This window comes from Ovis aries, chromosome X (genome assembly GCF_016772045.2).
Source record: "Ovis aries strain OAR_USU_Benz2616 breed Rambouillet chromosome X, ARS-UI_Ramb_v3.0, whole genome shotgun sequence".
In the NCBI taxonomy this organism is placed as follows: Eukaryota; Metazoa; Chordata; class Mammalia; order Artiodactyla; family Bovidae; genus Ovis; species Ovis aries.
In genome coordinates, this window is record NC_056080.1 from 82,125,979 (window position 1) to 82,270,157 (window position 144,179).

Sequence of the window (144,179 nt, forward strand, 5' to 3'; positions counted from 1 at the left end):
CATCCTTCATTTAAGAATGATTTCTTTTTTTATGTTTATGGTAGATTTAATTAAAAATATTTTCCAAAATCTTTTTAGAAACTTGAAATATTTTCTCTCTTTATATATATATATACATATAAAGTATAGTTGACTTACAATGTTTCAGGTGCACAGCAAGGTGATTCAGTTATTCAAAAGCACATATATTATTTTCAGAAGTATTTTCCATCCTAAGTTATTGCAATATATTGACTATAGTTCTATAAGTTATACAGTAAACCTTTGTTGTTTGTTGCATATCTATTTTTTAATTAAAAATCTAGCATCTTATTCATAGTGAGTCAAACAAGTAGGCTAAAAATGTCATATTTTTTTAGTTAGGCAAAAATTCATATGTTTTCTAAAATATATATGTTATATATACTTATGTATATATGTATATAAAAGCTTTTCTACTACACTTGATGAAGGCTTGAAAAAGAACATCAAAAAAAGAAAAGATGGAGAAATTGGAGAATATAAACTAAATGAAATGGGAGCACTGAATATGAAATTCAAAAAGTGAAACCAAGTAGATAAAGGTAAAAGATCCTCATATAGTCTAATTGCTTTTAAACATGACTGCTCATTAGAAACATATCTGGACCTCTGGAGAAAGTAATATCTGAGCATTTATATTTTTCAAAAAATTTCAAGATAATTCTGATATGCATCTCTATTTTAAAAAGTCATTACAAGTTTTTCTGTTAGATCTTACTTTTGGTGATATACAGTTCTATTATGTTTCTGTTGATCAATCATAAATGGTATTAAGCCATAATACCATAATAAAATAATACCATAATAAAATGGTATTAAGCTAGTGGAGGTGATGGAATTCCAGTTGAGCTGTTTCAAATCCTGAAAGATGATGCTGTGAAAGTGTTGCACTCAATAGGTCAGCAAATTTGGAAAACTCAGCAGTGGCCACAGCATTGGAAAAGGCAGTTTTCATTCCAATCCCTAAGAAAGGAAATGCCAAAGAATGCTCAAACTACTGCACAATTACACTCATCTCACACGCTAGTAAAGTAATGATCAAAATTCTCCAAGCCAGGCTTCAGCAATATGTGAACCGTGAACTCCCTGACATTCAAGCTGGTTTTAGAAAAGGCAGAGGAACCAGAGATCAAATTGCCAACATCTGCTGGATCATGGAAAAGCAAGAGAGTTCCAGAAAAACATCTATTTCTGCTTTATTGACTATGCCAAAGCCTTTGACTGTGTGGATCACAATAAACTGTGGAAAATTCTGAAAGAGATGGGAATACCAGACCACCTGACCTGCCTCTTGAGAAACCTGTATGCAGGTCAGGAAGCAACAGTTAGAACTGGACATGGAACAACAGACTGGTTCCAAATAGGAAAAGGAGTACATCAAGGCTGTATATTGTCACCCTGCTTATTTAACTTATATGCTGAGTAAGTACATCATGAGAAACGCTGGGCTGGATGAAGCACAAGCTGGAATCAAGATTGCCGGGAGAAATGTCAATAACCTTAGATATGCAGATGACACCACCCTTATGGCAGAAAGTGAAGAAGAACTAAAGATCCTCTTGATGAAAGTGAAAGAGGAGAGTGAAAAAGTTGGCCTAAAGCTCAACATCCAGAAAACGAAGATCATGGCATCCGGTCCCATCACTTCATGGGAAATAGATGGGGAAACAGTAGAAACAGTGTTAGACTTTCTTTTTTTGGGCTCCAGTATCACTGCAGATGGTGACTGCAGCCATGAAATTAAAAGACGCTTACTCCTTGGAAGAAAAGTTATGACCAACCTAGATAGTATATCAAAAGCAGAGACATTACTTTGCTGACTAAGGTCCGTCTAGTAGGCTATAGTTTTTCCTGTGGTTATGTACGGATGTGAGAGTTGGACTGTGAAGAAAGCTGAGCGCCGAAGAATTGATGCTTTTGAACTGTGGTGTTGGAGAAGACTCTTGAGAGTCCCTTGGACTGCACGGAGATCCAACCAGTCCATTCTGAAGGAGATCAACCCTGGGATTTCTTTGGAAGGCCTGATGCTAAAGCTGAAACTCCAGTAGTTTGGCCACCTCATGGGAAGAGTTGACTCATTGGAAAAGACCCTGATGCTGGGAGGGATTGGGGGCAGGAGGAGAAGGGGACAACAGAGGATGAGATGGCATCACGAACTCGATGGACGTGAGTCTGAGTGAACTCCGGGAGGTGGTGATGAACAGAGAGGCCTGGCGTGCTGTGATTCATGGGGTCGCAAAGAGTTGGACACGACTGACTGAGAGACTGAATTGAACTGAACTGAACTGAAGTGAGTAATAATTACATAATCACAATAGTAAAAGGTGTTTACCAGTTTTCACCATCAAGAGCCAGACAAAAAGTAAAAGGTAATTAAAATTTCTATCCATAATGGGAACATGATTAACTTAACAATATAAGATAAGTACATATAATTTGGGTTAGGGGGTGTCAAGCAGAGTGTTTTGGTAAGCGGAAGTGCATACATGCACATGTTTTCATCCACCCAGTCAGTCTCTGTCTTTTGGTTGGTGCATTGAATCCACTTACATTTAAGGTAGTTATCTATATGTACCCTGGTGGCTCAGATGGAAAGGAATCTGCCTACAATGCAGGAGCCACAGGAGACACAGGTTTGATTCCTGGGTAGGGAAGATCCCCTGGAGGAGGGCATGGCAACACTCCAGTATTCTTGCCTGAAGAATCCCATGGACAGAGGGGCCTGGAAGGCTACAGTCTATGGGGTCTTATAGAGTTCAACAAGGCTGAGCAACCAATACCCACACACATGATTCTTTTATGGAAAAGGAAATGGCAGGCCACTGCAATATTCTTGCTGGGAAAATCCCATGGACAGAGAAGCCTGGCGGTCTATAGTCCACGGGGTCGCAAAGAATCAGAAACATCTGAGCACATGCACACACACATGATCCTATTACTATTTTCTTAATTGTTTTAGGTATATTTCCTGCAGGTCTTTTCCTACTCTTGTGTTTCCTGCTTAGAGAAGTTCCTTTTTCATCTGTTGTAAAGCTGGTTTGGTGGTGCTGAATTCTCTTAACTTTTGTTTGTATGGAAAGCTTTTGATTTCTCCATCAAATCTGAAGAAGAGTCTTGCTGGGTAGAGTGTTCTGGTTGTAGGTTCTTCCCCTTCATCACTTTAAATATATCATGCCATTCTCTTCTGGCTTGTAGAGTTCCTGTTAAGAAATCAGCTGATAGCCTGATGGGAGTCCCCTTGTACATTATTTGTCATTTTTCCCTTGTTGCTGTTAATATTTTATGTATGTCTTTATTTTCTGTAAGTTTGACTACTAGGTGTCTCGATTTGTTCCTCCTTGGGTATATCCTGCTTGGGACTTTCTGTGATTCCTGGACTTGGTTGGCTATTTCCTTTCCCATGTATGGGAAGTTTTCAGCTATTATTTCTTCAAATATTTTCTCAGGTCCTTTCTTTCTCCCTTCTCCTTCTGGAACCCCTATAATGCAAATGTTAGTGTGTTTAATGTTGCCCCAGAAGTCTCTTAGGCTGTCTTAATTTCTTGTCATTCTTTTCTATATTTTGTTTCATGGCAGTGATCTCTGCCATTCTGTCCTTCAGGTCTTTTATCTGTCCTTTTGCCTCAGTTATTCTGCTATTGTTTCTTTCTAGTGTATTATTCATCTCTGTTTGTTCCTTAGTTCTTCTAAGTCTTTCGTAAACATTTCTTATGTCTTCCCGATTTTTGCCTCCATTCTTTTTCCAAGATCCTGGATCATCTTCTGTATCATTATTCTGATTTTTTTTCTGGAAGGTTACCTTTCTCCACTTCATTTACTTGTTTTTCTGGAGTTTTATCTTGTCCCTTCATCTGGGATTTAACTTTCAGCTTTTTTATCACAATTGGCTTTCTGTCATATGGTTTTTGTTTTAGCCACTGTGAGACTGTGCTTCTTCTGTCTGCCATCTGAAGGATGAAGCTAAGAGGCTTGTGTAAACTTCTTGATGGGAGGGACTGGCAATGGGAAAAACTGGGTCTTACTCTGGTGGATGGGGCCTTGCTCAGTAAAGCTTTAATCCAGTTATCTGCTAATGGGTGGGATTGCACTCCCTCCCTGGTAGTTGTTTTGCCTGAGACGACCCAGCCCTGGGGTCTATGAGCTCTATGGTAGGGTTAATGGTGAATTCCAAGAGGGTTTACACCAAGGGGGAACTTCCAGTGTCCCTGTCCCTGTGGTGAGCTCCTCCTGACCCATGCCTCCACAGGAAGCCCACCAGCACTAGCAGGTAATTTTGGTTCAGTTTCCTGTGGGGTCACTGCTCTTCTCCTCTGGGTCTTAGTGCATGCAAAATTTGGTTTGTGCCCTCCAAGACTCGAGTCTTTGTTTCCCTTAGTCTTCTGGAAGGCCTATAACCAAATCCCACTGGCCTTCAAAGCCATATTCCCTGGGGATTCCCAGTCCCCTTGTTGGATCCCCAGGCTGAGAAACCTGACATGGGGTTCAGAACCTTCACAGTAGTGTGAGAACTTCTTTGGTATTATTGTTCTCCAGTCTGTGGGTCACCCTGGCAGGTATGGGATTTGATTTTTATCATGATTGTGCACCTCTAACCATCTTGCTGAGGCTTCATCTCTGTCTTTGGATTTGGGCTATCTTTTTTTGGTGGGTTCCAGCATCCTTCTCCCCAGGTAGCTCAACTTGTAGAGAATCTGCCTGCAATGAAGGAGAATTTGTTCAAACCTTGGGTCAGGAAGATTCTCTGGGGAAGGGCATGGCAACCCACTCCAGTATTCTTGCCTGGAGAATTCCATGGACAGAGGAGCCTGGCAGGCTATAGTTCATGGAGTCATAAAGAGTGGGACATGACTGAGCGACTAACACACAAAGCATCCTCCTGTTGATGGTTGTTCAACAGTTAGTTGCAAGTTTGGTGCTCTCACAGGAGATGAGTGCACATCCTTCTACTCTGCCGTCTTGAACCAGAAGCCTAGTAACTTCTAAGAAGGCTTTCTTATCTCTCCTTGCTATTATCTGGAATTCTGCATTCAGTTGGGTATGTCTTTCTCTTTCTCTCTTGCTTTTGGCCTCCCTTCTTTTCTCAGCTATTTGGAAAGCCTCCTCAGACAATCACTTGGCCTTCTTGCATTTCTTTTCTTTGGGATTGTTTTGGTCACTGCCTCCTGCACAATGTTATGAACCTCCATCCTTAGTCATTCAGGTACTTTGTCTATCAAGTCTAGTCCCTTGTATCTATTCATCACCTCCATTGTATAATCATAAGGGGCTTGATATAGGTTGTGCTGGAATGGCCTAATGATTTTCCTGTATTCCTCAATTTAAGCTTGAATTTTGCAATAAGGAGACCATGATCTGAGCCACAGTCAGCTCCAGATCTTTTTTTTTTCCCCTTTGCTAACTGTACAGAACTTCTCAATCTTCTGCTGCAAAGAACATAATCAATCTAATTTCAGTATTGACCATCTGGTGATGTCCATGTGTAGATTTGTCTCTTGGGTTGTTGGAAAAGGGTGTTTGCTACGATCAACATGTTCTCTTGACAAAACTCTATTAGCCTTTGCCCTGCTTCATTTTGAACTCCAGGGCCAAACTTGCCTGTTACTCTGGGTATCTCTTGACTTCCTACTTTTTCATTCCAACCCCCTATGATGAACAGGACATCTTTTTTTAGTGTTTGTTCTAGAAGGCATTGTGTTTCTTCACAGAACCAGCTTCAGCTTCTTTGACATCAGTGGTTGGGGTGTAGACTTGGAATACTGTGGTGTTGAATGGCTTGTCTTGGAAACAAATCAAGATCATTCTGTTCTTTTTGAGATTGCACCCAGGTACTGCATTTCAGATTCTTTTGTTGACCCTGAGGACTACTCTATTTCTTCCAAGGGATCCTTGACCACAGTAGTAGATATGATGATCATCTGAATGAAATCTGTCCATTCTTGTCCATTTTAGTTCACTGATTCCTAAGATATTGATGTTCACTCCAATTTACCTTGGTTCATGGACCTAACATTCCAGATTCCTGTGCAATATTGTTCTTTACAGCATCAGCTTTACTTTCGCCCACCAGACACATCCACAACTGAGCATCGTTTCAGCTTTGACCCAGCCGCTTCTTTCTTTCTGGAGCTATTAGTAATTGCCCTCTGCTTTTCCCCAGTAGCATATTAGACATCTTCTGACCTAAGGGACTCACCTTCTGGCGTCATATATTTTTGCCTTTTCATACTCTTTATGGAGTTCTCAAGGCAAGAATACAGGAGTGGTTTGCCATTTCCTCCTCCAGTGGGCCACAATTTGTCTGAACTCTTCACTATAAGCTGTCTTGGGTGGCCCTGCAAGGCGAATCATAGCTTCATTGACTACAAACATTTCAATTTAAGCTTCTGGTGTCTATGCGCAGCTAGCGGTAATAGAATGTTCACATTCTCACAAGCCATTTACTTCCTAACTGCAGGAGTATAGATCTTTTGTATCCTTAAGTAGGTTTATTTCTAGATATTTTATTCTTTTTGATGCTTTTGTAAATGGGATTGGTTCCTTAATTTCTCTTTCTGATCTTTCATTGTAAGTGCTGTTTTTGTTCAGTCGCTAAGTCAGTCTGAATCTTTGCCTCTCCATAGACTGGAGCACACTGTGGGGTCTAACTCATGCCCATTGAGTCAATGATGCCATCCAACCATCTTATCCTCTGTTGCCCCCTTCTCCTCCTGCCCTCAATCTTTCCCAGTATCAGGGTCTTTTCCAATGAGTCAGTGTCTTTTTTTGTTCCAGCATTTTTGGTTGATGGCTCTCTAGCAGTTGGTTATGATTTTGGTGCCCCATCAAGAAGAGGGTGAGCATCCTTCTACTCTGCCATCTTGAGACCAATCCCTGCTTCACATATTTCTAACCTGCTTGGTATGTGTTGCTCCACAGATGCATCTTAAGACACAAAGCCTCTTAACCCAGCAGCAGTCTCTGTTTAGCATAATTTTCAGACCTTGCTTTTGTAGTCTTCTCTCAGCCAAAAACATTCTCTCTCTTATCTTCGTTTCAGTAACATTTGTCTTACATATTTAGGTGCCCCAGGGTTAGATGCTTATATATTTACAAAAGCTATATCTTCTTGATGAATTTACCCATTTATAATTAACCTACTTCCAATCTTCTGGCAGTTTTTGACTTAAAGTCTATTTTTTTTGGATATACATGTATCCATTCTCCCCCAAACTCCCCTCCCATCCAGGCTACCACATAACATTAAGAAAAGCCATTCAGGCACTCAGAGTCTTTTGATTGGAGAAATTTAATCCATTTAGAGTTAATTATAGATAGGTAAGGACTTTCTGGGTTTCCCAGGTGGTGCTGGTGGTAAAGAACCCATCTGTCAATGCAGGAGATGTAAGAGACTCGGGTTTGATCTCTAGGTTGGGAAGATCCCCTGGAGGAAGACATGGCAACTCACTCCAGTATTCTTGTCTGGAGAATCCCATGGACAGAGGAGCCTGGTGGGCTACAGTTCATACTATCGCAAAGAGTAGGACATGACTGAAGTGACTCAGGATGCACACATGCATACACAGGGACTTACTATTGCCATTTTGTTCATTGTTTTGTGATGATTTTAAAGTTCCTTTGTTTCTTTCTTACTGTCTTCCTCTGTGATTTGATGACTTTTTACAGTGCAGTGCTTTGATTCCTTTCTCTTTATCTTTTGTGACTCTGCTAGAGGTTTTTTTTTTTTTCCCTTTGAGTTACTATTGTTGTTGTTATTTTAGTTGCTAAGTTGTTCTCTTTTGTGAGACCATGGACTGTAGCCCACCAGGCTCTTCTGTCCATGGGATTTTCTAGGCAAGTATACTAGAGTGGGCTGACATTTTCTTCTCCAGGGGATCTTTCCAATCCAGGAATCAAACCCACGTCTCCTGCATTTCAGGCAGATCTTTACAACTGAGCCACCCACTATTAGAGTTATATAAAACAATTTATAAAAATTGTAAAAGTCTAATTTAAGCTGGTAGCAATTTAATTTCAATTGCATACAAGTTGTATACTTTTACTCCTCAGCCCATATTTTGTGTATTGATAACACAATTTACATCATTTTTACAGTGTGTATCTGTTATCAAATATTGTAGCTGTAATTATTTTTAACACTTTTAACTTTTATGCTAGAGTTAAAAGCCATCATGGTGTTGCTAAAAGTCAGACACAACTGAGCGACTTCACTTTCACTTTTCACTTTCATGCATTGGAGAAGGAAATGGCAACCCACTCCAATGTTCTTGCCTGGAGAATCCCAAGGACAGCAGAGCCTGGTGGGCTGCCGTCTATGGGGTCGCACAGAGTCGGACACGACTGAAGCGACTTAGCAGCAGCAGCAGCTGCGGTATTAGAGTATTCTGAATTTAACTATACTTACCTTTACCATTCAGCTTTATACTTTCATATGTATTAATGGAGAAGGCAATGGCACCCCACTCCAGTACTCTTGCCTGGAGAATCCCATGGATGGAGGAGCCTGGTGGGCTGCAGTCCACGGGGTTGCTAAGAGTCGGACACGGCTGAGTGACTTCACTTTCACTTTTCACTTTCCTACAATGGAGAAGGAAATGGCAATCCACTCCAGTGTTCTTGCCTGGAGAATCCCAGGGACTGGGGAGCCTGGTGGGCTGCCGTCCATAGGGTCACACAGAGTCGGACATGACTGAAGCTACTTAGCAGCAATAGCAGCAATGCTATTAATGAGCATTTTCTAATTTCAACTTGAAGAATTCCCTTTAGCATTTCTTGTAAGGCAGGTCTAGTGGTGATAAACTCCCTCAGTGTTTGTTTGCCCATGAAAGACTTTATCTCTCCGTCTCTGGGGGACATCTTTGCCAGGTATACAATTCTTGGTTTGCAGGTTTTCTTTTTTCTTTCAGGACTTTGAATATATATCATCTCACTCTCTCCTAGTCTATAAGGTTTCTGCTAAGAAATCCACTGATAGCCTTATGTATATTTCTTTTGTATATTATGAGTTGTTTTCTCTTGCTGCTTTCAAAATTCTGTCTTTGACTCTTGAGAATTTGATTATAATATGTTTGCTGTTGTTGTTCAGTGGCTAAGCCATGTCCAACTCTTTGAGACCTCATGGGCTGCAGCACACCAGGCTTCCCTGTCCTTCACTATCTTCTGGAGTTTGCTCACATTCATGTCCACCCAGTTGGTGATGCTATCTATCCATCTCATCCTTCTCCTTTTGCCCTCAATCTTTTCCGGCATCAGGGTCTTTTCCAATGAGTTGGCCCTTCACATCAGGTGGCTGAAGTATTGGCCAAAGTACAGTATGTTAAGGTTTAATCTTCTTTTGGTTGATCCTGTTTGATGATCCGAGTTTCCTAGATCTGGATGTTGTGATTTGGAAGTTTCAGCTATTATACTTTTAAATAAAACATCTGTCCCCTTTTCTCTTTCTTGTTCAGGGAGTCCTATGTGTTTATTAGTTTGTTTGATGAGGCCTCATGAATTACATGATGAGGCTTCCCTGATGGCTCAGTTGATAAAGAATCTGCCTGTAATGCAGGAGACCCTGGTTTGATTCCTGGGTTAGGAAGATCTGCTGGAGAAGGGATAGGCTACTCACTCCAGTATTCTTGGGGTTCCCTTGTGGCTCAGCTGGTAAAGAATCCACCTGCAATGTGGGAGACCTGGGTTCAATCCCTGAATTGGGAAGATCCCCTGGAGAAGGGAAAGGCTACCCACTCCAGTATTCTGGCCTAGAGAATTCTATGAATTGTATAGTCCATGGGGTCACAAAGAGTTGGACATGACTGAATGACTTTCACTTCACTTCACTTCTTCACTCTTTTTTATTCTTTTTTCCTCTTGACTGGATAATTTCAAATGGTCTGTTTTTGAGTTCACAGATTCTTTCTTCCATTTGATCAAACCTACTGTTGAAGCTCTCTATTGTATGTTTCATTTCATTCATCATATTCTTCAGCCCCAGAATTTCTGTTTGTTCTCCTTTTATGATTTTTTCCTTCTTTGTTGAAGTTCTCATTTTGTTTTTATGGTTTTTCCTACTTTGTTGAGTTGTCTATGTTCTTTTATAGCTTTCTAAGCTTCCTTAAAACAATTATTTTGAATTATTTGTCAGGAAATTTGTATATCTACATTTCTTTAGGGCAGATTACTGGGAAATTATTGCATTCTTTTGGTGGTGTTATTTCTGTGATTTTATTTTTTAGTCCCTTGAATACTTGCATTGCCTTCTTTGTATTTGAAGAAACTATCACCTCTTCTGGTCTTTACTAACTGACTGCAGGAGAAAAGGATCTTCACCAGTCAGCCTCACTAGGGAATCTGGGGGCCTCTCAGATCTTTCCTATGGATGTGTCTACTCTGTTCCTCTAGTTCCTTCTTGAGGGTAGGGGAGTTTTAGTCTCAATCCTGCAAAGACAGGCCAATTACTGAGGGTCTCCCATTTGTTTCCCCTAGAGTAGTGCCCTGAAGCATTCAAGATTATATACCTTCTCTCAAACCAGCAGAGTTGAGCCAGCTAAATGCATGTACTTGTGCATGGTCTGCAGAAGCTCACATGTACCTTTTATGGGGCAGGCACAGGGCACTAACTCCAGGGGGGTGAGGGATGCATGGAGTTCTGGAGGCACCTATGGACCAGTTGGTGGAGTCTGCAGGTGATGTATCCTACTAGGTTAGTGTATAGGCCTCTTGGTGGAGTCCATGAAGTGGCTAGTAGACTCCATGACTTTTTGTTGAATTCTATAAATCAATTTTTCTGAGTCCCCATTCCTTTTCCCCACTCCTTGCTGCCTCCTGACTACTCACTCTGCCAAAATCTTAAATGTTATGGGTGGAGTGAAAATAAAGTGGGCCTTTGGGGCAGCTACAGAAGCCAGATACTCACTTCCCTCACCATGAGAAAACTCTCAGGCCAAGGGGATCTCTCTTGGCACTGAGCTGTGTTCCCTTTGGGGAAGTTTTACACAGATAAAGTAAAACTGTTCTTATTCTCATCAATGACTTTATTCTTGGATTTTTGCTCCAATGAGGTTCTGAAACCTCTCTATGGACTTCTGCATGCCCACAAAGGTATTCTTGTCATGGGTGATTGTCAAAAATCTGTGTTTCTGTTGGAGGGAGGAGAGCTAAAACCCCTATTTCACTGTCTTGCTGACAGTATCTTCTTGAGCTAGGCTTTTAAACCTGGTTTGTACCAACCAAATGTCATTTTCTTTGTACTCTATAATACCATCTTCTTTGTTAATTATATTCATGTAGAATATGTGTATGAAAATTAAACACATCTTTTCATTTTATTATACCAGATCAAGAGCTTTCAACACAAATGACCCTTCCTTCTTTGAAGTTCTTTCCTACCTCGGCTTCAATCAAACTTTATTTTCCTGGTTTCCCTCCTATCAATGTGGTTATTTCCCAGTCTCTTTTAGTAGGTCCCTCTCTTATACCTGGTCCTTTAATGCTGGAGTACTGAGAACTCTTCTGGACACTTTGCTTTTCAGTTCTACACACATGTCCTAAGAAATGTCATCCACTCTTTACTTTAATTACCACCTGATATGCTGATGACTTCCCCCTTTGAATCTCCAGCATACACCATTTTCTAAGCTCAATAATATACCTAATTGCATACTCTACATCTGCATATTTCAAGTTCAATATGTTCAAAATTGAACTTTTTTTCCCTTAAAGGTGCTCATCCTCTGGGGTTTCCAAACTCAATAAATGGTAATGGTGCTGTGAGCACACTTAGTAGCGTCTGACTCTTGCAGCTCCATGAACTATAGCCCACCAGGCTTCTATGCCCATAAGATTTTTCAGGCAAAAATACTGGATTGGGTTGCCATTTCATCCTCCAGGGGATCTTCCAGACCCAGGGATGGAACCTGCATTTGTCAGTGTTTCTTGCATTGCAGGTGGATTCTTTACCTGCTAAGCCATCAGGGAAGCTTCATAACCATTCAACTACTTAAGCCATAAGCTTATGAATCAATCTTATTTTCTCCTTTTTCTTCATCCCATATGTGTGTATTTGTGTTATTCACTCAGTTGTGTCTGACTCTTTGTGACACCATGGACCATAGGCCCATCATGCTCCTCTCTCCATGGAATTCTGCAGGCAAGAACGCTGGAGTGGGTAGCAATTCCCTATCCCAAGGGATCTTCCTGACCCAGGGATGGACCCTGGGTCTCCTACATTGTGGGAAGATTCTTTACCATCTGAACCACAAGAGAAGCCCATCTCATACATCTGCCTGCAGTGTGAGTGACCTGGGTTCTATCCCTGGTTTGAGAAGATCCCCCAAAGAAGGGAATGGCTATCCCATATATACAATGGATCAAAAAAAGTCCTGTCAATTTTACTTTCTTAAAGAAACTCTCCAATTTATTAACTTTCCTAGGTCTCCCAAACCATACCTGCTAACCACAAAGTTATTAATAATGTTTAATTGTACTGCTCCAATACTTTCTTAACTAGTTTTAAAATAAAACCTTTTGTCACCATCCAATATTTTCCCTACATAGTAAAGAGTAAAAAAATTTAATTCAAATTTGATTATGTCATTAACTTGATTTTCATTGTTCTTTGCAGCCCCCCTAATTACTGTATCAAATTTCTTAACATTGTCATGTCACTGCCTAGTTCTCTCCTATCTCATGTCTTACATTCTCCCCTCACTTTATTCCAGGTATACTGGCCTTCTTTCATTTCCGTGAACATACTAAGCTTTCTCTTGCTCAGACATTTGCCCATGTTTGACTAGCTAATCAATTCTCTTCACATAGTTTACTGCAGCTCATTCTTTAGATATTTTAACTATAACTTTTGACTCTGGTCCCTTGAAGACTACATCATGTCCTCATCATATACTTCTATAGCATTCAGTGCTCTCACTACTTAGTTCAGTTCAGTTCAGTCTCTCAGTCATGTCTGACTCTTTTCTAAATCCAGCTTGAACATCCATAAATTCATGGTTTATATCCTGTTGAAGCCTGGCTTGGAGAATTTTTTTGCTACTAGTAGTAGCATTACTTTACTAGCGTGTGAGATGAGTGCAATTGTGCAGTAGTTTGAACTTTCTTTGGCATTGCCTTCCTTTGGGATTGGAATGAAAACTGACCATTTCCAGTCCTGTGACCACTGCTGAGTTTTCCAAATTTGCTGGCATATTGAGCGCAGCACTTTCACAGCATCATCTTTTAGGATTGGAAATTGCTCAACTGGAATTCCATCACATCCACTAGCTTTGTTTGTAGTGATGCTTCCTAAGGCCCACTTGACTTCACATTCCAGGATGTCTGGCTCTAGGTGAGTGAACATACCATAGTGGTTATCTGGGTCATTAAGATCCTTTTTTTAGAGTTCTTCTGTGTATTCTTGCCGCTTCTTCTTTATATCTTCTGCTTCTGTTAGGTACATACCAGTTCTGTCCTTTATTGTGCCCATCTTTGTATGAAATATTCCCTTGGTATCTCTAATTTTCTTGAAGAGATCTCTAGTCTTTCCCATTCTATTGTTTTCCTCTATTTCTTTGCATTGATCACTTAAGAAGGCTTTCTTAGCTCTCCTTGCTATTCTTTGGAACTCTGCATTCAGATGCTTATATCTTTCCTTTTCTTTTTTGCCTTTAGCTTCTCTTCTTTTGTCAGCTATTTGTAAGGTCTCCTCAGACAAACACTTTGCCTTTTTGCATTTCTTTTTCTTGGGGATGATCTTGATCACTGCCTGTACAATGTTGCAAACCCGTATCCATAGTTTTTCAGGCACCTTATCTATCAGATCTAATCCCTTGAATCTTTCTGTCACTTCCACTGTATAATCGTAAGGGATTTGATTTAGGTCATACCTGAATAGTCTAGTGGTTTTCCATGCTTTCTTCAATTATAGCCAGGACATGGAAACAACCTAGATGTCCATCAGCAGATGAATGGATAAGAAAGCTGTGGTACATATACACAATGGAATATTACTCAGCCGTTAAAAAGAATTCATTTGAATCAGTTCTGATGAGATGGATGAAACTGGAGCCGATTATACAGAGTGAAGTAAGCCAGAAAGAAAAACACCAATACAGTATACTAACACATATATATGGAATTTAGGAAGATGGCAATGACGACCCTGTATGCAAGACAGGGAAAGAGACACAGATGTGTATAACGGACTTTTGGACTCAGAGGGAGAGGGAGAGGGTGGGATGATTTGGGAGAATGACATTCTAACATGTATACTATCATGTGAATTGAATCGCCAGTCTATGTCTGACGCAGGATGCAGCATGCTTGGGGCTGGTGCATGGGGATGACCCAGAAAGATGTTATGGGGAGGGAGGTGGGAGGGGGGGTTCATGTTTGGGAATGCATGTAAGAATTAAAGATTTTAAAATTTAAAAAATAAAAAACTAAAAAAAAAAAAGTCTGAATTTGGCAATAAGGAGTTCATGATCTGAGCTGTAGTCAGCTCCCAGTCTTGTTTTTGCTGACTGTATGGAGCTTCTACATCTTTGGCTGCAAAGAATATAACTGATCTGATTTTGTGATTGACCATCTGGTGATGTCAAATACATCAGAAATATAAAGGTCCACATGTAGTCTTCTCTTGTGTTGTCGGAAGAGGGTGTTTGCTATGACCAGTGCATTCTCTTGGCAAAACTCTGTTACCTTTGTCCTGCTTCATTTTGTACTCCACGGCCAAACTTACCTGTTACTCCAGGTATCTCTTGACTTCGTACTTTTGCATTCCAGTCCCCTATGATGAAAATAACATCTTTTCTCTTTTTTTGGTGTTAGTTCTAGAAGGTCTTATAAGTCTTCATAGAACTGTTCAACTTCAGCTTCTTCAGCATTATTGGTTGGGACATAGACTTGGATTACTGTGATATTGAATGGTTTGCCATAGAAACAAACAAATCATTCTGTTGTTTTTGAGATTACACCCAAGTACTACATTTTGGACTCTTTTGTTGACTATGAGGTCTACTCCATTTCTTCTAAGGTATTCTTGCCCACAGTAGTAGATATAAAGGTCATCTGAATTAAATTCGCCCATTCCAGTCCATTTTACTTCACTGATTCCTAAAATGTTGATGTTCACTCCTGTCATCTCCTGTTTGACCACTTCCAATTTACCTTGATTCATGGACCTATCATTTAAGTTCCCTATGCAATATTGGATCGCAACAAATTGGAAAATTCTTTAAAAAGGTGGGAGTGCCACCACCTTATCTGTCTCCTGAAAATCCTTTATGCAAATCAAGAAGCAACAGTTAGAGCTGGACATAGAACAATGGACTGGTTCAAAATTGGGAAAGGAGTACGTTAAGGTGGTATATTGTCACCCTGCTTATTTAACTTTTGTGCAGAGTACATCATGAGAAATGCCAAGCTGGATGTATCACAAATTGAAATCAAGATTGTTGGGGAAAATATCAACAACCTCAGACATGCAGATGATACCACTCTAATGGCAGAAAGGGAAGAGGAACTAAAGAGCCTCTTGATGAGGGTAAAAGTGGAGAGTAAAAAAGCTGGTTTAAAACTCAACAATTAAAAAACAAGATCATGGCAGATGGTTCCATCAGTTCAAGGCAACTAGAAGAGAAAAAAAATGGAAGCAGTGACAGATTTTGTTTTCTTGGACTCTAAAATCACTGGGAACATGAAATAAAAAGACATTGTTAGTCTCTTGGTCACGTCTGACTCTTCATGATCCCCATGGACAATAGCCTACCAGGCTCCTCTGTGCTTGAAATTCTCCAGGCAAGAATACTGGAGTCAGTAGCCATTCCCTTCTCCAGGGGATCTTCCTGACCCAGGGATCAAACCCAGGTCTCCTGCATTACAGGCAGATTCTTTACCATCTGAGCCACCAGGGAAGCTATGACAAATCTAGACAGTGTATTAAAAAGCAGAGGCATCATTTTGCAGACAAAGGTCCACATAGTCAAAACAATGGTTTTTCCAGTAGTCATGTGCAGATGTGTAGGTTGGACCAATAAAGAAGGTTGGAGGCTAAAGTATAAATGCTTTCAAACTATGGTACTGGGATAGACTTTTGAGAGTCCCTTGAACTGCAAGGAGATCAAACCAGTCACTCCTAAAGGAAATCAACCCTGAATATTCACTGGAAGGAGTTTTGCTGAAGCTCCAATACTTTGTCCACTAGATGGGAAGAGCTGATTCACTGGAAAAGACCCTCATGCCTTGAAAGATTGAAGGCAAAAGGAGAAGGGAGCAAGAGAGGATGAAATAGTTGGATGGCATGACCAATTCAATAGACATGAATTAGAGCAAACTCTGAGATAGTGAAGGACAGAGGAGCCTGGTGTGCCATGGTCCGTGGGGTCGGCAATAGTGGGACATGACTAAACAACAACAACAACATAGTGCCTACCAGCACTATGGCTGTGTGTGGCCGTTCGACTGAAAAATAATAAATCATCAAAAGTTGGATGCTGCAAATGCTTGGTACATTATGAGAAGCACTGTTCTATTGCAGGTGGAAAGAAATGGCATGTCCTTGGTGTGATGAGAAATTTCACTGCTATGTGGGATAGACAGTTCAGTTCAGTCGCTCAGTCATGTCTGACTCTTCGCGATCCCATGAACCACAGCATACCAGGCCTCGCTGTCCATCACCAACTCCCAGAGTCCACACAGACCCATGTCCGTTGTGTCAGTGATGCCATCCAACCATCTCATCCTCTGTCGTCCCCTTCTGCTCCTGCCCTCAATCTTTCCCAGCATCAGGGTCTTTTCAAATGAGTCAGCTCTCCACATCAGGTGGGTCAAAGTATTGGAGTTTCAGCTTCAACATCAGTCCCTCCAACCAACACTCAGGACTGACCTTCTTTAGGATGGAATGGTTGTATCTCCTTGCAGACCAAGGGACTCTCAAGAGTCTTTTCCAACACCACAGTTCAAAAGTATCAATTGTTAGGTGCTTAGCTTTCTTTATAGTCCAACTCTCCCATCCATACATGACTACTGGGAAAACCATAGCCTTGACTAGATGGACCTTTGTTGGCAAATTAATGTCTCTGCTTTTTAATATGCTGTTTAGGTTGGTCATAACTTTCCTTCCAAGGAGCAAGAGTGTTTTAATTTCATGGCTGAAATCACCATCTGCAGTGATTTTGCAGTCCTCAAAAATAAAGTCTGATACCGTTTCCACTGTTTCCCCATCTATTTCCCATGAAGTGATGGGACCAGATGCCATGATCTTAGTTTTCTGAATGTTAAGCTTTAAGCCAACTTTTTCACTCTCCTCTTTCACTTTCATCAAGGGGATCTTTAGTTCCTCTTCACTTTCTGCCATAAGGGTGGTTTCATCTACATATCTGAGGTTATTGATATTTCTCCCAGCAATCTTATTCCAGCTTGTGCTTCCTCCAGCCCAGCATTTCCCATAATGTACTCTGCATATAAGTTAAATAAGCAGGGTGACAATATACAGCCTTGACGTACTCCTTTTCTTATTTGGAACCAGTCTGTTGCTCCATGTCCAGTTCTAACTGTTGCTTCCTGACCTGCATACAGATTTCTCAAGAGGCAGGTCAGGTGGTCTGGTACTCCCATCTCTTTTAGAATTTTCCACAGTTTATTGTGATCCACACAGCCAAAGGCTTTGGCATAGTCAATAAAGCAGAAATAGATGTTTTCTGGAACTCTCTTGCTTTTTCCATGATCCGGCGGATGTTGGCAATTTGATCTCTGGTCTCTCTGCCTTTTCTAAAACCAGCTTGAACGTCTAGAAGTTCACAGTTCACGTATCGCTGAAGCCTGGCTTGGAGAATTTTGATCATTACTTTACTAGTGTGTGAGATGAGTGCAATTGTACGGTAGTTTGAATTTTCTTTGGCATTGCCTTTCTTTGGGATTGGAATGAAAACTGACCTTTTCCAGTGCTGTGGCCACTGCTGAGTTTTCCAAATTTGCTGGCATATTCAGTGCAGCACTTTCACAGCATCATCTTTTAAGATTGGAAATAGCTCAACTGGAATTCCATTACCTCCACTAGCTCTGTTCATAGTGATTCTTCCTAAGGCTCACCTGATTTCACATTTCAGGATGTCCTGCTCTAGGTGAGTGTGAGTGATCACACCTTCATGATTATCTGGGTCGTGACGATCTTTTTGTACAGTTCTTCCGTGTATTCTTGCCACCTCTTCTTAATATTTTCTGCTTCTGTTAGGTCCATACCATTTCTGTCCTTTATTGAGCCCATCTTTGCATGAAATGCTCCCTTGGTATCTCTAATTTTCTTGAAGAGGTCTTTCCCATTCTATTATTTTCCTCTATTTCTTTGCATTGATCGCTGAAGAAGGCTTTCTTATCTCTCCTTGCTATTCTTTAAAACTCTGCATTCAAATGGGTATATCTTTCCTTTTCTCCTTTGCTTTTCTCTTCTCTTCTTTTCACAACTATTTGCAAGGCCTCCTCAGACAGCCATTTTGCTTTTTTTTTGCAAATGGAATAGACAGCTTAGAGGTGATTCAGAGATGCTTTGCCAAAGCTGATGTTGGAATCATTGATGGCTCACACCAGCAGAGCAGGATATGTGGCAACATTAACTGGAATGAGCTGCAAAGAGACACTGTTCCATAGTAAAAGGCAATGATTTTGTAGATATTGATAATGTGTTCACTCCCTCTAGTGACTGTGAATTTTGAAGGAGAACAGGTGTTCTCGAGGTAATTTTATTATGAGCACAAATAGGAAGAAAATGTGCCCAAGTCCAAATATCCAGGAGAAAAGAAGCATAAACAGCACTGATGATCAGTGATATATTGCAATAATGTGAATGATTTTGATGTTGCCAAAGCAAAAGTCACTGAATTTGTTTGTGAACTACAAAATAATACATCATGATCCAATCCTGATAAGCAGAATGTAAATCCAAGATCTCTCAGATATGAGTAGAGTTCTGTGTGATATATGTATCTTATTTTAGCCCACCAGACATTTCTCAAGCCTATAGTGTAAGAAAGCTAGTTCATAATCCAGGCTCCATCTCTTCTTGGCTTCGTAATTTTTGTCGTCCGTACTGTTGGGAGATTACATTAGGTTATATAAATCATCAGTTCTATATAGGCTTGTTAACAACAGGAACTGAAATGGAAATTGAAACCTTTATTACAGAATTTCAAACTATCTAAAATCATGTATTATAAAAAGAGATTCCACTCTTCAATAACTTGGAGAAATGGTAACAGAACTTCTAAATTATAAAATTATAAAGCCACCTATTTAAATGGTTCTGCATGCACTCTAGTGTGGATATCCAGAAGCACTTCAAAGAAAGAATCATTTCCAACTTTCTCTGACCCCATGGACTGCAGCCCACCAGGCTTCCCTGTCCTTCACTATCTCCCAGAGTCTGTTCAAACTCATGTCCATTGTGTTGGTGATGTCACCCAACGATCACATCCTCTGTCATCCCCTTCTCTTCCTGCCCTTAATGTTTCCCAACATCAGGGTTTTTTACAATGAGTCAGATCTTCCTATTAGTTGGTCAAAGTATTGGAGCTTCAGCATCAGTCCTTCCAGTGAATAGTCAGGACTGATTCCCTTTAGGATTGACTGGTTTGATCTCCTTTTAGTCCAAGGCACTCTCAAGAGTCTTCTCCAAAACCATAGTTCAAAAGCATCAATTCTTCGGCACTCAGCCTTCTTCATGGTCCAACTCTCACATCCGTACAGACTACTGGAAAAACCATAGCTTTGACTATATGGACCTTTGTTGGCAAAGTGATGTCTCTGCTTTTTAAATACACTGTCTAGGTTTGTCATAGCTTTTCTTCCAAGGAGCAAGTGTCTCTTAATTTCCTGCCTGTAGTCACCATCCACAGTGATTTTGGAGCCCAAGAAAATAATATTTGCCCCTGTTGGTTGGAGAATGTCTATTTGTTTTAGCAACACCTTTGAGAATTTTGACTGGAAAGGGGAGGTTAAGTCTGTGTGTGGTGAGAGGCTTGGGGCGGTTTCTCTCATCTTGTATGTCTGCAGCCATGAAATTAGAAGACAATTGCTTCTTGGCCGGAAAGCTATGACAAATCTAGACAATATGTTAAAAAGCAAAGACATCACTTTGCCAACAGAAGTCTGTATTGTCTGGCTATAATCTTTCCTGTAGTCATGTACAGATGTGAGAGCTGGACAATAAAGAAGGCAGAATATGGAAGAATTAATGCCTTTAAACTATGGTGCTTCAAAAGACTCTACACAGTCCCTTGGAAAGTAAGGAGATCAAACCAGTCAATCTTAAAGGAAATCAATCCTGAATTGATTTGGAAGGACTGTTTGGAAGGACTGATGCCGAAGCTGAAGCTCTAATACTTTGGCCACCTGATGGAAACATCTGATTGGAAAAGACCCCAATGCTGGGCAAGATTGAAAGCAGAAAAAGAAGTCGACAGAGGATGAGATGGTTGGATGGCATCACTGACTCGATGGATATGAGTTTGAGCAAGCTCTGGGAAATGATGAGGGCCTGGTAAGCCTGTCGTGCAGCAGTCCATAGGCTTGCAATGAGTTGGACACGACTTAGCGACTGAACAACAAAGAGCAAAAAAGCAGAGAGCCGTTGAGACGTGACACAGGCGAATTTCTTAGTGGAGTTCGAGTTTATTAGTGGAGCTCAAGTTGGTAAGAAGGAATAGGGATGTAAAAGGGATGAGGGAGTTTACAGCCAATGAGAGTAGTTGATTATTATTATTACTACTACTACTCTACAACTATCATTGAAAGAAATGGGAGAAAGGATTGCTCAGCGACCCAAACCGGTTAAAAAATGTCGTGGTGAAAGTAGAGGGAATTCCTGTCAGATGAATTCTTTCTTGTCTATGAAGTAACAGGTGATGCTACCTGCTGCAACTAAGCAGGGAGACGGTTGGTAAAGCTCAGCTCTTCATTGATCCTACCAACTCAATGCTGGGCTTTTGGTGGCCCTACATGCTCTTCGTTTTCTTTAAGGAATAGCGCTTGATGTGGTTGATGATGAGAACTGTTGATTGAGCAGGCGCGACAGCGTCGGCGATAGGACAGCTGAAACTACCACTCCCAGGATGCAGTGCGGCTCCTGGGAAGTACGAGGACTGGGAACGCCGCCGGCCCCGCCCCGCCTCTCGCTCCCATTGGATGAGCGTTCACATTCCCAGGGGGCCGCGCGCGGGCGGGGCGCTTTTTTGCGGAAGCCGGTGGCGTCCGGTCCAGCCTCCTCTGGGAACCGGCAGCCTGCGACCCGGTGCTGATCCGAGCGGCTCTGTCCTGACGCGGCGAGTTCTCGCACGGTGCCCGGACAGGTAAAAGCAGCGGGGAGAACGGGGTGGAAGGCGGAGAGACGACGGCACGGGGACCGCAGAGGTGCTCACGGGAAGGTGGAATTAGGAGGCAATGGAAGGGTGACTAGGGCTTCTCTGGTGTCGACAGTTCGAATGGTCGGACAGGTCCACTTTGGATTAAGTGCGTTTTATACACCTGAAAAGGCCTCGAGCGAAAGAGTCCGAATGCGTCACAAGTTGTTACAGAAGAGAAAAAAAATGTTAAATTTTCCCTCACTTTGTATTCCACAAGACCCCTTTGTAGGTTTCGAATCTCTTGAGATTTCTTGAATCTTCTAAAAACTCTACGCCCTAGTTTCGATGACGTCACTTTCTGCCTTACCTTCTACTTCTGGGTTTGTAACCCTCTGCGAGCCCTTCCTCCAAGGCCTAGTGTTGTCGTTTCTTCTTCCTCAGTTCAAATAGGAACTCTCTCTCTCTCTGCCCAGACTTATTTCCTCAGCGTCAGACCTATATGGTGATGTTCTTGTTGTTACTATTGGCTGATATTTAACGAACTGAACGGGTACTAGACTCTTGAGGAAATGCTTTACACCTCCCTCCTCCTCCATAACCCTCACAAACAGTTATCTTTATGTTTTATGAATTGCTTCCAGCTACCTGTAACTCCATGGTCTCATCCTCGATCCCAGAGGATACTGTTATGTTTTGGACATTCTTTCACTTTGAATAGCTGTGACTGAAAGCAGAGCCACTCTTATGTTTTACAAACATTTATTGAACAGCTAATATGAGCTAGATGCTCTTCTAACTGCAGGGGATATAGCTGGTAATAAGATAGATCGCTACTCTCCGTAGCTTACATATATGTGAGTGTGTGTGGAAGGGGCAAACAGAAAGAATCAAGATGATGTTATATGGTGGTGGTGGTGAATGCAAAACAGAACAGGTATTTTTTACTTGACAGGGTAATCTCCTGTCTTGAGAAAGTGACAAGGATTAGGTTGGGTCTCAGAGCATCACCCTAAAAGAATATTTGCAATACCAACAAGAATATTCTTGATCTGGGGCCAGATTTCAGGATTTTCATAAACATATCTTCTTTTTCTCCCATATAAATGATTGTTCTTCATTCTTCTGTCTCTTCCAAGGTTATTGCATCAGAATTGGTGGTTTTCTGTCATTTGCTTATTTCCTCTCTGAGAAGAGTTGAGGACTGCATTACTCTCAGCTCAACTCATTTATCTTACTTAGGGAGATAGCTTGGTAATCAAAATATTGTTCTTGCCAGCTCCTACTGGATATAAAGTTATCTACCATTTATGTGTGTGTATGAAAGTCACTCAGATGTGTCCAACTCTTTGTGACCCCATGGAGCCCACCAGGCTCCTCTGTCCATGGAATTCTCCAGGCAAGAATACTGAAGTAGGTAGCCATTCCCTTCTCCAGGGAATCTTCCCCTCCCAGGGATTGAACCTGGGTCTCCAGCATTGCAGGCAGATTCTTTACCATCTGAGCCACCAGGGAAGCCCCCATAAAACCAAAAGATGCTCAGTGTTGATTAATTTATTAAATATTTGAGGGATTATTATATGTAAGGCACTGTGCTGGGTTTTGAGAACCTAGTGAGGATAAAATAGACACTTTGACCTCTCTTCCAAGAAGAAATAATTGTATACTGAGGAAATTCCCAATATACAGTCTGACACCTGCATTTTTTTTATTTTTTCATTGTCCAAGATGAGATAATCACAAGAAATCTTCTGAACAGTTGTGTACATTCTTAGATTATTCACTCTTAAACTTTATTGCATTTATTTGTTTCTGTCTTCCGTATTGTACTCTGGCTCCCTTGAGTATAGTATCCTTTCTCACTGGTCTTCATGCCTCCAGTGTCTGCTATACTGAATGCTTAGAACATGTGTTGAACTGAAATTGAAAGACTACTTGAGCAAATACAAAGTACTTAATTTATGTGAGGCCTTGTTTTTACATATGACCATTATCCTTATCCCTAAATCGTCTCATTTGCCAAATGCCGACTGTTCCATCTCATCCAGCTAGTTCGTGAACCTTCTCTAGCATGTTCTCACTTCTATGCCTTCTCTTGTTCCATGCAGTGTGCTCAGCTGCTTCAGCCGTGTCCCACTCTTTGTGACCCCATGGACTAGCCCACCAGGCTCCTCTGTTCATGGGATTCTCCAGGCAAGAATACTGGGGTGGGTGACCATACCCTCTTCCAGGTGATCTTCCCCACCTAGGGATAGAATCCGGGCCTCTTGTGTCTCATGTATTGGCAGGCAGGTTCTTTACCACTAGTGCCACCTTCCTGAGCACCTTCCATCTCCACCTGCATTTAATTTAATGGGCCAGTTTAATAGTATGGCCCATGATACAAGGGTGGAAAATTTAATTTTCTTAACATATATTCTGTGAAACATCCTGCTAATAAACTGTTGTAAGGATTAAACATAATACATCTCCTTGCAGTAATACAATTAATGATATGGATTGCTTTCTTTTGATTTAGCATTGGCCATTACCATGCACTATGTGGCAAGTTAATTTTTCCATTTCTTTGTTCTGTTTAAATAGTTGCACTACCTTTATTCATATAGTACATTGTAGTATTACTTGGTTTCCACTTGATACAAACACCTTTCAGTATTATTTTCTGTTTAGCTTGAGATAATTTATGTGTTAACGTTATTTTTCCACACCGTCATTTTCAGACTATCAGATAAAAAAAAGTCTCAGCTCTTGTAAATCATTACTGCAAGAGATAAATTTTGTCTCTATAACAGATTTAAAAACACAGCAGGAATACAAGAGTGCTTGAGTCATGATTGTCATGATTTTAGGATGTGCCAACCTAACAGCAGCCAGACATGCTTCCAGTACATTAAAAATTAAGCACTATTATTTTAGGGAATATCTTGGCACCTATGCCTTTGTAAGTCAAGTGCAACACTGAATTGTGTGCCATCACTCATTTAATGGGTATACGTGTAGATAATCCAGGATACTTTATATATTTTTAATGTTATCAAAATAAAAATACAGAATTAAAAAAATTGTCCAAATGCATAGACTTGAGTGTGAGAACCACCAGCTCATCCTTTTTCAATACTCAGTTCTCTGAAAGCATCTTCAACTTCCATTTGAAGATGCCTCCATTGAGGAGGAGCATTTATATTGTTGCTGTGCTGTTTTGTTAGCAGTTTTTTTTAAATGCAAGCAGCCTCTTACTTACAAATGGATATAACCCAAAAATTCCTTTGTAAGATTTTTGAAACTCTGGATGCATTTTTTTCTATAAATAAGGGTATTCATGACATTTTGGTTGTTAGGTCAACCAGTTGCATCTTATATAGCCTTTCATTTAACGGACTAAAAGACCCTCACCACAATTTCTAATAATTCCTCTATAAGAAAAAACTGCATTCAGAATTCTCACTCGGATTCCCCCACAGTATATCTTTTTTTGGGGGGGGATCCCCAGCAGCTGAAACAAAAATGTTCTTTCCTTGGAACTTTCTAGGCAGAAGAAACAGGTCTTTTTAATTGGAGGTTGCCCTTCTGGTCCATTGTTCTAAGGACATGCCTCTAATATGATTAAGGAAAGGGATTAGATAGAGGTTTTTGAGAGGTCAGGGAGGCAAGTTGGGGTGATAATGAATATGTAGAGGGAGGAGACTAGGAGTGATTTGAGAGGAACAGTGAGTTTCCAAGACGGGAATTTGTTGTGTCCTCAAAAAACATGTGTTGAATCCTGACCCCTGCTACCTGTGAATGGGACCTTATTTGGAAATAGGGTCTTTGCATATATAATTAAGATGTAAGTTAAAATGAGATCATACTGGAGTAGGTGTCCTTATGAGAAGAGACACAGAGACTCTCATGTGAAGACATGGACGCACCAGAGAACACCACGGATTGCTGGCAAACCACCAGAAACTAGGAAGAGACAGGGAAGGATTCCCTGCTACAGATTTTAGAGGGAACATGGACCTGCCAACATCTTGATTTGGGGCTTCTGGCCTCCAGAACTATGAGACAATAAATTTCTGTTGTTTTCAACTTTGCATCTTTTGATGTTTTGTCACAGCAGCCACAGGAAACTCATTCAGGATTCTTAGCAGAAATGTAGTGGAATAGGGTTAATGGCTGTGGGACAAAGCAAGGAGTGAGTAAGAGAACAGGGAAGAACTGTGGTAAGACGACTTTCCTTTATGTTTCGTTATCTTTTTTTCTCTTCTCTCTATGGCTTAGAATTTAATTCTTTTTCTTCTTGACTATGATCTTATATAGCACTTTATCATTTATTGGGCATTCACATACTCCTCATTATTAGCAGAACCATATTTTCTGACTTTATATGCAATATTCTTTGTACCATAGTTATTTCCATTATTCCAGTATTCCTTTAGACATTACAGATTCTGTTGCAAGAGCATTGTAGTGGGGGTATGTGAGACTTGATTATAGGTGTGAGTTTTAGCAATACAGGAGTGAATAAGAAATGCTTGTTAGTGACATCTGAGAGGAGAATAAAGTTTCTGTGGCTTTATACCCAGTATGTAATAGTCAGGCATTTTTAAAATTGAGGACTTTTTAAATTGACTAAAACACTGTATGTATAGCTTCCATAGCTATCCTTATATCCACTGTTCTTAGTTATATTCCAAATAATGTCATCCCCCTTCTAGGTGATTTGTATGCTTGTGCGTAGTTGCTCAGTCATGTATCTTTTGTGACCCCATGGACTGTAGCCTGCCAGGTTCCTCTGTCAGTGGAATTTCCCAGGCAAGGATACTGCAGTGAGTTGCCATGTCTTCCTTCAGGGGATCTTTCTGACCCAGGGATTGAACCCTTATCTCCTGTGTCTCCTGCATTACAGATGGATTCTCTACCCGCAGAGCCATTGGATTACACTTTATATAAACTTGAAGATTGCTGTCACATTCCATCTAAGTCTTTTTCATGTTTAATATTTCTAGTCCTCTAGCCATTTTTTTTGGGTGATAACAGTCTCTAAGTCTCTCACCATACTTTGCACTTCTGTCTAGTCTTAATACACTGTCCCAGAATTGAACTCAGTATTATGCATGCGTTCTAACCAACACAGGGCATAATGGCAAGAGTACTTAAAGAAATCAAGACACCCTGTTACTTAATGTAATTTTAAGATTTCATAAGCATAAGCATTTTAAGCAATTACCTCATAACCCTTCATAAACAACTTATGATCCACTAAGACCCTAGATATTTTTGTATTGTTGCTAAAGTCAGTTTTCTTCTTTAAGGCTGCTGCATTTTCATCTCTTTGTCTCAGGGACCGTATGATTTGTCATCACTGTTTCTCTTGTGTTTTTGTTCCATTCCACAGCATGTCTCTCCGACCCTTACCAATGGCCTCCTTCCTTGTAAAAATTCAGTGACTGTTTTACAGTCCTAATGTTATCAGTGAACGGAGCTGGGAGGTGACACTTGTTCCTTCTTGAAGTTTTGTTTTGTTCCCCCCCCCGCCCCCCGCCGCCTTTGGCTTCAAGATCACCACACTTTCCTGGCTTTCCTCTTACTTTCCTGGTTGGTCCTCCTCTGTCTTCTTTGTGGGTCTCTATTCATCTACCTTTGCCTCAACTATTTGGTATACCTTGGGTTTTGTCTTTGGTTTGTCCCTCAGCTGTAGTTATGCCTTTCGTTTTTTTCTGTATGCAGTGTGTCTTCAGCAAAAAATGCATGTTTATTATTGCAGGTCTAGATGAGCTTATCTAGGGTTAAGAGAGTGCAGAACCAGTCCCCATGGGAAGTCAGCATTTAGAGGTCAGCTAGCAGAGGAGGATTCAGCAGGGAGACAGAAGGAGCAGCCAGACCTGTAGGAGTGTTTCCAGAAGGATTGTTATTTAGCTGTGTTGAGTATTCTTGAGAGATCAATTGAGGTGAGACTAGAGAAGTGAATACAGAATTTTGCTATGTAGAGGCTGTTGGTGCTCTTCACAGGCATGGTTTTCTGGAGTGTTGAGAGCAAAAGTCAGATTATAGGAAGCTGAAGAACTACAAGGAGATAGAGATGCAGTGATAGTGTGTAAATGATTTTAAGAAATGGACCAGTACCTGGAGCATGTTAGAGATCAAGCTTTAAAAAAAAATAATTATTTTAATTGGAGGCTAATTCTTTACAATACTGTAGTAGTTTTTGCTATACATTGACATGAATCAGCCATGGGTATACATGTGTTCCCATCCTGAACCCCCATCCCACCTCCCTCCCTGTTTCATCCCTCAGGGTCATCCCAGTGCGCTGGCCCTGAGCTCCCTGTCTCATGCATCGAACCTGGACTGGCAATCTATTTCACATATGATAACATATATGTTTCAGTGTTATTCTCTTAAATTTTCCCACCCTCTTCTTCTCCCACAGAGTCCAAAAGTCTGTTCTTTACATCTGTGTCTCTTTTGCTATCTCTCATATAGGGTCATCATTACCATATTTCTAAATTCCACATATATGCGTTAATATACTGTATTGGTGTTTTTCTTTCTGACTTATTTCACTCTCTATAATAGGCTCCAGTTTCATCCACCTCGTTAGAACTGATTCAAATGCATTCTTTTTAATAGCTGAGTAATAGTCCATTGTATACCGGAGCTTTCTTATCCATTCATCTGCTGATGGACATCTAGGTTGCCTCCAAGTCCTAGATATTGTAAACAGTGCTGCAGTGAACATTGGGGTAACACGTGTCTCTTTCAATTTAGGTTTCCTCGGTGTGTGTGCTCAGCAGTGGGATTGCTGGGTCGTATGGCGATTCTATTTCCAGTTTTTTAAGGAATCTCCACACTGTTCTCCATAGTGGCTGTACTAGTTTGCATTCCCACCAACAGTGTAAGAGTGTCCTCTTTTCTCCGCACCCTCTCCAGCATTCATTGTTTGTAGACTTTTTGATAGCAGCCATTCTGACTGGTGTGAGATGGTACCTCATTTTGATTTTGCATTTCTGGTTTTGATGTGCATTTCTCTGATAATGAGTGATGTTGAGCATCTTTTCATGTGTTAGTCTTATTTGGAGAAATTTCTGTTTGGTTGTATATTTTTCTGGAATTGAGCTGCAGGAGCTGCTTGTATGTTTTTGAGATTAATTCTTTGTCAGTTGCTTTGTTTGCTATTATTTTCTCCCTTTCTGAAGGCTGTCTTTCACCTTGCTTATAGTTTGCTTCTTTGTGTAAAACTGTTAAGTTTAATTAGGTCCCATTTGTTTATTTTTGCTTTTATTTCCAATATTCTGGGAGGTGGGTCATAGAGGATCCTGCTGTGATTTATGTTGGAGAGTGTTTTGCCTGTGTTTTCCTCTAGGAGATTTATAGTTTCTAGTCTTACATTGAGATCTTTAATCCATTTTGAGTTTAGTTTTGTGTATGGTGTTAGAAAGTGTTTCAACTGTTATCTCCTCAAGTATTTTCTCATGGCCTTTCTTTTTGTCTTCTTCTGGGACTCCTATGATTTTAATGTTGGGGCATTTAACATTGTCCCAGAGGTCTCTGAGGTTGTCCTCGTTTCTTTTAATTCTTTTTCCTTTTTTCCTCTATGCTTCATTTAATTCCACCATTCTATCTTCCACCTCACTTATTCTATCCGCTGCCTCAGTTATTTACTGTTGGTTCCCTCCAGACGCTTTTGACCTCTGTTATTGCATTATTCATTATTGATTGACTCTTTTTTTTATTTCTGTTAGATCCTTGTTAAACATTTCTTGCATCTTCTCAATCCCTGTATCTAGTCTGTTTATCTGTAACTCCATTTTGTTTTGAAGATTTTGGATCACCTTTACTGTAATTATCCTGAATTCTTTTTCAGGTAGACTCCCTATCTCTTCCTCTTTTGTTTGGTTTGGTGGGCATTTATAATGTTCATTTACCTGCTGACTATTTCTCTGCCTTTTCATTTTGTTTATTGCTGTGTTTGGGGGTGGCCTTTCTGTAGGCTGGAAGTTTGTGGTTCCTCTTTATTGTGGAGGTTCCTCCCTGTGGATGGGGTTGGACTAGCGGCTTGTCAAGGTTTCCTGGTTAGGGAAGCCTGCGTCCGTGTTCTGGTGGGTGGAGCTGGATCTCTTCTCTCTGGAGTGCAATGAAGTGTCCAGTAGTGATTTTGGGGATGTCTGTGGGTTTAGTGTGACTTTTGGCCATCTGTATATTAATGCTCAGGGCTGTGTTCCTGCGTTGCTGGAGAATTAGCTTGGTATGTCTTGCTCTGGAACTTGTTGGCTCTTGGGTGGAGCTTGGTTTCAGTGTAGGTAAGGAGGCTTTTGGATGAGCTCTTGTTGATTAATGTTTCCTGGAGTCAGGAGTTCTCTGGTGTTCTCAGGTTTTGGATTTAAGCCTCCTGCCCCTGGCTTTCAGTCTTATTCTTACAGTAGCCTCAAGAATTCTCCATCTATACAGCAATGATGATAAAACATCTAGATTAATGGTGAAAAGCTTCTCCACAGTGGGGGACACCCAGAGAGGTTCACAGAGTTGCATGGAGAAGAGAAGAGGGATGAGGGAGACAGAAGTGACCAGGAGGAGAAGGGAGGGAGTCAAAAGCGGAGAGAGCCATCTAGCCAGTAATCAATTCCCTATGTGCTCACCACAGCCTGGAATGCCCAAAGAGATTCACAAAGTTGGGTAGAGAAGAGAAGGGGGAGGGAGGAGATAGAGGTGACCTGTGGGAAAAAAAGGAGAGTCAAAAGGGGAGAGAGGAATCAAGCCAGTAATCACACCCCTAAGTAAAAATGGGTACTGAAGATTAGATTCTTAAAGGTGCAAAATTGATAACAAATACCAAAAAGCAAAGATTAAAAATTTAGAGTAGAGGTTAGACTCTCAATAATACAATATTAAGAATACAAAACAAAATAACAAAAATTATGAAAAATATATGTGAAATTTGCTTTAAAAATAGTCTTGTTTTGCAAGGTGATAGTAGATTATAAAAATGAAAAGGGAGTAATAAATAATTTAAAAATAAAACAAATTTTAAAAAAGTTAAAAAATGTTATAGTAAAATATATCTAGGAATTTGTCTGGAGCTGCTGAGGGCAGTGTGGGGTCAGTTCAGTTTCAGATAGTCCTTGTTCCAGCTTATACTTCTTCTCAAGGTCTATAGGCCCCTTCCAGTGCTTAGGCAATGCTAACTAAAGGTTTTAATCTGTTGCACCTGTCACTTTTAGAGTGGCTCCTTGTTCTTTCTTTATTTTGGCTTCAAGTCTCTTCAGTGTAATTTCTGCCGACAGAAGCGGGCGAAGGTGGTCACTTCTTTAGGCTCACTTGTTCAGTTGTGTTGTGGGGAGGGAGGAACACGGCAAACAAATATCACTGCCATGTTTGGGGAGTGCTCGCAGTGTATAGACCACATGGGGTTTGCCCCAGCTCACGATGGCCTGTGCTTTCCCAGTCTATACTGCTCAGGCTCCAGGTTGCTCTGCAGGGGAACTGTCCAAAGTGGGCCCTGCGTTTTTGTGAACTTCCCAGGTCTAAGCTGCTCAGGTTCAGGTTTTCGGGTACTCCACAAAGGCACAGACTTGGTTGGGCGTGCGTTTTGTGCCCTTCCCAGGTCCGAGCAGCTCAGGTGACCAGGTTTTTAGTGAGCGCACTGTCCCATGTGGGCTGTTCATCTTAATCTCCTCCCTGGTCCTGGCACCTTGGTTTCCCAGGTGCACTGCAAGAGCACCGTTGCAGTTGTGCCATATGTCTCCTCTGACTGGGACCCTCCTGGCAGATGTCAACCATCCAGGATCCCAGGAAGACGTGGTTAGCATCTGGGAGCCTGCTCACAGTTTGGTGGAGGATGCTGTCTCTGGGACTGAGATGGCCCCTCGCCTTTGGGCTATGGCTGTTGCATGCCTGCCTCTCTGCCTCCAGTGGGTGAGGGGCCGGTCCGCAGCCAGCCAGCACTCCTTTGGTGATCATTCAGTTCTTTGTTCTGTGAAGCTGCCCAGGCTGTGCCTCAGGTTAGAGCTTTTTGTGGGAAAGTTCTCTCTCTCTCTTTTTTGCTCTCTTTCTGGCTACCCCATGGTTTGGCTTGCTGTCTCACCTTAGCTCCCTCAGATTGCCCTCAGGGCATTCAGGCCTGGTTCCCCGGGATGGGTCTCTGTCCCAGACTCTTGTCTCTCTTTTTGTCTATTATATTTTGTCCTACCTCCTTTCGAAGAGAATGGGCTGCCTTTCTGGGTGCCTGGTGTCCTCTGCCAGCGTTCAGAAGTTGTTTTGTGGAAGTTGCTCAGCATTCAAATGATCTTTTGATGAATTTGTGGGGGAGAAAGTGGTCTCCCGTCCTATTCCTCTGCCAGTTGAGGCTTTTAGAATCAAGGGATATGATGTATGAGAGAGTCATTTGGAAATTAAGACATGCTACTACTTATGTGTTTGGAGAAATCCAGAAAGAAGATGGCTGAGAACACAACCCTTGAAACACTTTCATCTAGAGAGTGAAATGAAGAGACCTCAAGAGGAGTTCAGCTCAAAAGACAGATGAGCACTTCTGTATACTATCCTTCTTACCAAGGACATTCCAAGAGGGAATCCCTCACCTCAATATAATTGCTGCGTTTCACAAAATGTGGTCCTGTGAATCACCTGCATCCAGACTGGGTTGGCTTAAATGTATATTTCAGGACCCTACCTCAGGCGTACTTGAACAGAATTTCAGGAGATTGTACCAGGGATTTGAATTTTTAATAAGGGATTCTCACTCTGCCACCCAGGATGACTCTGGCTTATTGGATGAAATGGAGCATGTTAACAAATAACATTAGGTTGAAGAATTAGCTGAAGAATAGGAAGACATTTGTTCATCCCTTTTATAAGTTTATGGCATTAAATAAGAGAAACCTGACTGTTCTGTGGGGAAAGATAGTATAAATTCATAAATATGAGGAAAATACACACAAACCTCTTTTTATTGAAGTATGCTTTATTGTGCTTCATGGATTTTGCTTTTTTTTTTTTTTTAACAAATCAAAGGTTTGTAGCAACCCTGCATTGAACAGGTCTATCAGCATCACTTTTCCAGTAATATTTTCTACATTTCATGTCTCTGTGTAACATTTTAATAATTCTTGCAATATTTCAAACTTTTTCATTTTATTTGTTATGGTGATCTGTGATCAGTCATCTCGGATGTTACGATTATGACTTGCTGAAGGCTCCATGATGGTTAGCATTTTTTAGCAATTAAGTATTTTTTATTTAAGACATGAATATTGATATAAGATATAATGCTATTGCACACTTAGTAGACTATAGCATATTATAAACATATCTTCTGTATACATTGGGAAAGCAAAAAGCTCATGTTACTTGTTTTATTGTTATATTTGCTTTATTGTGGTAGTCTAGAACTGAACCTACAGTATCTCCCAGGTATTACTATAGTCTTAAACTCATGCTGTACTGTTTTTGAAATATTTTGTTTATAAAAGATCTTACAATAATTTATAGAACCATTCCTCTCTTGTGGAAGATTTGGGTTGTTTTCACTTTGTTCCTGTGATGGTTAATGCCTTCATAGTAGAGGCAGTATACAGTGTAGAGATAAAATTGTGGGTACTAGAATCATACTTCCTCAGTTTAAATCACAACTTTTGTCACTGTAATTTTAGTTCTGTAATTCTGGATAAATTATGTAAGTCATCTATCCTTAAGTTTCCTCATTTTACTGTAAATGTCATAGTAGTGTATTAATTTAATTGATGTAAGGATTAAATGAGTTAATAAATGTGAAGTGTTTAAAATTGTGCCTGGCATATAGTAAGTACTTAATACATATGGGCTATTATTATTGATAATACATGTATTTGTAAATCTAGAATCTAACTTTTATTGAACTATTTCCCTAGGATAAATTTTCAAGATGAGATCACTTCATTAAAGAATGAAGACTCTTTCTGTCCCTTTGCCATCTATGGTCATTGCTTTTCAGAGGGTGATAATCAATTTGTGCTGTATAATTTGCAAATGCAACCTATCTATCAATGTAATTATGTGTGTATGTATGTATCATATGCATTGCATTGTATACACACATATACATAAAAGTATATATATATATATATGTGTATCCATTTGATTTGTCTCTGTATTTGAATGCACATCAGTATGTTTTAGGCTTGTACAAGACTGTGACCTTGTTAAGTCTGTTCTGTTTACTCTTACAGTGCCTTGGTCAATATTGTCATGGATGGATGGATGGATGTTGGTAAATGATAGATAGTAAGTTACTTTTGAAAGGTTATATCAAAGAAATATTCTAAATCTTATGTTTCTTTTTTTTTTTTTTCTTTTTGATAGATTGAAGCCATGGCCATTCTTTTTGCTGTTGTTGCCAGGGGAACCACTATCCTTGCCAAACATGCTTGGTGTGGAGGCAACTTCCTGGAGGTGACAGAGCAGATTCTGGCTAAGATACCTTCTGAAAATAACAAACTAACGTACTCACATGGCAAGTGAGTTCTGCTTTGTGTGGGTAGCGGGTAAAAGAAATGAATTGTATTATTATACTCAGAACAGTAGAAAACTAGAAAAGCAAGCTTCTCAGTAGATAATTTTAATAAGCTGACAGAACAATAATCTTTACCAGCTTAGAAAATGTCTGGTTCTATTAATTTTAAATTTAGCTAAAAATTATTTTATTCTGTCACCTAAGTGTTACTTGTATTTTAAAGAACAATATGGAAATGTTAGATATAAAAGTGATTCTGCTATAGAGCTCTAGGATATGTGAAACTTGATATAGTTATGATAAATAATAATTATTTGTTCATTCTTTCTGTAAATATTTACTGAGCACTTAACTGTCACCAGACACTTTGGTGGTGCTGGAGATACATGAAATTACTCAGTATTTGTCCTCGTTGTTTAATGGAGGTTATAGTTTAATGAAGGAGATGGTCAAATTCATAGATAATCACAGTAGAGAGTAGAAAGTAGTGGGTAGGGGGTGGTATTGCAGGTAGAAGGAACAGCTGGTAGAGAAGTATGGAGACATGAGCTCATAATGCATATTTAGTGAACTTCGGGTGATTCTCTGTGACTGGTGCACAACGTCATGAAAATAAAGCTAGAGAGATTGACAGAAGAGAAGTCCTATAGGGCCTCATAGGCCATGTTAAGGGGTTGTACATTACGCAGTGGGCAATGGGAAGGCATTGAACGTTTCCAGCTGGGGTGTGACATGGTAAGGTTTTGCTTTAGAAAGATCACTGTTGTGGCTGATTGGAGAATGAATTGAAGGGGGCATAGGTGGGAAATCTTAGTAATCATAAATATTGCCTCAGCCTTCCTCCTTAATACTTAAAAATCTTTTGCTACCTAACTCATCCTAATTTCCTTAGACCCTATCTCAGTAGGAGGTCCTTGTTGGTTTCCAGAACTAACTCCTTATATCATTTAGGATTTAGTGTAAGCTACTGCAACAGAGAGACCCTAAAAGACAGTGTTAATTTATGAGATAGCCCAGAGGTGAAGACTTCGGGACTGTTGGAGTGGCTCTGCCAGTTTCAGTTAGTGCCTTGGAATTCTGGCCAAGGCAGCTTCTTCAGCTCTGGTATTTTTTAAGGCACATTCCAGAAGTGGCTGATAGTATTGTTCACTACATCATTATGCAGCTAACCTAGCTGGAAATGGAGACTAAAATTTGTCATTTCTAGCTATGTAGCCATGTGCTCAGCTAGAACTCCATTACTCTGGAAGAAATTCTAGGGTATCAGGAGATAGCTCACAATCTTCTAGTCTACTCTTCTGGGCCTCCAAAATATTTGGATGTGCTCTTCTTCCCAAAAAACACACTTCCTCTCTGCAGGAAGTGGCCCCAAAGATTTATCTGATCGCTTTGTCCAGCTCCAGGTCCAGACAGTCTGGGTGATACAGTCCTCTCCGTCATACCCAGAGATGACTCCTGTGGCCTATTGACATGCAGATGTCACTGCTTCCCAGCAGTATTCAAATAACTACCACACAGTAATTTCAGAGACTCCTGTTCTGACCCAGGAGTGGTTCTGCTTTGCATGAAGAATTTCTTCATCTTTTCTCCCTTTGTTCTCCCAGAGGCTCCTCCTGGTACATTATCCTCTGTGGCCACGTCCAAAATGGGTATTAGTGAGTTTGTCATCTTTGGGAACTGCACAGGTTCCATAGTCTACTACTCTCTGGTGTAGTTTAGGGTCTGAGAAATTACCTAGGGGTTAAATGACTCTGGTTGCTCGTGAGTATGGCTTTAGGGTTTCTTAAAAAATTTGCTGGGCTTAACGATCGTGTTTCTAGTCAGTTCCCAGGAAAATGCTCAGGGAAAGCATGTGTCATCTTTTTAGAGGCAAGACTGGGAAGCAGGATATATACCTTCCACTCACATTTTATCAGGCAGAACTTATCACATAGCCATATCTAACTCTAAGGGAAGTTGGCTATGTAATCCAATGAAAATGTGGTTATACTGCAAGAAAGCAATGTTACTTATCTGCTGTGTCTTTCTACCTACATCCTTACCCAGTCCTACCTGGTCTCATTTGGAGTAAGTATCCGTCACTGAGTTGTTTCTTTCTTTTTAAGCTTCTACCTTGGTTTCTTTCCTATAATCATGTTCCATTATCCCAATCAAACATATCTTTTATTTCAGTCAGTTCACTTCACTCAGTCATTTCCGACTCTTTGTGACCCCATGGACTGCAGCATGCCAAGCTTCCCTGTCCATCACCAACTCCCGGAGCTTACTCAAACTCATGTCCATTGAGTTGGTGATGCCATCCAACCATCATCCTCTGTCATTCCCTTCTCCTCCTGCCTTCAATCTTTCCCAACATCAGGGTCTTTTCCAGTGTTATCACTGTATACCAAAAGAAAAAGTTCCATTTTACTGTATGAAAATAATTTTTTCCTGAAATCTGACCTTCTTCTTGCTATTTCTTTCATTAATAGCATCACCAGTCATTCAGCTGGCTAAGCTTAAAACTTCAGAATCACATTTGACTTCTTCACCAAATCTTTGCCATTCTGCTACAAGAGGTATTTTAGTCTCCTCTCTCCACATTCATCATAGTGTTTGCTCAGACATTCATTGTTTCTCATTCCTAATGACCTCCTCCTAACTGGTTTTTCGGCTCCCTTGGTGGCTCAGTCAGTAAGGAATCCATCTGCAATGCAGATCACCTGCAGCACGGGAGACACAGGTTTGATCCCTGGGTCAGGAATGTCTCCTGGAGAAGGAAATGACAACCCACTCCAGCATTCTTGCCTGGAGAATTCCATGGACAGAGGAGCCTGGTGGGCTACAGTCCATGGTGTTGCAAACAGTTGGACATGACTGAGCGACTAAACCACAACTGGTCTTTCTGCTTCTAGTTGATCCCTCCTTAAATCTGTATTTAACATTCCTAAGATTATACTTTCTTGCTTAAAACCCAAACTAAGCCTTCATTATTTTGTCTATTTCTGACTTTTCCATCTTTGTCTCTATAGATATCTTTGTCATTCCCAGACCAATCTATGTTATTTTAAGCTTTGGTATATATATATTTTTGATCTTGCATCTTGGAATGTCCTTCCCCTCCTAGGTCCCCTGGTACATTTTTGCTCTTTTTACATGTCCCAAATGGAATACTTTCTAATTTTCACTTTAATCCTTCTAAAAGGGCGATTCTAATAATGTCCCTTCCTTCACCAGGTACTCAGGGTAAAGTTTCTTAACTCAGCTTGAAAAATTCTTCAAGATTTGCCTCTTCTGGCCCCATCTCTCATTACTTGAGCCCTCAGTTTTGTTCTTCAGCCATACTTAGCTATGTGCATATCAATTCTGGGTTCGTTCTCTCTTTTTAGCCTCTGCAATAGCTGTTACTTTTTCAAAATTTGAGTTTGTCTTCCTGAGCTTATGTTTCCTCTTCTAGAAACCCCTGAAAACTCCAAGACTGTGCCAGGTGCCCCCTTTTTATGTGTCTCCATAGTATCTTGTCAGAGAAGGCAATGGCACCGCATTCTAGTACTCTTGCCTGGAAAAATCCCATGGATGGAGGAGCCTGGAAGACTGCAGTCCATGGGGTCGCTGAGGGTAGGACATGACTGAGCGACTTCACTTTCACTTTTCACCTTCATGCATTGGAGAAGGAAATGGCAACCCACTCCGGTGTTCTTGCCTGGAGAATCCCAGGGACAGGGGAGCCTGGTAGGCTGCCATCTGTGGGGTTGCACAGACTCGGACATGACTGAAGTGACTTAGCAGCAGCATAGTATCCTGTATTTATTCATTATAGCACTTCTGACACTGTGTTATAATTGCAATCTTCCTTTTTTGTCTCTGTCCCCTGACTATAGGCTCCTTGATGGCAGCAACCATACCTCATTACCTCCTATGGTCTTTGTGCCAAGGTACTCCCAAGTGTGGTTTTGTTGTTGTTGTCCAGTCACCAAGTTGTGTCTGACTCTTTGTGACCCAGTGGACTGCAGCATGCCAGGTTCCCTGTCCCTCATTGTCTCCTGGAGTTGGCCCAAGTTCACATCCATTGAATCAGTGAAGTCATCCAACCATCTCACTCTCTGTCGACCTCTTCTTCTGCCTTCAATCTTTCCTAGCATCAGTTTTTTTCCGAGGAGTCAGCTGTTTGCATCAGGTGGCCAAAGTATTGGAGCTTCATCTTTAGCATCAGTACTTTAAATGAGTATTCAGGATTGATTTCCTTTAAGATTGACTGGTTTGATCTCCTTGCTGTCCAAGGAACTCTCAAGAATCTTCTCCAGCACCACAATTCGAAAGCATCAATTCTAAGTGTGGTTTCAGTTCAGTCCAGTCACTCAGTCATGTCTGACTCTTTGCAACCCAATGTACTGCAGCACACCAGGCTTCCGTGTTTTATTTTTTATTTTATATTTTTTTTAGTTTTTTATTTTTTAAATTTTAAAATCTTTAATTCTTACATGCATTCCCAAACATGAACCCCCCTCCCACCTCCCTCCCCATAACATCTTTCTGGGTCATCCCCATGCACCAGCCCCAAGCATGCTGCATCCTGCGTCAGACATAGACTGGCGATTCAATTCACATGATAGTATACATGTTAGAATGTCATTCTCCCGTGTTTTATTACCAACTCCTGGGGCCTGCTCAAACTCATGGACATCAAGTTGGTGATGCCATCCAACCATCTCATCCTATATTGTCCCCTTCTCCTCCTGCCTTCAATCTTTCCCAGCATCAGGGTCTTTTCCAATGAGTCAGTTATTTGCATCAGGTGGCCAAAGTATCGGAGTTTCAGCTTCAGCATCCGTCCTTCCAAAGAACTTCCAAAGTCCTTGAGAACCCCATGAAAAGTATGAAAAGGCAAAAAGTGTGGTTTAGTAGAAACAAATTTTGTAGGGGGAATGATGACTTCTATTTTTGCACCTGCTGTGTTTGTCTATGGTATGTCTAGTTAGATATGTCTAGCCAACAGTAGCATGTTCAGGCCTTGAGCCTAGGAGATAGGTCAGATTTAGATTTGGAAATCAGTGTAATTGTATTAGCTGAAAACAGGTATCAGCAGCAAAACATGAAAGTGGGTGCCACCCTCCAAGGAATCTTTGTGAGAAAAGCAGGGGGCTGAGGATGCTGGAAAGCATCAACAGAGAGGGAAAGAGATTACCATATAAACCAGGCAAGCCTGGTGTCAAAAAATCTAGTGAAGAGAGAGCAGTTTCTAGAGGAAGGAAGTGGTCAGCAGTATCAAATGTGTCAGAGAGAGCCACTGGATGTGGAGTGTGGAAATGATTGGTGGAGTTGATGTGAACAGTTTCAGAGTGGTGGAGGAAGACATTTGAGTTCCAACACCTCCTTATAATTCATATCAAACCTCTATGTGAACATTAATGATACAATTCAGCAGCTACTCTTGTGTATCTACTTGCCCAGAGTAGAAATCTGGGAAGCAAAATCAAATTATCTCTCTGCCTCAACCCCAATAGCCAGTCCTCAAGTTCTTTTATCTGTTCCTTCTTCGTTGTCCATAGTACTTTAGTTTGTTTCCTTCAGTGTGCTACTTAGTAGTCTCCTGCCTGCTCCTCCTTTTGATTAATTCTCATACTCTAGCCAAAGCATCCTTTTCTGTGGCAGTTCTGATCACACTCCCCTTGCTAAGACCGTTTGATGCTTGATCGTTGATCTTAGGATTATATAGATATAGTGAGACTTGAAAACCTTATACAAGATTTGAAAGTATTTGCTTACTTACAGCCTCCTTTGTGGAAGCCATTTATTTTTGTTCTGTACATTCTATACTTTAGCCATGTTAATTAATTTTACTTTCAAACCCAGTATGCGCTGTTTTATCTCGAAGCCCTTAAGCCTGTTGGTCTTCACTTGTTCTTGCCATCTCTTACTTGGTCTTCAGGTTCAGCTCAGACATGTGCTCCGGGATGTCCTCCAGTTACCCTTTGCCAAACTCCTCTATATAGATATAGGTGTCTCTTCTATATCCTTATAGCACCATGTATTGCCTTTAACTCTTCCCCTCCCCTCTAACTCTTTATCATCCTCCTTACTATGCAGTTCCACAGTTGCCTACACTTTCATTCTCTGAAGGCATGGACTGATGATTTTGCTTATTTGTATCCTCAGCACCTAACCCAGTAACTGGCTCCGAGTCGATGCCAAATATATGTCATTGTTGAGTATCTGGTAGAAAAAAATGTTTGCTCTGTGTGGCCCATTTGGGTGTTTATCTTAATTATGTGTCCTTCAGATGTCATCTCTTGTTCAAACCTTAAGAATCTGAGACTTCGCTAGCAATCCAGTGGTTAGGATTCAGTGCTTTCCCTGCTGGGGCCTGGGTTCAGTCCCTGGTCAGGGAACTAAGATCCGGCATGTCGTGCAGCAAAGCAAAAACAGTCCAAGTATGCTTTCTTAGATATTATTTTTATGAATAATGTGCATGATGTTGCACTATTTAGATAGGATAAAGACCTTGTTTTAATTTCTTATTTATTTCTATCAAGTTTGACTTGAGAGAAATAGGTATATAGGCGAGAGGGAAAGTAGACAGTATTTGTAAATAATATGGTCATGTTGGCAGTTCTAAAGTTTCTTATACATAGATAGAAGATAGAAGTGAAAGAGATATTGCTCATAACCACAGTAAGTTTTATATCTTTTATTCTACAGTTATCTGTTTCATTACATCTGCCAAGACAGGATTGTATATCTTTGTATCACTGATGATGTAAGTAATTTGAGGACATGTTGCTCTTTAACTGTGTGTAACATTAGTAGAGTTAGTTCTTAATTATCTGTATCTGTGATGGGTAAAGTTGACGCAAATATAACTTTCTATAGCTCAAAATTGTTTTTTATGCTTTGCATTTGTCATATAAAGCAGCAAATCACAGAAAAAGTTGATATCTGGGTATATGCAAATCAGTTTGGTTTTGTAGAGTTTTAGATGAACCATTTATTATAACTTCTACACTTAATTTATTGTATAGTGAGAATTGGTGTTCATTATTATGATTCTTCAGTATCAGACCCTCAAAATTTATCTGAAATAGTAAATAGATGATTTCACTCCTTTAATCAGTAGTTAGTGAATTTTTTAATGTATGTGGACTTTGGGAAAACAAAATCACAACACATTATAATCAACTTTGTAAACCCATAGTTTACATTGGTAGGTTGTTTTTGAGCATTTGTAGTTTGATGCAAAATGCTCAATACCTTAACAGTGCCATCAAGGTCCTCTCTCCTCTCTGCAATCCTAGTGTCGACTTCTTCTTGGACACATTTCCCTTATGGTTTCAAAGAGCTATGTGCTTATTTATTTGTGTCCAAAAAAGAGGGGCTATGTCTTCTCAAGTCTCTTCCTGCAGGAATGAGGAAACTCCCCAGAGGCACACCTTTCCCTTCTCCCACTTTCAAAGTGGACTTTTCATGCCTTATGGCTAGGACTAGGTTATGTACTTATTTTTAAATTGATCACAGACAAGAGCCATGGAATTGGCATGATTGCCATAGGTAGTGGTTCTTAACGTTTATTGTATCACAGACCTCTTTGCTGCTCATGGATCACTCCCAGAATTTTTTAAATGCATGATTTTATTAGGTTGCTGCAAAAGTAATAGCAGTTTTGGACCCTGAATTTTAAATCTAGGCTCAAATACATCTTTATTAATCAAAATAAGAACCATTACAATCAATACATTTTTGCCAATGAGAAATAAGCTTGATTATTCCTGTAGCAAAAAAAAAAATCTGTGCTTTAGGATTTGATGAACTCTTGGAAAGCTTTTTCTGTGTGCTGCTGGTCATGGAAGCATTTTCCCTGCAAAAAGTTGTTGAGGTGCTTGAAGAAGTGGTAGTCAGTTTGCAAGAGGTCAAGTGAATATGGCAGATGAGGCAAAACTTCATAGCCCAATTCATTCAACTTTTGAAGCTTTGGTTATATGACAAGTGGCCGGGCATTGTTGCAGAGAAGAACTGGGCCCTTTTTGTTGACTGATGCAAGCTGCAGTCATTGCAGTTTTTGGTGCATCTCCTTAATTTGCTGAGCACACTTCTCAGATGTTAATGGTTTTGCCAAGATTCAGAAAGCTGTAGTGGATCAGATGGGCAGTAGACAACCAAACAGTGATTAATACCTTTTTTTTTTTTCTTGGTGCAAGTTTGGCATGGGGAGGTGCTTTGGAGCTTCATCTCAGTTCAACCACTGAGCTGGTTGTTGTGGAAAATCCAATTTTTGTCGCACATCACAATCCAACCAAGAAGTGGTTTGTTGTTGTTGTGTAGAATAAGAGAAGATAACACTTCAAAATGGTTATCTTTTTTTGATTTGTGATCAGCTCAGGAGGAAAAGAGCTTGTCTGAGGAGGCCTTACAAATAACTGAGAAAAAGGCAAAAGGCAAAGGAGAAAAGGAATGATATACCCATCTGAATGGAGAGTTCCAAAGAATAGCAACAAGAGATAAGAAAGATTTCTAAGTGAACAATGCAAAGAAATAGAAGGAAACAATACAATAGGAAAGATTGGAGATTTCTTCAAGAAAATTAGATACCAAGGGAACATTTCACACAAAGATGAGCACAATAAGGACAGTAACAGTATGCACCTAACAGAAGTAGAAGATACTAAGAAGAGGTGGCAAGAGTACACAGAAGAACTATACAAAAAGATCTTCATGACACAGATAACCGCAATGGTTTGATCACTCACCTAGAGCCATACATCTTAGAGGGCAAAGTCAAGTGGGCCTTAGGAAACATCACTATGAACAAAGAGTGCAGGTGATGGAATTCCAGCTGAGCTATTTCAAATCCTGAAAGATGATGCTGTTAAAATGCTGCATTCAATATGCCAGCAAATTTAAAAAATTCAGCAGTGGCCACAGGACTGGAAAAGATCAGTTTTCATTTCAGTGCCAAAGAAGGGCAATGCGAAAGAATGTTCAGACTACTGCCCAATTGCACTCATTTCACATGCTAGCAAAGTAATGCTCAAAATTCTCCAAGCCAGACAGACTTCTATAGTACATGAACTGTGAACTTCCAGATGTTCAAGATGGAGTTAAAAAAGGCAGAGGAACCAGAGAGATCAAATTGCCAACATCTGTTGGATCATAGAAAAAGCAAGAGAATTAAAAAAAAAATCAACTTCTGCTTCATGGACTACACTAAAACGTTTGACTCTGTGAATCACAACAAACTGTGGAAAATTCTTAAAAAGATGGGACTACTAAACCACCTTAATTACCTCTTGCAGAACCTGTATGCAGGTCAAGAAGCAACACTTAGAACAGGACATGGAACAATAGACTGGTTTCAAATTGGGAAAGCAGTATGTCAAAGCTGTATATTGTCACCCTGTTTATTTAATTACATGCAGTGTACATCATGCAAAATGCCAGACTTGATGAAGAACAAGCTGGAATCAAGATTGCTGGGATAAATATCAATAACCTCAGATATACAGATGACACCACCCTTATGGCAGAAAGCAAAGAACTAAAGAACTTCTTGATGAAGATGAAAGAAGAGAGTGAAAAACCTGACTTAAAACTCAACATTCAAAAAAAGAAGATCATGGCATCTGTTCCATTATGTCATGGCAAATAGATGGGGAAACAATGGAAAGAGTGACAGAGTTTGTTTTCTTGGGCTCCAAAATTGCTGCAGACGGTGACTGCAGCCATAAAATTAAAAGGTGCTTGCTCCTTGGAAGAGAAAATATGACCAACCTAGACATTAAAAAGCAGAGACATTACTTTGCCCACAAAGGTCCATATAGTCAAAGCTATGGTTTTTCCAGTAGTCTTGTATGGATGTGAGAGTTGGACTGTGAAGAAAGCTGAGCACCGAAGAATTGATGGTTTTGAACTGTGGTGTTGGAAAAGACTCTTGACAGTCCCTTGGACTGCAAGGAGATCAAACCAGTTAATCCTAAAGGAAATCATCCCTGACTATTCTTTGGAAGGACTGATGATGAAGCTCCAATAGTTTGGCCACCTAATGCAAAGAGCCAACTCATTAGAAAAGACTCTGATGCTGGAAAGTACTGAAGGCAGGAGGAGAAGGGGATGACAGAGGACAAGATGGTTGTATGGCATTACTGAGTCAATGGACATGATTTTGAGCAAGCTCTGGTAGATGGTGAAGGACAGGGAAGCCTGGCATGCTGCAGTCCATGGAGTTGCAAATAGTTGGACACAACTGACTGACTCAACAACAACAGTAGGCAACCACTTATCAAACTTTTTCACCTTATCAATTTCCCTCAATTACCAAATGACCCGCAGAATGATCAACATTGAGTTCTTGGGTAACTTCTCATGTAGTTGTAAGAGGATCAGCTTTGATGATGCTCTCAGTTAGTTATTGTCAACTTCTGATGGCCAGCCACCGTGGTTCTTATTGTCAAGACTTGATTTCTTTGAAAAGTTTCTTGAACCACCGCTGCACCGTGCATTTGTTAGCAGTTCGTGGGCCAAACACATTGTTGATGTTGTGAGTTGTCTCTGCAGCTATGACCTATATTGAACTCAAATAAGAAAATCACTCAGATTTGCTTTTTGCCTAATATCATTTCCATAGTCTAAAATACATATAGTTAGCAAGTAATAATTAGCAAAAATCATAAAACAAGAAATGCACATTAAAATGATATGTAACATAACCACATGTATTTAAAAATGTATCTCAATATCAAATGGCAAAGTTCAACAATGCAAAATCAAAATTACTTTTGCACCAACCTAGTAATACCAGTTACATTGAAATTCAGTATTCAGGGCTTCCCTGGTGGCTCAGGTGATAAAGAATCTGCCTGCAATGCAGGAGACCTGGGTTTGATTCCTGAGTTGAGAAGATCCCCTGGAGAAGGGAACAGCTACCCACTCCAGTATTCTGGCCTGGAGAATTTCATGGACAGAGGAGCCTGGCAGGCTACAGTCCATGGGGTCGCAGAGTCAGACACAACTGAGTGACTTTCACAGTGTTCAAAGTAGTTTAAATATTGATTTAGTAATATATGCTTCTTTATGAATTCACTAATAACAAGATATAGTCATGGGTTTAATAAACATAGTTTTGATGTGGTGATAAGTATTAATGATATTTTGAGAGATGTCTGTAACTGATGATATATGCAAAAAAGACTTCTCTTGGTGACAGAGTCCCAGATACTGTTTAATGCTACTCTATTTTGTTACTACATTCACAGTTGAAATTTGAGTTAAAGTTTGGTGAAAATAATAATGAAATTTTTTTTTTAATCCAAATACATTGGCCCCTTGAATTTGGACCGTTGACCCAACTTTAAGAATTCTTGGCTTGGACTACTCATCTTAGGTGAATTGGAGATGTGTGGCAACCACAGTGATTATCACAATGACTTATATTCCCTGGTTTCACAGTATTTTCTAAAATTATTTAAAAAATCCAGTTATATCTGAAATGACTGATGTGAAAGTGCTGAGAGTAGGTGAGGAATAGCACTAAATTTGGGTTGGTCAGAGTTGAGTCTTACATTTCTTAAGCTATAATTGTACTTTTGTGTATAGGTTATACACATACACACAGTTTTTGACTGGAACTAGACAAGAGTACATTCCTTGATCTTTTCAAATATACCTCCACTACTGAAAAACGTTAATTAAAAGTTTATGTCAATAGTGTTATCTTTGTGTGTGAAAGACTGTACTATTACAATGGATTTCTCAAGCATCTTCTTGTGCTGGGCTTTCTAATAGATCCTGTGAAAGATATGGTTGGAGTAAAACCCAGTTCCTGCTCTTAAGATGCTAGCGTAGGTATTGTTATCTTAGTTGGCAGTAATCTAACATTTGGATTCGACTCAGCTCTTTCATTTACTAGTTTTGCTTTTGGCAAGTTAGTTTCTTTTTAGAGCCTTTGTTTCTTTATCTGTAAAATGAGGTCAGTTCCTCCTTGTAGAATCATTGCTCAGTAAATATTATCTGTTCTTTTGGTTGTTTTTAATCATCCATATAATTTTTGTTTAGTGTTAACTCTGTATTCATCTCCTCAGGATTTTGAGCGTTCACGAGCCTTTAATTTTCTGAATGAGATAAAGAAGAGGTTCCAGACTACATATGGTTCAAGAGCACAAACAGCACTCCCATATGCCATGAATAGTGAGTTCTCAAGTGTCTTGGCTGCACAGCTGGTAAGATCTTTCTCGGGATATAGTATTTGATTCATATCGTCTTTATTACTTTAAAGAACCATGGATATAGGGGACCCTGACCTGCAGTGTATTTTTCTGACTGTTATTATAAGCCAAGATAGTAAAACTTCCCAGATTAAAAAAAATATACAAATGGGCCGTTTTAGGATGAAAGTGATATTCTCTATAAATGGTGGTCAGAGTATCTCATGATTGGGAAGGAGATTAAAGATCATCTACTTCAACTACCCATTTAATGTGTCAATCCACTCAACATGCCAAATGGTGTCTTAACCTGTAGATTAACCTCTACCCTCCCACAAGGTAAATTTAATTTTTGGGTAGTTCAGTTAGTCATTTGAAAATCTGTTAATCTGTATGAATACTTAATTCTCAGTTCAGTGAATTTATACATATATATATACATATTATACATATACATACATTTATATTTACATATACATATTTATATACTTTTTACAGATACAAAACATCTCATGACTCTAAAGGGGTCCTCATGTTCCTATGCAGTCAGGTCCTTCCCTGAGGCAACCGCTGCTCTATTTTTGTCACCATAAATTAGTTTTCTCTTTTCTAGAATTTCTTATAAATGGAATCATACATTATATACTCTTTTTGTATCTTCCTTGTTTTGCTCAGTGTAAGGTTTTTGATATTGATCCATATTGTATAAATCAGTAGTTTCCTTTTTATCTGAGTAGTATTGTATGCATATAACACAATTTGTTTATCCATTCACCTGTTGCTGGATATTTGAGTTACTTCCAGTTTTCAGCTGTCACCAACAAAACTATTATGAATATCCATGTACAAGTCTTTGTATAGACATGTGTTTTTATTTTTCTTTGGTAAATACCTAGGGGTGGAATTGCTGGGTCATATGGTGAATGATGTTTAATTTTATAATGAATCATGAAACTTTTTTCCAAAGTGGTTGTACCATTTATAGTCCCACTAGCACTTCCAGTGTTTCTGCATACTTGCCAACACTTCTTATGGTCTGTCTTTTTAATGTAATTCATCCTTGTGGATGTGTAATGATATCTCATTGTGGTCTTATTTTGCATTAAAGAATGCTTACTTTTTATCCATCAAACCGTATGAGTGCAAAGACATAAGTTTTATCTATGATAGTGTTGTGAATGAGAAAAAAGGACTCACTGTCATTGAATAATTTCCCCTTTATTTCTCCTGTAAGTGTTGTTTTTAATACCTTTTTGAGGATTATACTTCTAAATATGCATCCTGTTGGGATGAAGTTCATTTAAATAGTTATGAGTCTTTATTATTCAGTTGGTTTGTTTCATACTTCCACTAGGGAATACTTATATACATACATCTAAGTAAAACACAGTCAGCAAAATATATACCAATGCCCATTTGAAAATAAATAGGTTCAGGTTGATGGCCAAGATGGTGAAGTAGGAAACCCTGAGCTCACCTCCTTCCATGGACACACCAAAATTACAACTGTTTACAGAGCAGCTATTGAGAAAGATCAGAAGACTAGCAGAAAGAATATTATACTATTGAAGATATAGAGAAGGAACCATAAGAAGACAGAGGGGCAGACACAGTATAATCAAGATCCATACCTTGGAGTGGGTGGCCCACAAGTGGAATGATAATTACAATTGCAGAGATTCTTGGGGAAAGAAACAGATATCCAGGTTCAGCAAGCACAGAGAGTTCCCACAGGATCCACCCAAAGAGGACCACACTAAGACATTGTAATTAAAATGGCAAAAATTAAAGATAAAGAGAGAATATTAAAAGCAGCTAGGGAAAAGCAAAATGTTGCACACAAGGAAATTCCCATTTTAAGTGGTAAAAGGGAAAAACCGACAACCAAGAATCCTAAACAAGGCTTTCACTCAGATTTGATAGAGAAATAGAAAGTTTTACAGATAAACAAAAGCTAAAAGAGTTCATCACCACCAGGTTTGCTTTAAAGGAAATGTTTAAGGGGCTTCTCCAAGCCAAAAAAAAGGTTATAAGAAGAAATATGAAAATTATGAAAGGAGAAATCTCATTGGTAAAGGCAAATACACAGTAAGGGTACTAAACCAATCACATATAAAGCTATGAGGAGGATTACAAAAGGAATAAAATCACCCATAACCACAATAAGGGATTTCAAAACAGAGGTATAAAATATGTCAAAACAGTAACTGTCGGAGGGGGCATAAAAATGTAGGGTTATTAAAATGCATTTCTACTTAAGAGATGAGCAACTTAAAATAATCATGTAGATATATACTGATTATTACATACAAACCTTATGATAATCGTAAACCAGAAAACCTATACTAGATGCACACAAAGGGAAAGGAATCCAAATATAACACAAAAGATACTAATCAAATCATAAGGGATGAAAGCAAAAGAACAGAAGAGAAGTACAAAAACAACTGAAAATTAACAAAATGGCAGTAAGTACATACCTATCAATAATTAAATGGAAATGGACTAAATGCTCCAGTCAAAAGACACAGAGTGGCTGAATGGATAACAAAACAAAACCCATATATACATACTGCCTACAGGGGACTCAGTGTGGCTCTAAAGACAAAAATAGAAAGTGAAGGGATGGGAAAGGTTATTCCATGCAAATAGAAATGAGAGGGAAGCTGGGATAGCAATACTTATATCAGAGAAAATAGACTTTAAAACAAAAACTGTAAGAGACAAAGACATTACTTAATGATAAAGGAATTAATCCGAGAAGATACAACAATTTTAAATGTATATGCACCCAGCATAGGAGCACCTAAATATATAAGACAAATATTAATAGACATGAAGCAAGAAATTGATAGTAACACAATAATAGTAGGAGAGTTTAACACCACACTTAACCTCAATGGACAGATCATCCAGACAGAAAATCAGGGAGGAAACACTGGTCTTAAACAACACATTACACCTAATTGGGCTTAATTGACATATATAGAACATTCTGTCCAAAAACAGCAGAATACACATTCTTTCCAAGTGGACACAGCACATTCTCCAGGACAGATCACATGCTGGGCATAAAACAAGCCTCAGTAAATTTAAGAAAAATTGAATTCATGTCAAGCGTTTTTTCTAACCAGAATGTTATGAGGCTAGAAATCAACTATAAGAAAAAAAAAATCCAAAAAACACAAACACTTGAAGGCTAAACAATATGCTACTAAACAATGGATTACTGAAGAAACCAAAGAGGAAATAAAAAAAATACTTGGAGAAAAAGAATACTTGAAGACAATTAAAAATGAAAACACAGTGATTCAAACTCTATGGGATCCAGCAAGAGCAGTTCTAAGAGGAATGTTTATAGTAATAGAATTTTACCTCAGGAAACAAGAAAAATATCAAACAAACATTACACCCAAAGGACCCAGGAAAAGAAAAAACAAAACCCAAAATTAGTAGAAAGAAAGAAATCCTAAAAATGAGAGCAAAAATAAGTGAATCAGAGATAAGGAAATAATAGAAAAGATCAATGAAACTAAGAGCTAGTTCTTTGATAAGATAAACAAAGCTAATCACTTTTATCCAGACTGATCAAGAAAAAAAATCGGGCTCAGATCAATAAAATAAGAAAAAAGGAAAAATTAAACAGATAACACAGAAATGCGAAGTTCATAATAGACTACTATGAACAACTATATGCCAGTAAAATGGACAAACTAAGAGAAACAGGGAAATTCCTAGAAATGCACAGTCTCCCAAGACTGAACCAAGAAGAAATAGAAAACATGAACAGAACAATTACCACTAATGATATGGAAAATTGAAGTTTTAAAACTTCCAACAAACAAAAGTCTAGGACCAGAAGGCTTCACAGATCAAGTCTACCAAACATTTAGAAAACTCTTTCAAAAATTGCAGCAAAAGGAACACATCTAAACTCATTCTGTAGGTCAACATCAGCCTGACACAAAAAGCAAAGATATCACAAATGAAGAAAATTACAGACCATTATAGCTAATGAACATAGATTTAGAAATCACAATTTAACAAACTGAATTCAACAATACATTGAAAGGATTATACACATGATCAAGTGGGATTTATTTCAAAGATGCAAGGATGGTTCAGTATCTTGAAATCAATGTGATACACCATGATAACAAATTGAAGAATAAAAATCATATGATTATCTCAATAGGTACAGAACAAGCTTTTAACAGTATTCAACATCCATTTATGATAAAACCTCTCAACAAAATGGGAACATACCCCATCATAATAAAGGGTATGTATGACAGGCCTACAGCTAACATCATACTAAGTGGTGAAAAACTGAAAGCATTCCCTCTAAAATTCGGAATAAGACAAGGATGCCACTCTTGCTACTTTTATTCAACATAGTGTTAGAACCCCTAGCTACAGTAATCAGATACGAAAAAGAAATGCAAGGAATCCAAATTCAAAAAGAAGCAAAATTGTCTCTCTTTGTAGATAACCATCTTACTATCTATAGAAAATCCTAACGATACTTCCAAAAAAGCAATTGTTAGAAATAATACAGTACAATTGCAGGATACAAAATTATACAGAAACCTATCACATTTCTATATACTAACAACAGACTATCAGGAAAACAAATTACGAAAACAATCCCACTTAACCATCAGATCAAAAAGAATAAAAAAGAATGCATTTAACTAAAGAGGTAAAAGACCTGTACTCTGAAAACTAAGAACCTAATGAAAGATACTGAAGATATTGAAGAAGTTGGAAAGATACACTGTGCTCATGGACTTGAAGAATTTATATTGTTAAAAATGATTATACTAAAAATAAAGACTATGCTATGCATTCTATGGAGGCAATGCCATCCCTATCAAAATACCAACAATGATTTTTTTTTATGGGACTAGAACAAATAATTCTAAAATTTGTGTGGAGACATAAAAGATGGCAGAATGGCCAGAACTATCTTGACAAAGAAGAGCAAAACCTGATGTATTACGCTACCTCATTTCAAGCTATACTACAAAGCTGCAATAGTCAAAACAATATAGTATTGTCAAAAAAAAAAACAGACACATAGATCTGTGGACTGGAATGCATGCATGCTTAGCCTTGTCCAGCTCTTTGTGACCCCATGGGCTGTACCAATCTCCTTTGTCCATGGGATTTTCCAGGCAGGAATGCTGGAATGGGTTGCTGTTTCCTCGTCTGGGGGATCTTCTCAACCCAGGGATCGAACCTGTGTCTCTTGTATCTCCTGCATTGGCAGGTGGATTCTTTACCACTGAGCCACCTGGGAAGCCCATGGAACAGAATAGAGAGCCCAGAAATAAACCCATGCTTATATGGTTAATTAATCTATGACAAAGGAGGCAAGAATATACAGTGGGGGGAAAAGCTGTCTTTTTCCCTTTCCACTAAATGGTGTTGGGAAATCTGGACAGCTACATGCAAAAGAATCAAACTGGATTACTTTCTTAAACCGTGGACACAAGTATAAGACCTGAAACCATAAAACTTCTAGAAGAAAACATAGTATGCTCTTTAACATTGGTATTGATAGTTTTTTTGGATATGTCTCTGGCAAGGGAAACAAAAATAAACAAATGGGAGTACATCAAACTGAAAAGCTATTGCTCAGTGAAGGAAATTACCAATAAAATGAAAAGGCTGCCTACTGAAAGGGAGAAGATATTTGCAAACAATATATCTGATAAGGGGATAATACCTACAGTGAGCAAAGAACTGATAAAACTTGGACATCTAAAAAACAAGCCACAATGGAGTATTACTCAGCCATTAAAAATAATACATTTGAATCAGTTATAATGAGGTGAATGAAACTGGAGCCTATTATAGAGAGTGAAGTAAGCCAGAAAGAAAAACACCAATACAGTATACTAACATATATGGAATTTAGAAAGATAGTAATGATAACCCTGTATATGAGACAGCAAAAGAGACACAGATGTATAGAACAGTCTTTTGGACTGTGCGAGAGGGCAAGGGTGGGATGATTTGGAGAATGGCATTGAAACATATATAATATCATATGTGAAACGAATCGCCAGACCAGGCTCAATGCATGATACAAGATGCTCAGGGCTGGTGCACTGGGATGACACAGAGGGATGGTACGGAGAGGGAGGTGGGAGGGGGGGTTCAAGGTGGGGAACACGTGTACACCCGTGGTGGATTCATGTTGATGTATGGCAAAACCAATACAATATTGTAAAGTAATAAGCCTCCAGCTAAAATAAATAAATTTATATTAAAAAACCAACTATAAAGTGGACACAAGAACTGAATAGCTGTCTTTCCAAAGAAGACAGACAGATGGCCAACAGGCACTTAAAAAAAGATACACAATATCACTATTTGTCCAGGAAATGCAAGTCAAAACCACAGTGAGAGATATTACCTCACACTTGTCAGAATGGCTGTTGTCCAAAAGGCAAGAAATTAACAAGTGTTGGTGAGGATGTAGAGAAAAAGGAACCCTCCTGCACTGTTGATGGGAGTGTAAATTGGTGCGGCCACTATGGAAAACAATATGGAGATTCCTCCAAAAATTAAAAATAGAACTATCGTATTATCAGCAATTCTACTCCTGGGTATTTATCTGAAGAAAACAGAAACACTAATTAGAAAAGGCACATGCACCCCTATGTTCATTGAAGCATTATTTACAACAGCCAAGATATAGAAACAACCTAAATGTGCATCAATAGATAAGTGGATAAAGAAGATGTGATATGTATATATATACACGCACACACACATGAGTATTACTCAACCATAAAAATGAAGGAAATCTTGTCACTTGCAGCAACATTGATGGATCTAGAGGATGTCTTGCTAAGTGAAAAAAAAAGAGAAAGACAGATATTGTATGATTTCACTTATATGTAGAATCAAAAAAAAGAAACATAATAAAGCACTAACAGAGATACAGATACAGAGAAGAAATATATGATTGCCAGAGGGAAAATGTTGGGGGTAGGACAGAAATAGGTGAAGGAGATCGAGTTACAAAATTTAAGTTGCAGTGTAAAAGAGTTGCAGGTATGAAGTATGCCATACTGTGAATATATAGTTGTAACTATATAATGTCTTTGGATTTTAACATATGATAACTAAGCTTATTGCTTGTGATCATTTTGAAATGTATAGATATACTGAGTTCCAAAGAATAGCAAGGAAAGGTAAGAAAGGCTTCTTAAGTGAACAATGCAAAGAACTAGAAGAAAACAATAGAACAGGAAAGACTAGAGATCTCTTTGAGAAAATTATAGCCACCAAGGGAACATTTCATGCAAAGATGGGCACAATAAAGGACAAATGATATGGATCTAACAGAAGCAGAGGATATTAAGAAGAGGTGGCAAGAATACACAGAAGAACTGTACAAAAAAGGTCTTAATGACCTGGATAACCATGATGTTGTGATCACTGACCTAGAGGCAGACATCCTGTAATGTGAAGTCAAGTGGGCCTTAGGAAGCATCACTATGAACAAAGCTAGTGGAGGTGGTGGACTTCCAGCTGAGCTATTTCAAATTCTAAAAGATGATACTGTTAAAGTGCTGCACTCAGTATACCAGCACATTTGGAAAATTCAGCAGTGGCCATAGGACTGGAAAAGGTCAGTTTTCATTCCAATCCAAAGAAGGGCAATGCCAAAGAATGTTCAAACTGTCGCACAGTTGCACTCATTTCACATGCTAGCTAGGTAATGCTCAAAACCCTTCAAACTAGGCTTCAACAATACATGAAGCAAGAGCTTCCATATGTACAAGCTGAATTTAGAAAATACAGAGGAACCAGAAATCAAATTGCCAACATCTGTTGTATCATAGAAAAAGCAAGAGAATTTCAGAAAAAATTCTGCATCATTGACTGTGCTAAAGCACTAAGCGTGGGCGGCTGCGAGAGCTGGCTCGCTAAGTGCGGGCGGCTGCGGGAGCCAGCTCACTAAGCGCTGGAATGCAAAAGTAGGAAGTCAAGAAACACCTGGAGTAACAGGAAAATTTGGCCTTGGAATGCGGAATGAAGCAGGGCAAAGACTAATAGAGTTTTGCCAAGAAAATGGCACTGGTCATAGCAAACACCCTCTTCCAACAACACAAGAGAAGACTCTACACATGGACATCACCAGATGGTCAACACTGAAATCAGATTGATTATATTCTGTGCAGCCAAAGATGGAGAAGCTCTATACAGTCAACAAAAACAAGACCAGGAGCTGACTGTGGCTCAGATCATGAACTCCTTATTACCAAATTCAGACTTAAATTGAAGAAAGTAGGGAAAACCACTAGACCATTCAGGTATGACCTAAATCAAATCCCTTATGATTATACAGTGAAAGTGAGAAATAGATTTAAGGGCCTAGATCTGATAGAGTGCCTGATGAACTATGGAATGAAGTTTGTGACATTGTGCAGGAGACAGGGATCAAGACCATCCCCATGGAAAACAAATGCCAAAAAGCAAAATGGCTCTCTGGGGAGGCCTTACAAATAGCTGTGAAGAGAAGAGAGGCGAAAAGCAAAGGAGAAAAGGAAAGATATAGGCATCTAAATGCAGAGTTCCAAAGAATAGCAAGAAGAGATAAGAAAGCCTTCTTCAGTGATCAATGCAAAGAAATAGAGGAAAACAGTAGACTGGGAAAGACTAGAGATCTCTTCAAGAAAATTAGAGATACCAAGGGAATATTTCATGCAAAGATGGGCTCGGTAAAGGACAGAAATGGTATGGACCTAGCAGAAGCAGAAGATATTAAGAAGAGGTGGCAAGAATACACGGGAGAACTGTACAAAAAAGATCTTCACGACCCAGATAGTCATGATGATGTGATCACTCATCTAGAGCCAGACATCTTGGAATGTGAAGTCAAGTGGGCCTTAGAAAGCATCACTACGAACAAAGCTAGTGGAGGTGATGAAATTCCAGTTGAGCTGTTTCAAATCCTGAAAGATGATGCTGTGAAAGTGCTGCACTCAATATGCCAGCAAATTTGGAAAACTCAGCAGTGGCCACAGGACTGGAAAAGGTCAGTTTTCATTCCAATTCCAAAGAAAGGCAATGCCAAAGAATGTTCAAACTACCACACAATTGCACTCATCTCACACGCTAGTAAAGTAATGCTCAAAATTCTCCAAGCCAGGCTTCAGCAATACGTGAACCGTGAACTCCCTGACATTCAAGTTGGTTTTAGAAAAGGCAGAGGAACCAGAGATCAAATTGCCAACATCGGCTGGATCGTGGAAAAAGTAAGAGAGTTCCAGAAAAACATCTATTTCTGCCTCATTGACTATGCCAAAGCCTTTGACTGTGTGGATATCAATAAACTGTGGAAAATTCTGAAAGAGATGGGAATACCAGACCACCTGACCTGCCTCTTGAGAAACCTATATGCAGGTCAGAAGCAACAGTTAGAACTGGACATGGAACAACAGACTGGTTCCAAATAGGAAAAGGAGTACGTCAAGGCTGTATATTGTCACCCTGCTTATTTAACTTATATGCAGAGTACATCATGAGAAACGCTGGACTGGAAGAAACACAAGCTGGAATCAAGATTGCCGGGAGAAATATCAATAACCTCAGATATGCAGATGACACCACCCTTATGGCAGAAAGTGAAGAGGAGCTAAAAAGCCTCTTGATGAAAGTGAAAGAGGAGAGCGAAAAAGTTGGCCTAAAGCTCAACATTCAGAAAACGAAGCTCATGGTATCTGGTCCCATCACTTCATGGGAAATAGATGGGGAAACAGTGGAAACAGTGTCAGACTTTATTTTGGGGGGCTCCAGTATCACTGCAGATGGTGACCGCAGCCATGAAATTAAAAGATGCTTATTCCTTGAAAGAAAAGTTATGACCAGCCTAGATAGCATATTCAAAAGCAGAGACATTACTTTGCCGACTAAGGTCCGTCTAGTCAAGGCTATGGTTTTTCCTTTGGTCATGTTGTACTTTGAAGAAGGCTGAGCGCCAAAGAATTGATGCTTTTGAAGTGTGGTGTTGGAGAGACTCTTGAGAGTCCCTTGGACTGCAAGGAGATCCAACCAGTCCATTCTGAAGGAGATCAACCCTGGCATTTCTTTGGAAGGAATGATGCTAGAGCTGAAACTCCAGTACTTTGGCCACCTCATGCGAAGAGTTGACTCATTGGAAAAGACTGATGCTGGGAGGGATTGGAGGCAGGAGGAGAAGGGGACGACAGAGGATGAGATGGCTGGATGGCATCATGGACTCGATGGACGTGAGTCTGAGTGAACTCCGGGAGATGGTGATGAACAGGGAGGCCTGGTGTGCTGTGATTCATGGGGTCACAAAGAGTCGGACATGACTGAGCGACTGAATTGAACTGACTGTGCTAAAAGTCTTTGTCTATGTGGATCACAAGAAACTGGAAAATTCTTAAAGAGATGGGAATACCAAACCACCTTACCTGTCTCCTAAGAAACCTATAATGCAGGTCAAGAAGCAACAGGTAGAACCAGACATGGAGCAATGAACTGGTTCCAAACTGGGAAAAGAGTATGTCAAGGCTGTATTTTGTCACTCTGCTTATTTTACATACATGAAGTCTACATCATGTGAAATGCCGGGCTAGATGAATCACAAGATGTAATCGAGATTGCGGGGAGAAATATCAAAAAACTCGGATATTGCAGATGATACCACCCTAATGGCAGAAAGCGAAGAACTAAAGAGCCTCTTGATGAAAGTGAAAGAGGAGAGTGAAAAAGCTGGCTTAAAACTCAGCATTCAAAAAACAAAGATCATGACATTTAGCCCCATCATTTCATGCAAAATAGATGGGGAGAAGTGGAATGAGTAACACGTTTTATTTTCATGGGCTCCAAAATCACTACAGACAGTGACTCCAGCCATGAAATTTAAAGATGCTCCATGAAAGAAAAGCTTTGACAAACCTAAACAGTGTATTAAAAAGCAGAGATACCACTTTTCCAACACAATCCATCTAGTCAAAGGTGTGGTTTTTCTAGTAGTCATGTACAGATGTTAGAGTTGGACCAGAAAGAAGATTGGGGCTTCCCTGGTGGCTCAGACAGTAAACAATCTGCCTGCAATGTGAGAGATCTGGGTTCGATCCCTGGGTTGGGAAGAGCCCCTGGAGGAAGGCATGGCAACCCATTCCAGTATTCTTGGCTGGAGAGTCACTATGGACAGAGGTTTCTGGCAGGCTGTAGTCCATGGGGTCTCAAAGAGTCAGACATGACTGAGCTACTAAGTACAGTATAAAGACAGTTGAGTGCCGAAGATCTGATGCTTTCGAACTGTGGTGCTGAGAAGAGTCCCTTGGACAGCAAGGAAATCAAACCAGTCAGTCCTAAAGGATATCAACCCTGAATGTTCATTGGAAGGACTGATGGCTGAAGCTGAAGCTGAAGCTCTAGTATTTTGGATACCTGATGCAAGCAGCCAACTCACTGGAAGACCCTGATGCTGGGTTAGACTGAAGGCAAAAGGAGAAGGGGCGACAGAGGATGAGATGGTTGGATAGCAACACCTACTCAATGGACATGAGTTTGAAGAAACTCTTGGAGATAGTGAAGGACAGGGGAACCTGGCGTGCTGCAGTCTATGGGATCTCAAAGAGTCATACATGACTTAGTGACTGAACAGCAATGTATTGTGCAACAGAAACTAACAAACTCTCATAACAAACTCATAATGTCAAAACAGACTCATAGAAAAAGAGATCAGAGAGCTGGGGTTGTGGGGAGGGATGATTGGATGAAAGTGGTCACAAAGTACAAACTTACAGTTATAAGATAAATACTAGGGATATAGTGGACAACATGATAAATACAATTAACAGTGCTTTATGTTATATATGAACATCATTGAGAGTAAATCCTAAGAGTTCACATCATAAGGGGAAAAAAGGTATTTGGTTCCGCTGGCAGCAAAACTTTCAATTTAGCCAGTTTGTCTGTAGCTCCAGATATGTGTGTGAACCTCTAAACAGATCTGTGACAGGATCTTGTCTATAAATGGAAATAATAATAATGGTATCATCATAGAGTTTTTGCGTGGTTTAAATAATATCCCATATTTGAAGCACTTAGCACAGTGAAGTGACTGGAATTTTGTGTATTACGAAGTCCACAGTTATTTGCTATAGATAATAACTTCAAAATATATACTCTCATTTATACTCTTACATTTTTAGATCCTATAATAAGCCAGTGAAAATAGCATGCATACTCTGATCCCAACAGATACAAAAATAGATGCCCAGAAGCTGGGCCAGTCCTTACCTCATCACACCCAAGAAATAGGAAAAGATTAAGAGTACCTTTTCCCTAACCTGTTACCTCTGCCTCAGCTACAGTCTTCTCCTTTCTTCCTTGTCTGAACATAGATTATATAACACCCTACTTCTGCCCAGGAATCTCAGATGTGTATTTGATATCCTTAGCTTTATTTCATTTGAAATAAGGTGATCTTTTTATACTATAACACTTATATTTCATATGGTAGCAAATTTTATGCTTTTGTATATTTTTTCCCTAGGTCTGGTAACAATTTTTGAATGAAGTGACATCTCTTTTGTGCTTGTGTTGTAGCTTTTATGTGTCATTCCTCTTCTGTTTGTTTTCGTATTGTGAATAATGTCTGGGTATCATAAGTTAAATCATATTTTTTTTTATAGAAGCATCACTCTGAGAATAAGGGCCTAGATAAAGTGATGGAGACTCAAGCCCAAGTGGATGAACTTAAAGGAATCATGGTCAGAAATATAGGTATGTTTCATGACATACTCTGCATGTATGTGGGCAAAAATGATATTAGATTACTTGATTGGGGTCAGATCATTCTAGAGAAACTGAAATAGCACTTCTTTATTCTTAATATTGGAAGCTAATTGTTAGCTGAGTTGTGGATATTTCTTACCTCTAATACTGCCTGCTGTATGAATGGTTTCTTTTAGCATTTATGACTTTCTTCATTCTAAATTGGTTAGTTTAGGGACTTCCCTGGAGGTCCAGTGGTTAAGACTTCTTCCAATGCAGTGGATGAGGGTTCAATCCCTGTTTGGAGAGCTGAGATCCCACGTGGCTTGAGACCAAAAAACCAAAGCATAAACCAGAATCAGTGTTGTAACAAATTCTGTAAAGATGTTTTTAAAAAATAAATACATTAGTTTACTTAGCAAAACTTATGTCTAAGACCCTTAAATAGTTCAGCAGTTTAGAATAATTCAGTTTGGGCTAGAAATACCCAGATAGTTATTATCAGTATAGATACTTAGAGTATAACTCTTTGACCTCCTTATAAAGTTTGTAGCTCTTGACTGAAAGAAATAATTGGATCAAAAAGCTGTTGTATTCTTCAAGAAAATGAACTGTGACATAAATTCCATTGGCCTGTGTTTTGTCAAGAACCTATATAGCACATTAAAATAATCCAAGAAAATACATCAAGTTTATTTTTTTGATTGATTATAATGATGGTATTTAGATTTAGGATGATGTTAATTTTTTACTAGCTCCAGTTTTCACATTGTAGTTCTTGGGCTAGCAGCATCAGCATCCTCTGGGTTCATTTCAGTTCAGTCGCTCAGTCATGTCTGACTCTTTGTGAACCCATGGACTGCAGCACGCCAGGTTTCCCTGTCCGTTACCAACTCCCAGAGCTTACTCAAACTCATGTCCATCGAGTTGGTGATGCCATCCAACCATCTTATCCTCTGTCATCCCCTTCTGCTCACTCTTTCAATCTTTCCCAGCATCAGGGTCTTTTCCGTTGATTCAGTTCTTTGCATCATGTGGCCAAAGTATTGGAGTTTCAGCTTCAGCATCAGTCCTTCCAATGAATATTCAGGACTGATTTCCATTAGGATGGACTGGTTGGATCTCCTTGCAGTCCCAGGGACTCTCAAGAGTCTTCTCCAACACCACAGTTCAAAAGCATCAATTCTTCAGTGCTCTGCCTTCTTTATGGTCCAACTCTCACATCCATACATGACTACTGGAAAAACCATGATTTTGACTAGATGGACCTTTGTTGGCTTCATGTACCAGGTTTTTCAGCTGGAAATTGGCTTTAAGAAGCATTTCACCTGACTTCTCCAGGACCAAGCTGTTTCCTTAGAATTGATTGTGATTAACTTGCAAGCAGTTTGAATTGAGCTGTTTGAATAGTAAAATGTTTGAGCTGTTTAAAATCATTTTTTAAACTCTAGGGAAAAACCTCTAAGAATTGAGATCCCAGTTATCTAAATATTTTGAGGGTGCTCCCCCCAACAGGGTTCCAGCTGATGTGTCTTCTAACTATATGGACTGACTTGCCCAAAGGCAATTTAGAATACCAGTGGCCAATGGGGAACTTTTGAAATTCTCAAACTTAATTTCCTTAAAGCCAGATTTAATTACAATAGCTCAAAAATTTCCAGACGTGAGTGGAATGCTTATATCATTTGGTATTTTGGGGCTTCCCAAGATTACCAGAAGTCTCCCTAAAATTGCCTCTCTAGAATAAAATTTTTAAATGAACTGAGGCGAACAGTGAAAGATAAAATGGCTCCCAAAGCTTCAGGCTCTTCCTTGGCTTTTTTTTTGTTTCAGGCTCTGCCTCCAGTGCCATCTCGTCTCTCTCCCTCTGCTCTTCGTGGCTGGACTCTACAACTGGCCACCATCTTCCCACTTCCTTTCTGTTAGGGGAAACACACTGACTGAAACGCCCACCCAGGCACCATAGTAACTGTTTGCATGAGTTGTTTTACAACAGGAGGTCCTGGTAAGGAACACGGAACTAATAAGCCACCACCAGCTGGAAGAGTTTGGGAAAGGTGACAGCATATGTCAAACCACCTCCTAGAATCCTTCTCGCTGGCATCCATCTTGGCTGAGCAATGTATGCACCACCGGGAAGGACTCTGAGTCAGAATGACTGGCCAAAGACAACCTAGAAATTAATCCCATCCTCTGGGAACCTGTTAGAAATGCAGATTTTCAGGCCACACCCCAAGCCAACTGAATCAGAAACTCTTAGAGTGGGAAATCCGTGTTTTCACAAGCCCTCCAAAGGATTCTAATGCATTTTCAAGTTATAGAACCACTCTTAAATATATTGTAAGAGGAATGTCTTACATATAATAAATTCTTTTGAACAAAAATTAGTACATAAATGCTTTATAAAATGTTTACCTTCAATGTCATTTTATAAATGTCCACTTATAATGTTGAATTTACTATTTAAATTACTTTTACACTTACTATTAGAACACTTAAAAGTAATGAAAAGATGTTTTAAAAAATTTACTGTCTCACCATCCTAAAGTTTATTTCCATTTACTTTAAATTTTTATTCATATGTTTACATAGTTGAAAGTCATATTTTATGTTCAGTTTTATGGAGGCAGTGTAATATAGTAATCGAGATTTGGAGTCATATAAACCTGAGTTTGAATCCTTATTTCACCCCCTAACCTCTCTGACCTTTATCTGCAAAAAAAAGGAGACAATAAAACCTAAGTTTACCAGGATAAAAAAGGTAATATATATATAAAATACTTTGTACAGTGCTTGACACATAGTAAGAGCTGAATTATTATTAGTTTAGTCTGTTTTATGCTTGTGCAGTATTTCTTTGAGTTATATCACAGTTTGCCAGTTACGTACTTCTGTTGGACACTTTGGTTATTTAGAGAAGTATTACTCAGAATTTAAGGAGCTTGCTCCAGAATATAAGTCAATGCTGTGCTTCCTTCATGGAGAACATCTTGCTATGAAATCATCAATTCAAGTGAACAGTGTATTTGGAAACTTAGTTGGTCAGTAGCAGACACTCTTATGTAGCACTGATTTAGAAGTTTCTGTTATAGTAAGTACTGTTATAAATATTTTTATGCCTATTATTTTTTCTTGGGCTTCTCAGGTGGCACAGGGGTAAAGAATCTGCCTGTAAATGCAGTAGGTTCAGGAGACAGGGGTTCAATCCCTGGGTTGGGAAGATCCCCTGGAGGAGGAATGGGAACCCACTTCAGTATTCTTGCCTGGCAAATCCCATAGACAGAGGAGCCTGATAGGCTACAGTCCATGAGGTTGCAAAGAGTCTGACACAACAACTGAGCATCATGCTTATTTTTCCTGTTTTGTTGAGATTAATTCCCAGAATTGGGATTAATAATCAAAAGGCAGAAACATTTTTACATTTCTTAATATGTATGTCTCTTGGTTATTTGAAGGGATTTTCTTTCTTTGATGTTAATTTTGATTGTATGTCTAGATGCAGACTAGAGAACCTAGTGAAAAACTACTAATATTTTTCTCTCTTTTTGGTCACCAAATATATTTATTTTGCTTGAAAGTGGAAGCAGCCACCTGCTGAAATATTATTTATTGCAGATGTGTAATGTTTCCAGAAAATGAACCTTTTTAATCAACTCCTTTTAAATGGCTTATTTTTAGAATTATAGAAATAACAAATTTAAAATGTAGGAAAAACATATCTAATCTTCTCCTTTTGCTTTTTAGCAGCTTTATTGAAATGCAATTCACATACCATACAATTCATCCTTTTAAACTGTACAATCCAACTGTTTTTACTATATCCACAGAGCTGTGTGACAATCATCACAATCAGTTTTAGAACATTTTCATTATCCCCAAAAGAAATCCTGTACCCATTTACAGTCACTCCTCTTTTCTCTTCAACCTCCAGACCTAAGCAGCAATTAATCTCCTTTCTGTGTACATGTATTTGCCTGTTCTTGACATTTCATATAAATGGAGTTATATAAAACATGGCTTTAGTGATTTTGAAGTATATAATACAATATTATTGACGATGATTAGTATACTGTACACTAGATGTCCAGAACTTATTAATTTTCTAGTTGTAAATTTATACCCTTTCACAGCATCATTCCAATTCCTTTCCCCTCCTGTCTTGGTACTAACCATTCTGGTTCAGCAAGGTTTACATTTTTAGATTCCACATATGATTAACATCATACAATATTTGTCTTTCTTTGACTAACTTAACTCACTAAGCATGGTGCCCTCAAGATTCATCCCTGTTGCAAATGACAGGACTTCCATCTTTCTCATGACACAGTAATATTCCACTGTATATATGCACCATGCCTTCTTTATCTATTCATCCATTGATGGGCACTTAGTTCATTTACATATCTAGACTGTTGTGAATAATGCTGCACTAAACATGGGAGTACAGGTATCCTTTCAATATCCTGCTTTCATTTCCTTTAGATAGATACCCAGAAATGCAGTTGCTAGATATATGTGTTAGTTACAGTTTTAATTTTTTAAGGAAACTCCATGCTGTTTTTCTTAGTGATTGAACCAGTTTACATTCCCGCCAGCAGTGCATAAGTCTTCCCTTTAATCCATATGCTCATCAATACTTATGTCTTATCTTGATGTTAGCTATTCTAATTGGTATAACGTTGATATCTCATTGTGGCTTTTATTTGCATGTTCCTGTTTATTTGTGATGTTGAGCATTTTTAATGTACCTGCTGTCCATTTGTATATCTTCTTTGGAAAAATTCTTTTCAGTTCCTCTGCCTATTTTTAAATCAGATTTTTTTTTTGTTGAGTTGTATTAATTCCTTATACATTTTGGATGATAAACCCTTATCCAGTATATGGTTTGTAAATGTTTTCTCCCATTCTATAGGTTACCTTTTCATTTTGTTGATTGTTACTTTTCCTGTCCAGAAGCTTTTTAGTTTGATGTAGTCCAACTTACAGATTTTGCTTTCATTGCTTGTGCTTTTGATATCCTAAGTATCATTGCAAAGACCAGTGTCAAGAACTTTCTTCCTATATTTTCTTCTAGGTGTGTATTGGCTTCAGGTCTTACGTTTAAGTCTTTTATCCGTTTTATATTAATTTTTGAGTGATGTATATTGGGGTCCAGTTTCCAGTTTCTGCATATGGTTATCCATGGGGTTTTCTGAACACCATTTTTTGAAGAGGTTATCCTTTCCCTCATTGAGTATTCTTGATTCTCTTGTCAAATCTTAGTTTACCACATGCATGGGGGTTTATTTCTGGTCTTCCAGTTTTGTTCCTTTGGTCCACATATCTATTTTTGCCAGGAATATTGTTTAAATTACTATAGCTTTATTAGTATAGTTTGAAATCAGGAAGTGTAATGCCTCTGTCCTTGTTCTTTCTCAGGATTTCTTTGGCTATTTGGGATCTTTTTTAGTTTTGTACACATTTTAGGATTTTTTTTTTCTATTTCTGTCAAAAATGCCATTAGAATTTTGATGGAGATTGCATTGAATCTGTAGGTGACTTTGGCTAATATGAACATTTTAGCTATTAATTTTTCTGACCCATGGACATAGGATATATTTCCATTTGTTTGTATCTTCTTTAATTTCTTTCATCAAAGTCTTGGAGCACACGGATCTTTACTTCCTTGTTTTTCTTTTTTTTTTCAATATTTGTTTAAACTGGATATTTCTTTTTTTTTTTCAGTTTTATTTATTTACTTTACAATATTATATTGGTTTTGCCATACATTGACATGGATCCACCATGGGTGTACATGTGTTCCCCAACTTGAACCCCCTCCCACCTCCCACCCCATCTCATCCCTCTGGGTCATCCTAGTGCACCAGCCCCGAGCACCCTGTATCATGCATCGAACCTGGACCGGTGATTATTTTCACATATGGTAATTTACATGTTTCAATGCCATTCTCCCATAACATCCTGCCTTTGCCCTCTCCCAGAGTCCAAAAGACTGTTCTATACATCTGTGTCTCTTTTGCTGTCTTGCATACAGGGTTTTTGTTACCATATTTCTAAATTCCATATATATGTATTAGTATACTGTATTGGTGTTTTTCTTTCTGGCTTATTTCACTCTGTATAATAGGCTCCAGTTTCATGCACGTCATTAGAACTGATTCAAATGTATTCTTTTTAATGGCTGAGTAATACTCCATTGTGTATATGTACCACAGCTTTCTGATCCATTCGTCTGCTGATGGACATCTAGGTTGTTTCCATGTCCTGGCTACTATAAACAGTGCTGCGATAAACATTGGGGTACACGTGTCTCTTTCAATTCTGGTTTCCTCAGTGTGTAGGCCCAGCAGTGGGATTGCTGGGTCATATGACAGTTCTATTTCCAGTTTTTTTTTAAGGAATCTCCACACTGTTCTCCATAGTGGCTGTACTAGTTTGTATTCCCAACAACAGTGTAAGAGGGTTCCCTTCTCTCCACACCCTCTCCAGCATTTATTGCTTGTAGACTTTTGGATAGCAGCCATTCTGACTGGCATGAAATGGTATCTCATTGTGGTTTTGATTTGCATTTCTCTGATAATGAGTGATGTTGATCATCTTTTCATATGTTTGGTAACTGTCTGTATGTCTTCTTTGGAGAAATGTCATTTTAGTTCTTTAGCCCACTTTTTTATTGGTTCGTTTATTTTTCTGGAATTAAGCTACAGGAGTTGCTTATATATTTTTGAGATTAATTCTTTGTCAGTTGCTTCGTTTGCTATTATTTTCTCCCATTCTGAAGTCTGTCTTTTCAGCTTGCTTATAGTTTCCTTTGTTGTGCAAAAGCTTTTAATTTTAATTAGTCCCACTTGTTTATTTTTGCTTTTATTTCCAATATTCTGGGAGGTGGGTCACAGAGGATCCTGCTGTGATTTATATCTGAGAGTGTTTTGCCTACGTTTTCCTCTAGGAGTTTTATAGTTTCTGGTCTTACGTTTAGATCTTTAATACACTCTGACTTTATTTTTGTGTATGATGTTAGAAAGTGTTCTAGTTTCAGTCTTTTACAAGTTGTTGACCTGTTTCCCCAGCACCACTTGTTAAACAGATTGTCTTTTTTCCATTGTATATTCTTGCCTCCTTTGTCAAAGATAAGGTGTCCATAGGCGCATGGATTTATCTCTGGGCTTTCTGTTTTGTTCCAGTGATCTATATTTCTGTCTTTGTGCCAGTACCATACTGTCTTGATGACTGTGGCTTTGTAGTAGAGCCTAAAGTAAGGCAGGTTGATTCCTCCAGTTCCATTCTTCTTTCTGAAGATAGCTTTGGCTATTTGAGTTTTTTTGTATTTCCATACAAATTGTGAAATTATTTGTTCTCAGTTCAGTTCAGTCACTCAGTCATGTCCGATTCTTTCCGACCCTATGAATCGCAGCATGCCAGGCCTTCCTGTCCATCACCATCTCCCGGAGTTCTCTCAGACTCACGTCCACTGAGTCCGTGATGCCATCCAGCCATCTTATCCTCTGTCGTCCCCTTCTCCTCCTGCACTCAGTCCCTCCCAGCATCAGAGTCGTTTCCAATGAGTCAACTCTTCATATGAGGTGGCCAAAGTACTGGAGTTTCAGCTCTAGCATCACTCCTTCCAAAGAAATCCCAGGGTTGATCTCCTTCAGAATGGACTGGTTGGATCTCCTTGCAGTCCAAGGGACTCTCAAGAGTCTTCTCCAACACCACAGTTCAAAAGCATCAATTCTTTGGCTCTCAGCCTTCTTCACAGTCCAACTCTCACATCCATACATGACCACAGGAAAAACCATAGCCTACTAGACGGACTTAGTCGGCAAAATAATGTGTCTGCTTTTGAATATGCTATCTAGGCTGGTCATAACTTTTCTTCCAAGGAGTAAGCGTCTTTTAATTTCATGGCTGCAGTCTCCATCTGCAGTGATACTGGAGCCCAAAAAAAGAAAGTCTGACACTGTTTCTACTGTTTCCCCATATATTTGCCATGAAGTGATGGGACCGGATGCCATGATCTTCGTTTTCTGAATGTTGAGCTTTAAGCCAGCTTTTTCGCTCTCCTCTTTCGCTTTCATCAAGAGGCTTTTTAGCTCCTCTTCACTTTCTGCCATAAGGGTGGTGTCATCTGCATATCTGAGGTTATTGATATTTCTCTTGGCAATCTTGATTCCAGCTTGTGTTTCTTCCAGTCCAGCGTTTCTCATGATGTACTCTGCATATAAGTTAAATAAGCAGGGTGACAATATACAGCCTTGCCGTACTCCTTTTCCTATTTGGAACCAGTCTGTTGTTCCATGTCCAGTTCTAACTGTTGCTTCCTGACCTGCATACAGATTTCTCAAGAGGCAGGTCAGGTGGTCTGGTATTCCCATATCTTTCAGAATTTTCCACAGTTTATTGTGATCCACACAGTCAAAGGCTTTGGCATAGTCAATAAAGCAGAAATAGATGTTTTTTCTGGAACTCTCTTGCTTTTTCCATGATGCAGCGGATGTTGGCAATTTGATCTCTGGTTCCTCTGCCTTTTCTAAAACCAGCTTGAACATTAGGGAGATCACGGTTCACGTATTGCTGAAGCCTGGCTTGGAGAATGTTGAGCATTACTTTACTAGCATGTGAGATGAGTGCAGTTGTGCGGTAGTTTGAGCATTCTTTGGCATTGCCTTTCTTTGGGATTGGAATGAAAACTGACCTTTTCCAGTCCTGTGGCCACTGCTGAGTTTCCCAAATTTGCTGGCATATTGAGTGCAGCACCTTCACAGCATCATCTTTCAGGATTTGAAACAGCTCAACTGGAATTCCATCACCTCTACTAGCTTAGTTCGTAGTGATGCTTTCTAAGGCCCACTTGACTTCACGTTCCAAGATGTCTGGCTCTAGATGAGTGATCACATCATCATGATTATCTGGGTCGTGAAGATCTATTTTGTACAGTTCTTCCGTGTATTCTTGCCACCTCTTCTTAATATCTTCTGCTTCTGTTAGGTCCATACCATTTCTGTCCTTTATCAGGAATGCATGTAAGAATTAAAGATTTTAAAATTAAAAAAAAAAAAAAAGAAGAAAAAGAAATGTTCCCTTGGTATCTCTAATTTTCTTCAAGAGATCTCTAGTCTTTCCCATTCTGTTGTTTTCCTCTATTTCTTTGCATTGATCGCTGAAGAAGGCTTTCTTATCTCTTCTTGCTATTCTTTGGAACTCTGCATTCAGATGCTTATATCTTTCCTTTTCTCCTTTGCTTTTCGCCTCTCTTCTTTCACAGCTATTTGTAAGGCCTCCCCAGACAGCCATTTTGCTTTTTGGCATTTGTTTTCCATGGGGATGGTCTTGATCCCTGTCTCCTGCACAATGTCACGAACCTCCGTCCATAGTTCATCAGGCACTCTTATCTATCAGATCTAGACCCTTAAATCTATTTCTCACTTCCACTGTATAATCATGAGGGATTTGATTTAGGTCATACCTGAATGGTCTAGCGGTTTTCCCTACTTTCTTCAATTTAAGTCTGAATTTGGTAATAAGGAGTTCATGATCTGAGCCACAGTCAGCTCCTGGTCTTGTTTTTGTTGACTGTATAGGGCTTCTCCATCTTTGGCTGCATAGAATATAATCAGTCTGATTTCGATGTTGACCATCTGTTGATGTCCATGTGTAGAGTCTTCTCTTGTGTTGTTGGAAGAGGGTGTTTGCTATGACCAATGCATTTTCTTGGCAAAACTATTAGTCTTTGCCCTGCTTCATTCCGCATTCCAAGGCCAAATTTTCCTGTTACTCCAGGTGTTTTTTGACTTCCTTTGGGTGTTAGTTCTAAAAGGTCTTGTAGGTCTTCATAAAACCGTTCAACTTCAGCTTCTTCAGTGTTACTCGTTGGGGCATAGACTTGGTTAACTGTGATATTGAACGGTTTGCCTTGAAGACAAACAGAGATCATTCTGTTGTTTTTGAGATTGCATCCAAGTATTACATTTCGGACTCTTTTGTTGACCATAAAAATACCATTGGTAGCTTGATAGGGATTGCATTGAATCTGTAGATTGCTTTGGGTAATATACTCTTTTTCACTATATTGATTCTTCCGATCCATGAACACAGTATATTTCTCCATCTATTAGTGTCCTCTTTGATTTCTTTCATCAGTGTTTTATAGTTTTCTATATATAGGTCTTTAGTTTCTTTAGGTAGATATATTCCTAAGTATTTTATTCTTTTCATTGCAATGGTGAATGGAATTGTTTCCTTAATTTTTCTATTTTCTCATTGTTAGTGTATAGGAATGCAAGGGATTTCTGTGTGTTGATTTTATATCCTTCAACTTTACTATATTCATTGATTAGCTCTAGAAATTTTCTGGTGGAGTCTTTAGGGTTTTCTATGTAGAGATCATGTCATCTGCAAACAGTGAGAGTTTTATTTCTTCCTTTCCAATTTGGATTCCTTTTATTTCTTTTTCTGCTCTGATTGCTGTGGGTGAAACTTCCAAAACTATGTTGAATAGTAGTGGTGAGAGTGGGCACCCTTGTCTTGTCCCTGACTAGGGGAAATGCTTTCAATTTTTCACCATTGAGGATAATGTTGGCTGTGGGTTTGTCGTATATAGCTTTCATAATGTATAGGTATGTTCCTTCTATTCCTGCTTTCTGGAGGGTTTTTTTTTTTTTAATCAGAAATGGATGTTGAATTTTGTCAAAGGATTTTTCTGCATCTATTGAGATAATCATACAGTTTTTATCTTTCAATTTGTTAATGTGGTATATTACTTTGATTGATTTGCAGATATTGAAGAATCCTTACATCCCTGGGATAGAGCCCTGTGGTCATGATGTATGATCTTTTTAATATGTTGTTGGATTCTGTTTGCTAGAATTTTGTTAAGGATTTTTGCATCTATGTTCATCAGTGATATTGGCCTGTAGTTTTCTTTTTTTGTGGCATTGTTTATCAGGTTTTTGGAGAATTTTGAGCATTAATTTACTAGCGTGTGAGATGAGTGCAATTGTGCAGTAGTTTGAGCATTCTTTGGCATTGCCTTTCTTTGGGATTGGAATGAATACTAACCTTTTGCAGTCCTGTGGCCACTGCTGAGTTTTCCAAATTTGGTGGCATATTGAGTGCAGTACTTTTACAGCATCATCTTCCAGGATTTGAAACAGCTCAACTGGAATTCCATCACCTGCACTCGCTTTGTTCATCGTGATGCTTTATAAGGCTCACTTGACTTCACATTCCAAGATGTCTGGCTCTAGCTGAGTGATCATACCATCGTGATTATCTGGGTTGTGAAGATCTTTTTTGTACATTTCTTCTGTGTATTCTTGCCACCTCTTCTTAATATCTTCTGCTTCTGTTAGGTCCACACCACTTCTGTCCTTTTTGAGCCCATCTTTGCATGAAGTGTTCCCTTGGTATCTCTAATTTTCTTGAAGAGATCTCTGATCTTTCCCATTCTACTGTTTTTCTCTACTTCTTTGCATTGACCGCTGAGGAAGGCTTTCTTAACTCTCTTTGCTATTCTTTGGAACTCTGTATTCAGATGCTTATATCTTTCCTTTCCTTTTCTTTTCTTATATCTTTCATTTTCTTTTCTTATATCTTTCCTTTATCCTTTGCTTTTCACTTCTCTTCAGAGGTATTTGTAAGGCCTCCCCAGACAGCCATTTTGCTTTTTTGCATTTCTTTTCCATGGGGATGGTCTTGATCGCTGTCTCCTGTACAGTGTCACCAACCTCTGTCCATAGTTAATCAGGCACTCTATCTATCAGATCTAGAACCTTAAATCTATTTCTCACTGCCATGGATTGCCAACATCTGCTGGATCATGGAAAAGCAAGAGAGTTCCAGAAAAACATCCATTTCTCTTTTATTGACTATGCCAAAGCCTTTGACTGTGTGGATTACAATAAACTGTGGAAAATTATGAAAGAGATGGGAATACCAGACCACCTAACCTCCCTCTTGAGAAACCTATATGCAGGTCAGGAAGCAACAGTTAGAACCGGACTCGGAACAACAGACTGGTTCCAAAAAGGAAAAGGAGAATATCAAGGCTGTATATTGTCACCCTGCTTATTTAACTTATATGCAGGGTACATCATGAGAAATACTGAGCTGGAAGAAGCAGAAGCTGGATTTAAGATTGCCGGGCGAACTATCAATAACCTCAGATATGCAGATGACATGCATATGTCACCTGTGGCAGAAAGTGAAGAGGAACTAAAAAGCCTTTTGATGAAAGTGAAAGAGGAGAGTGAAGAAGTTGGCTTAAAGCTCAACATTCAGAAAACGAAGATCATGGCATCTGGTCCCATCACTTCATGGGAAATAGATGGGGGAACAGTGGAAACAGTGTCAGACTTTCTTTTTTTGGGCTCCAAAATCACTGCAGATGGAGACTGCAGCCATGAAATTAAAAGACGCTTACTCCTTGGAAGGAGAGTTATGACCAACGTAGATAGCATATTAAAAAGCAGAGATATTACTTTGCCAACAAAGGTCCATCTAGTCAAGGCTATGGTTTTTTTTAGTGGTCATGTATGGATGTGAGAGTTGGACTGTGAGGAAAGGTGAGCGCCAAAGAATTGATGCTTTTGAACTGTGGTGTTGGAGAAGACTCTGAGGGTACCTTGGACTGCAAGGAGATCTAACCAGTCCATCCTAAAGGAGATCAGTCCTGGGTGTTCTTTGGAAGGACTGATGCTGAAGGTGAAATTCCAGTACTTTGGCCACCTCATGCAAAGAGTTGACTCATTGGAAAAAACTGTGATGCTGGGAGGGTTTAGGGGCAGGAGGAGAAGGGGACGACAGAGGATGAGATGGCTGGATGGCATCACCAACTCGATGGACAAGAGTTTGGGTCAACTCTGGGAGTTGGTGATGGTCAGGGCAGCCTGGCGTGCTGCAATTCATGGGGTCACAAAAGGCACACACGACTGAGTGACTGAATGTACTGAACTATCAGGGTTTGGTATTAGGGTGATGGTGGCCTCTTAGAATGAGTTTGGAAGTTTGCCTTCCTTTGCAGTTTTCTGGAAGAGTTTGAGTAGGATAGGTGTTAGCGCTTCTCTAAATTTTTGGTAGAATTCAGCTGTGAAGCTGTCTGGTCCTGGGCTTTTGTTTGTTGGAAGATTTCTGATTACAGTTTCAATTTCCATGCTTGTGATGGGTCTGTTAAGATTTTCTATTTCTTCCTGGTTCAGTTTTGGAAAGTTGTACTTTTCTAAGAATTTGTCCATTTCTTCCCAGTTGTCCATTTTATTGGCATATAGTTGCTGACAATAGTGTCTTATGATCCTTTGTATTTCTGTGTTGTCTGTTGTGATGTCTTCATTTTCATTTCCTATTTTGTTGATTTGATTCTTCTCCCTTTATTTCTTGATGAGTCTGGCTAATGGTTTGTCTATTTTATTTATCTTCTCAGAGAACTAGCTTTTGGCTCTGTTGATTTTTGCTATGGTCTCTTTTGTTTCTTTTGCATTAATTTCTGCCCTAATTTTTAAGATTTCTTTCCTTCTACTAACCCTGGGCTTCTTCATTTCTTCCTTTTCTAGTTGCTTTGGTGGAGAGTTAGGTTATTTATTTGACTTTTTTCTTGTTTCTTGTAGTAAGTCTGTATTGCTTTGAACCTTCTCCTTAGCACTGCTTTTACAGTGTCCCATAGGTTTTGGGTTGTTGTATTTTCATTTTCATTTGTTTCTAAGCATATTTTGATTTCTTTTTTGATTTCTTCTGTTATTTGTTGGTTATTCATCAACATGTTGTTCAGCCTCCATATGTTTGAATTTTTAATAGTTTTTCTCCTGTAATTGAGATCTAATCTTACTGCATTTTGGTCAGAAAAGATGCTTGGAATGATTTCACTTTTTTTGAATTTACCAAGGCTAGGTTGATGGCCCAGGATGTGATCTATCCTGGAGAAGGTTCCATGTGCACTTGGGACAAAGCTGAAATTCATTGTTTTGGGGTCAAATGTCCTATAGATATCAATTAGGTCTAGCTTGTCTGTTGTGTCATTGAAAGTTTATGTTTCCGTGTTAATTTTTTGTTTAGTTGATCTATCCATAGGTGTGAGTGGGGTATTAAAGTCTCCCACTATTATTGTGTTATTGTTTATTTCCCTTTCATACTTGTTAGCATTTGTCTTACATATTGTGGTGCTCCTATGTTGGGTGCATATATATTTATAATTGTTATATCTTCTTGGGTTGGTCCTTTGATCATTATGTAGTGTCTTTCTTTGTCTCTTTTCACAGCCTTTGTTTTAAAGTCTATTAAATGTGGTATGAGTGTTGCTACTCCTGCTTTCTTTTGGTGTCTATTTGCGTGGAATACCTTTTTCCAGCTTTTCACTTTCAGTCTGTATGTGTCCCTTGTTTCAAGGTGGGTCTCTTGTAGACAACATATATAGGGGTCTTGTTTTTATATCCATTCATCCAGTCTTTGTCTTTTGGTTGGGGCATTCAACCCATTTACATTTAAGGTAATTATTGATTAGTATGATCCTATTGCCATTTACTTTATTGTTTTGGGTTTAAGTTTATATACCCTTTCTGTGTTTCCTGTCTAGAGAGGATCCTTTAGCATTTGTTGGAGAGCTGGTTTGGTGGTGCTGAATTCTCTAAACTTTTGCTTGTCTGTAAAGCTTTTGATTTCTCCTTCATATTTGAATGAGATCCTTGCTGGGTTCAGTAATCTGGGTTGTAGGTTTTTCTCTTTCATCACTTTAAGTATGTCCTGCCATTCCCTTCTGGCCTGAAGAGTTTCTGTTGAAAGATCAGCTGTTATCCTTATGGGAATCCCCTTGTGTGTTATTTGTTGTTTCTTCCTTGCTGCTTTTATTTTATTTTTTTTCATATTTTTTTTTAAATTTTATCTTTTTTTTTATTTTTTTAATTTGAAAATCTTTAATTCTTACATGTGTTCGCAAACATGAACCCCCCTCCCACCTCCCTCACTATAACATTATAAAACTCCTAGAGGAGAACATAGGCAAAACACTCTCAGAGATAAATCACAGCAGGATCCTCTATGATCCACCTCCCAGAATTCTGGAAATAAAAGCAAAAATAAACAAATGGGATCTAATTAAAATTAAAAGCTTGCTGCTTTTAATATTTGTTCTTTGTGTTTGATTTTTGTTAATGTGATTAATATGTGTCTTGTGGTGTTTCATCTTGGGTTTATCCTGTTTGGGACTCTCTGGGTTTCTCGGACTTGGGTAATTATTTCCTTCCCCATTTTTGGAAGTTTTCAATTATTATCTCCTTAAGTATTTTCTCATGGTCTTTAATTTTGTCTTCTTCTGGGACTCCTATGATTCGAATGTTGCGGTGTTTAACATTATTCCAGAGGTCTCTGAGGTTGTCCTCATTTCTTTTAATTCTTTTTTCTTTTTTCCTCTCTGTTTCATTTATTTCTACCATTCTGTCTTCTACCTCACTTACCCTATCTTCTGCCTCCATTTTTCTACTGTTGGTTCTCTCCAGAGTGTTTTTGATCTCATTTATTGCATTATTCATTATATGTTGACTCTTTTTTATTTGTTCTAGGTCCTTGTTAAACCTTTCTTGCATCTTCTCGATCCTTGTCTCCAGGCTGTTTATCTGTAACTCCAATTAGTTTTCAAAATTTCGATCATTTTCACTATCACTATTCTGAATTCTTTATCAGGTAGATTGCCTATCTCTTCCTCTTTTGTTTGGTTTGGTGGGCATTTATCCTGCTCCTTTACCTGCTGAGTATTTCTCTGTCTTTTCATCTTGTTTACATTGCTGTGTTTGGGGTGGCCTTTCTGTATTCTGGCATTTTGTGGTTCCTCTTTATTGTGGAGGTTCCTCACTGTGTGTGAAGTTGGACAGGAGGCTTGTCAAGGTTTCCTGGTTAGGGAAACTTGTGTCAATCTTCTGGTGGGTGGAGCTGGATTTCTTATCTCTGGAGTGCAATGAAGTGTCCAGTAATGAGTTTTGAGATGTCAATGGGTTTGGTGTAACAGGGCAGCCTGTATATTGAAGCTCAGGGCTATGTTCCTGTGTTGCTGGCGAATTTGCATGGTATGTCTTGCTCTGGAACTTGTTGGCCCTTGGGTGGTGCTTGGTTCAGTGTAGGTATGGAGACATTTGATGAGCCCCTATCGATTAATGTTCCCTGGATTCAGGAGTTGTCTGGTATTCTCAGGTTTTGGACTTAAGCCTCCTGCCTCTGGTTTTCAGTCTTATTCTTAGAGTAGCCTCAAGACTTCTCCATCTATACAGCACTGATGATAAAACATCTAGGTTAATGATGAAAAGTTTCTCCACAGTGAGGGACACCTGGAGAGGTACTCAGAGTTACATGGAGAAGAGAAGAGGGAGGAGGGAGATAGAAGTTTCCAGAAGGAGAAGAGGGGGAATCAAAAGGGGAGAGAGCAAGCTAGCCAGTAATCACTTCCCTTTGCTCTCCACAGTCTGGACCCCTCAGAGATGTTCATGGAGTTAACACAGAGAAGAGAAGAGGGAGGAAGGAGACAGAGGTGTCCAGGAGGATAAATGGAATCAAAAGGAGAGAGACAGATCCTGCCAGTAATCCCTTCCCTAAGTGTTCTCCACAGCTTGGAACACACAAAGAAATTCACAGAGTTGGGTAGAGAAGAAAAGGGGGAGAGGGGAGATAGAGCGACCTGGTGAAGAAGAAGGAAAGTCAAAAGGGGGAGACAACAATCAGACCAGTGATCTCGCTGCCGAGTAAAAATGGGTACTGAAGATTGGGTTCTTAAAGGTACAAAGTTCATAACAAATATCAAAAATCAAAGATTAAGAATCTAGAGTAGAGGTTCAGTTCAGTCGCTCAGTCGTGTCCGACTCTTTGCGACCGCATGAATCGCAGCATGCCAGGCCTCCCTGTCCATCACTAACTCCTGGAGTTCACTCAGATTCATGTCCATCGAGTCAGTGATGCCATCCAGCCATCTCATCCTCTGTCATCCCATACTCCTCCTGCCCCCAATCCCTCCCAGCATCAGAGTCTTTTCCAATGAGTCAACTCTTCGCATGAGGTGGCCAAAGTACTGGAGTTTCAGCTCTAGCATCATTCCCTCCAAAGAAATCCCAGGGCTGATCTCCTTCAGAATGGACTGGTTGGATCTCCTTGTAGTCCAAGGGATTCTCGAGAGTCTTCTCCAACACCACAGTTCAAACGCATCAGTTCTTCGGAGCTCAGCCTTCTTCACAGTCCAACTCTAACATCCATACATGACTACTGGAAAAACCATAGCCTTGACTAGATGGACCTTAGTTGGCAAAGTAATGTCTCTGCTTTTGAATATGCTATCTAGGTTGGTCATAACTTGTCTTCCAAGGAGTAAGCGTCTTTTAATTTCATGGCTGCAGTCACCATTTGCAGTGATTTTGGAGCCCCAAAAAAGAAAGTCTGACACTGTTTCCACTGTTTCCCCATCTATTTCCCATGAAGTGATGGGACCAGATGCCATGATCTTCGTTTTCTGAATGTTGAGCTTTAAGCCAACTTCTTCACTCTCCTCTTTCACTTTCATCAAGAGGCTCTTTAGCTCCTCTTCACTTTCTGCCATAAGGGTGGTGTCATCTGCATATCTGAGGTTATTGATATTTCTCTTGGCAATCTTGATTCCAGCTTGTGCTTCTTCCAGCCCAGCGTTTCTCAAGATGTACTCTGCATAGAAGTTCAATAAGCAGGGTGACAATATGCAGCCTTGACCCACTCCTTTTCCTATTTGGAACCAGTCTCTTCCATGTCCAGTTCTAACTATTGCTTCCTGACCTGCATACAGATTTCTCAAGAGGCAGGTCAGATGGTCTGGTATTCCCATCTCTTTCAGAATTTTCCACAGTTTATTGTGATCCACATAGTCAAAGGCTTTGGCATAGTCAGTAAAGCTGAAGATGTTTTTCTGGAACTCTCTTGCTTTTTCCATGATCCAGTGGATGTTGGCAATTTGATAAATCCAATATTAAAAAAACACAAAGTCACAAAAATCATGAAATTTATATATATGAAGTTTGCTTTAAAAATAGGGTCTTTTTTTTCAAGGTAATAGTAGATTATAAAAATGAAAGTTAAAGGAATAATAGGGGACTGAAAAATAACTTTTTTTAATTTAGAAAATGATAATAATTAAAATACATCTAGGACTTTCTCTAGAGCTCTTGTGGACAATGTGGGGTCAGTTCATTTTCAGATAGTTCCTTGGTCCGGCTGTTCTTCTCAAGGTCTATAGACCCCTTTGCTATGTAGTCTGTGCTAACTACAGGGTTTTAATATATTGCACCTGTCATTTCCAAAGCATTTTCCTATGTTTATTTTAGCTTCTTCTGTTTGCTGGTCTCTTCAGTGTCTAATTTCCACCCTGACACAAGGTGGGGCAGTGGTGGTCACTTTTTTTAGGCTCACTTGTTCAGTAATGCTATGGGGAGGGAGGAACACTGCAAACAAATATCCCTGCTGTGTGCTCACAGTGATTCAGCCACACTGGGTTTGCCCCTGCTTACAGCATGTGTTCTTTCCCAGTCTACATTGTTCAGGCTCTAGGCTGTTCTGTGGGGAACTCTGACGTAGGCCCTGGGTTGCATGAACTCCCCAGGTCTAAACTGCTCAGGTTCAGTTTTTCAGGTACTCCACAAAGGCACAGACTTGGTTGGGCCTGTGTTTTGAGCGTGTCTCCGGTCCTAGCAGCTCAGGTGACAAGGTGCTTGGTGAGCACAGTCGCCCCCAGGTGGGCACTGCGACTTATCACCTCCCTCATCCCAGCTGCTTGGTTTTCTGGGTATACAATGGGCATGCCTTCTCAGGTGTGCTGTGTGTCTCTTCTGGGGAGTTGATCTCTGGCTGCAACCATCCCGGCGGATATCGACAGTCCAGAATCCCATGAAGTCTTGTTAGCAACAAAATCTGCTTGCAGTTCGGTATAGGATGCCTCTCAGAGGCTGTGATTGCCCCCTTCCAGCTCTGGCTGCTCTTGCCTACCTGTCTCTAGCGGGAAATGGGCCGGTCCGCAGCCAGCTATCTCTGCTTAGTCCTTTGTTCTGTGAGTGGGCCTGGTGGTGTCTTAGGTTAGGGCTTTTCACTGGATAGCTGTCCCACAGTCTGGATTGCTATCTCTAGCTGGTTCCCTCAGAATGCCATCAGGGCATTCAGGCCCAGTCCTTACCCTATGCAATGCAGCCCTCGCCTCCCTGTCTAGCCCCTCCTGCTAGTGGGGGATGCGAGCATCTGGGCTGCTGCTCTGTTGGGAGTTGCTGTTAGGCACGTAATATGTGGGTTTTAATTATTTATTTATTTTTCCTCCCGGTTATTTTGCCCTCTGAGATTCCAAGGCTCGCCACAGACCTGCCAGAGAGAGTGTTTCCCGGTGTTTTGAAACTTTTCTCTTTTTTAAGACTCCCTTCCTGGGACAGATCTCCATCCCTACCTATTTTATCTCTCTTTTTATCTTTTATACTTTGTCCTACCTACTTTCGAAGACAATGGACTGCCTTCCTGGGTTCCTGATGTCTTCTGCCAGCATTCAGAAGTTGTTTTGTGGAATTTGCTCGGCGTTCAAATGTTCTTTCAGTGAATTTGTGGGGGAGAAAGTGATCTCCCTGTCCTATTCCTCTGCCATCTTAGGACCGCCTCCTACTTCCTTGGTTAAAATTATTCCTAAATATTTTATTATTTTATATTATTGTGATTGGGATAGTTTTGTTACTTTTTTGATATTTTGTTATTATGTAGAAACAACTGGTTTCTGTATGTTGATTTTACATCCTGCAACTTGACTGAATTCATGGATTAGTTTAACAGGTTTTCTGTTTGAATCTTTGAGATGTTCAATGTATAATATCATATTATCTTAAATAATGGCAATTTTACTTCTTCCTTTTCATTTTGGATGCTTTTTATTTCTTTGTCTTGTCTGATTCCTCTAACTAGGATTTCTAGTACTTTATGAATAACAGTGATAAAAGTGGGCATTCTTGTCTTGTTTCTGATATTAGAGGAAATGCTTTCAATATTTCACCATTGAGTATGATGTTAAAACACTGGGTCTGACATATATAGCCTTTATTATTTTGAAGTAAGTTCTTTCAGTATTCAAGTGTTGAGAGTTTTTGTCATGAAATTATGCTGTATTTTATCAGTTGTATTTTTTGCATTTTTTGAGATGATCATAAATAGTTTTCATTCTATTAACATGGTATATCACATGTATTGACTTGTGTATTGTTGAACTACTTGTGTAGTTGAACTATCCTTCCTTCCTAGGGATAAATCCCACCTAGTCATGGTGATTGTTTTGATGTGTTGTCAAAGTCAATTTGGTATTATTTTTTTTTTTTTTAGAATTTTTGTACCTATATTCATCAAGAGTATCGATTTGTTTTCCTTTTTTCATAGTGTCCCTATCTGTCTTTGATATCAGGGTAGTGCTGGCCTTGTAAAATGAGTTTGTGAGTGTTCCCTTCTAAGTTTTTTCGAAGAGTTTGAGATGAATTGCCATTCATTTTTCTTTAAATATTTGGTAGAATTCACTAGTGAAGCTGTTTGGTACTGGGATTTTGATTACTGGTTCAGTCTCCTTAGGAGACCTTGGTTCAACTCCTGGGTTGGAAGATCCCCTGGAGAAGGGATAGGCTACCCACTCCAGTATTCTTGGGATTCCCTTGTGGCTCAGCTGGTAAAGAATCTACCTGCAATGCAGGAGACCTGGGTTCGATCCCTGGGTTGGGAAGATCTCCTGGAGAAGGGAAAGGCTACCCACGCCAGTACTCTAGCTTGGAGAATTGCATGGACTGTATAGTCCATGGGGTCGCAAAGAGGCAGACATGACTGAGTGACTTTCACTTTCACTTTCAGTCTCCTTATTCATTATTAGAATGTTCATAGTTTATTTCTTTCTGATTCAGTCTTGATAGGCTGTATGTTTCTAGAAATGATTTCATTTCTTCTAGGTTATCCAGTTTGTTGGCATATAACCATTCATAAGTGAAGTGAAGTCACTCAGTCGTGTCCAAATCTTTGTGACCCAATGGACTGTAGCCTACCAGGCTCTGAGGAGCCTCTCAGTCCATGAAATTTTCCAGGCAAGAGTACTGGAGTGGGTTTCCATTTCCTTCTCCAGGGGATCTTCCCAACCTAGGGATCGAACCCGGGTCTCTCCCACTGTAGGCAGACGCTTTACCTTCTGAGCCACCAGGGAAGCCATAACTATTCATAGTAGTCTCTAATGATTCTTTGAGCTATCAGTTGTGATGTCTTCTCTTTTATTTCAGGTTTTATTTATTTGGGTCCTCTTAGTCTAGCCAAAGCTTAGTCAATTTTGTTTATCTTTTCAGAAAACCAGTTCATAGTTTTCTTGGTATTTTCTGTTGCATTTTTTGGCCTCTATTTCAGTTAATTTCCACCATAAGTTTTGTTATTTCCTTTCTTATGCTAATTTTGGGCTTACTTTGTTCTTTTTCTAATTCTTTGAATTGTAAAGTTTAGTTGCTTATTTGAAAGCTTTCTAATTTCTTGATATATTCATTTTTCACTATAAATTTCCCTTTCAGACTGTTTTTACACCATCCTATAGGTTTTAGTGTGTTGTCTTTCCATTTTTACTTGTTTGAAGTTTTTTTAAATTTTTATTTCCATTCTGATTTATTTTTGGATCCATTGGTTGTTTAGGAGTGTGTTATTTAGGTTCCACATATTTGAAGATTTTCTAACTTTCCTTTTAGTATTGATTTCTAGTTTCATGCCATTGTGGACAGAAAAGATAGTATGGTTCAGTGTTTTTAAATTAGTTAAGACTTGTTTTGTGTTATATCATGTAGTCTATCCTGGAGAATGTTCTGTGTGCACTTGAGAAGAATGTGTATTCTGCTGCTGTTGGATGGAATGTTTCTTACATGTTTGTTAGGTTCACTTGGTCTAATGTATGTTTCAAATCCACTGTTTCTTTTTTGATTTTCTGTCTGGATGACCTATTCATTGCTGAAGGTAGGGTATTGAAGTAGATACTAAGAAGAGATGGCAAGAATACACAGAAGAACTCTACAAAAAAGATCTTCACGACCCAGATAATCACGATGGTGTGATCACTCACCTAGAGCCAGACATCCTGGAATGTGAAGTCAAGTGGGCCTTAGAAAGCATCATGACAAACAAAGCGAGTGCAGGTGATGGAATTCCAGTTGAGCTATTTCAAATCCTGAAAGATGATGCTGTGAAAGTGCTGCACTCAATATGCAAGCAAATTTGGAAAACTCAGCAGTGGCCACAGGACTGGAAAAGGTCAATTTTCATTCCAATTCCAAAGAAAGGCAATGCCAAAGAATGCTCAAACTACTGCACAATTGCACTCATCTCACACGCTAGTAAAGTAATGCTCAAAATTCTCCAAGCCAGGCTTCAGCCATACATGAACCATGAACTTCCAGATGTTCAAGCTGATTTTAGGAAAGGCAGAGGAACCAGAGATCAAATTGCCAACATCTGCTGGATCATGGAAAAAGCAAGAGAGTTCCAGAAAAACATCTATTTCTCCTTTATTGACTATGCCAAAGCCTTTGACTGTGTGGATCACAATAAACTGTGGAAAATTCTGAAAGAGATGGGAATACAGACCACCTGACCTGCCTCTTGAGAAATCTGTATGCAGGTCAGGAAGCAACAGTTAGAACTGGACATGGAACAACGGACTGGTTCCAAATAGGAAAAGGAGTATGTCAAGGCTGTATATTGTCACCCTGCTTATTTAACTTATATGCAGAGTACATCTTGAGAAACACTGGGCTGGAAGAAGCACAAGCTGGAATCAAGATTGCCAGGAGAAATATCAATAACCTCAGATATGCAAATGACACCCCTCTTATGGCAGAAAGTGAAGAGGAGCTAAAGAGCCTCTTGATGAAAGTGAAAGAGGAGAGTGAAAAATTTGGCCTAAAGCTCAACATTCAGAAAACGAAGATCATGGCTCCATCATTTCATGGGAAATAGATGGGAAATAGTGGAAACAGTGTCAGACTTTATTTTTTGAGCTCCAAAATCACTGCAGATGGTGACTGAAACCATGAAATTAAAAGACGCTTACTCCTTGGAAGGAAAGTTATGACCAACCTAGATAGCGTATTAGAAAGCAGAGATATTACTTGGCCAACAAAGGCCAGTCTAGTCAAGGCTATGGTTTTTCCAGTAGTTATGTATGGATGTGAGAGTTGGACTGTGAAGAAAGCTGAGTCCCGTAGAATTGATGCTTTTGAACTGTGGTGTTGGAGAAGACTCTTGTGAGTCCCTTGGACTGCAGGGAGACCAAACCAGTCCATCCTAAAGGAGATAAGTCCTGGGTGTTCATTGGAAGGACTGATGCTGAGGCTGAAACTCCAATACTTTGGCCACCTCATGTGTAGAGTTGATTCATTGGAAAAGACCCTGATGCTGGGAGGGATTGGGGGCAGGAGGAGAAGGGGACGACAGAGGATGAGATGGCTGGATGGCATCACCCACTCAATGGATGTGAGTTTGAGTGAACTCCAGGAGTTGGTGATGGACAGGTAGGCCTGGTGTGCTGTGATTCATGGGGTTGCAAAGATACTGACATGACTGAGCGACTGAGCTGAACTGAATATTATTGTATTGTCTGTTTCTCCATTCAGATCTTTCAATATTAGCCGAAGATAATTAGGTTCTCTGATGTATGATTGTTATATCTTCTTAATGAATTGATTACTTTATTATTTTATTATTTTATTTTTAATATAAATTTATTTATTTTAATTGGAGGTTAATTACTTTACAATATTTTATTGGTTTTGCCATACATCAACATGAATCCACCATAGGTATATACGTGTTCCCCATCCTGGACCCCCCTCCCACCTCCCTCCCCATACCATCCCTCTGGGAGAACGGCATTGAAACATGTATAATATCATATATGAAATGAATCGCCAGTCCAGGTATGATGCATGATACTGGATGCTTGGGGCTGGTGTACTTTATTATTTTATAATGACCTTATTTATCTCTTGGTAACATTTTTGGGGGCTTCCCTTGTTTCTCAGGTGGCAAAGACTCCGCCTGCAATGTGGGAGACCTGGGTTCGATTCCTGGGTTGGGAAGATACCCTGGAGAAAGAAAAGGCTATCTCCTCCAGTATTCTGGCCTAGAGAATTCCATGTACAGTCTTATTTTGTGTGATATTAAGTATAGTTATCCCCACTTTCTTTTGGTTTCCACTTGCATGGAATATGTTTTCCCATTCCTTCACTTTGAGTCTGTGTGTGTACTTCAGTCTGAAGTGAGTCTCTTGGAGGCAGTATATAGTTGGGTCTTCTTTTTTTTCCCTAATCTGTCCAACCACTCTGTGCCTTTTGATTGGTGAATTCAGTCTATTTATAGTTTGATTAATTACTGATATGAAAAGACTTACTGATTGCATCTAATTCATTGCTTTTTGGCTGTTTTGTAGTTTGATTGCTCCTTTTTTTCCTCTATTTATGCTTACTTTTTAAAAATTGGTAATTTTCTGTAGCAGTGTCCTCTATTTCCCCTTTCTTTGTCTTCTGTGAGTCTGATACAAATTTTTGTTTTATGGCTTCCACTGGGCTTAAATAAAGAATATTATAGATAAAGCACCCCATTTAAAACTGATAGCAACTTAATTTTGCATACAAAAGCTCCACTCATTTTCTGTCCCTCTTATATTTTTGCTATCACACTTTGCCTCTTTTTATATTGTGTATTCATTAACAAATTATAGTAGCTGTAGTTATTTTTAATACTCTTGCTTTAACTTTGACACCATCATATTACAGAATTAGTCTTCTAAATCAGCGCATTTACCTTTACCAGTGTATTATATAGTTTTATATGTTTTCATGTCACTAATTAACATCTTTTCCTTTCAGCATTTCTGCATTGTGAGTCTGGTGGTGATGAAATCCTTCAGATTTTGTTTGTCTGGGAATATCTGTATTCCTCCTTCATATCTGAAGGATAACTTTTCTGTACTATTCTTGGCTGGAAATGTTTTTCATTCAACATTTTGAATGTGTCAGTCTGCTCTCTCCTGGCTTGTAGGGTTTCAGCTGAGAAACTGCTGATAACCTAATGGGGATTCTTTTTTAGGTCACAGTCTTTTTCTCTGGGTGCTTTTAGGATTTCTCTTTATCTTTGTTGTTTTGACAATATCATTATGATTTATCTTAATAAAGTCTTTTTGCATTAAAACAATAGGGTGATTAGCATCATGAATTTTGATGTCCAAGTCTCTCCTCAAGTTTGGGAAGTTCTCAGCTACTTTTTTGCCTTTGATCCCTCTCTTTTCCCTCTGGAACCCCAGTTATTCTAATATTTGTATGTCTAATGGAATCCTGTAGATCCATAGGCTTTCTTTACTCTTTTCCATTATTTTTTCTTTGTTATCCTTTAACTTCAGATTTCCTATCCACTAGCTCGTTTGTTCTGTCTTCCACTCAATCTATTCTGAGATAGATACTCTGTATTCCGTTTTTTATTTCATTCATTGAATTCTTCAGCTCCAGAATTTGTTTGGTTCTTTTCCATGATTTCTATCTCTTCATTAAGATTCAGATTTTGTTCATGTACTGTTTTCCTTATTTTGTTGAATTGTCTTTCTGTGTTTTCTTGCTGCTGTTTGGTTTCTTCAAAACTGCTCTTTTGAATTCTTTTATCAGCTAAATCACAAAATTTTATGTCTTTGATTTTGGCTGTTGGTGAATGATTATCTTTTGGTGATGTCATGTGTTTTCTTAATTCTTAATGTTGCTTGGAGTTTTGTGTCACTGCAAGTATGAGACTTCTCCTCACATCTTTATTAGTTCCCTTCAGGTGGGAAATTCTATTCATAAATCCTGTTATATCTGGGATTTTCTCTGACTTTGTGTTGACATACCATGCTCCATGCTTCTTGCTCCCTCTTGTGGCATAATTTTTAAGCTTTTGTGTCTTCTCTGGTTTTATAGCTCACCAGGGTGTCTGCTAGAAACATCTCTTTTGTTTTGCTGAAGATAGCACTACAACTCAAGTTTATAGTTTCTCCCTTGCACATAGACCCTGGTAAGATACTTTGAGAGCACTCTTTTTATTGGAGCTTGCTCTTGCCACTGAACTCAGGAGTATGTATAAGGAGATAGCTGGAGAGTAGGGGGAGGTATGAGTCTTGCACTCTGGGCATTGCAGGTGATTGTGGGACTGGTGAAGGGCTCATGGGGTGAGGGTTTCCCATAAACTTGTGAATGGACTTTCTGCTGAAGTCCTGAACACAATAATCAGGAACCATATCCTTTAATAGTGTTTGATATTCTTACCTGCTTCTTCCCTGATCTCCTCCATTCCATCTCCCCACAGTCATGGAAATCCAGCCTCAGATTTGTTTTGTTTTGCTCAAGTGGCATGCTGGACTCTACCTCAGCAAGGCTGAACTTCTACTAATTCTCTTTTGTCCTTGGGTGCCTGCCCAAGTCAGCACTATTCAGATTTTCCCTAACCCCACCATGGCCAAGAGGGGTTGGGGCAGATCATGAGTCCTGCTGATTCTACAGCCTGTGTGATGGTCTGTCTGCCTGTTACCAATGTACAGGTGGATAAGAATCCTCCCAGGGCCCTTGGCATATGATGCTGGACCCCAAAATTCTAACAGAGAGACTCTTGTTCATGGATAGATGTATAATTAGTTGCTTAAAAGGAGGGAGAAAAGAAGAAATGTCTTATGCTACTATGTTGCTGACATCATCCCACTTTTCCTTGTTATGTTCAGAGTTGAGCTCAATCTCTATCCTCTATTGCAGTAGTCTTTTTGTTTTTTTGCTGCACCACATGGTGTGTGGGATCTTAGTTCCCCTACCACAGATCAAACCCATGCACCGTCATTGGAAGCATACAGTCTTAACCACTGAACTGCCAGGGAAGTCCCTGTTGCAATAGTCTTGAATAAAGTCTTTCTTACCATTTTTGATGAGCAGAATTATTTCTTTTTAATAATATTTCTCTTCCATCATCTTTCTTGCCTTGTTCCCATTTTTTATGCTATTGTAAATGGAATTTTTCTTTCATGCTTGGATTTTTCATTGCTTTTTGTATAGCAATGTAGTCGGTTTTTGTATTTTGATCTTGTACAACCTTGTTAAACTCATTTACTTTAATCATTCCTTATGATTTTGTATATACAGGATCATACCATTGGAAAATAGAGTTTTAATTCTTCCTTTCCAGTCTGGATAATTTTCATTTCTTTCTCTTGTCTAATTGCCCTAACTAGAACCTCCAGTACAGTGTTGAATAAAAGCAGCAACAGCGGATATGCTTGTCTTATACCTGATCTTAGGAAGCTTTCACAGTTATGTATGATGTTAGCTGTGGTCTTTCACAGATGCCATTCATTGGATTGTGGATGTTTCTTTCTATTTTTTGTTTGTTGGGTTATCATGTAAAGGTGTTGGATTTTATCAAGTGCTTTTTGCATCTGTTGAGATGTTCATGTTGTATTTTCCTTTATTTTATTAATACATTGCAATCATTGATTTTTGAGTATGAAAGTAACCTTGCATTTCTGAAACAAATGCCACTTCATCATGGTTTATAATTGTTTTTATATATTGCTGGATTCATTTTGCCAGTACTTTACTAAGGGCTTTTTTATGTATATTCATAAGATATATTGATGTATTATTTTCTTGTAATATCTTTATCTGGTTTTGATACTAGACTGTTATTGACATCATCAGATAAGTTTTGAGTATTCCCTCTTCTTCTGTTTTTATAAGAATTTGTGAAAACTGATATTAATTCTTGAAACGTTTGGTAGAATTCACCCTTAAAGCCATTTGTGCCTGTATTTCTGTTTGTGCAAAGTTTAAGAATTACGGATTGAATCTCTTTCTTTGTTGTAGCTCTATTCAGATATTCTGTTTCTTCTTGAGTCTGTTTAGGTGGTTTGTGTCTTCCTAGGAATTTATCCATTTCATTTTTCTAATGTGTGACATACTCTTGTTCATAGTATTCTCTTAGGATCCCTTTCATTTCTGTGAAGTTGATAGTGATTTTTTTAGTAATTTGAGAATTTTCTTTCTTTTTTTTGGTCTGTTTATGCAAATATTTGTCAGATTTGTTGATGTTTTCAAACCTACTTTTGGTTTCATTGATTTTCTCTGTTGTTTTGCTGATACTTTTTCTGCTCTAATGTTTATTATCTTCTTCCCCTTTTTAGCTTTGGATTTAGTTTGCTCTTCTTTTTCCAGTTCCTTAAGGTAAAAAGATAGGTTATTAATTTGAGATCTTTTGTCTTAGTTAACTTGCTGCTGCTGCTGCTGCTAAGTCGCTTCAGTCATGTCCGACTCTGTGCGACCCCATAGACGGCAGCCCGCTAGGCTCCCCTGTCCCTGGGATCCCCCAGGCAAGAACACTGGAGTGGGTTGCCATTTCCTTCTCCAGTGCATGAAAGTGAAAAGTGAAAGTGAAGTCACTCAGTTGTGTCCGACTCTTAGCCACCCCATGGACTGCAGTCTTCCAGGCTCCTCCGTCCATGGGATTCTCCAGGCAAGAGTACTGAAGTGGGGTGGCATTGCCTTCTCCCCTTAGTCAACTTAGAGTACTATAAAAAGTACCACAGACTGGGTAGCTTAAACAACAGAAAGTGATTGTCTCACAGTTCTGGAGACTGGAAATCCAAGATCAGGGTGCCTGCATGGTTGGGTCCTGGTGGGAACTGTCTTCCCAGCTTGCAGATTGTGCCTTATCACTGTGTCCTCAGATGGCTGGAAATAAAATAGGGAACAAGCTCTCTGGTGTTTCTTCTTGGAAGGACATGAATCCCATCATAATCCTGCATGACCTTATCTAAACCTAATGATTTCCCAAAAGCCCCATCTCTGAATTAGGGGTTAGGGCTTCATTATATGAATTTGTAGGGACGCAGTTCAGTCTATACTATTTTCTTCTCTTTAATGTAGGTGTTTGCTGCTATAAATTTTCTTCTGTGCACTGCTTTTACTTCATCTCATAAGTTTTTCTTCTGTTACTGATTTCTAATTGCATTCTCTTGTTGAGTGAAACAGCTGAGCTCACCCTTCCTCAGGTGTCTAATGTCTGTTCTTTTTCCTGTGTCTGGATCACACTTTCCTGTTTCTTATATATATTTTAATTGGACAGTTTAGATAATGTAGCAACTCTGGGCTCTCTTTCCCAACTCCCAGGGTTTGTTGTTTACTTGTATAGTGACTTGGCTGGACTTTTTCTTTGAAGTCTGTTTCTCCCACAGTGTGCAGCCTCCAGTGTCACTTCTCAGAGGGAACAGCCTTGGGCATGCCCACAGTCACCCTGGAATGACAGAGCTCTCTTGGTTTCTTTTCCTGATCTCCCTATTAAGCCTGCCTTTGTAGTAACTCACCTAGCTGTTAGCCTCCACTAATTGCAGGCTAGTTGCTCTATTTTTATTTTTCTCACAGTTCCCCAGACAAATTCCTCCAGTGATCTAATTAGGTTTGTGTTCCCTTGTCTTTGTGGCTAGTCTTAGGTGTTTGTTTTGACTTCAGGAGGGCTCTTCTTAGCTGATTCTTCCCCAAATACTCTGTTAACTTCCAGCTGTCCCATAGTTTAACTTGTTATTCCCATGAAGCTACCAGCCTCATTGTCATTGATTACATCCAAAATCTTCATTGTTTTTTTAAAATTTATATTTTTTAATTAATTGATTTATTTTAATTGGAGGCTAGTTACTTTACAGTATTGTAGTGGTTTCTGCCATACATTGACATGAATCAGCCATGGGTGTACAACATTGTTTTTGAGCAGCACCCTTAGGCTTGAACTTGCCCATACTCTGTTCCAAATAAAGTCTGAACTCTCAGGGAAGATCTGTTCCTAAGGCCTGCCTTTCCCCGTGGGAACAATCTATGAACCACTGCCCTTGTGCTGTGGATACGGGCAACGAAGTGCTTCTCTTAGAGTGACACCCTTGCTCTGCTATTGGAGTGCTGGGTAACCCCGGTCTTCTTGGCTTGCCCCCTCCCAGTGTGGAACCTCTGCTCTGTGAGTTATGTCCGGGCAGGGGCACTTACAGCCCAGGGTTCTTGTCCTGCCTCCTGTGGTAGAGCTTCGGCCCTGTGTGTGTGTGTGGCGGGTGGCGGGGGGGCGAGGGGGGGCTTGATAGAGGGAGGAGCCCTCACACCTACCATCTATGCCATGCTCGAATAGAGCTTCTGCCTCACGGACCTAGGGCTGGGGTAAGGCAGAAGGAGAAATGCTGATGAGTTGCCCCTCATGGGGAGAAATCATAAATTTTGAATGGGACCTGAGGGAAAAGAGAGCTCCCAGGCTTTATTTGCCAGAAGTAGAGCTGCCATTTCACTGAACTGAAGGATGAAGTAGATCGTGGCTCAAATGCCCGAGACTCTCACTGTTCTCACTGAGAGTTCATTGATTTTCTTGTATAAATGTTTCTCCATTTGCTGTATGCCCTTAGGACAGTCACAGTTTTCACAGACTTTGAATTGTTTTTGTTTGTTTGTTTTTCTAATTTACCAGTTGTGATGGTTTTATTGGAGAGACACTCTAGGGAGGACCTCACACTGTGATTCTGGAAATGTCCACCTCTCATTTGTTTTTACTCTCAGATCATACCCTTCATTTAGGTGTTTGCAAACTACAGCCCTTGCATCAAATCTGGCCTGTTTTTCTACATAAAGTTTCGCTGAAACACAGTCATGCCCATTCATTTATCTGTCTGTGTCTGATGTTGCTCAGTCTTGTCCGACTCTTTGCAACTCTATGGACTATAGCCCTCCAGGCTCCTTTGTCCATGGAATTTCCAGGCAAGAAACTGGAGTGGGTTGCCGTTTTCTCCTCCAGGGTATCTTTCCTAACCAGGAATCAAACCAGCATCTCCTGCTTGGCAGGCTGACTCTTTACCACTGAGCCACCTGGGAAACCCTTATGTCTGCCAGAGTTGAGTACAGTCTTTTATTTCTTTAAGATTTAAGTGCTTTTGTAGTAAATATGAGTTGTCAAGAATACCAACTATAATTAAAATCTGATTTGTGTTAAAGCCAGAATTAGCAGTTTTGTGATATAAACATGATATTTTTTTTTCCCCAACATTTTCAGATCTGGTAGCTCAACGAGGTGAAAGATTGGAATTGTTAATAGATAAAACAGAAAATCTTGTGGATTCGGTAAGTATGGGATATGATAGTATTGTAAAGTAGAGATACTGTGGTTAATGGCTAAAATAATAGGGAAATGTCTTAAAATCGATACTTTAGTGGAGTTTTTTTTTTCCTTTCTAACCCCTGTTACCTGACTACTTTGTGATGATGAGGATAACATGAGGCATAGAAAAACCCACAACCCATTAATAGCTATTAAGCAAGCTTTTGTTTGGAAAATATACTCAGTATGAAAGAATAGTTTTTTTTAAAAGCTTTGGATTGGTGCCTACCTAACTTCAGCTGTGTAGAAGTGTACATTTTGTAACACAGAGAACAAAAGTACAGGCCACTTGTGACCCATGATGAATGCTGAAAACCTGACAGTAAAGTCACTTTCTTGCTTACCATGAGAGCTTGACTTTTCTTTGCATTAAGCAAGAGGCAGAGACTGACATGTCCCTGTAACCTACTCTTGCTGCAATTAATGTGTGTCTCTGCATTTTCCATTTGGTTAGCAGATGAAAGTTTTGAAGAAAGATGATAGATATAGAAGGAATGAATAGATAACGAATAGAAGGAGGGCAGAGATCAGTCACAGTTTGGATCTACAAATTTACATGAAGAGTAGAAGTTTGCATCTTAAAACAGATAAAAATGAGTGATCTTGTTCATTCTTACTGACAGCTAGATTGTAGTGGTTTACAGCACAAGCTCTAGAGTCTGTTGCCTGAGACTGAATCCCATCTCTGCCACTTGTTAGTTTTGTGACCTTAGGCAAGTTACTTAACCTCTCTGTGCCTCCAATCATCGTATATAAAATGTAGATATATCTTCTTCATAGTATTTTGAGGGTTAAAGCACACAATGCATGCAAAGTCCCTAACAGTGTCATATATATAGTAAGAGCTATTTAAAGGTTTATTGTTATTGTTAGTTTTATAGTGACATCTATTAACAGTGAGTCTTAGGAGAATAGTGCGGTCTTTAGCCAAAGTACATGGAAATTGAAGGAAGGGTGCCACCATACAGGAAGTCAAAACACCAGGGTTCTATAATGTCTCACTTTGTAAACCATTACTTGGGGGCAAAGAGGGAAGACACGTTATCTGATTGTAAATCTGCTGGCAGATTTTTTGGTACTTCCAGTCCATCGGACACAACTGAGTGACTGTCACTCCCTCACTCAGTCCATCTCTTGGTTATTCTTGATCCCTGGTTGTTATTATTTAGTCACCCAGTTGTGTCTGATTCTTTGCGACCCTATGGTCTATCGCCCCACCAGGCTCCTCTGTCCATGGGATTTCCCAGACAAGAATACTGGAGTGGGTTGCCATTTCCTTTTCCAGGAGATATTCCTGACCCAAGGATCAAACTGGTGTCTCCTGCATTGGTGAGCAGATACTTTACCACTGAGCCACTTGGGAAGCCCCCTTAATCCCTGAAAATGACCTTATTTAGCTGGAGTGGCCTGTGTTTGACCAGTACCAATAGAGTCTTCACTTTTCCAAAAAAAAAAAAAAAAAAAAAAGCGCCTTATTTTTGTTGACTAAATGACCCAGAATAATAAAAGGTATTAATGAACTAACTGCTGCCTCTTTTTATGGAAGAGTAACAAATACAGCAAAGTACAGCAAGTGTACTATTAATAAATGTGCAGCTCAGTTATTTTATATATATATATATATATGTTTATACCTCTGTAGCAGGCTTCCCTTTTCATACTGTTCATGGGGTTCATACTGTTCATGGGGTTCATACTGTTCATGGTGATGGAATTCCAGTTGAGCTGTTTCAAATCCTAAAAGATGATGCTGTTAAAGTGCTGCACTCAATATGCCAGCAAACTTGGAAAACTCAACAGTGGCCACAGGACTAGAAAAGGTCAGTTTTCACTCCAATCCCAAGCTGGTTTTAGAAAAGGCAGAGGAACCAGAGATCAAATTGCCAACATCCACTGGATCATCGAAAAAGCAAGAGAGTTCCAGAAAAACATCTACTTCTATCTTATTGACTACACCAAAGCCTTTGTGTAGATCACAGCAAACTATGGAAAATTCTGAAAGAGATGGAAATACCAGACCACCTGACCTGCCTCCTGAGATCTGAAATCTGTATGCAGGTCAAGAAGCAACAGTTAGAACTGGGCATGGAACAACAGACTGGTTCCAAATTGGGAAAGGAGTACATCGAGGCTGTATATCATCACCCTGCTTATTTAACTTCTATTCAGAGTATATCAGGTGAAATGCCGGCTGGGATGAAGCACAGTTGGAATCAAGATTGCTGGGAGAAATATCAGTAACCTCAGATATGCAGATAACACCACCCTTATGGCAGAAAGCAAAGAACTAAAGAGCCTCTTGATAAAAGTGAAAGAGGAGAGTGAAAACGTTGGCTTAAAACTCAACATTCAGAAAACTAAGATCATGGCATATGGTCCCAGCACTTCATGGCAAATAGATGGGGAAACAATGGAAACAGTGACAGACTTTATTTTCTTGGGCTCCAAAAACATTGCAGATGGTGACTGCAACCATGAAATTAAAAGACGCCTGCTCCTTGGAAGAAAAGCTATGGCCAACCTAGACAGCATATTAAAAAGCAGAGACATTACTTTGCTGACAAAGGTCCATCTAGTCAAAGCTATGGTTTTTCCAGTAGTTATGTGTGAATGTGAGAGATGGAGGATAAAGAAAGCTGAGTGCCAAAGAATTGATGCCTTTGAACTGTGGTGTTGGAGAAGACTCTTGAGAATCCCTTAGACTGTAAGGAGATCCATCCAGTCCATCCTAAAGGAAATCAGTCCTGAGTGTTCATTGGAAGGACTGATGCTGAAGCTGAAGCTCCAGTACTTTGGCCACTTGATGCGAAGAACTGACTGATTTGAAAAGACCCTGATGCTGGCTAAGATTGAGGGTGGGAGAAGAAGGGGAAGACAGAGGGTGAGATGGTTGGATGGCATCACCGAGTCAGTAGATATGAGTTTGCATAAGTTCTGGGAGTTGGTAATGGACAGAGAAGCCTAGTGTGCTGCAGTCCATAGTTGGACATGACTGAGGTGAGCTGAACTGAACTGAACAGGATTCACAGGTGGCTCAGTGATAAAGAATCCACCTGCAATGTAGGAAACACAAATTTGATCCCAGGGTAGGGAAGATTCCCCTGGAGAAGGAAATGGCAACCCACTCCAGTTTTCTTGCCTGGAAAATCCCATGGACAGAAGAACCTTGCAGGCTACAGTTTCATGGGGTTGCAAAAGAGTCAGACACAACTTAGCAACTAAACAGCAATATACCCATGTAAATAACACCTGTGTTATGCTGTGCTTAGTTGCTTAATCATGTCCAACTCTTTGTGACCCCATGGATTGCAGCCCACCAGGCTCCTCTGTCCTTGGGGATTCTCCAGGCCAGAATACTGGAGTGGGTAGCCTTTCCCTTTTCCAGCGGATCTTTCCAACCCAGGGATCAAACCCATGTCTCCCTCATTGCAGGCGGATTCTTTAACGACTGGGCCACCAGGGAATCCCAAACACCACCTAGATCAAGACATACATCAAGATATAAAACACTATCAACACCTCAGAAAACTGCCTCATGCCTCTTGCAGTTAACAATCCCTAACAGAGGTCTGACCTTTTTTTACATCACCTTAGATAGTGTTTTTTCCTGTTCTTAGAATGTATAGAAAAATGGAATCATATGTTATCTATTTTTTGTGTGTCTGGCCTCTTTCACTCACCAGTATGCCTATGAGATTTGTCCATGTTGTTGAGTGTAGTAATAATTTATTATTTTTATTTTTTGTACTGCATATTCCATGGTATAAATCTACCAACCACAGTTTGTTTATCCATTCTTCTCTTTGGGCTTTAATTCTGTATTCTTTATTTTGTTCCATAGTCTGTTTGTGTGCCTTTATGCCAGTACCACACTGTATTGCTAACTGAGCTTTATAGAATTCCCTAAGTTCTTCACTATGTTCTTCTCCAGGATTGTCTTCACTGTTTTAGGTCCTTTGCATTTCCATTTATGTTTCAGAATATGCCTGTTATTTTCCATCCTTTTATTTTTTTTAATGTGTCTTTGTGATTGCATTTAATAAGTCAATTTAGGGAAATTTGGGAATCTTGACAGCCTTGAGTCTTCCTATGCATAAACCTGGCATATCTCTGCTTTGCATAGAATTTTTTAATTTTTCTTACCAGTGTTTTTTAGTTTTTTGTATACAAGTCTTGCACATACTTTGTGAAATTTACCTTTGAGAATTTCATGGTTTTGTGTTCTATTATAAATTTAAAAATTTTGTTTTCCAATGTTTATTCTCATATATAGAAATGAAGTTAATTTTTATATATTGACCTGGTTTATATCCTGCAACTTTGCAAAATTCACTTATTCTACTGGTGTTTTTGGTAGATGCTTGCTTTTTATTTCTTTTCCTTGTCTTATTACACTGACTAGAACCTACATGATAGTGAAGACAAGTCATAAGAATAGACATTTTTGCATGGAGCACATCTTGTGGGGAAAGATTCAGTATTTTCAATTCTGTTGTTGTAGATTTTCTTTATAGGTACACTTTATCAGATGAAAGAAGTTCTTTCAGTGCCTCATTTGAAAGTTATTCATGAATTTTATCAAATATTTTTTCTCTATTTACTTAGAGGATTATATAGTTTTTCTCTTTTATTCAGTTAATATTACTGAACTTAACTTACTAAATTAATATTTATTTCTGAATGTTAAACCAGCCTTGCATTCCTGCAAGGTCATTATCCATTATCCTTTTTATATAATATCTTACTGGATTTGCTGTTAACCTATTCAGGAATTTTGCATCTTTGTTCATGAGGGACATTGGTGTGTCATTTACTTTTATTTTGGGGCTTTGGTATCAGAGATATGCTGGCTCCAACAAACAGGTTGAAAAGTGTTACCTGCATCTCTCTGTCCTCCAAAAGAGTTTTTGTGCTAGTACTATTGAAATTATCTATTCCTTAGTTATTTGAAAGAATTCACCAGTGAAGCAGTCCCAGCCTGAAGTTTTCTGTGTGGGAAGATTTTAAATCTGCCATGTTACTGTTTGTTTCCTGTTGTACCATCTGTTCTTTCTTCCCCTCACCTTCTCTTTCTGTTGTTTTCTTTGTTTAAGCAGTTGGTTATCTTTTAAAGAGATTTAAATAGTTAAAAAAACATAATTTCTGTTAACCCATGTAGTTAATATTTCTTATAACTCACATCATTCTTTTCTGTAGGTCCAGATTTCCATCTGGTGACATTTTCTTTCTGCTTATAGGACATCTTTTAAAATTTCTTGCATTGTAGGTCTGCTAATAATGAATCCTTTCAGTATTTGTATATCTGAAGTCTTTCATTTCCTTTTTTTTAAAAGATATTTTCACAGAATAGAATTTTACATTAAGTTTTTCATTCAGTATTTTAAAGATATTTCATCACTGTCTTTTATGTTGTTTCTGACAACAATTCCATTGATGCTTTTACATGTATAATGTGTCTTTTTCCCCCTCTGGGTGCTTTTAACATTTTTCTATCATTGGTTTTAAGATATTTCATTATAATATACTTCAGTTTTCTTCATGTTTCTTCAGCTTTCAGTTTGTTGAAGTGTGAGTTTGTAGATTTTAATCAAATTATAAAAATCGCTATTATTTCTTCAAATATTTTTCTGTCCTTCTTTCCTTCTAGTAGTCCAACTCTATGTACATTAAACTATTTGAAGTTGTCCCACAACTCACTGATGCTCTGTTCATTATTTTTTGGTCTTTTTTCTTTCTGTGTTTCATTTAGGATAGTTTCTATTACTATGTCTTTGAGTTTACTTGTCTTTTTCTTCTGCAGTTTGTAATCTGTTACTCCCATTTTATGTATTTTTCATCTCTACAGGGATCTTTTTTATATCTTTTGTGTTATCCCCTTAAACATTTGCAAGCTTTCCTTTACGTTCTTGAATATATAAAGTGTACTTATAATTGAAATGTTTATTCCATTTACATGTGATGTAAATATTGGGAGAGTTGGGTTTAAGTAAGCTATGTTGTACTTTGGTTTTTATTTGCTTCATCTTCTTTGTTCCTCTTTTTTATTTATTTTTAATATAAATTTATTTTAATTGGAGGTTAATTACTTTACAATATTGTATTGATTTTGCCATACATCAACATGAATCTGCCACAGTTATACACGTGTTCCCCATCCTGAACCCCCCTCCCTCCACCCTCCCCGTACCATCCCTCTGGATTGTCCCAGTGCACCAGCCCCAAGCATCTAGTATCATGCATCGAACCTGGACTGGTGATTCGTTTCATGTATGATGTTATACATGTTTCTTTATTTTTTTATTCAAGTATTTAAAAATTGTTTCATTTTATCACCTCTTGATTTTTAACAGCTTTTTAAATTTCTTTATTTATAAATAAACCACAGACCATACAGTTGACCCATTTAAAGTATACAGTTCAGTGGGCTTTGGCATATTATATTTTTCTAATTTTGAAATATACATAATAAATTTCCCATTTTAACCAGTTTAGTGTATAATTCAGTGACATTAATTACATTTACAGTGTTGCGCAACCATCATAGCTATCAGTGTACAAAACTTTGTCATTGTTCCAAACAAATTCTGCAACTGTTAACCAGTTACTTCCCATTCCTACTCTCCTCAGCCCCTGATAACCTCTTATCTACTTTTTGTCTATGAATTTCCTTTTCTAGGTACCTATAATTGGAATCCTATAGTTATTTGTCCTTTTGTGCCTTGCTTATTTCACTTAGCATCATATTTTCAAGTTTCATCCATGTTGTTGCATGTATCAGAACTTAATTTATTTTTATGCCTGATATTCCATCATATGGATATACCACTTTTTTTATTCATTCATCTGTTGATTGACCATTGAGTTATTTCCATCTTTGGGCTCTTGTGAATTATGCTTCTACAAACACTGGCATTACAAGTATTCATTCAAGTCCCTGCTTTCAGTTACTTTGAGTATTTATGGGGGAGTGGCATTGTAGCTTTTTGAAGGACTACCAAACATGTTTTCTTAACTGCTGCACCATTTTATAGTCCCACTATATGTATATGTGTATGTATACATATATGTCCACTGTATATATATGTACAAGGATACCAGTTTTTCCACATCTTCACCAACACTTGTCATTTTCCATATTTTTGTTATAGCCATGCTCATTGGTATGAAGTGGGATCATTGTGGTTTTGATTTTCATTTCCCTAATGACTAATGGGGCTTCCTGTGGTGGCTCAACAGTAAAGAATCCACCTGAAAGGCAGGAGACACAGGTTTGATCCCTGGGTTGGGAAGATCCCTTGGAGAGGGAAGTGGCAACCCACTCTAGTATTCTTGCCTGGGAAATCCCATGGACAGAAGAGCCTGGCAGGCTACAGTTCATGGGGACACAAAGAATTGTACAGGATTTGGCAACTGAAACAACAACAGTGACTAGTGATGTTAATCATCTTGCCATGTGCTTATTTGTTGTTATATAGTCACTGAGTCATGTCTGACTCTTTGACCCCATGGACTGCATCATGCCAGGCTTCCCTGTCCTTTACTATCTCCCAGAGTTTGCTGAAACGCATGTCCATTGGGTCCGTGATGCCATCCAACCTTCTTATCCTCTGTCACTCCCCTTTTCCTTTTGTCTTCAATCTTTCCTAGCATCCAAGTCTCTTTTTTTGAATTGGCTCTTTACATCAGGTAGCCAAAGTATTGGAGCTTCAGCTTCAGCGTCAGTCCTTTCAGTGAATATTCAGGACTGATTTCCTTTAGGATGGACTGATTTGATCTCCTTGCAGTCCAAGGGACTCTCAAGAGTCTTTTCCAGCACCACAGTTTGAAAGCATTAGTTCCGTGACACTCAGCCTTCCTTATGGTTCAACTCTCACATCCATACCTGACTACTGAAAAAACCATAGCTTTGACTATACAAACTTTTGTTGGCAAAGTGATGTCCCTGCCTCTTAATATGCTGTCAGGTTTGTCATAGCTTTCCTTCCAAAGAGCAGGTCTCTTTTAAGTTCATGGCTGCAGTCACCATCCTCAATGATTTTAGAGCCTAAGAAAATAAAATCTATCACTGTTTCCCCTTCTAGTAGGTTGGTACAAAATAATTATGGTTTTACATTGTTGCACTTTGATACTGAATACATTCTTAAGTAAATGTGGTTATGTTAGACATCATTTAAATGCACACTTCTTGCTTTGTTTGTTTTTATTGCTAATGACTTAATACTTGCTGTTTATTTTATATTTATTTTAGTCTAGGGAAATGATGTTGGACAAAAAGCAAATTCGAGCAGTTTTCTTATTCGAGTTCAAAATGAGTCATAAAGCAGCAGTGACAACTCACAACATCAACAATGCATTTGGCCCAGGAACTGCTAATGAACATACATTGCAGTGGTGGTTCAAGAAGTTTTGCAGAGGAGACAAGAGCCTTGAAGATAAGGAGCACAGTGGCTGGCTGTTGGAAGCTGACGACGACCGATTGAGAGCATCATTGAAGCTGATGCTCTTAAAACACCACAAGAGGTTGCCCAAGAACTCAGCATCAATCATTTTATGGTAATTTGGCACTTGAGGCAAATTGGAAAGGTGAAAAAGTTTGATAAGTAGGTGCCTCATGAACTGCCCACAAATCAAAAGAATCATTGTTTTGAAGTGTTGTTTTCTCTTATTCTGTACTACAACAATGAACCACTTCTTGATTGGATTGTGACATGCAATGAAAAATGGATTTATACAACAACTGGCGATGACCATCTCAGTGGTTGGACTGAGAAGAAGCTCCAAAGCACTTCCCAAAGCCAAACTTGCACCAAAAAAAGGTCTTGGTCACTGTTTGGTGGTCTGCTGCTGTCTAATCCACTACAGCTTTCTGAATCCCAAGAAAACCGTTATATCTGAGAAGTATGCTCAGCAAATCAATGAAATGCACTAAAATTGGCAACTCTTGCACCCGGCATTGGTCAACAGGATGGGCCCAATTCTTCATGACAATGTACGTCACACAATCAATGTTTCAAAAATCGAATAAACTGGGCTATGAGCTTTGCCTCATCAATCATGTTCAACACCTGACCTCTCACCAACAGACTGCCAGTTTTTCAAGCATCTCGACAACTTTTTCCAAGGAAAATGCTTGCACAACCAGCAGGAGGCAGAAAATACTTCCCAAGAATTCAGCGAATCCCAAAGCATGGATTTTTATGCCACAGGAATAAACAAACTTATTTCACACTGTCAAAAATACATTGATTGTAATAGTTCCTATTTTGATTAATAAAAATGTGTTTAAGCCTAGTTGTAATGATTTAAAATTCACAGTCTGAAACTGCAGTTACTTTTTCACCAGGATAATATTTGCCATGAAGTGATGGGACCAGAAGCCATGATCTTAGGTTTTGAAATGTTGAGTTTTAAGCCAGCCTTTTCACTCTCCTCTTTCACCCTCATCAAGAGGCTCTTTAGTTCCTCTTCCCTTTCTGCTATTAGATTAGAATCATCTGCATATCTGAGGTCATTGATATTTCCTTCAGCAGTTTTGATTCCAGCTTGTGATTCATCTAGCCTGACATTTTGCATGATGTACTCTGCATACAAGTTAAAGAAGCAGGGTGACAATATACGACCTTTACATACTTCTTTCCCAATTTGAATACTGGAGTGGATAGCCATTCTCTTCTCCAGGGGATCTTCCCAACTCCAGTGATCTTCCTGCATCACTGCATTGCAGGCAGATTCTTTACCATCTGAACCACCAGGGAAGCTATGTGCTTATTGGCTATTGGTGTATCTTCTTTGGAGAAATTAGTCAAGTGCTTCGCCCAATTTTAGGGCATCATCAGCTGCTAGTGAAATCATCAACATGAAGTGGATAGGCCATAGGCTTGTCAGCTTGCCCTTGTCATTTTCACAGTTTTTTTTTTTCTTTATTCTTGTTCTTTTCTACTTACACCCACCCCCACCTGTCTCCATGGAAAGCTTTGGTAAGGTGTAACAATTGTTCTGTTTAGTTTAACTGGTTTTAAGTAGGTGACTTATTAGTGTTTGAATATTAACCTGAGGCTTGTGGAGAAATCTTCAATCCATTCAGTCACTTAACTATATTAGCTTTATTGCTCAGTGGCGGTGGTGGTGTAGTCACTAAGTCGTGTCTGACTCTGTGACCCCATGGTCTGTAGCCTGCCAGGCTCCTCTGTCTGTGGGACTCTCCATGCAAGAAAACTAGAGTAGGTTGCTGTTTCCTCCTCTAGGGGATCTTCCTGACCCAGGGATCAAACCCATGTCTCTTGGGTCTCCTGCATTTGCAGGCAGGTACTTTCCTGACTGAGCCATCAAGGAAGCTCATTGCTCACTACTTCTTCTTCATATTATCTTCTTCCTCCTTGGATTCTTTATTATGACTTTGTTTGTGAGTAATTGTAAAGAGTTTAGGCAACTTAGAAGTGTTTACCAACTATATACAGTTTAGGGGCCACAGTCCCCAAACAGCCCTCAATTCTGACACTGCGTGCAAGCTTGTTAATTCCCCAGATCACTCTCAGGTTTGATAACTCACTAGAAGGACTTTGTGAAAACTATTATACCTATAGTTATGGTTTTTTACAGGCAAATGTTACAGATTAAGCTCAATCAAGAGCAGAAGCACATTGGGGTGGAGTTCAAGGGAGGTACCAAACCCAGAGTTTCTGTTCTCTCCCTTTGGGGTTGTTACTCTGCCAGCATAGATGTGTGATGACATTGTCAACAAAGAATTAATCCATTGATCAAAGAAATTGAAAATTTTATTCGAGCCAAATTTGAGGATTATAACCTGGGAACAGCATCTCAGAAAGCTCTGAGAACTGTTCTGCCCATTGGAAGTCAAGGCACAGTTCTATAAGTGTTTTTGAGACAGAGGGCTGGACATTAAGTGACATGTTGTTGACAGTTTACACAATCCAGATTGTGGCCCCTCACAAGATTAAGAAAGAATGTTATCTTTAAGTTGTCTTGTTGGTGCTGGTAGAATGTTGGTCTTTATGGTTGAGCAGGTATTTTGGTGATGGAGAAGATTTGGTTGATGCCTAATGCGGATATACAGTGCACAGTGAGGGAAGGGAAGAAGCCGAAGGATAGAGAAAATGTTTTATATTTAAATTTTTCCTATCTTGCCATCAAATAGATTTATTTTGCAACATATGCAGAGTATTGTACGACATGGAAGCTTGCCCAGGCTTCATTGCTCAGTTTTGTTGTTGTTTTTATTGAAACATAGTTGATTTATATACAGTGTTATGCTAGTTTCTGGTATACAGCAAAGTGATTCAGTTATACATATATGTATATATGCATATGTTCTTTTTCATATCCTTTTCCATTGTGGTTTAATTATAGAATATTGAGTATAGTTCCCTGTGCTACAGTAGGACTTTGTTGTTTAATTTTTCATTGCAATTTCATTACATAAGCATGATTGACTTATGATTGCCTACTTGCTTAATCTCAGTCTCCAGTCTAAGCTCCTCTAGGTCTGACCTAAACCCCTATCCTAAATCATATAGTTGGTCTTCCTGGAGTGACTAGTCCCTGCACTAAACTACAGTTACTATTTGGCGGGCCCGTAGCTCCAAAGCAAGAAAATGTTGTCTTTCAGGAGCTGAAGGCAAAGGTCAGATCCTTTTCAGGCAAGGTTAAATTCTTTGCAGTACAGTTGGCAGGTATTTGGGTTGTTTCCAGGTTTGAAATAAAACAAATAATGCAGTTGGTAACATTTCTATATATGTCTTTAGCTGAACTTGTACATACCTCTCTGTTCGGTATATATCTAGGAGTGGAACTTCTGAACTGTTAGTGATTATTGTTTGTTTGAAACTGCATGTGTCCTGGTGGGAACGGTTCGATATATATTAAGAAATTGATGCTTCAAAAGAAAATGGATAACTGAAGGAGTGAAGTTCTTTGGGTTTGGGCCCTCATATGAGTAAATAGATATCTTCCTGGGGGAACTAAACAGTTCTTATGGTTCACAATAGCAGGATTAAATGGGGCAGAATAGGCAAATGTGTTTCCAAGAAACTTTCTCTACTGGAAGCATAAAGGGAAAAAGGCTTTTTTGCTAGCAGGGAGAACTACTTCTAGTGGTCATCGTTACATGCACTGCTACAGTGCAGAAGAAAAAGGAGGGAACCCTTTGCAATGGGCTTTTTGCTTACCATATATATGGCAGAGTCCTGCTTTGGGAAACTAGAGATTACAAATGGCCAGTCTACATGTGAAGAGAGGGAAGGTGTAAAGAACATTGGAACAGAATTAATGAAAGTGAAAGTTTGGCAGGTATTATTGCAAATCCATCATGTAGTCATTGCCAGGGATCAACCAATTCATGCTTTTTTTTTTTTTTTCCCCTAGTCTGTCACCTTCAAAACAACCAGCAGAAATCTTGCCCGAGCCATGTGCATGAAGAATCTCAAGCTCACTATCATCATCATCATCATATCAGTTGTAAGTTTTGTCCTTTAGTGATTTTAGCTTTCAGTCTCTAAGAAATTAGGTGTTGGAATTTTTTCTCAATGATTAGCACTCTGAAATGAGCTACATATAACTTTTAATGCTGAAATATATGGCTAGGCATTTACTTTCCTCTGAAGTTACAATGATATTCCTGGTTATTTCATGGTTTTCTCACTATTAAAATGGGATTTTTTTTTCAAATTACATTTTCTAGTTGAGTCCATATTCTCTATTTTCTAGTTAATTCTATTATCTGTTTCTGTTTTTTTCTTTTCTAATTCATCTTTTTTTTTCTGGCAGCCTTGTATAAGTTTTATTAGTTGTAATAGCTTGTCAGTTGATTCGTCTGTGTGCTGTAGATTAGGAGTCAGCAAATGTTCTGTGATGTCCAGGCTTTGCAGGTCACATACTGCCTGTGTCACATATTCTTTTTAAAAAAAAAAGTTGAAAATTATAAAAACCATTCTTAGCTAACAGGTGAAGGCTATAGTTTACTGACTCCTGCTGTAGGTTAATTATCTTAGGTTAATTAATTAGGTTAATGCCATCTGTTAATAATCTTAACGTTATATATATATATATATATATATATATATATATATATATATAGCATTTACTAGCAGTGTTGAATAATTACAGTATGACTGAGAATTTTTATTTAGTTCCTGGTTTTAATTGGGATGCTTCTAATATTTATGAGTGATATTTACTATGAATTCTTATTAGACTTTCATTGTGAAGTGAAAGAACCTTTTATTTCTAGAGTACTAAAAGCTTTTGTTTTTAATCGGGAATAGGCATTTTACTTTAAGAGATGATATTTCTCCACCCAATGAATTGATAATAAAACTACATTTACTATTAATATATTGAATGACATTAATGAAAGCAATAATAATTAACTTTTCTTTAATTTCTGGAATAAGTACTAAGAGGTTCTTTTTAATGCATGGTGAGTTCCATTTCCTAGTATTTACTTATTATAATGCAATAATCCTCTTGTGTGTAATATAGTCTATATGCTGTTCTCCTTTTGGAACTCTTAATATAAACAGATATTGGATCACTTTGAACTATCCTGCATGTTTGGTAGCCTTTTTAATATGTTTAAACTCCTTTCTTGTATCACATTCTGGATGAATCATTCAGCTAACTCTTCCAGCTCTGTTCATTCTGCTATCCAGGTCTTAATTTAAAAAAATTAATGATTAATTTTAAAATGTTTATTTTTGTAAGTGAAGTGAAAGTTGCTCAGTTGTGTCCAACTCTTTGCAACCCTATGCACTATACAGTCCATGGAATTCTCCAGGCCAGAATACTGGAGTGGGTAGCCTTTCCCTTCTCCAGGGAATCTTCCCAACCCAGGGATCAAAGTCAGGTCTCCCGCATTGCAGGCAGATTCTTTACCAACTGAGCCACAAGGGAAGCCATGTTTTAAATTTCTAGGGATGCTTACTATATTTTAACATTTTTTCATGGAACTTTTATACTTGTTAACAGATATTCTCTCTCCTTGAATTTCTTTGAATATATATTAAAAGATATATCACAGGGAATTAGTTTATGCAATGGCAGGAGCTGGCTAGGCAAGTGCAAAATCCACAGAGCAGGCTGTTGTGAAGGTGCTCAGTTGGGTCCGACTCTGTGACCCCATGGATGGTGGCCTGCCAGGCTCCTCTGTCCGTGGGATTTTCCAGGCAAGAATACCCGGGTAGGTTGCCATTTCCTTCTCCAGGGGATCTTCCCGGCCCAGGGGTTCAACTCAGGTCTCCTGCACTGCAGGCAGACTCTTTACTTTCTGAGCCACCAGAAGGTGGCTACTGAAGGTCTTCCCACCTTAGACAGCTGGACCTGCCTAACTGAGAAGGGCAGCCCTAGATCTATTCATGTTATCCTAGAAATTGTGGCATCTCTTTGCGTGTCTTCTTGTTCAGAATCCATGGTATCCAAGGCTGGCACATTCTTGGCTTTTCAGCTTAGCTTCCTCTCCCTTCCATGATCTAGGAATTTAGATTGAGTTATAAAAGTAGATAATTGTTACATTCAGATTATTTTTATCGATTACTGATTATTTTTGTTGATTACTTGTTACATTTGGAGGACTTTGCCACCTCTGACAAAAAGTGCTGTCACCTCAAGTATTGTACTTCAGCTTTAAAAATCCTTATGTTTTACCTGTGGCAGATGTCAGCTTTATATCAAGTTGAAGTATCTGTGTGTGAATATAATTTGAGCACTTTACCATATTCATTAATAACCATAATTTTCCCCAACATTTGTAGAGGAAAAAAATCCATATTTTTTTCTAAGCATGTGAGTAATGAAATCAGTCACTTAAAGATCTTAGGTTATAATTTAAATCAAAACAGAATGACTGACAATGCAGTGAACCTAAATTTCATAGTAAACCTATTTTTGGAATGTAGTAATGTGAGCAAGCATACACCATTAAAATAGAATAATTTACAATTATAATACCATAATTAAAAAGTGAATACATCTTTAAAGGACTCATATTTTTGCTGTGTTACTTACAATTGAATAATTACAATTAGTGTCATCCACTGAAATGTTCATGCCAACATTCTTGCTCATAGGTGGTATAGATATAGAGTCTACTCATGCTTTTTATTATTTTTAATCACCCTAATAATAAAAAATAAATCCATGTGCAAAATCTAAAAATGTACTTAATTATAAAATCATATCTCAAGGGAATTATGTTAGTTTGTGATTCTTATGACAATGATGTTATCAGTAGAGTGGCTTATATAGTTCTAGTCTGCTCACTTCCCAGTGAAGAGAAACAACCCTACTGCTCTGTTTACCAATAAAAAGAAAAAGTGGAATTCAAGTGGCTGTGAGTTATACCATAAAAGATCATTTTCATTCTATTATCTTTGGAAATACTTGATTAGTATGTTGTATTATTATACCACTGCTACTCTCATGGAACCAAAATTTGTTCATTGGTCTTGCCTTTATATATTATTTAGGAGCCTGTGATAGATTCAAGAAAATAAAATTGCCTTCTCCCCCACCCCAGGTATTCATCTATATTATTGTATCACCTCTCTGCGGTGGATTTACATGGCCAAGCTGTGTGAAGAAATAAAAAGGTTATCATTAACCAAGGATATAAGAGACCAAGGAGTTAAAAGCAATCCATGTAATTCAGGCCTTTTAATCCTGAGAGATGGTGTCTGCCAGTCTCTTCAACTTGCTTCTTTCTCTCTTTTTTTTGAAATCTTGTTCCATGCCTCCAGGTTTATCTTTGTCCTGTCAACCTGTTTATTTTAGTGCACTTCAGACTGAACCATTTATTGTAGCAGTAGCCTTAAAAAAACCATTTTGTTTAGTGTCATCTACTTGCAGAAACATTTTGTTTGTAATTGCACAAAGCTATCACCAAGGTAGAAACCACCTGTCTTATGAACTGTCGGCTAAAATTCTGGATGACCTTTGTGCACACAAAAGTTGAAAAGACTGATAGTATTGCTATTATCTTGTCTCGATGTCTTTTGATTTTGAAGGGTTTTAGGTGCTTGAAAACAATGTTCATGGAGAATTGTTATTTGGGGAATTGTAATGCAATTATTGGTGTTTCAAGGAACCCAAGCAGGTAAAGTATTGATATTAAACAGTTCATCTCAGTCAGAAGGGAAATGTTTTGCTAGCCTGTTAGAAGCACACAGAATTATCCTTGTCTGCATATTACTAACTTTTAGAACGAGAGTTTTGATCATTCACAAACTTCGCAGAGCTTGATATCCTCTGTTTCCCTATTGCAGTTGATTTCAGAAGATGGTGGTTTAAATATTGTTGAAGGCTAGGATTTTTTGTATATTCCTTTTCCTTTCATGGATGTTTAGGGCAATTGTATAGATAATAGAATGGGCAGTAGAGGGCGTGGGTAGGCGCATTCCACTGATTCACCAAAGAAAAAGAAGAGAACTACAGCCAACGTGCTAGCATTTTCGCTAGCACAAAGGGAGATAAAGGGAGATAGTGTGGGAGAAATTTTCCAGCCTGGGAAAAGCCCAAGCTGAATATAATCAACAATCAATTCCAGGGTTTGGGTTTAACTGGTGTTGAACAATAGTTTGAACATCCTTTGTGGTTTTGAAAGTTATTTAACCTGCCTAGGTTTGAAGATTATTTTTTGTGTAACTTGCGAGTAGACAGTATGATATCTAGAAACAATGTAAAGACATTTTAGCTAACATCCATGTAACTGCAGTGTGAAAAAAACTGGAATGTAATCATACTGCTTTGGCTACTCTGGCATCTGTTAGCTAGTGTGTACTTTTGGTGTGTATCTGAAAAGACATTTGCTCTGTAGATCTAATTGCATTTACTTATCAATAAAGGCCAGTAAATGGAAATTATATTACATTTGACTATTTTCCCAATGAAAGAACAAATTGGTCTATGAAACCTAGCCACCTGTTTAGCCTAGTCATGTGCCTTGAATATACATATATATATATATATATATATACATATACATATACATATATATATATATATATATATATATATGTCACATAATCTGGATCCTGCTACCTGTTCTTCCATCTAAACTTTTCAGTTCATGCTAATTCCTTTATTTGACATATGTTTTCAACCCACTGGAACCCTTTTCCTTGTGATCGTGTATAGTGGAAATGTTTTTTCAGTTCTTTTGATCAACACTAATGCCTTTTAATTCCATTAGCATTTTGCATTGGAAAGCATTTGTTCCATGAAAACATTTGGTGTTCTTAATAATAATTTCAAAATGTCTTTAATTCAACAAAAAAGACTGAAAGCTCATTTCCCTTTCTTATACATACCTGAATAAAAATGATGTGCATGTTTTAGGGATAAATTACTTAACCATCTCTTGGTCTATTTATGTATAGGAATGCTTTTTGAAGCACATACCTTATTTTAAATGATGCACAAACTGAAGAAATTAATAAAAATATAAGAGTAATACAATGAGTTGCTTGTTTGAGAATTTCTTCGTGGAACCTAATTTCTTCTGATGACATTTTACCATAGTTTGCAGAACAAAAGTATTTTACTTGTGATGGAAATACATTTAAAAATGTGACCTGGAGCCTTAAAGAGCTATAGCACTGTCTCAGGTGTATAAAATTTTCTTCAAAATCAAAAGACACAAAAGTTAAAAAATATGTAGACCATACTGTAACCAACAAAAAGATAATTAAATGACCACACAGCCTCTACAGCCATCATCCTGAGACCATGGTTGAGACAGAATAGCAGAAGAACCCTAGGGATTGTAATCCATTTCAACTCAACTCTGACTGGTTCTGAAATAGATGACTCAAAGGAAGGGTGAGAGCGAATAATTTGTTATAGCAAAACAGATTTAGGTAAAGAAAAAAAGAGATAGAATGCCAAAGATCAAATGTACAAAAAGCTTGGCCACAGCAAAAGAATAATGGGTCACTTGGGGCCTTTGAATCTTGGTAACTGAAGTAAAGAATGATAGAATATGTTCTAGTACATGATAAAGCAACTCAGAAACAGCCCATTTAGCTTTCTCCAGGCCTCCTCGAGGGAGACACTTAGAGATGCGCTGGGGGAATGCTGTTTATTTATTTGTTGTTCAGTTCAGTCGTTCAATCGTGTCTGACTCTTTGTGACCCCATGCCTCCCTGTCCATCACCAACTCCTGGAGTTCACTCAAATTCATGTCCATTGAGTTGGTGATGCCATTATTTGTTGTTATGAACAGAAAAAGAAGTGGCACAGGCTAATTATTTATCTTCAGACTGTTGGCCACAAGGTCAAATAGTGCCACAATTCATGTTTCCTTCAGAATAAATGGGCAGGACTTCCATCAGATAATGATTCTTCCTTATCTAACTCTGCCTTCCCAGCCTCAAGATGGACATAGAAATTGGGTTGCTTGCCTGGGGTCTTAGTGGAAATCTATATAACAACAAAAATAGCAGCCATAGATCCTCGTGTGATATTTACATTAGAAGCAGATCTGTTTGAACCACTCTGTCTTAAAAAATAATAAATGGGGTAGAGTGGTGATAATAAATTGGGCAGAGTGGTGGTGGTGGTTGACCTATGATTTGGTTTGAATTCAGTGAGGAAAACAGCCAAGACAAGGATGATGAAAATAAGGGGTTTAATACTGTATTCAAGTGTACACAGGTGTATGACAAAGTAGGAAGAGATGGTCTGGAAACCAAGTGCCAGGGGATAAGAGGAAGAGTCCTAAATATTTTCACTTAATGTATTAGTGCTGATGAACAGTTAGAAAACCTGAGAAGCCCTCCGTGTCTGTTTGCCAAAATAGGTGTGTGACGAAGACTGTGGCAAAGAAGCGATGGTCTCAGTAAACTTGATGCCAAGTGCCCTATTTTGTCCCCAGTTGGTGAGGAGGGCCAGTAGTCAAGAGGATGAGTTGGATGCAGAATGGAGGAGATTGAGACAAAGCTGGGAGATATGCCAGGTACCTTAGCATCTTCATGTCGGAGTGCCTTGACCTGCAAAAAATATTGGCTTCCACTTTCCTTCTGCTTTCCAAGTCTCACATGAGTTCATTTCACTGGCAAAATGGAATTCTAAAAGTGTATAGAGAAAGGAGTTTCAACAAAATTCCCAGCTTCTAGCCAGAACAGCACTGCCAGTCTAGCCCAACCAAGCTCTTCCTGGATTCATTCTAAAGATTGATTCAACTCTTTCATCTTATGGAGAAAGACCATTTGAGAAGTTAAAGTATTCTTTTGGTCATGGTACATTGAACAGGATTATTTTGGATTCGTGTTGTTTATTAAACTGATGGATTTGTGTTATTTATTAGACATCTATAGTCAAAATATATTGTGACTTGTTGTATCTCTTCCAAAGAGAGGAATGGCTGTGAAAGAAAATTTATATGTGCAGGTTGACACCCTGATTTACCTTTTTAAAATTCACATTTCAAGTTTGGACCAAAATAAAGAAAACCTTAAAAGTCTCATGGGCTCAAGAGGAGGGGAGGTTCACACACACACACACACACACACACACATACAGACAGACATATTAATGGCTGATTCATGTTGTTGTACAGCAGAAACCAACACAATCTTGTAAAGTGGTTACACTCCAATTAAAAGTCTCATGCTCAGAGAGAGGACATTAAATTCAGTAATACCCCTTACAGACTTGACTTCTGGATAAGATGGAGTAACAGTATGTTTACCCTCCTGCTTGAAATAACCCAGTAAAGGGATTGTTTTTAAGACACTGGACTCAAGGCGATGAAGGGGTAGTGATGTTTCAAAGGGCTGAACTCAGTTATTGCCCCAGCTTATGTTGAGAGAGTATTCTGGCCATGACAGAATGAGAAGGAACCCAAGGTATTTGGTAGAGTAGTCAGAAGGGTCTTGCATAAACCAGGCTTTCTCAATCTTTGCATGGTGGATGTTTGGGACCGGATGTCCTGTGCATTGTAGGATGTTCAGTAGCATCCCTAACCTCAAACCACTGGATGCCAGGAGCACACTGTCTCCAATTGTGACAACCAAAAATGTCCCAGTGTTCCTGCCAAGTTGGAGTAGGGGAGCAAAATCAACCTTGGCTAAGAACCACTGGCCTACAAAACTAGCTACTGTTGCTGTTCAGTCACTAAGTCATGTCTGATTCTTTGCAACCCCATGGACTGCAGCATGTCAGCCTCCTCATGTCAGCCATCTCTTGGAGTTTGCTCAGATTCGAGTCCATTGAGTGAGTGATTCTATCTAACCATTGCATCCTCTGCCGCCCCCTTTTCCTTCTGCCTTCAATCTTTCCCAGCATCAGGGTCTTTTCCAATGCGTTACCTGTTCACATCAGCTGTCCAAAACATTGGCGCTTCAGCTTCAGCATCAGTCCTTCCAGTGAATATTCAGGGTTGATTTCCTGTAGGATTGACTGGTTTGATATCCTTGCTGTCCAAGGGACTCCCAAGAGTCTTTAGCACCACAACCTGAAAGCATCAGTTCTTCATTGCTCACCTTCTTCATGGTCTAACTCTCACATCCATACCGAACTACTGGAAAAACCATAGCTTTGATTATATGGACTTTTGTCGGTAAAGTAATGTCTCTGCTTTTTAATATGCTGTCTAGGTTTGTCATAGCTTTCCTTCTAAAGAGCAAGCATCTTTTAAGTTCATGGCTGGAGTCACTGTCTGCAGTGATTCTGTAGCCCACGAAAATAAAATTTGTCACTGTTTCCACTTTATCCCCTTCTAGTTGCCATGAAGTGATGAGCTCAGATATCATGATCTTAGTTTTTTGAATGTTGAGTTTTAAGCCAACTTTTTGACTCTCCTTTTTCACTTTCATCAAGAGACTCTTTAGTTCCTCTTTCCTTTCTGCCATTAGAGTGGTATCATCTGCATATCTGAAGATGTTGCTGTTTCTCCTGGCAATCTTGATTCCAACTTGTAATTCATCCAGCCTGGCATTTGCATGATGTACTCTGCATAGAAGTTAAATAAGCAGGGTGACAACATACAGCCTTGTCATATCCTTTCCCAGTACTGAACCAGTCAGTTGTTCCATGTCCAATTCTAACTGTTGCTTCTTGACCCATATATAAGTTTCTCAGGAGACAGGTAAGGTGGTCTGGTATCTCTTAAGAATTTTCCACAGTGGAAGGGGACATAGGTAAGACTATGACTGAGTCATATTGATGTTTGGTAGAAACCAATAGAATACTGTAAAGCAATTATCTTCCAGTTAAAAATAAAATTTAAAAAAGAATTTTTCAGTTTTTTGTGATCCCTACAGTCAAAGGCTTTAGTGTAGACACTGAAACATAAGTTGTTTTGTTTGTTTTTTTAACTCCCTTGCTTTCTCCGTAATCCAATGAATGTTGGCAAATTGATCTCTGGTTCCTCTGCTTCCTCAAAACCCAGCTTGTACATCTGGAATTTCTTGGTTCACATTCTGCTGAAGCCTAGTTTGAAAGATTTTTAGCATGACTGCCAGCATATGAAATGAGTGCAGTTGTACAGTAGTTTGAACATTCTTTGGCATTTATCTTCTTTGGGATTGGAATGTAAACTGACCTTTTCATTCTGGTGGCCATTGCTGAGTTTTCCAAATTTGCTGCTATATTGAGTGCAGCACTTTAACAACATCATCTTGTAGAATTTGAAATACCTCAGCTGGAATTCCATCATCTCCAGTAGCTTTGTAGTAGTGCTTCATAAGGCCCACTTCACACTCCAGAATGTCTGGCTCCAGGTGAGTGATCACACCATCATGTTTATCTGGGTCATGAAGACCTTTTCTGTATAGTAGTTCAGTGTATTCTTGCCACCTCTTCTTAATCTCTTCTGTTTCTGTTAGGTCCTTATTTACCATTTCTGTCCTTTATCATGCTCATCCTTGCATGAAATACTCCCTTGATATGTCCAGTTTTCTTGAAGAGATCTCTAATCTTTCTCATTTTATTGTTTCCTCTTTTTTTTTTTTTTTTTTGCACTGTTCATTGAAGAAGGCCTTCTTGCCATTCTCTGGAACTCTGCATTCAGTTGGGTGTATCTTTCCCTTTCTCCTTCTGTTTCGCTTGCTTCTTTCCTCAGCTATTTGTAAAGCGTCTTCAGACAACCATTCTGCCTTCTCACATTTCACTTTGTTGTTGCTCAGTCACTAAGTCACGTCTGACTGTGACCCCATGGACTGCAGCATGCCAGGCTCCTCTGTCCTCCACTGTCTCCTGGAGTTTGCTCAAATTCATGTCCATTGAGTTGATGATGCTATCTAACCATCTCATCCTCTGCCACCCTCTTCTCTGTTTGCCTTCATTTAGATAGACACCACAAAACTTTTGCTTCATTGTGTTTGGGTTTGTTTGGGAGGAATTAGTCATCATGCATTATCAATACTTCCTTAGAAAGGTTTTTTATTCCCTCAACAACTATCCTGGATAAACCCATTTCTAGCTAATAAAGGCTGTTGAAGCCTGGCATGCTGCAGTCCATGGGGTCACAAAGAGTCAGACACAACTGAGCAACTGAACTGAACTGAATAATCGTTAGGGCCAGGTGGTCCCTCTGCCTTGTTAGTTCCCAACCCATGAAGACTTTTCCTTGAAGCGTTCCTGGCACCCATGAGACCAGTCAACTATTCATGAAACTTGATTCAGGACTGTACGCCCTGTTTCCAAGCACCATCTGCTGCCATGTCAACTATCAACAGTCCCAGTGACCTCCGGCCATGCAAAGAGCAGCTGCAAATATTTCTGATCGTTCCTGGATCCTGATTCCACCGTGTAAGTTACTGGATAATAAACTGATCTATTGATACCTGGAGCTGCCTGTCTCTGTTTCAGGACCCAGCTTTGAGGGGAGGGGACCTGCCCGAGGGAGGATGGACGTGCACTGGTGGGGGACACTCACTGATGGTCCCCTCATCTGTCCAAGGCCCAACACCCTGTCCATGTCCATCCCTGTCCCTCTCCAGAACCCTGTGATCTTGTCCCCCACAGGAAACCTTGCTTTCTAGGCTCCAAACACCCACACTTCCCCATCTCAACTCCTGCATGGTCCAGTTGAGTTTGCAGGTTTCCTGCCTTCCTAGCTGAGGTCTACTTGGAGACGAGGTGGTTTCCAGCGGTCCTGGGGGGTGCTGGGGGCACTCTGAGTGCAGGCTAGGAAGGAACAGCCTGGATCCCCATGCCTGTGGCTAGGCCTGCTGGTATCTCCATCCTCCCATAGGGTGCCATTTTCACCTCCCCCTGCTGCCTTGCTGGCTTGTCTGCTACAGGGTGGTCAGCTCTGTGTTCCAAACGCTATCCCCTGATCCTTGCCTCCTCCACAGCCTCCATCCAGCCTCAGGGCTGACCCAGGCCAATCTCCTGGCTCACACGTTTGCTCTTGGTTGGTGTCCTCAATCCACCTGGGCTGACAGGTGATGGCCCGCTCTAGTCACCACATAATGCTGGCTGACAGGTGACGGCCCCCTCTAGTCACCATGCAATGCTTCACCCAGCTGTGACAGTGCCCCAAACACAGGAGAGGCAGCCCTCCTGCAGGATGTGGGAAGGCCTGACCAACCCCAGGGTGGACAGTGTGGCTTGGGTAGGCAAGGGTAGCTGAGTCCTCACTCTGGACCCCATGCCCCCATGGGCCTTCCATTGCCTCTGCTCTTGTGAGCCAAACAGGGCTGCGTGGTTAGTTGTCACAGGGGGAGGGATGCAGACACTGGCTCCCCCAAGGGCACCCACGCTGACTGCACCAAATGGGTGCTGCACCAGGACTTCTGCAGTGTGGGTTCACCTGTGCACAGAGGTCGGGCCTCTGTTCTGAGTTCCAGGAGGTCACCTTGAGTCCTGATGGAAGTGTCCAAACTTATGGGCCTTGCATCAGGCTGGTCTGTGCTGATGCCATGGGTCGGGAGCTCGAGGCTGAGGTCAGGCACGTGGTGGTCCCCAGGTGGATGTAATGGACTCCAATGAGCCCTGCACCTCAGGACTCACTGGGACACACCTGAGGAACCCCCAACCCTGCTCTGACCTTTGCCCTTGGCTGCTTTTACCCTGCCTCCTAAGCAACTCTGCACCAGCTGCAAAGAGAAGAAGCTTGCTCACACACTCCCAGTGCCCAGGGCTCTCCTGGGCAAGCACATGGCAGCCCATGAGGCTGGTCCCCCAAAGGCCATTGGGGGCTCATGAGGGCAGGCCCCTCCAAGGCCACAGGGCACCCCTCCAGCTCCACACACAGGAAGCATGCACATAGCACTTGTTGCAGGCTACCCCCAGCCCACCTGTTGGTTGGAGCTGACCTAGGGTGCTTCAGAGCAGAACCTGAACTAAGAGAGTCTCCTGCCCAGGCCCATGGCCCGAGGCTTCACTCTGCAGCCTCCTTCCAGTGAAGCAAGTCCTCTAAAGGCTTTCACTGCACCCAGGCCACTGGGCTCCTGTCTCCCCCACTCCACCACCAACCCCCTTCTCCCTGACTCCTGGATTGCTCTTGTGCAGACATGGTCTTTGTGAAGTTGTTCCCTACTCATGGGCCAGTTGAAATGATGAGAAAAGACCCCACAGCTGGTCCTCGGTCCTGACCTGTGCAGCAAGGCCTGTTTTCTGCAACTGTGAGCCCCTGATGGGTGAAGACTGGCTGACCTCGGCAGCCTGACCTAGCTGGCTGGCCCTTCCCAGGTATTCCTGAGTTGGGGTCTATATAAACACCCTGTCCAGGCAGCAAGAGGTGAGTGGGGCTCTGCTGGACCTTCTGCTGGACTTGTGAGGCTGCCACCTGCTGAGAAAGAGAATGTGATGCACATGCTTGCTGTCTGAAGCCTCCCCAGGATGCAAGTGAGGATGCAAGGAAAAAGACAGTGGGGCCACAATGGAAGGAGCAACTCAGGGAAAGTGACAGCTTCCAGAAGAGCACCCAGGCCAGGACCATCCTGCCTGGTCTGCTGGCACCAACTCAGCAAGGGAGCTGTCACTAGTGTGGATCCCAACATTTTCCTCCACCCTGTAAAGTCCTTCCACATATTTCAACATTTTACCTGGGAAGGGTGGATAAGGTTCAGGAGCAACTGGCCTGGGGGCAGCTAACTGTACTCCCAGATGCCTGCTCGTGGCCCACTAGCATCCCAGTGAGGACACTCCTTGCAGGGGCAGGGATACGGGGGCTTCTGGCTGTATGGGAGAAAGTCCCCACTCCGACCATCTTCAGAATTGTTCATCCTGGCATCCTACTTGGATTTTCACCTGTGTACCTAGTGGGTTCTTAATGAGCAATGTGAACGGTGACATTAAATGTCCTCAGTCAGGACAAGATACTTACTGTGCCACGTGTACAGGTGTAAGAACCTGGGGAGGCATGTGCAGCTAGTACTCTAGGGACATGCTTCAGATTGACTCCTCAACATTCTGGAGTCCAGCCACTGCTTTAGTGTTTCTGAGGACCCAATGTTGACTCTAAGTGTTCTGTAATCCAGCCTCCATCTGCCTTTAGTGAGACTCACACTTCTAGGATCCTACAGAGCACAGGCTGTGTGAGTTCTCTGTGGCTTCTTTAACAAATGACCACATGTTGGATAGTTTAAAACAATAGGAGTTCATCCCCCTCCAGTCCTGGAGACCATACACCTGAGATCAAGGTGGTGCAGGACTGAAGTCCCTCCCGAGGCTCCAGCATAGGGTCCTTCCTGCCTTTTCCAGCTTTGGGGGCTCCAGGGGTCCCTGGGCTTGTGGCCCCCTCCCTCCATCTCTGCCTCTGTCTTCATGAGGCTTCTCCTCTGTGTCCTCTTTCATCCCTTATAAAGGTACCTGTTGAACTTGGCTCTGTGATCACCTGCCAAGTTTTGAATTCTTGTTCGTTGACCACCCCTGGGTGACTTCTGGAAGGCAGTTGTTTTTCACTTACAGCCCCACAGACCTCGTGAATATTAAGTGCATGGAAAGATTGAAGGCGGGAGGAGAAGGGGACAACAGAGGATGAGATGGTGGGATGGTATCACTGACTCAATGGACATGAGTTTGAGCAAGCCCCAGGAGCTGGTGATGGACAGGATAGCCTGGTGTGCTGCAATCCACGGGGTCGCAAAAAGTCGAACATGGCTGAGCAATTGAACTGCACTGAACACAGCTGTAGATTTGCTGTTATAAAAAATGGCCGCAAGGCATCAGCGATTCCTCATGTTCCTTTTTAAATTTATTTTTTTCTGTGCATTCCTTGTTTTATTTTGGAGTAGGGTTGGTTTCCGATACTGTGTTTGTTTCAGAAATATGGGAGCTTAATTCAATGATACACAGCCGTTTATCAATTATTTTTGGGGGTTCATTTTCCCCAGATAGAGGATTACAGTGTCTCCAGTATGCTGCCCTTTACTGTTCAACAGTTTTGTTTTTTGTTTTTTCCTGATTCTCTGTTTGATGTATATTTATGTCTTTTTGTTCCTTGCAAACTCTTCATTTATCCTACATTGCTAACTTTTTAAAAAAAAATCAGAAGTTGGTTTTCAAAATTTGTGAATCTGTTTCTACTGGGTAATATCCTACATTTGCCTCAGTTTCAAGAAGATACCTGTCAGTGATGCCTTGTGATATTTGTCTTTCTCTCTGGGACTTCCTTTACTTAGTATGGTAATCACTCTATCCACCCACGCTGTTGCCATTGGCATTATTCCGTTCTGATTCAGGGCTGGGTACCTTTGCTGTGTAGAGGTGCACCATTCTGTTTTCATTTTCTTGTCGATGGATGAATTGGTTGAATTTGTTGCAGGGAGAAGGAAAAAAAGGGCTTCCCTGGTGGCTCAGCCAATAAAGAATCTGCCTGCCAATGCAGGAGGTGCAGGTTCAGTCCCTGAGTGGGGAAGATCCCCTGGAGAAGGGAAAGGTAACCCACTCCAGTCTTCTTGCCTGGAGAATCCCATGGACAGAGGAGCCTGGCGGGCTACAGGCCATGGGGGTCACAAAGTGTTTGACATGACTGAAGTGACTGAGAATACATGCAAAGGATAAAAAGAGGAATGAGTTTTTTATTCTTTCCTTTTTTTGAGAACAAAGGGGATAAAGAGAACACTGAGCAGACCTGAAAATTCCTAGTTTCTTTTTTTTTACTTTCAGTTCAGTTCAGTCACTCAGTTGTGTCCAACTCTTTGGGACCCCATGAATTGCAGCATGCCAGGCCTCCCTGTCCATCACCAACTCCTGGAGTTCACTCAAACTCATGTTCACCAAGTTGGTGATGCCATTCAGCCATCTCATCCTCTGTCATCCCCTTCTCCTCCTGCTCCCAATCCCTCCCAGCATCAGAGTCTTTTCCAATGAGTCAACTCTTCACATGAGGTGGCCAAAGTACTGGAGTTTCAGCTTTAGCATCATTCCTTCCAAAGAACACCCAGGACCGATCTCCTTCAGAATGGACTGGTTGGATCTCCTTGCAGTCCAAGGGACTCTCAAGAGTCTTCTCCAACACCACAGTTCAAAAGCATCAATTCTTCGGTGCTCAGCTTTCTTCACAGTCCAACTCTCATATCCATACATGACTACTGGAAAAACCACAGCCTTGACTAGATGGACCTTTGTTGGCAAAGTAATGTCTCTGCTTTTTAATATGCTATCTAGGTTGGTCATAACTCTCCTTCCAAGGAGTAAGTGTCTTTTAATTTCATGGCTGCAGTCACCATCTGCAGTGATTTTGGAGCCCCCCAAAAAGAAAGTCTGACACTGTTTCCACTGTTTCCCCATCTATTTCCCGTGAAGTGATGGGACCAGATGCCATGATCTTCATTTTCTGAATGTTGAGCTTTAAGCCAACTTTTTCACTCTCCTCTTTCACTTTCATCAAGAGGCTTTTTAGTTCTTCACTTTCTGCCATAAGGGTGGTGTCATCTGCATATCTGAGATTATTGATATTTCTCCCGGCAATCTTGATTCTAGCTTGTGCTTCTTCCAGCCCAGCGTTTCTCATGATGCACTCTGCATAGAAGTTAAATAAGCAGGGTGACAATATACAGCCTCGACATACTCCTTTTCTTATTTGGAACCAGTCTGTTGCTCCATGTCCAGTTCTAACTATTGCTTCCTGAACTGCATACAGATTTCTCAAGAGGCAGGTCAGGTGGTCTGGTATTCCCATCTCTTGAAGAATTTTCCACAGTTTATTGTGATCCACACAGTCAAAGGCTTTAATTGCTCCTAACTCTGAATGTCTATAACTAAGTTTGCTTTTCTGCCCCCTAACTCTGCAGGAGCTACAATTAACATTTTTTTCCTTGGACTGTATGCTAAATACCTTGGCTATCTGGTGTTTATCCTTATAACACCCTTCCCCTTGTACTTACATATCAGAAAGAAGGCCATAGAGCCACGCCAACTGCCTGAGTCAGTTCCTGGGTTATTGACTTAAGTCTATGACTGTCTTTGAAAACATGTAGGAGGAAGAAATTGAGATCCTGTCCCCTTTGTTCCTCATCACTGACTCCTGACTGTGAGGCCTTGCTTTATATGGGGCCCTAGACTCATCATGGGTGGGGTGGGGGGGGTGCACAGTCCTTGAGGCATGACCCTACTCTGTTCCCGTCTCTGCTGGCTTGAGAATAAAAGCCACCTTCATATTTCCTTCCAACTCTGTCTTTGTATTTTTTATTTGGCTTCACTGGGCAGAGAAAGCCAAGGTTTTGGCCAGCAGCAGTTGTAGTTTGGCCATTGTCAGTCGAGCTGCCCTGAAAACAAGGGTGCATGGGTCACTGTGAATTCTAATTTTTTCTGGGTCTGAACACAGACATTGGATTGTTGGGCCTTGTGGTTTTTGGGTTTTTAGTTGAAAAGGAACCTCCTTGCTGCACCCATTTACACCCCCACTAAGAGTGTAGGAGAATTCCCTTTTGCCTCCATCCTCTGCAGCTCATATTCTCTGTAGATATTTTAGACGGTGGCCATTCTGACCTGTGGGAAGGGATTTTTCATGGGAGTTTTGTTTAGTGTGGATGTAATACATGGTGGTGTGCTGCAGTCCATGGGATTGCAAAGAGTAGGACGGGACTGAGTGACTGAACTGAGTGAGCTGGAAGGATTTTCCTGGTGATTTTCGATATTGTACAGTGTGACTGTTTACCTCTTGAAATTGTCTTCTTGAAAGGTGGCCCTGTTTGAATTCCTGTCTGATGATTTACCCTGGGACATGACTGGATGGGAGGTGTCATTTACAGTCCCTCAGGCCTTGTGAGTATGAAAAGCCCAACAGCACTAGGTTTAAAGTTGTTCTAGAAGACGGCCCTAGGGAAACAGCATTGCTCCCTGCCCCACTCTGGTCCTCAGGCATTGAGTCCCCATGGAAAACTCTGTTCATGGATTGTCAGCTAGTGTGGAATGTGCCAGAAGAAACACCCAAGGTTTGTGTCTCTTCTCCTTCCCCCTTACCCAGTGTCCCTAGGACATATCCCAGTTTTTTTGAACACCACTCTGTAGAAGGTGCTGTCATTTGTAGGAGGGGTGACCCCAAGGATGGAGGTAGGAAGCCCAGCCTAGGGGACATACAGTGGCCAGGGGACCTTGCAAACCTGTTCTAGCCCAGATGCTCCACCAATTCTTGGGTGAGGTAGGCTTGGTTTCTCAGCAGGAGGGCCCACCTGCATCTGGAGATTGGTAGCTCATGCAGAGGGCAGGAGGCACCCCAGGTCCATCATGGGGTCACATTTCCTGCCACATGCTCCCAGCTCCATCTGCACTGAGACCCTCCAGTCTTAGGACTGAAACCAGCTCATGCTCCAAGGATGTTTCACCATCCGCCTCACCATGGCCTGAGGGCAATAGAGTCAGCCTTTCTGATTCCTTTTTTGTACTTTTATTCCCTAATTTGAATTGGTGTATGTAGTTGAATGACCAGGTTGTGTGTGTGTGTGTGTCTTTCTTTCTTTTTTTTTTCCTTTTGGATCGACAGGAACTTGATTCACTTGTACATAGACGTATATATCTTCTCTTCCAGGTTCTGTTCCAGTATAGGATGTTACAGAGTGTTGAACAGGATTCCTGTGTTACTCAGTGATTCCTGGTGGATACTTTTTTTTTTTTAATTCTATTAGCCTCCCTATGTTAGACTGAATCAGTTCACTACTCCCTGTCCCAGTTTTGTTTTTTTCTTTCTGGGGACCACTGATTCTTTTCTGAGTCTGTGAGACTGTTTCTCTTTGGTAAAGAAGATCATCTGTATACATATTTAGATCCCAGCTACAAGTGATATCTTATGCTAATATTCCTCTCTGTCCCTCTCACCTCACTTGCTATGATCATGTCTACTTTCTTCCCTGAGGTTGCCCATGGCATTCTTTCTTGCTTGTTGTGGCCGAGTGATGGTTCATTGTGTCTATGTACCCCATCTTCTTTATTCCTTATGGACATCTTTGTTTTCAAGTGTTTTTTCCCAATCTGGGGACTGTCTTTTTCATTTAGGGTTTTGTTTGCTGTGCAAATGCTTTTAAGGGTTAATTCAGTCCTGTTTTCTTAGTTTTGGTTTGTTTTTCATTATTCTAGGCACACTTTGTGGAATTGATGTTACAGCATGCCCCTCCTATATTGTCCTCAAATTTGCATAGTATCTGTCCTACACTTAGATCTTTATCTTCTTTGAAGTTTATTTTTGCGTGTGGTTTGAGGGATATTCTAATTTCACTCTCATTTTCATTGTTGATGCACGTCCACGCTCTCCTCCCTAGTGGCATTCACCTATTTTCATTTCCAGCAACAGAGGTGGAGGATTCCCCTTTCTTCATGGCATATGGCAGATTTAACCTTCATAGAGTGCTTGACAGTCACCATTGTGATTGGTAGTATGAGGTGATACTGAATGCCCTTCCCTGATATTTAGCAATGTTAGCAACTTTTCATGTGATTTTTTTTTTTTAATGTGTGAGTTAAAGGTACCTGTTAAAATTGGCTTTGTGGCAGTCTACCCAGTTATGAATTCTTTTTGATGACGCCCCCCAGGAGACTCCAGGAGATCAGTTGTTTACTTAGAAACCCTTGGACCTTGTGAATGTTGAATGCCCCTCAACACGACTATCTGTCGATGGGTGGGACTATGGCTCTCCCTGTTGTTTGACCTGAGACCAAACTATGGTGGAGGTAATGAAGACATTGGCAACCTCCTTCAAAAGATCCTTTTCCCACACTGCTGCACTCAGTGCCCCTGACCCTTCAGCAGGCCACCCCCCAACCCACACCTCTGCCAGAGGCTCCTGGACACTCATAGGCAAGACTGGGTCGGTCTCTTTTGGGGACATTGCTGTTTTATCCTGGGTCCTGGTGTGCACAAGGTTCTATTTGTGCCCTCCAAGAGTCTGTTTCCCCAGTCCTGTGGCAGTTCTATAATCAAATCCTACTGGCCTCCAAAGTCTAATTCCCTGGGATTTCTCAGTCCCTTTGCCAGATCCCCAGGTTGGGAATTCTGTTTTGGGTCCTAGAACTTTCCTAATAGTGCAAGAATTTCTTTGGTATAATTGTTCTGCAGTTTGTGGGTCATCTGCTCGGTGTCTCTGTGGTGGGGTAAATGACGACCTCCTCCAAGAGGGCTTATGTCACACCCAGGTCTGCTGCAGCCAGAGCCCCTGCCCCTGTAGCAGGCAGCTGCTGACCTGTACCTCCATAGGAGATGCTCAAACACTCAAAGGCAGGTCTGGTCATTCTCTGTGGGGTCCCTTGGTCACACAAGGTTTTGTTTGAGCCCTCTAAGTATCTCTGGCAGGTATGGGGTTTGATTCTAAACAAGATTTTGCCCCTCCTACCACCTTGCTGGGGCTTCTCCTTTGCCTTTGGACATGGGGTATCTTTTTTGGTGGGATCCAACATTGTCCTGTTCACAGTGAGTTGTATTTTGGAGTTCTCACAGGAGGAGTTGAGCACGTGTTCTTGTATTCTGCCATTTTTTCACCTTGGATTAAAAATTTACTAAACAAAGTGATGCTCAAAATTCTCCAAGCTAGACTTCAACAATACGTGAACCATGAACTTCCAGATTTTCAAGTCATTTTAGAAAACACAGAGGAACCAGAGATCAAATTGCCAACATCTGCTGGATCATTGAAAAAGCAAGAGAGTTCCAGAAAAACATTTATTTCTGCTTTATTGACTATGCCAAAGCCTTTAACTGTGTGGATCACAATAAACTGTGGAAAATTCTGAAAGAGATGGGAATACCAGACCACCTGACCTGCCTCTTGAGAAATCTGTATGCAGGTCAGGAAGCAACAGTTAGAACTGGACAAAGAACAACAAACTGGTTCCAAACAGGAAAAGGAGTACATCAAGGTTGTATATTGTCACCCTGCTTATTTAACTTATCTGCAGAATACATCATGAGAAACGCTGGACTGGAAGAAGCACAAGCTGGAATCAAGATTGCTGGGAGAAATATCAATAACCTCAGATATGCAGATGACACCACCCTTATGGCAGAAAGTGAAGAAGAACTAAAGAACCTCTTGATGAAAGTGAAAGAGGAGAGTGAAAAAGTTGGCTTAAAGCTCAACATTCAGAAAATGAAGATAATGTCATCTGGTCCCATCACTTCATGGCAAATAGATAGGGAGACAGTGGAAACAGTGTCAGACTTTCGTATTTTGGGCTCCAAAATCACTGCAGATGGTGATTGCAGCCATGAAATTAAAAGACGCTTACTCCTTGGAAGGGAAGTTATGACCAACCTAGACAGCATATTAAAAAGCAGAGACATTACTTTGTCAACAAAGGTCCATCTAGTCAAGGCCATGGTTTTTTTTTAGTAGTCATGTATGGATGTGAGAATTGGGCTATAAAGAAAGCTGAGTCCCGAAGAATTGATGCTTTTGAAGTGTGGTCCATACAATTTCTGTCCTTTACCGAGCCCATCTTTGCATGAAATGTTCTCTTCATATCTCTGATTTTCTTGAAGAGATCTCTAGTCTTTCCCATTCTGTTGTTTTCCTCTATTTCTTTGCATTGATCACTAAGGAAGGCTTTCTTATCTCTCCTTGCTATTCTTTGGAACTCTGCATTCAGATCCTTATACCTTTCCTTTTCTCCTTTGCTTTTCACTTCCCTTCTTTTCACAGCTATCTGTAAGACCTCATCAGACAGCTGTTTTGCTCTTTTGCATTTTTTTCCATGGGGATGGTCTTGATTCCTGTCTCCTGTACAATGTCACGAACCTCCATCCATAGTTCATCAGATACTCTGTCTATCAGATCTAGTCCCTTAAATCTATTTCTCACTTGCGCTGTATAATCATAAGGGATTTTATTTAGGTCATACCTGAATGGTCTAGTGATTTTCTCCACCTTCTTCAATTTAAGTCTGAATTTGGCAATAAGGAGTTCATGATCTGAGCCACAGTCAGCTCCCGGTCTTGTTTTTGCTGACTGTATAGAACTTCTCCATCTTTGGCTGCAAAGAATATAATCAATCTGATTTCAGTGTCTGATTTCAGTGATGTCCATGCGTAGAGTCATCTCTTGTGTTGTTGGAAGAGGGTGTTTGCTATAACCAGTGCATTTTTTTGGCAAAACTCTGTTAACCTTTGCCCTGCTTCATTCTGTACTCCAAGGCCAAATTTGCCTGTTACTCCAGGTGTTTCTTGACTTCCTACTTTTGCATTCCAGTCCCCTATGATGAAAAGGACATCTTTTTTGGGTTTTAGTTTTAGAAGCTCTTGTAGGTGTTCATAGAACCATTCAACTTCAGCTTCTTCAGCATTACTGGTCGGGGCACAGACTTGGATTACTATGATATTGAATGGTTTGCCTTTGAAATGAACAGAGATCATTCCGTCGTTTTTGAGATTGCATCCAAGTACTGAATTTAAGAGTCTCTTATTGACTATGATGGCTACTTCATTTCTTCTCAGGGATTCCTGCCCACAGTAGTAGATATAATGGTCATCTGAGTTAAATTCATCCATTCCAGTCCATCTAAGTTCTCTGATTCCTAGAATGTCGATGTTCACTCTTGTTATCTCCTGTTTGACCACTTCCAATTTGCCTTGATTCATTTACCTAACATTCCAGGTTCCTATGCAATACTGCTCTTTAGAGCATCAAACGTTGCTTCTATCATGAGTCCCATCCACAACTGGGTGGTGTTTCTGCTTTGTCTCCATCTCTTCATTCTTTCTGGAGTTATTCCTCCACTGATCTTCAGCAGCATATTGGGTACCTACCAATCCGGGGAGTTCATCTTTCAATGTCCTATCTTTGCCTTTTCATACTGTTCATGGGGTTCTCAAGTCAAGAATACTGAAGTGGTTTGCGATTCCCTTCTCCAGTGGACCACATTCTGTCAGACCTCTCCACCATGGCCTGTCCATCTTGGGTGGCCCCACACAGCATGGCTTAATTTCATTGAGTTAAACAATGCTGTGGTCCCTGTGATCACATTGATTAGTTGTCTGTGATTGTGGTTTCAGTCTGTCTGCACTTTGATGCCCTCTCTCAATACCTACACTCTTACTTGGTTTTCTCTTACCTTGAATGTGGGGTATCTCTTCACAGCTGCTCCAGCAAAGCGCAGACGCTGCTCCTTACCTTGGACGTGGGGTAGCTCCTGCTGGCCACCACCCCTGACCTTTGGCGTGGGGTAGCTCCCTTCTGCTGCCTCTCCTGACCTCAGACGTGGGATAGCTCCTCTCAGCCACACTTGTGCACCCTCACAGCTGCCTGCTCTGTTATCTTAAGATTTAAATTATGGAAGTGGGTCTAGTAAGATCTTTACAGTCTTGAGACATTCTTTTGATTTATTGTAATAACTAATTACAACAATATGTAAGCCCCTCACTAAAACTAGCAAGGGGGGCATTCTCCATCCCCCTTCTGATGTCTATGTCAGAAGTTTTCTCTGTCCCTTTTCTTACTCTGCTACACAAAAGCTCTTGAGTGATCAAGCCTGGTCCCTGGTCCCGAAGCTAAATCTTCTTCTTTGGAGATCATGAATCCAACATCATTCACCGTAAGCTATCAGAGGTGGGTTTGATTTTTCTGCTTGGCTCCTTGCCCTTTGTAAATGAGAGACCAGCTTTGTGTGTGTGTGAAGTGAGTATTAATTAGCAGTGGGTCATTCTGACTCTCATTTTCTTAAAGTGAGAGCATCAGAACTATTTTTGCAATGGCTTACATTAGCTTTAGGTAGCTCCATGCCTTGGCTCCATGTCTTGCTCCTTGTTCAGGGAGGTTTAGTGGGTCTGACTGGCAAGCTCTTGGGAAAGCCTGTGGAGTTCAGTGCTGACACTGCATTAGTGCCATGTATCGGTCTGCTCATTTACTCTAATGTGCACTTTGCAGAGCCATTATGAGATGTTCTCTTGATTCTTATTCTTCTAGTGGTTGATGCAGTGTAGCTTGGAATAGGTCCATACATCAGTAAGTGGAACGTACTCTATACCTGTCCTTTGTTTTTTCTTTAACAGTTTTATTTCATTTTTACTTGGAGGATAATTACTTCACAATATTTTGATGGTTTCTGCTCTACATCAACATGAATGAGCCATAGTTATACACATGTCCCCTCCCTCTTACAAACCTCTCTCCCACCTTCCTCCACATCCCACCCCTCTAGGTGTCACAAATTGGGATCCATGTGTCATACAGCAAATTCCCACTGGCTATCTACTTTACATGTGGTAGTGCATATGTTTCCATGCTAATCTCTCAATTCATCCCACCCTCTCCTTTCTGCACTGTGTCTGCATCTCTATATCTCTATGTCTGCATCTCCATTGCTGCCCTGCAAGTAGGTTCATCAGTACCATCTTTCTAAATTCCCTATATATATGCTAATATACAATATTTATCTTTTCTTTATGATTTACTTCACTTTGTGTAGCAGCCTCTAGGTCCATCTACCTCATTAGCAGTGACTCAAATGCATTCCTTTTTATGGCTGAATAATATTCCATTGTGTATATGTACCATAGCTTCTTCTTCCATTCATCTGTTGATGGACATCTAGGTTGTTTCCATGTTCTAGCTATTGTAAATAGTGCTGCAGTGAACAATGAGGTACATGTGTATTTTCCAGTTATGGTTTCCTCAGGGTATATGTGCAGTAGTAGCATTGCTGTGTCATATGGTAGTTTTCTTCCTAGTTTCTGAAGGAATCTCCATACTGTTCTCCATAGTGGCTGTATCAGTGTGTATTCCCATCAAGAGAGCAAAAGGATTCCCCTTTCTTCACACCCTTCCTAGCATTTATTGTTTGTGGACTTTTTGATGATGGCCATTCTGACCACTGTTGGGTGGCACCTCACTATAGTTTTAATTTGCATTTCTCTAATAATAAGAAATGTTGACCATTTTTCCATGTGTGTTTTAGGCATCTGTATGTCTTCTTTGGAGAAATGTCTATTTAGGTTTTCTGTCCACTTGTTGATTTGGCTGTTTGTTTTTCCATTTTTGAGCTGCATGAGCTGCTTGTATATTTTGAAGATCAGTTCTTTCATTTTCTATTATTTTCTCCTATACTGAGGGCTGTCTTTTCACCTTGCTTATAGTTTCCTTTCTTGTGCAAAAACTTTTAAGTTACTTAGGTCCCATTTGTTTGTGTTTGTTGTTATTTTCATTACCCTAGGAGGTGAGTTGTAGAGGATCTTGCTATGGTTGATGTCAAAGATTATTTTGTCTATGTTTTCCTCCAAGAGTTTTATAGTTTCTGGTCTTACATTTAAATCTTTAATCCACTTTGAGCTTACTTTTGTGTATGGTGTTAGAAAGTGTTCTAATTTCATTCTTTTACATGTAGCTGCCCAGTTTTCCCAGCACCACTCATTGAAGAGACTGTCTTTTCTCCATTGTATACTTTTGTCTCCTTTGTCAAAGATGAGGTGCCCATAGGTGTGTGGATTTATCTCCAGGCTTTCTACTTTGTTCCCTTGGTCCATATTTCTATTTTTGTGCCTGTACCATACTGTCTCAATGACTGGAGCTTTGTAGTATTGTAGTAAAGTCTGAAGTCAGGACTGTAGACTTTGGTTGATTGTGATGGCTGATTGTGATGGTCAATTTCTCCAGCTCCATTCTTCTTTCTCAAGATTGCTTTGGCTATTCAGGGTCTTTTGTGTTTCCGTACAGACTGTGAAATTATTTGTTGTAGTTCTGTGAAAAAAAATACCATTTAGTACTTTGATAGGGATTGAATTGAATCTATAGATTCCTTTGGGTAGTGTAGTCATTTTCACAATATTGATTCTTTCAATCCAAAAACGTGGTGTATCTCTCCAACTGTGTCGTCTTTAATTTCTTTCACCAGTGTCTTACAGTTTTCTGCATATAGGTCTTTTGTCTCTTTAGGTAAGTTTACTCCTGATTATTTTATTCTTCTTGTTGCAATGGTGAATGGACTGTTTCCTTAATTTCTCTTTCTGTGTTTTCATTGTTAGTGTATAGGAATGCAAGGGATTTCTGTGCATTAATTTTATATCCTACAACTTTGGTAAATTCATTGATTAGTGCTAGCAATTTTCTGGTAGCATCTTTAAAGTTTTCTATGTCAAGAATCATGTCATGTACAAACAGTGAGAGTTTGACTTCTTTTGCAATTTGGATTCCTTTTATTTCTTTTTCTTCTCTGATTGTTGTGGCTAGGACTTCCAAAACTATGTTGAATAGTGGTGACAATTGGGCACCCTTATCTTGTTCTTGATTTTAGAGGAAATGCTTGCAATTTACACCATTGAGGATAATGTTTGCTGTGGGTTTATTGTGTATGGCCTTTGTTATGTTGAGGTATACTCCTTCTATGCCCACTTTCTGGAGAGGTGTTTTTGTTTTTTTTTTTTTAATAAATGATGCTAAATTTTGTCAAAAGTTTTCTCTGCATCTCCTGAGATGATCATATGCTTTTTATCTTTCAATATGTTAATATGATGTATCACATTGATTGATTTGTGTATGTGGAAGAATCATTGCATCCCTGGGGTAAAGCCCATTTGATCAAGATGTATGATCTTTTTAATGTGTTGGATTCTGTTTGCTAAAATTTTGTTGAGGATTTTTGCATCTATGTTCATCAATGATACTGGTCTGTAACTTTCTTTTTGTGTGAGTGGTATCTTTGTCTGCTCTGTTTCTTTTTTGTTTCTTTCTGCTCATAAATCTTGATGATTTCTTTACTTCTACTTAGGATTTTGTTGTTGTTGTTGTTGTTCTAGTTGCTTTAGGCATAAGATTAGATTATTTGATAGTTTCTTGAAGTAGGTTTGTATTGCTATAAAGTTCTAGTTTTGGTATCATACAATGAGTTTGGGAGTTCTCCTTCCTCTGAAATTTTCTTGAAGAGTTTTGATAGGATAGATGTTAGCTCTTCTCTCAACACTTTGCAGAATTCGTCTGTGAAGCCATGTGGTCCTGGGCTTTTGTTTGTTGGAAGATATTTGATTACAGTTTTCAATGTCCATGTTTGTGGTTGGTCTGTTCATTTTTTCTATTTCTTCTTGGTTAAGTTTTGGAAGGTTATAATTTTTTTAAGATTTGTCCCTTTTCCCCTCACGTTGTCCATTATATTGGCATATAGTTGCTCATAATAGTATCTTATGATCCTCTGTATTTATGTTTTTTGTTGTTGTTATTGTTGTTGTAACTTCTTTTTCATTTCTAATTTTATTGATTTGAATCTTCCCTTTTTTCTCTTGGTGAGTCTCGCTAATAGATTTTCAATTCTGTTTATCTTCTCAAAGCACCAGCTTTTAGTTTTATTGATCTTCGCTATTGTCTCCATTTCTTTTTCATTTATTTCTACTATGTTTCTGTTTCGTTTTTTTCTGCTCATAAATCTTGATGATTTCTTCACTTCTACTTAGGATTTGTTGTTGTTGTTCTAGTTGCTTTGGGTGTAGGATCAGATTATTTGATAGTTTCTTGAGGTAGGTTTGTATTGCTATAAAGTTCATTCTTAGCATAGTTTCTGCTGCATCCCATAGGTTTTGCCTTGTTGTGTTATCATCGTCATTTATTTCTAAGCATATTTTCATTTTCTTTTTTATTTCTTCAGTGATCTGTTGGTTATTCAGAAGCATGTTGTTTAGCCTTCATATGTTTGTGTTTTTTATAGTTGGTTTTTTTTTTTCTGTAGTTGATGTGTAATCTTACTGAGTTGTGGTCACAGAAGATGCTTGAAATAATTTCACTTTTTAAAAATTTACCAAGGCTTGATTTGTGGTGCAGTATGTGATCTGTCCTGAAGAGTGTTCCATGTGCACTTGAGAAAAAAGTGAAATGTATTGTTTTTGGGTGAAATTCCCTGTAGGTATCAATTAGGTCTAACTGGTCCAATGTATCATTTAAAACCTGTGTTTCCTTATTAATTATCTGATTGGATGATCTGTCTGTTGGTGTGAGTAGAGTATTAAAGTCTCCCACTATTATTGTATTACTGTCAATTTCTCCTTTAATAGTTGTTAGCATTAGCCTTATGTATTGAGATGCTATGTTGGGTGCATACATATTTATAATTGTTATATTTTCTTCTTGGACTGATCCTTCAATCATTATGTAGTGTCCTTCTTCATGTCTTGAAATGGTCTTTATTTTCAAGTCTACTTTATCTCATATGAGTATTGCAACTCCCCCTTTCTTTTGATTTCCATTTGCATAGAATCTCTTTTTCCAGCCCCTCACTTTCAGTCTGTATGTATCCCTGGGTCTCAGGTGGGTTTATTGTAGATAGCATATATAGGGGTCTTATTTTGTATCCATCCAGCCAGTCTGTATGTTTTGGTTGGAGCATTTAGCCCATTTACATTTAAGCAGATTACCAATATGTATGATCTTGTTACCATTTACTTTATTGTTTTGGGTTTGTTTTTGTAGGCCTCTTTTTTGTGTTTCCTATGAAGAAATGTTCCTTTAGCATTTGTGGAAGAGCTAGTATTGTGGTGTGGAATTCTAGCTTTTGCTTGTCTGTAAAGCATTTAATTTTTCCTTTGAGTCTGAATGAGATCCTTGTTGAATAGACTAATCTGGGTTGTAGGCGTTTCCTAATCATTACTTAAGTATGTTCTGCCATTCCCACCTGGCCTGCAGAGTTTCTATTGAAAGATCAGCTGTTAGCTTTATGGGGACCCCTTGTGTGTTATCTGTTGCTTTTCCCTTGCTGCTTTTTGTGTTTAATTTTTGTTAGTTTGGTATCTTGGCATGTTTCTCCTTCTAGAGAAGCCCCTAGAGAATGCCTCACACTGGTTAAATATTCAACAAATATGTGTTGAAAATGAAGAGTATAGTCATGAATAGCAGAGATTGATTATCATGATGGTTATTGTCTTTGCTGTCAGATTATAGCAGGAATATTTGTGGTAGGATGTAGGAATACAGTACAGTTTCCAACTATGTGTTCATCTGAAAGTTTCTATTGGTGATGGCAGGTCCTCAATTACCTTATGAAGACAGTGACATGATTTTTCATTGCTTTGTATTCTCTCTCTCTCTCTCTTTTTTAACCTTCCTTCACTTTATCATCTACTAGTTGTTGTTGCTGCTGCTGCTACTTAATCACTTCAGTCGTGTCCGACTCTGCGCGACCTCATAGACAGCAGCCCACCAGGCTACCCCATCCCTGGGATTCTCCAAGCAAGACTAATGGAGTGGGTTGCCATTTCCTTCTCCAATGCATGAAAGTGAAAACTGAAAGGGTAGTCGCTCAGTTGCATCCAACTCTTAGCAACCCCATGGACTGTAGCCTACCAGCTCCTCTGTCCATGGGATTTTCCAGGCAAGAGTACTGGAGTGGGGTGCCATTGCCTTCTCCATTTGTTGTGAAGTAGTGGCTAAGTCATGTCAGCCTCTTTGCAAAACTATGTACTGTGGCCCACCAGGCTCCTCTATCCATGCGATTTCCAACCCCCTCCCCCAATAAAAAGCCAGGTTTGGGGAAAGAACACATGGGCAGAGACCTCTGAAGACACAGTGATGGGAAGGCCCACGAGGAGGGGATGAGAGTCAGAAAGCTTTGCATTTACACAAGGTCTGGGCAGGAACCACTGCCCAACATCCCTTCTCCCTGCCATCACTCTGCCCTGCTCCACGTTTGTCAGGAGTGCTGGGGTCTAGACTGTGGTACTTGCTGGGCTCTAGACACAGCTGTCTGCTTGCGGGTGTGTGGGAGAGATGGAGTGCTCTTAACCACTGGTTACAACTCTGGGAAGTGGGGCCGAAAGCCTAGGGTTAATCTGTCTCCAAGGAGCTGAGGGACCTATATCAGTCCCAGGGCCAGAGGCCAGGCCAGAACTGGTGAAGAAGGAGCCCAGAGGATTTCTTGGAAAACCTGTGGGATTGGTTATTAGGAAGCAGCACCGAAAAGACTACAAATGAAAACCTCATATAAACTAAAGTGTGAAACAAATGTAAGGTATTGTTGTCACTGGTGTTTCATAGAAAGCTGGATCAAATGTGTTCCATAATCAGCACATTTATCTCAGAACTTTCAGTTATATTTCCAACACACAGCATCACAACTTCATGGAAGGTATTTTCCATTTTCACAAAAATGAGGGGTGACAGTTTACTGGGAAGGAGGCTTGAGCTGGAATGCCCAGCACCAGCAGAGGTGGCAGCTTAGTAGTATTTGTTCCCAAGTCCCTGGAGGCCTGGATCCCACTGGGGAGTCTGGTCCAAGCCAGAACAAAGCAGACAGTAAACGTTTAAAAAGAATTCAATGCTGGGCACCATGCCAGGCTCTCTCAAGCCCACCCCAGTCGAGCAGTGGGACCCAAGCCTGGTTGGGCTCCAGGGATGGGGTAGCAGCCTTAGTCAGGGAGGTTGTGGGGAATAAAGTAGGCACTGGTTTTCTTTCTTTCTCTTTAATATCATGCCTGTGCTATGTTGTAGTGTAGTCTATTTGCAATGCTGTGACTTGTCAGAATACAGCTGCCTGATTCAGGTATGATGATCTATGGGAGATATATACTTTTTGTTAGATTTTTTGCCCTAGAAGTCAAACAGATAGCTGAGTATGAGGTCCTTGTGGATTGTGCATGTGAGGTTCAGGTTTTGTGTGTACAGTGAAAAATTATTTCTGTGGATGCACTCCTGCTGCTGCTGCTGCTGCTGCTGCTAAGTCGCTTCAGTCGTGTCCGACTCTGTGCGACCCCAGAGATGGCAGCCCACCAGGCTCCCCCGTCCCTGGGATTCTCCAGGCAAGAATACTGGAGTGGGTTGGCATTCCCTTCTCCAATGCACGAAAGTGAAAAGTGAAAGTGAAGTCACTCAGTCATGTCCGACTCCTAGCGACCCCATGGACTGCAGCCCACCAGGCTCCTCCGTCCATGGGATTTGCCAGGCAAGAGTACTGGAGTGGGTTGCCATTGCCTTCTCCAGGATGCTCTCCTAGAGTTATACATTTCTGGGTTAGAGATACAGATTTCTGTTTATGTAGAAGGAAGGAAGAAAGGGTCCCTGGAAGTTCACCGTGGGCATCCTGGAGGTACAGCAGAAGGCAGGCCTCAGGAACCTCATCCTGGAGCTCAAGGTGTAGGCACTGGCCACTGCCCTTTAGAAGGAGGAGGTGCAGTTCAGCAAGGTGCTGGTGGCCTCCAGTCTGGGCCCCCTGGCCCTGACCCTCATGTCCTGACAGCTGGAGGTAGGCCTTGAGGGCTGTGGTTGGGGCTCTGTCCCTTCAGTGCAGACCCTCAGTCAGCCTTGGGGAGGGGTGGTCATGGTTTCCTGGCCAGAACACCCAGGCCCATGTGCACCGTGGTCTCCTGGCTCCAGTGTGTTCAAGGTCTCCCAGCCCCTCCCTGGCCTTCCAGCCATCCTAGCCCGAGTCCACTGTCTGCTGCAGCTTGGCCTCTTAGCTGTGGCCACGGCTGCCACCTGCCTGGACACTAAGATGAGCTGGAAGAGGCCACTTGTAGGAGAGACAGGCCCGTGGTGGCCTGTGTTGTAGGTACTAGGAAGGCTTCCCTGAGTAGCACTTTTTGGCTCTGGCTGAGCGCCTATTCCCTAGAGCATCTGTGGCGGTCTGCAGCATTCCCTTGGGCTGGCCTGTCCTGGTCACTGGGTGCTGCTGGGAAGGGACAGACAAGGCCTTGGTGCCCAGGAGCTGGAAGGACAGACTGCACCTGGTAGAAACCCTTCCCAGAGCTGGGCCTCATTCCTCTGCCATCTGACCTGGGAGATGCCACAGAAATAGTGGGTGATGTGGACAGAGGTCCCTGGTGTGGCCAGGCCTGGCTCTGGGGCCCTGACCAGTGGGGTGACCTGAGGCAGCCAGCCCCGAGGCTAGGTCACCTCGGGGTCTGGGGGTGGACACACACTGGGGTCCCACACTGAGGCCTTCTCATGTCAGTCCCTCCTGTGTGGATGTCTCCGCGGTGGAGCCAGGCCACACTTCCCTGACACCTTCCTCTCCTTGGACATTCTGAAATCAAGAACAGCACCATCAAGGACGTGCAGTACAAGCTGGCCTGGGTTTGCAAAGTGCTGAGACCCCCGACCCTGACCTCACCCAGGAGCCCCCTGATCTTGACGTCTGGGTGCTGACGCAGTTTGAGGCTGTCTGTGCCCACCTGGGGTCACTGGGCCTGCGTGTGGCCTGGACTCCCTGCTTCAGCCTTCTAGGGCATGTCCTGCCTGGTGTCCTGGGTGACCCTTGTTCTGGCAGCATGCTACTAGCCTGGCCTTTGGGGTGGTTGTCGGGGGTGTGGGGTCCTCTCTGCTCCCTCGGGTTAATGTCCATGTCCTCCAAGCAGAAGCAGTTGGCTCTGGCCTTTCTCAACCACTCACAGAGACTTCCTGTGCAGTGCTCTGACCCTGGTACCATCTGTGTCCTGCACCGAGCACCCCCAGCTCCCCGGCCGAGCCCACAGCTCTGTCAGAGCTTCGTCTGTGGGGACACAGATGCAGTGCTGCCTGCAGAGAGCAGACACCCCACAAGTGTGACTCAGACACGAGCCCTGGGTCTTGGAGCCCCAGGTTAAGGCCATGCTACCATGGGCTCTCGCTCTCTGGTGACCAAATCCCCCAGCCTTCCCTGCCCATCGGGCACTCCCTGGTGCTCTGAGAACCCCCATATGTCCTCGCACAAAGTTAGGGCCATGTATTGGGTGTGTGTGTCTCTCAATAGAACTTCCATAACCCACATCTGATCGTCAGGAGGGCTGAACCCCAGAGAAGGAGGAGGGATGGGGCCCGGCCCCTGAATTCTCCTGGAGCCTGCCCCTCACTCACTCTTCCCTCTCTTTGGGAAACTCCCAGCACTTTGTCTTGACTGTGCTGGGGACAAGGGGTCCCTCTGAGCTTTCTTCCTGAGTCAGGCCAGGCTCTCAGCATGGAAAATGCTCTGCTTTTGAAAGCCTTACCACCACCTTGTGAAACATGCCCTTTGAAAAAGAGTGGGGGGACAGAGATCCTGCCTGAACAGGTCCTGCCAGCACTGTTTTCCAGGTCTCACCTTTTCTCAGAGTGGGGAATGGAATAGATGGCGACAAACATGGCAGAGAGGGCGGTCCCCAGGAAGGCAGGGACGGTGAGCCTGAGTGACAAATGCCCGGGGACCAGGAACTCTGAGTGCACCCCTCTTCAGTCTCTGCAGCCATGAATCAGGGATGCTACCTGAGGTCCCACACATGAAGTGGTTGGGTAACCCCCTGTGAAGTCCTTAGACTTGGTCCAAGGTTATTCTGGACAGTAGGGAAACCCCTGGCTTCCCTCCAGCTGAGCTGGGGGGTGTCTGTCACCTGCTCACCTGGACTTGCACTCCTGGGGGTGGACACTCATTGACTTTGATTCACTTGGCTTCAAAAGGTGGCTCCTTCCACGGGGTCTTTCTTTGATGGATTTGGTCTTGTGGACACCAATCACTGGGGTGTGTCCTGCTTACTTTAATTATCCCCTGGTGTGTCATGTGCTCTGAAAAGATCTACATGCCTGTTCACACCACTAAATGCTGGACAAACACTCTCCTTAAGGCTGGGACATTAAGAAGATGGGTGGATGCAGGCTTGTGGTCACTCTGACCTTTCACAGACCTCTCAGAGGCCATCAACTGGATGAGTGCAGAGTCATGGTCGCTTTGGTCTGCCATAGACCTCTCAGAGGCTATCTGCTGGGTGAATGCAGGCTTGTGGCCACTCTGGCCTGTTACACACCTCTCAGAGGACATCCACTGGGTGAGTTCAGGCTCGTGGTCACTCTGGTCTGTCACCGACCTCTCAGTGGGTGTCTGTTGGGTGAGTGCAGGCTCGTGTTTGCTCGTCTGCTGGCTGAATGCATGCTTGTGGTCACTCTTGTCTGTCACAGACCGCTCAGATTTCGTCTGCTGTGGGAATGCAGGCTCGTGGTCACTCTGGTCTGTCACAGATCTCTCAGAGGCTGTCTGCTGGGAGAGTGCAGGATCCTGTTTGCTCTGGCCTGTCACAGATCTCTCAGAAGCTATCCACTGGGTGAATGCAGGCTTGTGGTCACTCTGGTCTGTCACAGACCTCTCAGAGGCCATCCGCTGGGTCAATGCAGGCTCATGGTCACTCTGGTGTGTCATAGACCTCTCAGAGGCTGTCTGCTGTGTGAGTGCAGGCTTGTGGTCACTCTGGTCTGTTACAGACCTCTCAGAGCCCATCTGCTGGGTGAATGTGGGCTCGTGGTCACTCTGCTGCACAGTCTCCCCAGGGCTGTTGAGAGGCACTGTGTGATTGCCCCAGCTTGGGGCCACTTATTGCACTCTTGCTGCCCCCAAGCTATGTCTGGAGAAGGCTAATCCCAACAAGAAGCTACTTTCAGACTTCAGATCACATCCCAGAACTAGTCTTCCAGCCTAAGCAGGTCACTCAGGGTTTCCTGTGTTAGTGCTCACAGCTCCCAGCCCTAGACAGTGTGCCCGATCTGGGGACACATGGTCTCTGCTGCTAAAAATGACATTAGACTGTGCTCCCAGGGATGGACTACAAGGGATCATGGGAAAACTTCTGCCCTACTTGCTTGGAGGCACTCTGACTCCAGCCCCTGCCTTCTTCCCACTCTGGTATGGAATGTAGGAGAGCAAGAGGGGGACCATGGGTGCCCAGTGAGACCCTCTCAGCAAAGCTGGGCCTTGGTTTGGCTTGGAGGATGTGGCTGAGAGTGTTCTGGACAGGATGACACATTTAGACGGCCTCCTGCAGTGTAGGTTTCAGGGCTACATAGCAACTAAGTGCAGAGCATGGTGGCTGAGCTGATGGCTGTGGATCCTGCATGCTGAGCACTGAACTTGAACGTTGGGATAGTGTCTGGAGTCACAGGACGTGCTTGTTGTCTCTGCTGAGATGATCTCAATGGGGACCCAGGTTCCCCCTCCTACTCTCTAGAAGCCATTAGACTGAAGCCACTCCCCACAGTAAGCCCTGAGGAAACTCTGGAAGTAGAAGAATACCTTCTTTCTAGCAGCCATCAGATTGCAGCCACTCCCCATGGTGATCCCTGAGAAAACTCAGGAAGGAGAAGACAGGATACTGGTCCCAGGTGGTAAGGTGTGTATCAAAGGGAATGATTTTGTTGAGATGGCTGGTGCATCTTCCCGTACATAGAAGTGATAAATTCCTTAACTTTTGATGCTGCCTCCTGGTTTTGAAATCCTAACAGATTCTTACTGAATAAAACATAAACTGTCAACACCTAGGTTATAAATATTTTTATGTCTACATACATGAAGTAGAGACTTTCCTGAGAACAACAAAAGAAGACAAACTTCAACATTCAGAACACTGGCACCAGTGGTGGACACTCCCCAAAAGATGCAACTCATGGAGCAATTAGAATAATCATCACTCCTTTTCCCATAAGATTGTGGAATGCACACTGACACTGGGGAATTGTTACAGGGAAGAACAAAATCTGACTCCACATTGAATGTTTTACTTTACCATTTGTTTCCTGTTGTTTTGTTTACTACAGGGATACTGTCCATACATAATGGCCTGCCTCAGGAAACCCTTCCCCTCTGCCTTTGTTCACGACCTGTCCACCTGTGGATGGCTATAGGAAGGGAGAAAGTAACACATCTCCTCCCAGGACTGGCTCTTCCAGGAGATATTTGCCAGATTAATGGCCTTTTATTTTATTTCCTCACCTCCCCAGTTCTGTGTTCTATAAAAGACACTGGCATCCAGACCCTGACAAAACAGTTTCTTTGAGATATTAGTGTGCTATCTTCTCAGTCTACCGGCTTTCCAAATAAAGTCACATTCCCTGCCTGAGCACCTCACCTCTGATTTATTGGCCTGTTGTGAGGCAAGCAGAGGGAGCTTGGACTTGGTAACAATCCCACATGCCTTGCAGTCAAAAAATCAAAGCATAAAATGGAAGCAATATTGTAACACATTCAATATAGACTCTGAAAATGGACCATATCAAAAAGATCTGAAAGGAACTCAGTGGTTGTCTGAAATGTTTAAAAAGGAGTTAATGCCCCTTTTGCCCATACCCACTGAAGCCACACTGGACAGTTAGGCCCTGTCCATTCAGGACACCCTCTCTGGACGCCAGGTGAATGCGCTCTGCCCCCAGTGCCTACCTGGGTCTCAGGCGGTAGAAGAGACACAACCTAGGGGGTCTCTTCTCTGGTCCAGGGGAGCATCACACCAGCCACCCTGTCTCCGTTCCCATAATAAATAAGGCGGGTTGTCAGCACCTGGATGAGTGATGTTGTGGGCACCTGAACTGCCTTGTCCTTGTGAGATTTGATGTGAAAACAGTACAGAAAGAGGACCAGCCAAGAAGGATCCAGTCAGGAGTAAACCTCTCTTCACAGGGACCCTGTGAGACCCAAGCACTCACTCTGCGCACCCTGCTCTGACTTTTGGGAACTGGCCTTTGTCATTTTCTGGGCAGGATGTGGAAAAGACAACCCAGTGTTTCTTCTACCTCCTCAGATCCAAGTGGGCACTGGGGCAGTACCACCACCACCTGGAGTCCAGAGAGGGTGTCCTGAATGGACAGGGCCTAACCATTCAGTGAGGCTGGCCCTTGTCCATAGGGTACTGACCTGCTGCAGGGTCTGGGGTCCCTGGCATCCAGCTTGCCCATCTCCAAACCCAGGTTGAGGTGTCTTGGGAGCCCCTTGCTGGCAGGCACCCAGGAGTAGAAAGCTCCGTGCCCAGCAAGAGGGAGGAGAAGCTGGTTGGGCAGGGGTCCAGCATGGAGTGTTCAAGGCCCCTCTGCTTCCCAAAGAACACCCAGCCCCAGCTGCCATGGCCTTTCTCCTCTTTAGTATGTGAGTTTGTGGCTGATGTTGCCAAACACCTTCCTCTGGAAGAGAAGGCTCCATGACCATGTAAATGGCGGAGGTGAGGAGGTGCTGTAGCCCTAAAGGAAGCTGGAGAACTAACTTTCTTGAGCCCTGAACATACTGCCTGTTAGATCTGTACCAACTGAGGCCAAGATCCAGACAGATTCTCTGTGAGAACACTCTTCATGTCCAACAAGAGAACCAACTGAGGCCAAGACCCAGACAGATTCTCTGGGGAAACATTCTTCATGTCCAACAAGAGGACCAATTGTGGCCAAGATCTGGGCAGATTCTCTGTGGAAACAATTTTCGTGTCCAACGAGAGAGGATTTGTTAACCCACAGCAGAACCCTGAGACATGGAATGTGTTTAAGTTTGGAAACTGCAGGGAAGGTGTTTGAGAGGCTTCTTCCTAGGTGTCTCCCCTGAGGCCCCCTGAAGTTATTGGACACAGAAGGGAGCACTTGCACTTCTCTCCTCCCTGCAGGCCAGACGATGCTCCAACCTTATAGCCCAGCTCCTCTGCCTCCCTGAGTTCAACAGAAACCACCCCCTCACCCACCCCCATCACAAGGCCAAAGTGCAGTCTTCTTGGTGAGCAGAACAGAGGTGGGTGGGAAGGTGGGTGAAGGCTGAAAGCTTTTGTTGAAGAAAAACACACACGTGTTCCTGTGTGTGGTGGCCAGATGCTGCAGTAATTGGTGTTCCCTACACATTTATGGGTGGGTTTTAGTTTCTGTATTTTGTAAATTTCCTTTTTTAAAAACAACTGCATATTATGAGAACATTTTTGCTATCAACCACGAGAACTTGGAAAATAAGATCTTTAAGTTTTTTCATTTCTTTTCGCTAAAATGTTACAGGAGTTTTCTCTTGCTGTGAGGTGAACAGCCTCCTATTTTTAAATATTTATTTAATCGGCTGTGCTGGGTATTAGTTGTGGCATGGAGGGTCTTCAGTTGTGGCATGTGAGATCTAGTGCCCTGACCAGGGACTGAACCTGGCCTCTTTGTGTTGGGAGCTCTGAGTCTTAACTTCTAGACCATCAGGGAATGCTGCAGCGTCCTACTAAAAAAGAAATTTTTAATTTTTTATTTTTGGCTGTGCTGGGTCTTTGTTGCTGTATGAGCTTTTCTCTGGTTGTAGGGAGTGGGGGCTACTCTCTAGGTTATGTGCTGAACTTCTCACTGTGGCAGCTTCTCTTGTTGGGAAGCATGGGCTCTAGGCACTTGGTCTTCAGTAGTTGTGCATGGACTTATTTGCTTCACAGCATGTGGGATCTTCCCAGAGCAGCGATTGAACCCATGTCTCCTTAATTGGCAGGCAGATTCTTAACCACTGAACCACCAAGGAAGTCATTCCCTCCTCCCTTCCTGCCGACCTCTGACTTAAAAAAAAAAAAAAGACTAAAAATAACCTGTTTAGTAAATTTTCAGGAGTCTGAGCTCTGAGGTCAGTGTCTGTGGTGTCATTCTCCCTAAGGCTTCAGATACTGGTTGGGCTCATGGGTCTGGCAACCAGGGCACATCTGGCGGCTGAAGAGAGGCTTGGCCTCTGGTGCTCTGCCCTCACCTACTCACCCAGGGTCCCCGAGCCCTGGTAGACTAGCAGAGCAGTGCGCAGGTGGGGCTGGTACAGCTGTGGGGCCGCTGTGGTCAGAGTGGAGTGTGTGGTGGAGGCAGCTGGCTGTCCTGTCACCATAACTGCTGCTGTCATGTGTGCCCATGCAAGGCAGTCACGGTGTCAGTTGGAGCCCTGGCCGCTGTCACTGGGAAGCTGTGTAAAGCACCAGCCCTGTTACTCAAGATCAGCTGAGACCCTAAGCTCTGGGGTCACACACCATCACTGCTGCAGTGCAGGTTGTCCCACTACTGTGAGGGAGGGCTTTGGGTGATGAGGGATTTGGGGGTGTTGTGGGCTGGCCCAGGAGTCAGCTTTTTTGGGGGAGGGGAGGTGAGAGGAGGGAGAAGCTTTGATCTGCTCAGGCTTTCAGGGGATTACAGGCCCAGCTCTGGTGGGAGGTGCAGGTGAGAAGCCCCTTCAAGTTTTGGGTCCCCACTGTATTTCAGTTGAAGCCCCTCTGCCTCCACCACCTCTAAATCTCTCTCCCTCCTGTGGCCCCTGCATAAAGCCACGGAAAATGGGGAGTTTACGTGGCTTCCCTTCCTGTAGGGAAACCAAGCCACAGACAAATGTGTTCCTTTAAGAAAACATGAAAGAAACGAGAAAATAATGGTGGGTGGTTATTACTGACACGGTTCATATAGAGACACTTCACAAGCCTGGCACAGGGAGGGAACTGACAGCCATTTCCCCCAGTCCTGGAGTTAGCACCTTCCCCACCCCACCCCATGGCGGCTCACTCTCCCCTTGGTGTCTTCTGGTGACCGGGTGGACTTTAGCCTCCTGAACCCATTCTGGAAGGATCAGGACAGGGCAGAGGTCATTCACAGAGGGGAGGGTGTGATCAACTCTTAAGAACACCATTGCCTCCACTGTTTGTCGGAGCTCAGTTCCAGGTCTAATCAAGCGTGGCTTCCTGGTGCGGTCACCACCTTCACTCACCAGGAGGCCTTTGTGTCCACAACGTGCAGGAGATACGTGAAGGGCCTTTGTGTCCCACGTGCAGCCTGGTCACTCCTGGGATATGCTCTGCTCACAGCACACCCTGTGGTCCATCAGACTTCACTCATAAAAAGGAAGTGTAAGGATGAACTATTTCATAGTTAAGAATTTCAAGATCATGACAGTGTTGAACAAAGCACGTGGGCACAGGTACAAGGCCTGAGCATTACAGAAGCCGCTGTGTGGGCTTTGAGGACCCTCTGTGTGTTGGGGGGGGGTGAGATGGGGGCTAGACAGGAGTTTCCTGCACACGCAGCTCAAGGGTCTGTTGTTGGCAGGGTGGATGACTGTCGTCACTGCCTATCTCTGTTGAGGGGCTCTGGGGCTGCCCAGCTCAGCAGGAATGGCAGTGGTGGGAAGGGAGGTGGCCCTCCCTTAGTATCCCTGACCTCACACGTCCTCATCAGGGCAGCCAAGTGCCTAAACAGCCCCTTCCTCGTCTAGCTCTGAGACCTGGAAGGTGTAGGGGCTAAAGTTGACACAGAAAACAAAATTCTGTAAAGCAATTATCATTCAATTAAAAGGTTTTAAAAAATGTTAAAGAAAAAAACACAAAGAATAACAATGGCAGGGCTTGTACTCTCAGCCAGCCTCTGCCAGATTCTGCCTGTGCTTATGCAACAGACCAAAACACTGGTGCCCCCACCCTGTGTCACAGATGAGAATAGAGACACAGAGAGGTTGAGCATCTTACCCCAGGTCACACAGCTGCTGAGGGCAGGGCTGAGAACTGGACCCCTGTGGTCGAATCTGGAGTCCAGATGTGTGATGACCCAGAGGGAGCAGCAAAGACAGAGTGAGGGAGACCAGATGGCCCAGGCTGAGTGGGGCACACACACATGCACACATATACATGCATGTGGCCTTCACTTTGACGCTACAGAAGTCAGAGGAAGACAGAGGAGAGGAGAGGCCAGGAGAGGCCAAAGGAGGGTCGAGGTCTATAAGGAGGAGAGGCCACACTTCCCAGGAGGCCAGGGTTTTCTCTTCCCTGATGAGTCTGTCTCAAACCCTAGATTCTTCTCCCTGGACTGAGGAACTGACTGTCGAGTGACCTGACTGAGATGGCTCCAGAATTATGCCTTCCCAGGGGTTTAGTTACCACTGGACCCCACTGCTGTCAGTAATAAAGGGGAAATGAGTATTTAGTATGGGCTTCAGATTTTTTTGGAGACAAAATTTATTAGAAGAGGCGTACAAAAAACCATGAAGGCAATGGGCATGAACATCTCCAGAACACTTAAGAAACCCTCTGCTGTTTATCTACCTCCTCTCCTGTCATGAAAATGGAAGGTCTATTTAATTCTGTGCTTATTATCACACTCTTTCTTTAAAATATTTATGTATTCTGCTGTGTTGTGCCTTAGTTGCAGTATGTGGGAGCTAGTTCCCCAATCAGGTGTTGAACATGGGTCTCTGCATTGGAGTCTTAGCCACTGGACCACCTGGGAAGTCTCTCCTCATACTTTTGGGGACTGTAATGGATCATAGACCTCCTCTGAGGCCCCCATAGAGCTGAGGCATGGGGTGGCTGCAGTAATCCTCCTGTGCTTAAGATGTGTTGGTCATGACTCATTCACACTCCCTGAAAACGTAGGGCTACTCCCCTCTGGTGCGTGTCCTCTGGTGTGTGATGAGCTGGGACTTCTGACTGAAGCTTTGCCCACACTCCCTGAAAACATAGGGCTTCTCCCCTGTGTGTGTCCTCTGTTGTCTGATGAGAACTGAGTTCTGACTGAAGCTTTGCCCACACGCCCTGCAACCATAGGACTTCTCTCCTGTGTGTGTCCTCTGGTGTGTGATGAGATGGGAGTTCTGACTGAAGCTTTGCCCACACTCTCTGTATAGGGCTTCTCCCCTGTGTGTGTCCTCTGGAGTCTGATGAGACTTGACTTCACACTGAAGCTTTGCCCACACTCCCTGCAAACATAGGACTGCTCCCTTGTGTGTGTCCCCTCGTGTGTGATGAGACTTGACCTATCCTTGGAGACTTGCCCACACTCTTCGTACTTTATTTTTATAATTCCTGAGACCCCTGTCCCCATAAATAATTTACCTATGTCCTCTGGATTTAGTTTCTGGCTTGTACTGGGCTCTTCTGTCATTCTGTAATGCGTCTCAGAACCCCTCATTTGTCCTTTGGGTGAGTAGGAAGAGGCCATTGAAATCCTCACAGACATGCTTTTCAGCAACCATGGGGGTCTTTCCTTAGCCTTGCAACCCTCCGGTTTGTCACTCGGGCTGTGTGGATCAGAATATCACTGCTGCTCATTTTGATTGCCTGGGCAGGGATCCTCTGGTTGGAGGTGGTCTCTTGCAGATGGTCTCAGGAGGATCTGAGAGGGGTGATTGGGTTGGACATATTGGCTGAGGAATTTCTGACTGGAGAAGGCAGGGGAGCAGGAGGCACATGGGTGGATCTTGGGCTTCAGTTCTGCTGAGAGAGGAAGCTTTTGGTCAGGTAGTTGGTTTGCCATGGTAAGGCCTGCCCCACTAATCATCTTAGTGTTGACAGTACACAATTTTTCTCCCATCAAGTGTCTCTTACAGTCCACTCTTCCATTCCATTCTTATTCTCTACATCTACAGAAATCCAGGAAGCTTGTGCCAAGGACCTTTTCTACATATCACCCAGATAGGGACCATCCAGCAACATCAGAGGCAGCGTCTCTCCTGATAGAGTTGGATCTGCAGGGACCTTTCCCTGCATGTAAGTATCTGAAAAGTCATGTCACAGTGGTCACAGGTATTTTATCCTAAGAGATAAGACTCTTGATGACTTAGGTGGAATCTTCCTGAGCAGCTCCCTGTGAGGGGAAAGGGTCTATTAAGTTAGGTGTGCCTGGCCTGGATCTCTCTGCATATGGGAGGCAGCATAGGGGCTGGTTAGAGCAGGTATGAGTAAAGCTGTCTTTGAGGCTCCTTGTTCAAAGAGCAGCCTTTCAAAGAAACCACTCTGCAGGAAGTGGGTTTCAAACTAGACGAGACCAAGAGGCCCAGGTCCCACTGACTACAGGTCTCTGGCTCCTGCTGCCCCAATTGGTTTACAAATTGCTTCTCTCTCAGTTTTCCATAAATCATAAAGACATGTCCTTTCTCAAGCCTCACCAATATTCATACCTCATTTATTTCACTCAGTCTTAGTCCATTTAACATGTACTAGGAAGTCCTGTTTAGAAATACATCTCCAGCCAGACTCTTCACACCCTCACTCTCGTGCATCTTCAGCCAGCCCACTCTCCCCTCATGTCTGGCAATGAACTGACCTCTGAGGGGACTCCCTGCTGCTCTCTCTTCCCAAAAAATGAGCCGAAACACCATCTTAGCACAGAGAACATGCCACTTGTGGCTGAAAGCCGCATGGTTGTTCTGTGTCACCCAGGAAGACCCCTGGGGCCTGCACGTGGACACGGGCCCTGAGGCTTCTGTGTTCTATCCAGCCTCCTTCCTCTCCCTGTG

At 40.8% G+C, this 144,179-nt stretch overlaps 1 protein-coding gene and 1 pseudogene across 4 annotated transcripts; one reads left to right on the forward strand and one right to left on the reverse strand.

Moving 5' to 3' along the window:
- The first annotated feature begins 21,209 nt into the window (after positions 1 to 21,209).
- VAMP7 (vesicle associated membrane protein 7) lies at positions 21,210 to 107,405 on the forward strand. Of its 4 annotated transcripts, XM_012106120.5 has the most exons (8): positions 21,210 to 21,332; positions 33,642 to 33,796; positions 40,471 to 40,528; positions 45,840 to 45,977; positions 58,658 to 58,748; positions 89,835 to 89,902; positions 102,321 to 102,413; positions 105,469 to 107,405. In XM_012106120.5, exons 2-8 carry the CDS (start codon positions 33,651 to 33,653, stop codon positions 105,535 to 105,537), a joined length of 663 nt encoding a protein of 220 aa, XP_011961510.1. In that variant the 5' UTR covers positions 21,210 to 21,332; positions 33,642 to 33,650; the 3' UTR covers positions 105,538 to 107,405. The 4 variants fall into 4 exon arrangements, with proteins under 4 accessions (XP_011961510.1, XP_011961509.1, XP_011961511.1 ...); XM_012106119.5 differs by lacking the exons at positions 102,321 to 102,413; positions 105,469 to 107,405 and adding an exon at positions 98,188 to 99,230; NM_001166204.1 differs by lacking the exon at positions 21,210 to 21,332 and having other exon boundaries at positions 33,651 to 33,796; positions 105,469 to 105,537.
- A 34,887-nt stretch (positions 107,406 to 142,292) lies between these two features.
- The window catches only part of LOC106990663 (histone-lysine N-methyltransferase PRDM9-like), a 6,011-nt pseudogene continuing 4,124 nt past the window's right edge, over positions 142,293 to 144,179 (reverse strand).

Bases quoted from the DNA above. Each gene is read 5' to 3' on its own strand.
- VAMP7 (XM_012106119.5), top strand. From the start codon at position 33,651: ATGGCCATTCTTTTTGCTGTTGTTGCCAGGGGAACCACTATCCTTGCC. The intron at 33,797-40,470 runs GTGAGTTCTGCT...TTTATTCTACAG, and splicing joins CTAACGTACTCACATGGCAA to TTATCTGTTTCATTACATCT. The intron at 45,978-58,657 runs GTAAGATCTTTC...TTTTTTTTATAG, and splicing joins GTGTCTTGGCTGCACAGCTG to AAGCATCACTCTGAGAATAA.